A 144,179-nucleotide genomic window follows, 5' to 3' on the forward strand; every position below is an offset into this window, starting at 1 on the left:
TATATCTTGCTGGAATCCTACAAGTTGAGCTTCAGTGGAATAACCTTTCCTAAAACCGAATTGCCTTCTATCGAACCAGTTATTAATTTCACAAACATGTCTAATATAATCAGAAAGAATGCCTTCCCAAAGCTTACATACAATGCATGTCAAACTTACTGGTCTGTAATTTTCAGCTTTATGTCTATCACCCTTTCCTTTATACACAGGGGCTACTATAGCAACTCTCCATTCATCTGGTATAGCTCCTTCGGCCAAACAATAATCAAATAAGTACTTCAGATATGGTACTATATCCCAACCCATTGTCTTTAGTATATCCCCAGAAATCTGATCAATTCCAGCCGCTTTTCTAGTTTTCAAATTTTGTATCTTATTGTAAATGTCATTGTTATCATACGTAAATTTTATTACTTCTGTGGCCTTAGTCTCTTCCTCTATCTCGACATTATCCTTGTAACCAACAATCTTTACATACTGCTGACTGAATACTTCTGCCTTTTGAAGATCCTCACATACACACTCCCCTTGTTCATTAATTATTCCTGGAATGTCCTTCTTGGAACCTGTTTCTGCCTTAAAATACCTATACATACCCTTCCATTTTTCACTAAAATTTGTATGACTGCCAATTATGCTTGCCATCATGTTATCCTTAGCTGCCTTCTTTGCTAGATTCAATTTTCTAGAAAGTTCCTTCAATTTCTCCTTACTTCCAGAGCCATTTCTAACTCTATTTCTTTCCAGTCTGCACCTCCTTCTTAGTCTCTTTATTTCTCTAATAATAATTGGTGGCCATAGCGAAACAGATGTTTACGGGGAACTGCAGACGCTTCAGATGGAACTGACAGTTGTTGCGGATGAGAGGTTGCGTGGGATGAACATGGTCTCTCCTCTATCACATTTTCTTTCAGTGACTTCACCAGCAGCAGTATTCCATTGCGCAGCTTGGGAGCATAGTGGTTGCTCAACAACAATATAGTAGCAACGCCTTCCAAACTCCAGAATCCTGGGAGCTTTCAGAGAGTTTAAAAATCACGATCGGCTAATTCGTAGTTCCGTCCTGATTGATGACCATATTGACGAATGTGAACACCATCTCAGGGGCCCCGAACAAGCCGAAAATGGTGTTAGTAATAGCGGCCGCCAGGTTACTTTTTGGCATGACGACAGCTCGTTCAACAAGCCAAAAGTTTCCTTTGCTTGAGGGACGGTCTGTTTCAGTATGCATTCGAGCCATGAGCTAATTGATCAAGAGCAGAATCATGCCCAGTGAAAATGGGAGCTCGTCTTTACCATTGACGACAGTCATGTACTCTCTCCAGTCTTCTTCTGTAGGTCTGAGAACTCCCTCGTCCCATCCCTCAATTCTATCTCTCAAATATGTAATACCAATATAATGGTCCCTTATTGGACATTATACATTTTCCAACTAACTCATTCCTGGTTGCCAGTGTTTCGCCCTCGTGTGCTAGGTTGGGCTCGTCAATTGGTACCTAGCACACCTATCATGACGCATGGCTAGTGCATACCGTGGAGGCCACTGCGTAGGCTACTTGAAGCCACCGGCAGTGCCAATACATTATGAGAGACTTTGTCTCACTACCAAAAATTGATGCCTGCTTGGCCATCAGATGATATAGGTTTTGACTCTCATAGGGAATCTGAAATATTTGTCCCGAATTAGTAAATTTATAATACCAAGTTTTGGTAGTGAGGCAAAGTCTCTCATAGTGCATTGGCACTGCCGGTGGCTTCAAGTAGCCTACGCAGTGGCCTCCACGGTATGCACTAGCCATGCGCCATGGTAGGTGTGCTAGGTACCAACTGAAGAGCCCAACCTAGCACACGAGGGCGAAATACTGGCAACCAGGAATGAGTTAGCTGGAAAATTTATAATGTCCAATAAGGGACCATTATATTGGTATTATAAATTTACTCATTCGGGACAAATATTTTAGATTCCCTATGGGAATCAACATCTATATCATCTCAAATATGTGGTAAATGGAGATGCTCTCACGTGAAGTCAGAGGACGGACTGTTTTCCTTTCTAGGTTGGGGAGGGGGGGGACCGCTCCATCCGGGTGGTGTTGAGTACAATCTCCATTACACCCGACATGCTATTAATTCTAAGAGGAGAAAGAGACAGCAGAGAAGATTGGGAGTAAGTGATACTGAAGGAAGTATTTGCCTGTCTCCATGCTCAGCATGCTACCAGGCCAGACAAGGTGACGAGGTATCAGAGCGGTGTAATAGGGTAGTTAGTGTCAGGATAAAACCACATAGGCAGAAACAGGAAAAACGCCGATATGTAAATCCTGACATATTATAGATGGCACATGAAAGGATGTGGGCTATAAAAGTCCAAGTAATATTGGTAGTAGGGAACTGTATCATGTACAAGTCAATTTTTCATTCCAAGCTGGTCCAGTTATTCGGGGGATCAGTCCTTGAGGCACTGCTGTGGCTAGCGCGGGCCATGCCACGGGAAATTCTAGGACCTGCCGCAGAGATTGGTATTCCTGGGGTCCCTAGTAACCAGTTTCCAATCCCGGGGAACGCAGCTACGACCGCCGAGGGGGTCCTGCTAGAGGACGTGGGCACATGGTGGCTCCTTCCTTTCTGCTCGAGCATTGGCTCTATAAACTGGGCAGCTGCGATTGGTGGCCGGACGGCACCCCACTCAGTTCGCCCACACCGTCGCCTCCGTAGGTGCAGGCTGTGTGGTGGTGGTAATCAGAACAACGACTGCATCCTACCTGGAACCCACAGATACGCTGTGGGTGGCCCCACCTGATACAGTGGAAATACTGCCAGAGCTGTATAGGGGTACGCTTCCCGTCGAGGTCCTGTCCTGATTGGCTCCTCATTCGCCTGCCTTCCTTGGAGCAGTCTTGGGTTACGTCTGGGTGAAATTCCACTTGTCAGCCATCATCCTCTCCTTCCTGGCGCGGGGGCGGCATCTGCTTCCTTTCAGTGGTCTCTTCTCGAAGGGGAAAATCACCTCGTCGAGGCGGTGGCTTTTCCTTTGCCTGGATACCGTGCGAGAATGGCTGGCCCCGCTGTAGAGCCAGCTTCTTCCCTCCTTGCAGGTATCGGCTGCGTGTGCAGGCGTCTTGGTGTGGTCCCTGTCTTTTGGGGCACATTGAGACGTCTGCGTGGTGAAAGAAGCACTGGAAGGCCGGGAGGCCTGGGTAGTGGCCCCAGAATGCCACGGTGTGACCCTTTGCAGCGCCGTGCTGCCGTTCTTGGTCCTGGAATGGGCCTGGGTTAAGAACCCTCTCTGTATCGCCACCTTAGACGTCTATGTCCACTTCGAGAAGTAGTGCAGAACGACCTGGGTCACGCCTTTGCATATGTGTTGTAACGTGCGGTTAACTGCTTCTACTGGGTTTTTGTCGGCGTAGTGCACTCACCCCACGCGACGAGAACGCAATCTCGCACCACTTTGGTATGTCATACAGTGGACATTCCGTGTTTATCAATATCAATAGGTATTTTTAACATAGCATGAGCCGCCTAGCTCCCGGGCTGCAAGGTTTCCTCTAGCCACGTGGAATCCAGCGCGAGGGCTACGTTGCATTCACTTCGAATCTTAGCCAAAACCAGATTTAATGAGAATGGTTTCCCGCTACTTCCCGGGCTGTCAACGGGTCAATTAAGAACATTTCATTGAACTTCAACCTGAGAGAATGTGTTTTTCTGCACCGTAGTTGGTTTCGATTCATTTTATTGGACCAAATTACGGATTTCTGAAGAAATGTAACTTGTTTCACTCGCGTGCATATTCAATACCAAATTGTTTGGGTTCTGCAGTATCGGAAGACAGTGCTGACCTGCAGGTTTCCCACAAATCGAAATGTTGATATCGTGAGATGTATGAAATAATGATTTTATACCTCGATACTTACACTTAAATTATTTACATGACTCATACTAATAATACCAACAAACAGCTCTCTGTCGTGTACAGAAAATGAAAATATTGGTTACAGTACTAAACCAATCATGAAAACAATTCATTTAGTTAGTTCATGAAAATTTTATGTGCTACCTAGAATTCTCATTGCACCTTCTAAAATTTGAACCTAACTTATCGCACATATATACATAAATTAACTCATCAAAAAATCCTTAATTTGGTAAAGTACGAACGAAAGCGTTGCTTTAAGGGAGTAAGGCACACATATCCCTGTGAATTGTTTCGAATTATATTTTGCTGCATGGTCGCCTTAAGAGATCGAAACTCGCTATTTAGTCTCTCATTTGCGCATGAGTCTATATATACTCGTACATATATGTGAATGGAGTTTCATCGATCTCGGGTAAGCGGCCGAAGAGTTACAGCGGAACTGACGGGCATACATTCAGACAGAAACGAGGAACGAAACTTGACAGTTTTATTAAATGTATCGACTGAATTATTATCCCTGGATTCCCCAGACAAATCATCAATGAAGAAAGTACACGTAGGATGACAAGTTACTAGTTCTTCAAATTACAGATCGCGTATACTCTTTTATCGTGAATTGTGGAGTAAGCTGAAAATAGGGTTTGATTTGGAATTCGAATCAGCTATCTACACAAATTTTTTGCATGAATTTCTAGTCGAATAACGTATTTGAGAATTCTACAAAATGAATCCTGTGACCAAATTTTATCAATGTTACTAACGACTCTGTAGTACAGACACAAAGTCCGAAATTTGGTTGTAATGTACGGTAGGCAGGGAAGCTGTATAATTCAGAGATAAACTTCTGTGCTGATAATCAATTTCGTTACTTCAATCTGTACACCTTCTAACATTCACAGTAGGTATAACCAACAGAGCACGCCTATATTATTTCAAATCCTTGGGAATCGATCCCATCATAAGGCATAATGACTAGAGTCAGCAACAACACACTTTTCAATTGATCGCACCGTAATATAAATGTTGAATAAATCTGACATGGCTAGTGATTGGGAAAAAATGGTGGATTCTCTCTTACATGTTGGAAGGTAATAGGAGTCTAGAACTTAGGCATAGTTATTAGCTCCTCCTTTCAGCTCTTCCTCATTAGATTAAATGCTTACCTTTGTTGTGTGGGTACTGACATTCTCGGGAAAAGGGTCCATGTTCAAAAGGTAACTAAGATTTTCTAAACCTCTTAATTATTCACACTGATTTGGTACTTAATATTTCGTATCTAATCACCTCTCCCTTGCATAGGGTTAGGGTACGTCGGGCCATAGTCCTATTTAGGATTTAAAGTGATTTTCTGAAATGAGTGCAAGTGTTCCGCCTCCTAGCCGTTTGTTCATGGCCGATTATTTTAAATCTTAATTTTACATTAAAGCCTTTTATTATGGACACTCATTGCCCCAGTTTAAAAAGTAATTATTGGTAAACGAGTGTGTAACAGACTGTTGAAGAGAAATGAACTGTTTTTGAAAGTTGTAATTTTGTAAGAAGCTTGTGCCTCTTAGAGGCTAGACTACAGTACCTTTCGGAGCTAAGACTCCTAGAATGTAAGTGAGGGAAGCTAATATGCTCTTGTAAAATAGTGTACCTTCAGAGCTACATTGCTAGTCCCTTGCAAACTGTTGTGTCGATAATTTTCTCTATTGTACCTGATTTTTGGCTCATAGTCCGCTGTCGTTACCTGAGCTGACAATCTCATCGTCATATTGTTGTTGTTGTTTCTTCAGATTATCTGTGTGTGGTGGGCATTCAGCTCGAAGGCTAGTTTGATGCTCTGCAGCTCCGCCAACAGCTGTCATAAATAGCCTAGGCATCACTGAAGAGGCGTACTAGGGAAATGAGGAGTGAGGTAGTTTTCCGTTACTTTCCTCACCGAGCCAGCCGTTGCTATTACATATCAGTCCGCCAAGCTCACTGAAATGCATGCACCAACTGACCCTATGAGCAATTTTTTCACTCCATTCATAACAGGGACTGGCTGCATAAGCAATGGTATTACTAGCATCACTCATACCTCAGTCACTTTCATATTGTCAAAACCAAGGATAAGACTGAGACACGTCAATGAATGTAACAAATTTTATATAGCCCATACCAGAAGACATAGTGCACTGTAAAAACTACATCTCGCCACCAAAGGCATATCAGATTATCTATCAAATTTTAAAATTAAAAAAGGAAAGAAATAAAATTTCAAAATTTCATGCTTTAATTTATGCTCTGGTCATTTCCCTGTCCACCCATCCTCCCATTCACCCCAGCACCTTTTTATGCCTCTGTGAATCTCGGAAAACCCGTACCAATTAATATTAATATTATTTCATCTTGCAAAACGATCAGTTTAAGATAATGCTTTCTAAAGCTATTTACAAGTTTTAAAACCACACTATAATTAGTTCCTGATATAAATAAGAACACTAGCCCACCGTGAAGTGTATACGCAGTAATTCTGACACTGAGATCTTTGAGCATCCCAACATTTATGAGCTATCAGTAACGACGGCTATAGCGAATATAAAGTTAGAAATTAATAATAAATTTCTCTTTAAACGTGTAAACTATTTGAATGTTGTCCGACTCGTTGGCTGAACGGTCAGCGTATTGGCCTTCGGTTCAGAGGGTCCCGGGTTCGATTCCCGGCGGGGTCGGGGATTTTAACCTTAATTGGTTAATTCCAATGGCACGGGGGCTGGGTGTATGTGTTGTCTTCATTATCATTTCATCCTCATCACAACGCACAGGTCGCCTACGGGTGTCAAATAGAAAGACCTGCACCTCGCGAGCCGAACCTGTCCTGGGATATCCCGGCACTAAAAGCCATACGACGACATTTTTTAAAATCTGAATGTTGAAATTATGAAAAGTGTAGTCCACTATTCATTGCTATAAATGTTATGTACATTTTCGAATGATGGATATTGTTGCCTGGGTGGAATTCATGGGCGCAAAAGCATGTATAGGGCTTAGATCATTCAGCCACTTATTTCCACGAGCGTAGCCATGATATGTTCAGGTAGCACGAGTTTCCACGAACTGGAGCGGTACAAAGAAGTCTATACGCTCGTGTTTGTCAGGTGAGCGATCAAAGTGAATCTTACGCATAGCTATCACATACCGTGGTTGGAATTGCTGAGATTAATTTGAATCAGAACAGAATTCCCACGGTTACAAACAACTAGTTGAATAGAAACAGGAACTCATTACTTGCAACGACGTCTTATTTAATAGAAATAACATACACATTCTTAAGTTTTAGATACATTTATTGACTTATCCCTGATCAAATCTCTGCCAAGTTGACTGTACCTGCTTGCTATTTGATTTACGTCACACCGACCCATATAGGTCTTATGGCGACGATGGGACAGGAAAGACCTTGGAATGGGAAGGAAACGGCCGTGGCCTTAAGTAAGGTACATCCCCAGCATTTTCCTGGTGCGAAAATCGGAAACCACGGAAAACCATCTTCAGGGCTGCCGACAGTGGATATGGAACCCACTACCTCCCGGATGCAAGCTCACAACTGCGCACCCCTAACTGCAGGCCAGCTCTCCCGGTAGTTAAAAGTAATGAGGAATTATGAATGCATATGCTGGGAGATACTCAAGTACATTATTGCATCATGATATTTATGAATAATAATAATAATAATAATAATAATAATAATAATAATAATAATAATAATAATAATAATAATAATAATGCTAATAATAATATGCACGGCTTTTTATATAACCTGCGTAGCCTACGTTTTGGGAAGTATTTATATTTATATCTTCATTCTTAATATATAAGCAAAGTATTTGTTTCTTCTCGAATAGACTCAAAAACCACTGGACCGGCTTCGCTGAAAATTTCACAATTTGTTATTACTACTCCTGAGTGGGTTTAGGGTGTGGATTGAATGTAATTTGATTGGTAGATTTTTTATGATGAATAATTTTATATAATTAATTTAATTACAAAGCTGCACCAAGATTTGGCTCGACCTTGATGGACAGACTGTCGATAGGCGACAACCACTTACTCTGAATCATGAGAGCCCGGTAAGAAATGCTGTATATAAGAGGATGGAACACCCCGTCATGTTTTATGAAGCACTTTCCCACATCTCCTCCTAAACATCTGAAGCAATCTCAACCAAACTTGGTACACTTACAACTTACTATCTCGAAACAAACACAGTGGTGGTAAGCCACCCCCACTCCGAAACACTCAGCCACAGGGTTAAGAGGCTGGAGGACCCAAAACAACCCACTCATAGGCCGACATCCACTCAACATTTCGCACACATCCCACACTGCAAATACTTGTACATATGTATTCGTCTACAATGTTACAGCTCTAGCCACCACAGGGAAGCAAGCGAGGAAGGATTGGGAGAAGAAATTAAAATGACGAAGGCAACACAGCCATATGACAAGAGACGACTCAATCCACCTCCGCCCCCGCCAGTAAAAAGGGAGTGGACAGAAAGCACACCTCTAGAAGAAACTAACCATTCTATACTTCTTTAGCTCCATTGCTGTACAGTATAACATTCCACTTATTATTTACATTGTTTTACACTATTTTACAGGAGACGAGAGTGGAAGAGCAGCCAGCACTCTGTTGTGATTTAAAAGTGTATAAGTGTACATAAATGTATATACTTACAGATTGCAGCAACAAGCGTGTGCCACCAACACCGCAAGAACGGGAAGTCATCAGGAAAAAAGAAGAAGCCCCTTACATTAAGTAAGGCTTGGCTCTATTTCCCTTCTCCTTAAAGGAGACTTGACACCAGGGACCACTGGCTGTTGGACCAATTCCCATAATAATTGACAAAGGCAAGGAAGATGGTTATGCCTGCATTGCATATATTAATTCTCAACTAACAAAATCTCTGGACTTTTTCAGCCCACATCCTTGCATATGTTATCAAAAGACGTCAGGTTTTACAAGTCGCCTCTTTTCTGCCTATGTGGTTTTCCCCTGACCCCTAATACCAGACCTTAACACCACCTTACCAGCACAAACCTTGCCTGATAACGCGTCTGACGTGCAAACAGGCAAGTACTCCTGTAGTACCTTTCACTCTCATCCCTGCTATCTCTCTTCTACTTAGAAATTAATAGCATGTCGGAGTCACTGTAGATAGAGTCGATTGCCAAGCGGGAGTAACGGGCTTCGGGGGCCCCCCCGAAAAAATAATCGCTTAAATCAGTATCTGCGTGTAATCCCAGCTGCCACGGTGTGCGGGCTAGCTTTGGGAGATATCGGTCCGAGGTCGTTATTCTGTTCGGCGGACAGCCGACGGGAATTGTGTTAAAAATTAACCGTGTTCGCGTCTGTGGACTTACGCATTCATATGTGTCGAAGGTGGAAGCTTTGAACTCTATTTTTGTGAGAGAGAGGAAGTGATAGAATATTTTGAGTCGTCAACAACTGATATTCTTGTGTATTAAGGTTCAACAGTTCGCCTACTTAACATTCTTGAGAAACCGTACTAAATTCTCCAAGTGATAAACTGTAACATAATAGTTTGTCATCGTGTCATTGTGCATATTCAGTGAAGTGATAGTTCAGTTACAAACGAGACCATTCGGCTCATGCCAGTCTTTCACAACGAACTGTGTCGTAATCATTTCTAAAAGATTATGTCATGTATTTGTTGGACAGTGTTAATTTCTTTCCTTCGAACTGTTCTGATCACGTTACAATCGTTAAAATCGTTACAATCGTGCCTTTCATAAGACTGTGCCTTAGTAACAGAATTTAATTCGTGAAAACTTTGCTTCAATAACAGATTTCAGGTTTATAAGACTGTACCTTAGTGACAGAATTTATTTCGTAAAAACTGTGCTTTAATAACAGAATTTATTTTCATGACACTTTGACTTAGTGTCAGAATAGACTCGGTGTTTTGAAACTGTGTTCACTAAGTTGGCTTCGTGCATTAAAACAGTGCATCGAACGTCTATCATTTCATTTATGTTGAACTGTGTTAATCTTCCTCCTTTCGTTGTGATCTGTGGAACTTGTAAATTCTACGAACTGTGTTGTGTAGTAATATTCAGTGCAGTGCAGTAGAGAAATGTCGTACCAGGTCTCATTAACATTCTGTGCGATGCATGTACAGTTCCTTACTCCTTATATGGAACCTAAGTGGAACTAAACGCTAAATAAATAATTCTACATTGCATATAATCGATCATCAGGCGTCAGATTCTCGAGTTCGATCCTGAACCTCATCAGACCTTCAAGACCCGTCAACCGCCGTGGCATAACGTGGTGCCATAGTGCTGAGAGGAGATCCATGGTGAGGGGGGAAGGAGACCGGCAACGCGGGATATCACCTATGCCGACACTGAGGGACAATGTTCGGATTTTCTCAAATCCATCCTTCACATCTGTAAAAGGTCATATATGTCTTGTCTAACTTGAATAAACAAGGAGCTTAGTTTCAAAAGAACTTATTCAATTACCCTTCTCTCTGTGGTTCCTAGCATGGACTGTACACGCCCTGACGTCAAACCATGTTCTCCTATACTACTGATTTTCTGTAAAATCTGATACTGTACGTGAAATGTCCCATCATTATAAACAACTTTTGTTACATTCATAATTCCACTTAATTTTCAAATGATGGAGAGAATTACTATTTTCTGCGTGTCTCATGTTCTGCATTGAGTGAAAGACAGACCGACTACGAACCTTTAGGTTACCAAAGCAACGTCTCGGACTGCTTGCCTGCAGGGAAGTAACTTATTACCATCTTCGTCAACATTCATGTAAACTCGTGGCTCTTCCTTGAGTAGAAAGCAAGAGAGACGTCAATCGGCCTTTCTTTGAGATATTGGCGGAATACCGTCGGAGATTACGATCGTGCTCGAATAGCAGTAAGGGGCGCTCTTAATACTTAAACAGTACCGCGGAGTGTAGCCCAACATTTTACAACTTAAGGTGTTTTCGGGCATTTGCTATAAGTTTTACTGTATTTCTATTGTACTTCCGTTTACCGCTTTAATTTCTTGCCTCTGCCTTGCCTCTCTCGGCTTAAATAATAGCAAAATAAGTCATCTTATCTATTTACCTAAGAATTCCCGCGCCTAAATATCTCCTCTGTTACCGCCTTCTTATACCCGTAACTCATACCATGAAAATTTATTGAGATACATTTTATTTTCCAATCCATCCACTTGGCATTTACATATTTGTCCTATCCGGCTGTCCTCAGTTATAATCATATTTTTTTTATTAATTTATTTCTTAACTGTATTACTTCCTTCCTTAATTACTAGTTATATATGCGAGTGCTAATCCCGAAACCTGGACACTCTTTTCTTAGAGTAAAATTTCCAAGCCGTTCAAATGTATAACTTTTGGCCCCGGGAAATATCAAAATATGGATGCAATTTTAATACATTCACTCCCATATCCGAGCAAGATCGGGTTAGGTTTCTCGTGTGTAAAATACCTTATCCGACCTTAGTCAGACTTCAATTCGCGTCACATTTTTCCTTTCAAATCTACGTTAGATGACACAGTATATGAGTTTGCCGGTACATAGTGGGCAGATGGGAATTTCACTACAACTTGTGGTAATTTTTTCATTGTAGCGTGTGTGATCAAAATAAACATGTGTCAATCCCGAGATCTCTGAATTCAAGTGGCGCTGAGTGACGAAATGAATAGCCATGGCAGGTCAATAATATTATTTTTCTTTTTTGAATAAACGATACTTGTTCGTGGCTTCGACGCCTACAGATCTTTTGCCACTACTTTCACCATTTGAGAGGAACCTGCGTGTGAGTGGAATTGCGGAAGTGTAGAGTGTTGAATGTGAGGAAAGGAACGTTAAGGACGACACAAACACCCAGTCCCCAGGTCAGGGATATTAAACATTTACAATTAAAAACCTCCGACCCCGCCAGAATTCGAGCCCGGGACCGTCGAGTGACAGGCGGACGCGTTGCCCCCGACACCGCGGGGCCGCCAAGTCAATAATCATACTAAATCATCTTTTGAAAGTATCTAAAAATTTGTCAGTGTTTTAGGATTTATAGAATAGGAGTGTCCGCCTCTGTGGTGTAGTGTTGGTGTGATTAGCTGGCACTCCCTGAGACCCGAGTTCGATTCCCGTCTCTACCACGAAATTTGAAAATTGGTACGAGGATTGGAACGGGATCCACTCGGCCTCGGGAGGAAACCTGAGTAGAGGTGGGTTCGACTCCCTCCTCAACCATCGTCGAAGTGATTTTCCATGATTTTCCCCTTCTGCTCCAGGCGAATGCCGGGATGGTACCTAACTTAAGGCCACGGCCGCCACTTCTTTCCCTCTTTCTTGTCTACCCCTTCCAAACTTATCATCCACCACGAGGCCCCTGTTCAGCATAGCAGGTGAAGCATCCCGGGTGAGGTACTGATAATCCTTCCAAATTGTATACCACCGACTCAAAGTATCACGCTCCAGGATACTGCCCTTGAAGCGGTAGAAGTGGTATCGCTCGCCAAGTCCGAGGGAAAAGTTAACCCTGGCGGGTAAACGGATTAAGGAAGATAATACAAAGTTAAACCTGTGTAGCGGGTCAGGGTGGCATCTAAAAATTGCAGGGCTATGTGATTAAATACGCATGGAGGTAGCTGGGGGCGACTGTGTTTATAACGGTTCAGACTTTCGCTTCGGGATAATTGATAGCTGAACGGTAAGTCGTATCACAAAACACATATCACAATCACAGCTCAATTTGAACAGATCTAAATATTTCGTCCTATGACAAATTGTTCTGTCTCGATTGTTGATATGTTTGAGAGCGCTGCATTTCTCGATTTTAATCAAGTCTCTCCAAATCGATCTTGACTTGCGTTAGGAAAATGGGCCTGTCTTTGTAATGAAAACTCTCCATCTCGATTGTGAATGGCAGTTGCCAAGTCAGCCTGCCGTTATAGTAGAAACTCCCTAACTCGATTGTAACTGGCAGTAGGAAATGTGGCCCGGCCGTATCATCAGAACTTCCCAAATGCCTACTTTACATCGGAAACCACGTATTGCGTCTTCTCTGTGTTGTTTCTCAGATAGCGCTAAGAGACATGCAATTTAGTATAATCTTACTCTCTGCCTTTACAGTAATTGACGGAGAAATCCGTATGCAATGTAGAATACCGTAGCGAAGAACGGGTACAATTGCTAGTTAGTAAATAAATAAAAAATAAAAAGTGCACGGTGCTACCGGCTACTGTATCCGTAGCACGTAGGAGAAAGATAGGTTGTAAATGAGGCCGATCACTTCCATATCCTAAACAGGAGCATTATAAAAAATCTGGAATGTATCTCACTTTATTCCATTTTAGATATATCTTCGTATTACTGCTGGTGTAGCACTTTGCTCGCAACAAGTGGGCAGGCAGGCAATGGGTCCCACGGTGATATGAATGGCGTTGACAGTTTGATGAAGGGTTCGAATCAATTCTATGACTGAGGAGTATGAGGGAACTATATCGCTCCACTCTATTCTGTTGCTTGTTGCCCATTGCGAATAGACAGTTGAGGTTCCCGATACATTGAACACTACCCTTCATAGATGGAAAATCTCGTTTCTAAAGTCATGTTTATTTTTAAAAGTATAATACATCACCAGATATCAACGTATCATTTTATATTGCATTTAGTTATTTTCAAAGATTCTGTCTAATTTAGAGAATAATGAGGCAATGAGTGCAAAATATGACGTTTAGACTATACTTGACAATTTGGATATTGAAACATACAGCCTATGCCTAACATTTAGTACATCCTTGTCTTTGGCTTAAGATGCACTTTAATTTGAGTTAAGCTGTTTATTCCAAGGCTTTCATATAAACAATTCAAAATGGCTTCATTGTCAGAAAGTGTGTAAAGAAATACAGCAGAACTTCATTATAACAGCATCTAAGGGATCTGACGAATTACGCTGTTATGAACGACTGTCGTTATAACCGACATTTATCAGCCGAATGAGGAAGAAAATTATACAGAAGAAATGATATTTGATTTAGTTTGGAATGTACAGTGCCTGGACAACGAATAAGGAATTTTTAATTTTGATTCAGTTTCAGGACTTTTTATCAACTTTTTACTCACTTAGGTTATTTGTTCGGGTGGAAATGAATGTGAGGCTCTTCTCTTGGCTAGAATGTGGTAATAACTCAATTCTCCACCACTAGATGTCTTAGAGTTCTATGTTTTCCCGGTAGATAGTATAAGTGCTGCCATTGTGAAAGTGTGTCTAGTTTTATGCCTATTAGTTTTTTTTCAGAATATTGATAAAGGAAGTTGTTTTTTTGAACTTGATTAGGTGGGTTAGCAATTGTCAAAGTTTTCCAAGTGAATATAATATTAATTTATTGTTATTCCTGAGATTAATAAGGAAAAAATAACAATGGGTAAAAGAGGAGACCTGAGTCCAAGGAAGAAAAAGGAAATTGAGGTTATGTTGAAATGTTCAAACTTAAAATCATACGAAATTGCCAGAAAATGTAATGTTTCTCCACAAAGTGTTGGAAGAATTAAAAGAAAGGTGGACTTAGGTGAACCAGTTACACCAACAAAGCGGCAAAACTGTAGGGGACAGAGAAAGACCATGCCAAGGCAGGAACGAATGCTTAGGAATCTTGCTTTGTGTAACCGAAAGATTACTGTTAAGAACATTAGAGATGCCTTGAGTGATGCAGGTTGTAATTTAAGCACAAAGACAGTTCGTAGGCAACTTCACGAGTCCGGTTTACGATCTTGCCGTCCCACAAAAAAGCCAAAGTTAACACCAGCCATGATGAGATAGCGCTTATCTTGGGCATTGAGGCATAAAGATTGGACTGCAAGTGATTGGTCAAAGGTAAGTTCATTTTTTCTATTGTTTTGTGAATTAATTCAGCCCTTTGACCACACTTTGTTGAAGGCTTTATCAAAATTTTATCAAATTTCAAAAATAATTTGAATCGCTGATTTTTTTTATACTTTTTACTCCATACGTTTCCTTGTTGCAGGTTTGCTTCTCGGATGAGTCGACAGTAGAAATTATGCAAGATCGTCAGCAGCATGTGTGGAGACGACGTGGAGAGCAGTTGATGTCCGAGTGCATGAAGGAAACTGTTAAATACTCCGGTAAAATTATGGTATGGAGTGTGGTATCTGTCCATGGCACTGGGCGATTGTATTTTGTTGAGGGTACTATGAGGAAGGAACAATACAAACATGTCCTGGATACTTGCCTAGTTCCTCAAATAAATGAGTGGTATCCAGAAAATGATGGAATTTTCATGCAGGATGGGGCACCCCGCCATACTTCAAAATTTGTCATGAATCATCTGCAGCAGGTAGGAATCAAAGTGTTGGACTGGCCAGGGAACAGCCCAGACCTGAACCCCATAGAAGGGATATGGAATATTATGAAAAATAAGGTCAGTAGTCAAATGTGCACTAATATTCCTGAATTAAAACAGCGTCTGCAACAAGTATGGCAACATGATGCGGCTATTACCGAAATGGTGGCACGGAGTATTGAAAGCATACCAAGGCGTGTTATGGCTGTTATTAAAGCTAAAGGTGGTACTACCAAGTACTGATTGTCTCAAATGATGTGAAAATAAGTGCATTAGTTATAAACTTAATTTTTGGAAATTGCTAATTCGTTGTCCACTGACTGTATATTTTACTTTAACATCTCATCCTAACATGCCAAGTAGATTTATGTACTACGGAAGATGTTCTACTCGTACAGTTAAGGGCCCCATACACGCGCAGACTTATTCGGAGGTAAGTCTGCACAAACCAGTCTCTTCAGACATGTCTCTGTGTGTATGGCCGATAAGTCTGCCGACAATAAGTCTGCAGGCAAGTCTCTGACATTCTAGCGCTGCTTGAATTCAGCCGGAGACTTTGCGTCTAAAGCGCCATCTCAGAGTTGCGGCAGAAAATGTAAATGTGGTAACCTACAAATATGAAAACTGAAATTTATTTTTTGCGCGTCCTTTTCGTGCAGAGCGCTAAATTGTGTCGAAATAACAACTCATCTTCTATACCGACTATCTAATTAATTTCGATCGTATACATTTTTCAACCATCCGAAGCCCATAATCTTAAACAGAAAACAGCTGAGCGTGACGTATTCAACTTCCTCGGTAAATAGTCATTTAGTCTGAGCGTGTGTGGACAACTGCATACTTCCGACTTACCTCCCGGAGGCAAGTCTGTGCAGGTAAGTATTCCAGAAGTCTGCGCGTGTATGGGGCCCTTTAAACATGTAACTACAGTACTGTTTATACAGTGCTCATCAAGCTTCTTTATTTAGTATATTTCATTTATAGCAGTTTATAATAGTTCTTGTTTATCTTCTCCTAACTACTCACTACACACTATAAAATACTCTCTAATGGTAAATGGTGTCCTTATTCTTCGGTTTGCTTGCATTCCGTCCATTTTCAGCGTCCGTTGAATCTAGACCATCGTCTATAGTGGACACTTTTCATAGTCACATTGGTACAGAATAACCGCAAATTGTCATCACTGCCGTTGTCATGATCTTTAGCTTCAGAATGTTCATGTCACAATGGAGATCTTAAATACTTATCCAAACTGAGGTTTAAGGAGGGCGAGGTAAAATAATTACACCCGTCTGACTGTCAAAACAGCTAACCACAAGGGTCCAGAGTAGCTACAAAATTAACACAATTTTTCATAAAAGTCTCATATCATAAGACCGAAAAATGAATTCTAAATATGTGAAACGTGCTCTAATAGTTAAAACTACAGATGGTGATGCAAAATGTTTAACGAGTCCTTCATCACAGACACGTCGATATCGGGCAGGAAGTCGCAGAGAAACCCAGTTTTGATAGGACACCACACATACATTTTGTCAATCCGCATCTTGTACTGAAGAGGAATCCGTATACCTTCCACTGCGATGATGGGATGTTGTAACAACCACTTAGATATGGAAGACATGACTCGTAAATCTCCCTTTTATCCATATCAGCCTCCTTCGGCTGATGGATGTAGATCGCGAACTAGACAGTTGGGTCTATCAGATAAGCCACACGCAGCTTTAGATTTATTGCCACGATGTATCGTCTTTTGTTGGAACGACAGAAAGACAAACACGTCAGTCGTATTTATCAGTGGTGCAAAGCACTTTCCTAATGAGGAATCAGTTCGTGCCATCGAGTACCTGACGCATCACTGAAACCCATGTCACTACAATGAAATTCAAATTAATTTGTTCAGATGAGCAATGTATCATATACTGTGAAGTTGGCGATGAGAGAAATTTTCAGTACTGAGGTCTCAACTAGAAAATGCTTCAGAATTGTTTCTAGTGACAGAGTAACAGTTTGAAACTCGATCACAGTAATTTCTCCCTTAACACACGATTGTTCCTTAGGAAACTTATTAGTAAATTTTGTATGCACGACGGAGAACTATGCAGTTTTCTTGTATTCTTCGCTGCGATATCCAAAATTATCTAAAGAACTCTCTAATAAGAAGAGAAAAAAACGAGGAACTTTGACTTTTCGATGTATGATGGTATCGTCAAAGATGGGGAAAACAGAGAAGGCGTGAAAAATATAAAGTTTCCAGGCTATGCATAACGAATTTCATTATAATATGGTCGTAAGAGAATAAACATTGAGGAAGAGAGGTCATAAAGGATCGAAAAATGTACAAAACTGATGTAAATACACTTAAGAAAATGGAAATTGCAACAGCATGAAGGCATTGGTCATTTGTGTTGATTTTCAAGATATAGAACGATGCCATGTAGGTATGTAAACGATCAATGTTTCAGACTCATTGGATTGTTGCTACTCTCCCCAAGTGATTGGTCGCGGAGGAATCAACTCCAGTATACGGACTCTGGTGTAGCTTAGTTGACTCGCAGTCTGTGCAGTGAAGTGTTCCCCGTCAAACATGCTTCGACGACAGAGAAGAGCACGCTATCAACAACTGTCGCCGTTTGAGAGGGCTCGGATAATTGGGCTGTGTGAGGCTGGATTATCGCTAAGGACTGTCGCTGCACGTGTTGGCCGACAGGCATCTACGCTACAACGTGTATGGCAGCAGTGGTCAAATGAAGGTACCCACACTCGTAGACCTGGCACAGGCCCAGCGCGACAGACAACTGTGAGAGAGGATCGCCGCATCATTCGGATGGCCCGGATGGAACCCCATGCAACAGCAGCGCAAATTCGAGCAGCTGTGGCACCCCACGTCACACAACAAATAGTTGGTAATCGCCTGCGTGCAGCTGGCTTACAAGCCCTTGTCCCTGCAGAAGGTGTTCCATTGACCCCACAACAGCGACGTGTAAGGCTGGCCTGTTGTCGAGAAAGATCGACGTGGGTCGACAAATGGCATAGGGTCGTCTTCAGTGATGAATCGCTCTTCTGTCTTGCCCGCAGTGATCGCCGGAATCGTGTGCGCTGACGTAGCGGGAAGAGGGGCCGCCCAGATCTTGTTGTCGTGAGGCACACAGGGCCAACACCAAGCATTATGGTCTGGGGAGCTGTTGGCTCTGATATGAAATCACAATTAGTGCTTGTTGAGCGCACTATGACTGCTCGACCGTACGTTGATAGGGTACTCAATCCAGTGGTTGTCCCTATGATGGCGAACATTGCTAATGGGATGTTTCAGCAGGACAATGCCCGGGTTCACGTTGCACGCATCTCCAGTGAAGCTCTCCACGGCATCACAACCTTAAAATGGCCCACCAGATCCCCGGACCTCAGTCCTATTGAGTATGTGTGGGAGATGATGAGGCGACAACTGGCCAACTGTCCTCAGCCACCCACAACTCTGGAACAACTGACCCGTGCAGTGCAGCAAGCATGGGCCACAATTTTTCAGGAAGCGATCCAGGGCTTTATTGACTCCATGCCTCGACGAATTCATCAATGTATTGCAGCTCGTGGTGGGCACATCCTGTATTCATTGTTGTCCTCCAAACTTGCGGTCCGAGGGACCAGAAAATGTAATCATCGAAGCACAACCAAACACTCGTCCTGCATGTTGAATTGCAGCAATGTAGCACCATTTCTTATGGGTGTTGCAATTTCCATTTTCTTCATTGTAAGTAGAAGCTGTTCTTAATTCAGCTGGAGACCTTTTGGTCACCAACCTACTTACCCAAGTTGAGAACCCCTGGGGAAACAGCCCCAGCAGTTGCCTCCTACAACGCTCAGAGTATGCCGTAGGAAGGATAGTTAGGTGTTACGTGTGTTTGCTCCCTTCGAATGACTAATTTTCACACAATTCTTTCTCTGGATGAAAAGAAGTTGTGAATCAAATATGTAAAACAATATGTAGCGTGTGTTCTTTGAGACTACTAAAATCATGTGTTTGAACTGAATCTGATACACAATTACACTGTCATCCATTTTCATGTCCTTGTTGTTTCACGTGTCTGAAACAGCCAGTAAAATCAATAACAGATCAACATTTCGTCAGTGTATTTCCAATCTCTGTACCATTAGAAACACGTCAAAAGTACACTTTTGTCAAGATGATGCACACTTCCTGTTATAAGAATCCTCCAAGTGTAATATAAGTTCCCATTACCATTTCAAAGCTGAATTACTTGCCACAGGTATAGAAGATTTATGTAAATGAATATCGCCTGAGATGGACAACAAATAAGCATCACCCTTAATGGAAAGCTATCCATGTTCACAAAGGCCAGATCTTGTTGTCGTGAGGCACACAGGGCCAACACCAAGCATTATGGTCTGTACTTTTGCGGATTTTTTAAAAAGTATAACTTTGTGACAAATTCTTATTATATTACGAAGAATATTTTTTCTCATGTATTAAACAGAATTTACTTACAAAAAATTGCTCCCATTGCTGCGTGTTCAGCCATGTTTAGAAGTTATTACTGATTGACAATTTTACTTAAACCATTTTCGTATGCGTGGTACTGTGTTAGCAAAATGAGAAATAAGGAAGTCTATAAACATGTTTTAGTCAATTCAAACGTTTTGACTGAAATAACAATAGAAAGAATAAATGTTTATATACTTCAGGCCTACGTTAGAACGGACATTGGGAATGAGTCGATTAAAGATTGGACAACAAAGTACAGTATCCAATCAAACGTATCAAAAATCCGTCCATGAAATAAATCTCGATGTCACTACAACAGTACTTATCCGCATAATAGAAGGCGGAGTTCTCTGTTGTTAGTGTGAAATACCAGTAGAATTAATTTCTCGTTACTGCAGGGACAGAGATATTTCATTTCTTCCAAAGTAACCATAGTAAATTCTCGGTGATGAGGCTATAGATTTGAAAATTAAAGGCAGATCTACGGGTGGAAGGCCGCGATTATGACGGACAGCGACCATCATTATTGAGTATGGTTGTTGTCGAAAATCGCCTGCTACCAAATGCATCAATCACCCATTATTTCCAGAATTGTATTATGAATAGTTCACACAATTATTCGTCGCGATTAAAGTGGAATTGAGTTCCTTAATTAAGCTGTTTCCCTTAACCAAACACTTGTTTCTGAACGAGTTACACCGTCTAATGTGCTGTAAAAACCTCAACAGCAGACAATTGGAAGTGTGCGTAAGGTACTGTCTGAGAGTTCCAAGTAGTTATTGGATACTTCTGATAAGAAGTTCCCCTTTATTAATTTTGTGATTCGTACTGCACTTGCTACCTTATCATTCTTTAAGAATCTCTATTTCCTTTTTCCCCATAAATCAATATACGTCTTGTCTTCCGGGTCCGGATTCATGTGGTCATCCCCTAGTGTGTTCGGACGTCTCTATTTGATAAATATATAAATCATTATGACCTGATTCACGACTTCGGAATATGCGTTTGTTGGTGTATTTTAAGTAGAATGAGACTTCCAGATATTCACTTACGCAAATTAATAATTGAAACTATGTATTCGAGCGGGTTTTTATGAAGAGTTCTTACAAGTAATCGCTCAATAATAACAGGAGAAAGAACTATCTTATGGTATACAACTATACAACTATAATGTTAAAGTGGACATTATATAATCATATGCGGGATCTATTTATTAAGTATACGTTACAAGCAATCTCTTGTCGAAACTTCACATTACTGAAAGAAATACTCCCGACATATTTTCACCTTTCTTTCTCGTCGCAATGACAGTATCTCACGCACATGGTGAACTTTGAACTTTGAATATTGGTCCGCGCGCGAAATGTATCATGTAATTTAGAAGAGGCTCCGGTAGCGATTACATTTCCTTTTACAAAAGTCCTATCTAATAATAATGTTATTGGCTTTGTTCCATTAAATACTTTTACGTTTTTCGGAGACTCCGAGGTGCCGGAATATAGACCCTCAGAAATTATTTTACGTGCAAGTAAATCTACCGACACTAGCACCTTCAAATACCACCGGACTGAGCCATTATCGAACCTGCCAAGTTGGGGTCAGAAGGCCAGGGCCTCAACCGTCCAAGCCACTCAGCGCGGCAAAGGAACATATCTCCGACGTTAAGTAATAACCTTAAATTTCTGTTCTCATTATACTTCTTCATATTTTGTTGACTTTTCAATATTTTCTCACACAAATTTGCTTTCAACTCAGATGGATATCGATTCTTATCTCGCTCAATTGTTAATGCCCTTATTAATTCATCACCAAATCTCCGAAAATAACCAAATCTGCCAGGAAAGGAGTTATGACTCTTGCTATGCTCAATTGTGACATTAAGATATTGTTCTTACAATGGTGATTGTTTATCTCAATTTTCTTGTTCGTGGTCGACACTCCATGTCGAAATAGGGTGTAACGTCCCATTCGTTCTTTCTACTATGCCATTGACCTGAAGATAACTGGTTGAATTTAGGGAATGACGAATGGAGTGATTTTCCATTAATTCTACAGAAAGTTTGGCTGTAAGCTGTAGACGCTGATCCTCTGTCCAAAATAATCCGTTCAGAAGCAAAAACCAAAGAGCAAATTCCTGCAGAGGTTTGCTTGTCGTACGGGCTACTGTATTGCCAACTACTTTCAATTTTGTAAGTCATGCGACGTCATTATTAACCAAAATGCATTACTTCTTTTTACTCGTATTAACAGTAGGCCCCAAATGATGTATTATGTTAAATGGGATTCCCTCTAGATTAGTTTGATGTTATACTATTTCTCTTAATTATCTATTGTCTTTTCCGTAAGCAAAAATGCCGAGAGAAGACACGAAACGTTAAAACCTTGCCCAGACTCACTAATCCTCCGAAATATTATGTATTTCCTACTGAATGGACTTACAGTCCGAGGAATACTATTCCGCCCATTGCATGCTCAGTCGTGATGGTGGCTTCAATAATGTTCGTCATCAGTTTCAGAGCAGAGGGAAGGATTCATATTCCTGAGAAGGATAATCGGTGCCACAATCGTCCACCCCAAGATGTTCGAGGGTACTCCAGGTGACTCCAAATTGTTCCAAATGTTTCAAAATCTCTGTCGTGTAGTAGACAGCCTCATCTGTATGACATGTCGTGTCGATAGACAATTCAATTTATAGAAAACCGGATAATTCTTGTGAGTGTTGCTTGTTGATGACATTGACAGCTTTATGTTTTAGTGCAAGAATTTCTCGCAGACATAGCTATGCGTCTTAAGTGAAAACCTGTGCCCACCTACGACGAACATTTTAGATCTTTGTTTGCCGTGGATTTGGCTGGGCATCGCACACATGAACACAGACAGACAGACAGACAGACAGACAGACAGACAGACAGACAGACAGACAGACAGACAGACATCATGGATTGAAGGAAAATAGCTTCCTATTCCACTGACTTACAATGGCATCCTGACTGAAATATGTATCATTCCTTGTTTATTATTATCGTCTATCTTGTGTCATATATGTTTCCTCTAAATTTATAAGTGCCCAACCCTTGTCCTCTTTCTCTACGGGTTTTGGGTATGAAGTGAGATGAACTTTCGCAGCGAATTTTTACGACCGGATGACTTTCATGACGTCAACCTAATCAGATGAGTTAATGAGATGAAATGAATGACATGATATATGATTGTAAAAGTGAAGAGGATGAATGCCGGCGCCGGCACATAGCCCACTCCTCTCGAATAGTTCAAGACTTTACGTCCCCATCCGACAGGGTCATGTGCCCTCACGGCATATAAGACCAAAAATGGTTTCCTACGCCCTGAACGTAAAATAGCTCCTTGAATATTGTGTTCTCTACCTATGTTATGTACGTTGCCTAGCGACAGCGATCTATGCATTTAATCTTGGTGACAGCAGGTTGGATTGTCATATCCCAACGCACGTTTTCAGATGGTTCTTCGTTCATAACTCACCAAAGAGAGTGAAAATTTCGGCTTCGAGGTGCATTCGGCCCCTTTCCATCTATCTATCTTCAAAATTTCAGAACTCTGCGTGCTGTAGATTTTGCTGGGCATTATGCACAGACAGACAGACAGACAGACAGACAGACAGACAGACAGACAGACAGACAGGCACTTCATTTTATAATTATAGATAACTTGAGAACTACTGAAGATATTTCAACCAAACTTTATACTTAGCATCCAAAGGCAGGTAGGTAGGTAGGTAGGTTTAAGGCCCATACTGTTTCAAATACCCAGAATGGTTTGGGATTTTATAGGGAACTGAAAGAGTGATTTTACTCTCCCACAATAACTATAAGACCAGACTGACTTTAAAGCGACCAACCTAGAAGAAAATCCATTTGCGAAACTTTTTCTCATGTGCATTTTTGGACAGGAGGATTAATAAGGAAAATATCATGAACGGTCCGTTTTGCAGGCTACGTTCAGCAGGCATAGCCCGAAAAGCGTTGTGCGTGAAGTAGATTATTTATCAATCTATATAAATAAAATTGTAACGCCCGTGCGTCTGTACATTGCCTACCTTTACGAAGTTTTCTTACAGCTATCCGCTCAAGGGGTAATAATAACATTCTGCATAATTTATACCATTTTTTTCCTGAAAGTTCTAATTTTATCCCCTGCCCCAAAATCCGGATTGTTGCACAATCTACCATACGAGCTGGAAGATGGAAACTTGGTAAAATTATACGTTTTTGCCTGTAATGGATGGAAAACTTCCTATATCCTTAATTTTTTCACTTTTTATCCCCGAAGAAAATCGAAATATGGAGACAATTTTAATGACTGTGTAGACCTTCGTTTCGAGGTATTTTCTGGCTAAACGGTAAGCTCCGTCACAAAACGGATGGCATAATCTCGGTTCAATTTGGAGTGATCTATAACTTTGTTTCTATGAAATTTTGTCGTATTTCTACCCCTTATACGTTAAGTTTTTATTTATTTCTAGGTTGTAGCTAAGTTTTGCAATTTTTACACACATAATTTATACTTTGAATCACTTATAGCAAAGACAGAGTCATCAAATTCTACACGAGCATTGACCCATCCAGTAGCCATATGTGAGCCAAATGGTATGTTTGTATCTGTCACGTAATTAGCCGAAAAGTAATGCAATAAAAGACAATCTTACACAAATTTCGCTCTATTCAATCTTCCTAACTCAGTCTGACCCATGAATACATGAGATACAGGGAAATATCATAGGACGAGCAATTTAGACCACTAAATACGGCGTCTTATGGTACAATCCGTTTGTCGATATGACGTATCGTTTAGCAGCATTTAATCTGTAAATGAAGGACTGCAATATTATAAACGCATATACTGTTTTATGTCGATCTATATACTACATTCACTGATGTCGATTTGTAGCGATCGAGAAAGGGTGTGTCTGCTATTGTAATCAGTACTCTCCACATCGACTTTGAGTGGCAGTAGGAACGGGGTCTTTCTCCGACTCCTGTGTAACTAGCATTAGTAAGGAGGGCCTACCACGGTAATGAATAATTCCCTTCTCGATTTGTCTTGAAGAAGGCAAAGGAGCAAAATTCCCCTGCCCGATTGTGTTTGGCTGCAGGCATGTGTGCCCGTCATTATAAACATATGTACCCATCTAAAATGTGACTGGCATTATGCATAGTGGCCTACTATTTTAAAGAAAACGCACCAACTCGGTGTGACTGGCAGTAAGCTGACTGGCAGAAGGAAGAGAAGCCTGTTATTATGATAACAACACAACTCAATTTTGATTGGCAGTATGGAAGTTGCCTGCCAGTATAATAAAACTCCTCTACTCTAATATGTCTGGAAGTAGGGAAGGGGGCCTGCCATTGTAGCGAAAACTCCCCACGTCGATTGTAATCGCGCAGTAGGCAATGGGTCCTGCCATTATAATATAAACTTCTCAACTCGATTGTGAATGGCAGTAGGCAAGTGAGCCTGCCGTTATCATCACAACTTCGCAGCTCACACTTTACACCGGAAACAATGTATGGGAACCTGTCCATGCTGTTTCTCAAATAACGCTAAGGGACACGCAATTTAAAAATAGTATTTGTTGCACGTAAAGTAACTTACTTTGATATCCGTATACAATGTAGAATACCGTAGCGAAACACGGGTGAATTTGCTGGCCTTATTTTAATTTATTATGTATTGACCTTTTAATTTATACGTACTTACTAACTGGTTTAGAACGCCCTGATATACAGAATGTTATATGTATACGTGCAGATATTTTCCTATTCGTTAAAGAAAAGTAGATATCACAAGATTTGCTATTCACGTTCTACCTAGTCCTATTAGTTTCCCTATAAACGAGCACAATATTTTTGGACCTAATGTGTTTTGAATGGCCGTAGTAGGAAACGCCCATTATATCATGCTGTCCTCGTGACGTGCAGTTACGTATTAACCTACAGTAGTGGTTTATATGGGTTGGTGAATCCATTTACTGTCACAGGCCAACTCATGATGTTGTTCGTTATTCCTCTGACCACATGGGAAGAAGGGGAGGAAGAACGCACGTGACGACGACTTGCTCTTCTCGAGAATCGGGCTAGGGTGTTCTCTGACAAGTTATTCACACTTCTACCTTCTCATGTTGCCGACGAGTGCTGTTTTGTACTCGTTTATATGTAGTATGTGAAGTAGAATTTCCGTGCATGCGAATTGATTGTTGAGCAGTTGTGGATGATTTATAAGACGTCGGTGACATTACCCAGTGATCCAAGGTGACATTAATGAAAGGAAATATGTAATGAGCAGCGGATGCGCCATTTCAATGCTTTATTGTATCAGTTTGTGCTGAATTTCTGGCAATAGACTGTGTAAGTTGTCTATGTCATTTTCATAACAATTTCAGCCCAATGAAAAGTCAATGGATACTGAAAAAATAAGGCTATCAGTAGATTCAGTAAAATTGTTATTGGCGACTTTTTTCTTTTGCTATTTGCTTTACTTCTTTTTTCTTGACATGTAATGGCGATGTTGCTCGTTGTCTCATCTGCGTTTTCTTCTTTTGACTGGTTTCTGTGAGAGTTGAGTCAGCTTCTTGCCGCAGACCAAACGTCTATCCGTATACTCTCACCCATATCCTTCGATTGTCTGTCAGAAGGGTGAATGTCTTGGCTCGTACCCCATCGCTCAGTTTTCGAAATCTAAGAATATGTTTCTTAGTTTCGGCAGACGAGAGTTTTAAAGTTTTGTAAGTACGGACCTGGTAATGAAAATAATTCACTTCTCATTCCCACGGACCCTGGATCCAATTCATCGTTTCCTTCCATAATTCTGTCTACCAACGTGTATAAATACACGTAGATATGAATGTCTCTTTGAATGTCACATTGTCGTCGAAGGTCCACATGCGAGCTTCGTAGCACCGGCGCGTAATTCCTTTCAAATGAATCCTGGCCACTTCAGAGGCTGTCTATCGATTGAGCCCATTGATGTGAATTCACATAAGACTTTATAATGGACAAGCAAATGTACCCGTGCTACACTACAATATTCTATACTGTATGCGCCTATCAAAGTAAATTACTGTACAGGCAGTGAATAAGACATTTGAAATTGCATGTCTCTTAGCGTTATACGAGAAACAGCATGGCGATGGGAGGTCCCCATCGATTGTTTCAAATGTAAAATTTGAGTTGCGGAGTTGTTATGATAACGGCAGGCTCACTTGCCTACTGCGATTCACAATCGAGTCGGGAAATTTCCACTATAATAGAAGGTCCCCTTGTCTACTAGACGGTCCCAATGGATTTAGGTAGTTTTCTTTACAATGACCTACTTCCAGACACAATTGGGTAGGGGAGTTTTGAAGAAAATTGCATGCTTCCTTGCCATCTGCAGTCAAATTCATTACAATGGTAGGTCCTCCTTAGTAATGCCAGTTACACAAGAGTTGGAGGAGGACCCCATTCCGATTTTCTGTCAAAGTCGGTACGGTGAGTATTGATTACAATAGCAGACGCCCTCCTGCGTGCAGTCACAATCGATTAGAAATGTATTAATTATAATGGCAGACATATACTTTCTGGATCGCTACAAATCGACTTCGATGAATATATTATATAGATCGACAAATTATGCATGTTTACAGTATTTCAGACCTTCATTTACAGATTAAGTGCACCTAAATTGTACGTTATATCGAAAAACTGATTGGTCCATAGACGCCTCATTTAGCGGTCTAAATGGTTTACCCTACCATACACTGACTGACAGGGCAAATGCAACACCAAGAAGGAGTGGTCAGAACTTTATGCCAATTGCAGGGTAGACTGACGTCACTGAGGTATGCTCATGATGTGAAATGCGCCGCTGTGCTGCGCACGTAGCGAACGATAAATGGGACACGGCGTTGGCGAATGGCCCACTTCGTACCGTGATTTCTCAGCCGACAGTCATTGTAGAACGTGTTGTCGTGTGCCACAGGACACGTGTATAGCTAAGAATGCCAGGCCGCCGTCAACGGAGGCATTTCCAGCAGACAGACGACTTTACGAGGGGTATGGTGATCGGGCTGAGAAGGGCAGGTTGGTCGCTTCGTCAAATCGCAGCCGATACCCATAGGGATGTGTCCACGGTGCAGCGCCTGTGGCGAAGATGGTTGGCGCAGGGACATGTGGCACGTGCGAGGGGTCCAGGCGCAGCCCGAGTGACGTCAGCACGCGAGGATCGGCGCATCCGCCGCCAAGCGGTGGCAGCCCCGCACGCCACGTCAACCGCCATTCTTCAGCATGTACAAGACACCCTGGCTGTTCCAATATCGACCAGAACAATTTCCCGTCGATTGGTTGAAGGAGGCCTGCACTCCCGGCGTCCGCTCAGAAGACTACCATTGACTCCACAGCATAGACGTGCACGCCTGGCATGGTGCCGGGCTAGAGCGACTTGGATGAGGGAATGGCGGAACGTCGTATTCTCCGATGAGTCACGCTTCTGTTCTGTCAGTGATAGTCACCGCAGACGAGTGTGGCGTCGGCGTGGAGAAAGGTCAAATCCGGCAGTAACTGTGGAGCGCCCTACCGCTAGACAACGCGGCATCATGGTTTGGGGCGCTATTGCGTATGACTCCACGTCACCTCTAGTGCGTATTCAAGGCACGTTAAATGCCCACCGCTACGTACAGCATGTGCTGCGGCCGGTGGCACTCCCGTACCTTCAGGGGCTGCCCAATGCTCTGTTTCAGCAGGATAATGCCCGCCCACACACTGCTCGCATCTCCCAACAGGCTCTACGAGGTGTACAGATGCTTCCGTGGCCAGCGTACTCTCCGGATCTCTCACCAATCGAACACGTGTGGGATCTCATTGGACGCCGTTTGCAAACTTTGCCCCAGCCTCGTACGGACGACCAACTGTGGCAAATGGTTGACAGAGAATGGAGAACCATCCCTCAGGACACCATCCGCACTCTTATAGACTCTGTACCTTGACGTGTTTCTGCGTGCATCGCCGCTCGCGGTGGTCCTACATCCTACTGAGTCGATGCCGTGCGCATTGTGTAACCTGCATATCGGTTTGAAATAAACATCAATTATTCGTCCGTGCCGTCTCTGTTTTTTCCCCAACTTTCATCCCTTTCGAACCACTCCTTCTTGGTGTTGCATTTGCTCTGTCAGTCAGTGTATTATTTCGTATCTCCTCTATGTATGGGGTAGATTGAGTTAGAAACTTTGAATATAGTGAAATTTGGATTATCGCGTACTTACAAGTGAGGTATTACACGACAGCAGTTGCACGACCAGGGAAAATTAAATTAAACTAAGCACTTACCAAGATGTTCCCAACAGAAGGTCGTAGCAAGGCGTGGAAACCTATAGGTCCACCGAGGTCGAGTAGATTGGACGAGAAATAATACTTACTGACTAAACTAATAATTGAAGTTTAAGTTAAGCACAAACTATAATTGACTGAAAAAGTAATTGTGATGAACAGATCAAGTTAAAATTCTCAGTTAGACTAAATGAAAAAAGGAATTAAATTAATCATAGAACTTTCAAGTTCCATTAAAATTAAAATCAGGAAAAGAAAAGGGAAAAAGAAATACAATCTGAGTTCACAAAGCAGTCCCCTGGAGAAATCCTCATTCGTGATAAATTAGAAAAATGAAATTTTAAAAAAATTAACAAAAGAACGGAGTTCTTAATTGAACACTTAACCCAGGACTTTGATTTCACACAATTCCGTTTTCGAGAGTGAAAAATGTTTCTTAAGGGCCACTTCATCTGAAGGTCAGGATCAGTAGCATGGGAACTCCACAGAACGCAAGTTCAACATGAACAAACATTAGAAATGCGATAATTAAATCAAATAGTAATGTAACCAACAGGTACAATGAGTCACCAGGTCAAATATAATACAGAATTAAATATTAATTGTTTACAAACGCCAAGCAAAACGGAGAAATGGAGATGCATTTACTGTATCACATCTATCCCCGAGAACAATAACCGAACAATCTCCAATGGTGCACGTCAGCTGTCACCGCCTAACAAAGCATCCAAACGGCAAATGTCAAAAAATGATACAAACCACGCCCACCCACATATAAATAATGCAACCATGGCGACCAGATCACGTGACGAGCCAAAGCAAAATGGCTACCAACCCAGAAAGGATAAATACACAGCAGAATTAGTCATAATAAACAATTTTCGACTCATATAATCTCTTCGCTGATGAGGAGATTTAGATAATAAAGATATAACACGTCCAGTTACTCTACAAGTAGTTACATTAAAGCCCCAACAAACAGGTAGTCAATTCACAATTTTAAATGATGAGGATTAGAGTCTCTTTCTAAATCAAATTTCTTGTGCGCTAAAGTGGTTTGGATAGTAGGATATTGTAGATTTAACCAGTTAAATTAAGCCAGACAAATTTATGCAATCCACTTGGTAACTTTCAATTATCCGATTTTCTCGTCACATCGTTTGATCTCCGGGGTCAACAAGAAAGTGGATGTTTACTTACAGATTTTTAAAAGCTTGTATACAAATGAATGGAAGGCGACAAGGTCGTCGCCACGCGACGACGTGATCTCTCAGGATCATATAAGACCATCGTGCTTTCTTCTTCACTCAGTCCAGTCTCACACTCCAAACCAGAGCCTAAAACAACCACTCGTTGTCAATTGTCGTTCATGCATGGAGAAAACGTATTTGAATTCTGTTCCGTGGTTGCTGCTAGATGGCAGTACAATCCCGACAGAATGTCTTACTGAATGCTAGCGCTACCGTGGCGGATCCATAATATTACGAGCTTGCAGCATAATATAATTCTAGTCAAATACCGACGAGCTCAGTAGGCTGAAATAATTCATGATAATTAGTTTTGAACCAATATAGTAACTTGCTAATTGTCCAACTACATTATAACACAACGGAATCCGTTACAGGGTACAATTTTAACATTTTACATTATTTTTCGCATACTTACGTGGAAGGTAGTGCAGCAGCCCACGGACACAGGAAACGAACACGGTCCAATCAAACAGTTACAAGAACAAGGAACAATGCTAATTATCTTCGGTGCAGTATGCTACAAAAATAATATGAGGATGGGGCCAAATTAATTAGAGGAAAAGAGACCAGGATTGAAAACAAAATTTGCACTAGGCAAGTTAGTAAACCTACTAAGTATACCAAATGATGAAAGGAGCCTTAAGGTGGAATCAAAATATTTAGTTAATGAATAATAAATAATAATTAATTAATTACAATCAATTAGTTGTGTCCGGCCCCATGGCTAAATGGTTAGCGTACTGGCCTTTGGTCACAGGTGTCCCAGGTTCTATTCCCGGCAGGGTCGGAAATTTTTACCATAATTGGTTAGTTCCGCTGACACGGGGGCTGGGTGTGAGTGTCGTCTTCATCATCATGTCATCCTCATCACGACGCGCAGGTCTTCTACGGGAGTCCAATCAAAAGACCTGCATCTGGCGAGCCGAACTTGTCTTCGGACAATCTCGGCACTAAAAGCCATACGCAATTTCATTAATTAGTACTGGAAGAAAATTGAAAAACTGATAATTTTCACCAATGATTACCGAAATTAATAATTAATAGGTAATAGAAACAATTCTTAAGTAAACGTGAAGTAATGGCCATTATTACTATAATTGATTCAATAAATCTTCTCAAGAAGAAATTTGCTTCAACCTAATTGAATTTTATGTAAAAGTTTAAACAACATACATGGTAAAATGGCCACATTACTTCAGCAGCCCAAAATGCGACCAGGATAGATATAAATATCAAACAAATTAAATTATCAAATTAAATAATAAACTGTGGTAAATATGTATTCCTCAAAATAATTACAAAATGTAAAGGGAAAATATACTAATGTTCCACTAAAACTACAGAACAAATTACACGCGATCTGAAATACAGCTTCTCAAGCCAACCACAACAGGCAAGGCCTGCAAAATTAAAGCGTACACAAAAGGAGAAATATGCAAATAATGAAGAAAGAAAGAAAACAAATCCGAAAGTGGATAGTTCAGGTGAGCGTTTACCATAAGAAAATTTAATACTTAGGAGAATCAATTTTCAACACATTTCTAACTGCGGTGTTACATAAAGAATAGTAATAATAATTACATTAGATGGTATGATTTAAGACAGGACAAAATCATTGTTGATGGATTTAATGTGAGGTGGTCCTTGGTAGTGGCATAATGTGCATATGAGGTAGAATTTAAACACTCGACACCACAAAGAACACAAAAAGAAGAGCGATCTCATTACGAGAAATCAGCCAACACCGGGCATCACACAATAAACAACGGTACAACACTACAATCATAAGAAAATATTGATAGAATAAAATAGACCATATCAATAAGAAATCCCCAAGAACAGGAGTAGAAATTGAACTCAAACAAGGATCCCGACTAAATAAAACTTATAGGATGACTTTAACACTCATAGGCCCATATATCGCGATTCCAAATTACCTCAGTAACTCAATTAATAATATAATGACATTCACACGACATCGTTGCACAATATTTTTAACAAATTTCATTAATTAATCCATACTGAGCAATTTCCTGGTCGGTGAAGAATTTTTCAATACAATTAAGTGCAGAAAATCGTTGCCGAAAAGTCTCTTTTCAGTAGGCACATATTAACAATGTTCCATGGCGACATAAGAAAACTTAGATACTATAACGGTTTTCTTTGATGAATCATTTTACAGGAATATCTTCTTGAATAAGTCCGCGGTAGTAGAAATCCTCCAAAGTTTAAAAAAATGTATGATTACTTATATTAGTACTGCAGCATATTTATATAAAGAATATCCAACCGTTCACATAGCACAGATTTGAAGACTGGCACACAGTCAGTAGGTTTGAACTCACATGGTAGAAATCCACTGCGAATAAAATAAAGGAAGTAAACTAAATAGAATAGTTTGAAGTACGTAGAAAATAAAGGCATGGCGTTAATTTATGGTCAACTCCGCCGACTGGCAAAAATTTTCTCTTGGGCACCAACGACCACACTTCCATCTTGGATCAAGGACGCAGAGCTAGTGTGGCGAGCGAGAAGCTAGCAGTGAAGAAGGCGACTTCAATGCATGCTCGCCAGTATTGATTTCCACCGTGAACGAATAGCATACAACTCAGCCATGACGCAATAATTACAGATCACACATTTAAATAATTAGAACGGTAGAACGCAGCAAATAAACAGGCGCACCAAACAATGGGCAATAAAACGGAAGTAATATCCCAGTACACACACTAAATATGTTCCAATAAATAGAATTTAACTTATTCACGTTACAGTACAATCATGAAACTTCGCTCACATACGGATAACAGCCATGCCAATGTGTGTGCCAAATTTGATGGCTCTATCTTTCCTATAAGTGTGCCATTGTATGAAATATACGCGTAAAATGTATAATTGTGCGTAAAATCCCGAAACGCTGCACTTTCGTATAGGGAATGGATATACAACAAAATATCACAGGATCAATGTTGTATGTCTCTTCATGTTGAGTTCGATTCCGCAATCCGCTTAGTGGTACGACTTACCTTTTTGCCACGAAATACGTCGGAACGAAGGTTTGCACAGTCATTAAAATTGCCTCCATATTTCGATTTTTTCCGGGGAGTGAAAAGTGAAAATTGTAAACATCTTGGAATTTTTTCTTGGGTTGCAGACTAAAACCTAAAATTTTACCAAATTTTAATTTTCTAGCTCGTCTGGCAGATTGTGCCGCCATTTTGATATGGGGGAGATGGGTAAAAATCAGGAATTTCGGGGAACTAAAGCACAAAAGTATGCAGATGGTCATTATTTCACCTGAAATGGATAACTGCACGAAAATTTCACCAAAATAGTCAATGCACAGACACACTATCGTTACGATTTCATTTAGATGAGTATCATAATAAAAATACTTCAACCCCTATTTCACTTCTTTTCAAGGCCCGATTAGGTGGATTTTCGGTAAACAAAGGAATACCCTATTATGAAACGAGATTCCAGATACCAATTTTTATGTCTGTATCATCTCCAGTTTTAGAGATACGAGTATATGTATCCTCATAAAAGCTATTCAATCCATTTTTCACCATTTTACCCCTCATAAGGGAATTCTCCGGAAACAACAAAATACGTGTTTCTTTATTTTTTAAGTTGATTCCAAATACCAATTTTTACGTCTGTAAACTTCTAAGGTTTTGAGATATACAGTAGATGTACTCACTTAAACAGCTCACCCCTCTTTTCACCCCCTTATCGACGGAATATACAAAAATCCTCCCTTAGTAAGCACCGACACTGTAATACAAGCATCCCCAAAATTTCATTTCTTTACGTCACGTTGTTTGGCTGGGGTGTGAGTACAACCAATCAGAGTTAACCTTTTATATACAGAGATTACGAATCGTTTGCTGTATCCAGGCCTTAGCTGCGATAAAAATCAGAAAAATCACTCACTAAATCGGGAATTATGCTGTAAGATGACGCCCGGTTTTATTGCCGCATGGTTTTTTGCGGGAGTTATTTCATTTGCTAGTTTTGTTGGATCGCCTGATGCATCATATCTAAAACCTATCTGATATCAACAAACGGTGATTGCCTTTATCCAATAACTATATTTTCTTGCTGGAACTGCTTAAATTCACGATTCATAGGCATAACTTTTTAAATCGTTAATTGCGGTTCACTAATACTTTATTTTGGGATTTTGGGGGGAAAAATCCCACTTCTGAATTTTAAAATATTTTACATTCATGTACGAGATATAACTGTATTAATTCAGCTCACGTTACAAGTACACACCCAACAAGAATCGTACGTCAACTGACAAAATTACTCCTGACAGGTTTTCAGTCTTTTCATTTCGTCGCCATTACGGCATCACACGCACGTTGAGTCCTTGGCCTGCTACTAAACAGCTGGACTATTAGTTTGCTCATGATGACTCACTGACTTCTTTTACATTTTTCGGAGAGACGATGCGTCTGGAATGACTTTACCAACATGAAAAAAGAGTACTTGAATACCTTTCCAATGCCGGACTGAGACAGGGTGGAACCCTACAACTGGAGTTCAAAGTCTAGTGGTCTGGCGTATTGCACCCGCCCCTACCCTAATAAGGCACCGGCATTGGATCTACAGGGTCGCACATGGGTCAGAAGTACATTAAAATAGGCGCTTATCTAACATTATCTTAAAGGCGTACAGGGTAGGATGACGGGCATACTTAACTACAATGAGAACACATTCGGATTAAATTTTAGCTAACAAGACCGGTTTATTTAACCTTGATGGTGATGAGAATGACACATTAAGATACACTGATGAACTATATTAATATTTATAAGTGTTATGAATTATTCTGTGGACGTTTGTCCATTATGCGTAATAGAAATGAGTGAGTATATCGCGACGCTATGTATCATGACATGAATCGAATGGAAAATTTTACCGTAACACTGAGGCTATATTATATCACTAACACATAAAACTAACATGCACCGACAACATGTCTGAGCAATCACTACTCTAATGAAAACCTAGATTTCCCAATGAAATGACGTAAAGGAAAATACACAAATATGAAACCACACCTGGGTTCGAACCGACCCTCACTAGTATAGACATTGCCAGGCCGATGGACAGAACCACCGCTGATCTTATTTACAATCAAACATGACACATAGAACACATAATAATCATACATGATATGCAGCAAAATACGCGAGGCACTTTAATCTTCCTTCTGACGCTGTAGGCTTCCAATGCCTACGTTGAGCATCGAACTGACAACCCCTTGTGATGAAGACATGGTCCTGTAATCCCTATCTTCAAACAATAGGATGTTCAAACAATTAATAATGATTCGCTGGCAAACATTAGCATTATCGGCCAGGTCACTTGTTAATAAATCCACTATTCTGGCGAGTTGAATAAATCATATATTTAGCCGTTGAAAGAGCCCAACTTCTCTAAAAGAGAAATATCTCTCCTTCCTCAGCTACGGGACACCCTCACACACAAAAAAGAAACACAACTGGGGCAAGGTCGGAGCCACGTCCGCCACCCCAAGGGTCAATAGCCCACATAACAAGCGTAACATTCCCTATCAAAAGGAAACAAGAACACTTCACAATGAAGTACATCCACAAAATAATCTAAGGGCTCATAACTCGCCCAAATCACCTTGAATTCAACACATATTTTCCCAACAGTATCACGTCACTTTCACGACGCGACTCCGGTATTACAATGCTAATATTTGCGCGATTATTATTATTATTATTATTATTATTATTATTATTATCATTATTATTATTATTATTATTGCCATTCTACATGACTTACCCGCTGCTTTGATCATAGCTGGTCATCGAGCGGAATCTATTTAGCACCTGGTTACTTTATCGTCACACGGCAATACATTAATTAATCAATTAATATTCACACGGATTGATATTTGACACTCGCATTATAATTACATCCTGGTAAATTTAATCACCTAATCAATTTAAATCATAACGCTCCCTATATAAATATTTCACGGGGGGGGGGGGGGGTTCGGTTGTCAGTTCTACCGGCGCTCCGTAGTTCCGTGCCTTCACACCACATATTACTTACCATTTTTACTTGCCATGCACTTATCAAATTAGAAGAATTACTCTAATTAATAACTACTCTAACTGCAATCCTCTAAACTATTACTACCGGTCTTCTGACGCAAATAATCGAACAAAATCTCCCAAGATAAAGTAATTGAATAAATCTCTACCACATGCAAAACTAAAGTATTATATTCCCTAAATTATTTACAATCAATGACTCAGACCAGTCGTCGGCTTCCTAAACTAAGAATTAACAACTAGGCGCCCATTTCGGCGCTTTATTTCAACTGGACTAAATCTTTAACCCTTTATAGCGTCAGCTTACGATAAACATTTCCCATCCCCACAAGGCATGCCAGATATAAAAATTAATACTCATCTCTATCACATGACGACACCTTCGTCATTTCGGGAGGTCCATCCTGGGCTTACTCTTGGTCCATGGGCACCGCGGTGATTACTTGCATTTCCATACCACCTTGAAGTTGAGAGTCCATGGTTCCTTGCTGGTGGAGCCGCTGGCAATAGATCCTGTGCACAAACACGTCACTGTTTTAATTCCACACTCTGGTTAACAACGTTCAGCGTGAACTTCCGGTCACGATCTCGGATACGACTACGTAGTCCGCGGTTCAGTACCGAATCCCATCTATCTCTCAGCCACTATTCAGTCTGCTGCTACGTAATACTATCGTGCTATAGTAATAATAAACATAATAATATTACTTTCTGCACTGAATGTTTGTGACACAACACGTTTTTATAAAATCTAACACTGGTGTCACGGAGACCAAATCTATATACTCTTTATGCGAATTCTATTATTTCACTTGAAATTGAAGTTAAATTCACTAGAACAAAGAACTAATGAGAGCTTAACCAAACATAGCTCCGCCGTCGGTAAGTCCCGAGTGACGATCGTCCCTCACTGCAGTGGTTTTTACAAGGGAGCGATACCCCTTCCACTAATTTGCGTGTTGCCTATGCACGGCGCACTTGAGGTGTAATAGTACGGCTAATCAGGTGACCAATATTCAGTTGATGTGATTGAGACATATCCATTCAATCATCCTTCGGTGGATCTCCTTTAATTAATTAAAATCTGTCCGGCTTCCCCTACCACGCGGGGTGAACTCCCTCCGTCAAGGACGTTTCATGAGAATAAACAGATGGCCCCGGTACTTTTCCACGCAGAAACAACACAACATTCTTTCTTCTTCTGAAAGTTATCAAGAAAGGGGACATTAGACACTGTAAATAATTGTCCCAGTGACATTTATCCTTTTCAAATCGGGAGACGACTCCAAAATTCGAGTTTCATTAATTTCTAGATCGTAGATAATTAAGTTGTCTAGTCCGAATTCAAGATGGCTCCTATATTTCGTTTCGAAAAAGTTGGTTTCCCCTCATTCTCTGAGTCTTGAGGAGGGATGTCTTCTCTCGAGTGATGTCAAGGGGAATCCCCATTCATAACCCCTCCTGCTAGAGTGGGTCGGCTTGGCGTCTGCCGCGAGTTCCAGGTACACAAAGGACCATATTGCGCGATAGGTCGCAAACAAAGAAATCTCGTAAAATAACTTTAAAAGACTCAATTTATCTATCTTAAAGGAATGAATATTAATTAGTTTCGGTATTACCTTTATTAATGATATGAATATTAATCAATTTCAGCATTGTTTTCTTTAAATAGCATTGCGTGCATAATTATGAAGATCAATATCAACCAAAGGTCCTTGGATCATGCCCCTGTCGGGTTCATATTCCCCTCTCCCCGAGAAGAAATGGTTACAGGTACTGGACACTTTTCGTCACTAAGCGTTCAATTGACTATATCTGTTCACAACCGTTTCCAGACTTTGGTTTTCTGGCGAAGTTCCTAGGTTCTCTCTCCTTCCAAATAATATGCCATCTGACGCGATGCTTCCCTGTAATTCTCCAGGTACTGACATACTGGACATTCTTCATCCCCGAGATCTCTATGTGAAAAGAAACTCTCTAAGTAATTGACTTCTTCGGCTTCCTCATTTGGTCTCGACTCTTCATCCGATACATCACGACGATCCTCTTCTCCGTCTTCCTCATCCTCTTCTTCATCCGTTGCCCCAAGTTCTTCTGAATTGTCTACTTCTTCTAAGTTGTCTCTGGACGTATGGTACAACATCAGATTTGCTGCGTTGTAGATGGTTTCGGTTGCGCCGATCATGCTTTGCACCTTGTACGAGTCGTTGTCTAGGTTTTGTATGACTCGGTAAGGACCGATGTACAGTTCAGCGAATTTGTGGTAGAACTTGTTAGGTGGATCGGAAACTGTTGGTCGTTTAACGAGAACAAGTTCCCCTAAGGGCCATTTTCTCCAAATCGAGTTAAACCTGGTATAAATTAAACCCGTTTAACTTTAGTACCTAGTTTAAAGTTGCGTCCATTTTCTCCACCAATTTCTGACACTCGTTTAGATTAAACGGGCGAGCTGTCGTTGGCGCTAACGTTGGCTGCACTGAAGGAATAGTCGAAGGCATGGTCGATTGGAATTGGCCAATCAGAGCCAAGTAATTCAATGACCGACATTTTTGTAATATCAGCTGTTTGTGGCGAATTAATGCTATCGTACGTAGTGAATAAAGAACAAATTCGGCGGTATATTAGCTTTACTGATAAATAAATTGTTTACATTTGTGCGAAGTGTTGCGTCATTTAATTCTACCTATTGCTGTCTAGAATTTATTGGAACGCACTTTTATTTCTTATTTTTCTCTGTCATGCTTTACCATAAACAAGTACCGTGGACCTAATACGTGTCTTTTGATGTCTGTATTGTCTTACGGAACACACGGGAACGTTGAAATATTAAAATCCCGGTCTTTCAGCAATAGGCCTACGGTATTCCTTTCCTCAGAAAATCAACATTTATGTGAATTTCAAGTAAACAAATTCCAAGCATGCTCGGGATCTATCTCCTATCAAAATCCATCGCCCTCGGCCGGGATCAATCTCACAAACCTTGGATCCAGCAGACAGACCACTGAGGATGTATTATTTGGAGATGTATTACTTGATTCCATATTCGTTTATAACATAACCAAGTTCGCGATATGTCGTACTGTATGCATAATACTCTTCTCCCTATAGCATTAATATTTCTATTGCTGGTATGCTGGCAATAGATACGATGAAACATTATTCACTATAATCTATTCTATTACAAGTTTACTAGCAAGCATGAAATACTTTATTGTTTTTCTGATCCTATAAATATATAATCTAGCGATTAGAAATTGTATATCACCGCCTCTCCTACCGTGTCGGTCAACATTCTGATGGTAAAAATGTTTTCGATAAATTAGATTCGAACCGTCTTGTCACAGATTCGGACGATGCTGACTTCACGCTTTAGCGACCACAGCCACCAGGTACCGCGTGAAAAGCGGACGTATTACACGACTTATGTAGGAATATTTTTATGCTTCACATTACAGTATTCATACCATGAACAGTATTTTACAGTATATAATATTATAAGGAGACTGCAATTTAAGGTCTGTGGTCCCCGTTGTTAATGAAAAAAATGCCTGCTGCATCATATCTTAAAGCAACCAGAATCATTGCTTCTAGCGAAATAGCATTATTTCGTGCAGTTGACGTTTTAAATGAATCCTTCTTCGATACTAGACAATCCTTGCTGTTCGCTTATGAATTATAAATCCATCAAAGAACTCCGTTACATCCGATTTTCCAAGATTGTAAACTTTTGTTGGAACGCGGCTTCTTAACCTCTCTTGCACATCAAAATTATTTCCTATTTAACCAAAGACTTCAATAAATTCTCCCATTTTTCTAATGCTAATACTAGGTTATAATTTTAGTACGTTTTTCATTAAAGTGCTGCAGTACTGGTAGTCAAAACTAACCCTTCCATTAGGAAAATCACAGATACGTTAATAAAATGTCAAGAAGGTTGAATATAAACAGCAGTTTAAACCAACAATATAGAAGGTTTAACTCTGAGCCAGGTTTAAACTTGATGCAAAGTTTAAACCAATATGGGGAAAATGAATGTTAGTTTAAACTCAGACTTAAACCAGATTAAAATAAACCTTAGTTTAAACTCATTTGGGGAAAACGGCCCTAGGCGTAGTGGTCGATGGTACCTTTTGTTACGGAGACGCCTGAATCTTCGTTCTGCTTGAGCCTTCAAATGTTTCGCTGTCTCCTGTATACACAGCTCAACGGAGAGCTTAGGATCCTGAGGATATTTCAAGACCTCATGCCATGGTCTCTTCGTAAAACTGTCGAAATGATTCACTGACGGAATTTGACCAGTGGATTCATGAACAGTGCAGTTGATACTTTTTGTGAGAACGTGAATCACGTCAACCCAACGCCAATGTTGTCGCGGACAGTATATACGGCAAAATTTCGCGATTTCTGGCATTATCCGTTCTGCGGGATTCGACTCAGAATGCTTAATTGAACTCACATGATGTTTGATGTTTAAGTTATCGATGTCACGCTTGAAGTTTCGCGATGTGAACTGCGACCTATGATCAGTGAGGACACATTCGGCCTTGCCCATACGTGGTATGATTTTAGTTTTTAACGGATTTATGACGGCTCTAGTGTTTGCCTTCTGGATTGGACAAACAGTGACGAATTTTTCGAATACATCCACGCATACCAAAATGTATTGAAGCCCTCTCTTTGCCTTGGGAAGTGGTCCGTAAAAATCTAAAGCGAACAGTTCCCGAGGTTTACTTGGCAACAACGGCTTCGGCCTTTGCTTAAGTAGGTATGGGTTGGGCTTTACCCGTTGGCAAATGTCGCAAGTAAGGTGTACCTGCTGAACCGTTTTACTCATTTTTTTCCAGATAAAGGTTCCCTAAGTGTGGCAATTACTTTATCTCTCCCTGCAAGACCTGTAACATGATGAGCGAGCCAAACCAAATCAACTTGCAACGTAGTTGGAACCACAATCCTGTATTGCGTGTGGTCCTCGTCCACGAATTTATGTAGCATTCCATTAAAAAATTGGTAATTCTCGGATTTTATCTGAAGTTCACGGCATTCATCCGTCCCTGGCTGTATTCTACGTTGGAGGAAATCGATCAACTTCATTTCCGGATATTTCTGTTGTTCTTCACCAATAGTCCGCAGCCTTTCTACGATTTCGCGGTTCCCTTGTTCAATTAACTGTATTTGGTTAACAACGATAGGTTCCGGATCTGGATTTCTACTGAGGGCGTCTGCAATTACATTTGCCTTTCCGGCACAGTGCTCAACTGTAATGTCGAATTGCTGCACGCACAAGCACCACCGGCTGACTCTCTCGCTTGTTAATGCAGATTTCATCATGAACGTCAGAGCTTTGTGATCAGTTCTTAACACAATTGGATACCCATAAATGTATTTCTTCCAATGGTTAAGAGCGGTCACGATCGCGAGCATCTCCAGTTTTGTCACGGTGTATTTCAACTCATGCGATCTTAATTTGCGACTCATGAAAGCCAAATAGGTGATCCTCTGTTCGGTTTCGGTTGTCTCTTGATAGAGCACTGCCCCGACCCCTATAATCGACGCATCAGTTTGCACAATGAACCTTTGTGTATAGTCCAGATATCCTAATTTTACGCTATGGGCTAACTGGTCTTTTGCTCTCGCAAATGCTTCGTCGCAAGCAAGGTCCCATTTCCACCTGTTGTTCTTCTTGAGAAGGTCCTGTAATGGTGCTACTATATTGGTATAATTCGGACAATGATCCGCGAAAAAGTTGCAAATTCCTAAGAATTGCCTGACATGTTTCACCTTCGTAGGTTTTGGAAACTTCTGAATCGCCTTTAATTTAACAGGATTGGGCACAATTCCTTCTGAGTCAATCACATAGCCTAAAAACAAGATACTTCTCTGACAAAAGTGGGACTTTGGCAAATTCACCTTAAAATTGTTTTTCTCCAAATCGGCCAACAATTTATCAATTTTCTCCAAATGTTCTGGCAAAGTTTCTGACACAATGAGGATGTCATCCACATACCTCACCGTGAACTGTTTGACTTCGTCACTGAGGTTACGATCTAGTGCCCAAATGAGTGCTGATCCTGCTGTCTTTAATCCGAACGGTAACAGATGAATACATAGGTTTGCCCATCAAACAGAAACCCGGTCAAAATTTTGGAGTCTGGATCAAGTTCAACGTGATGAAATGACGATGTCAGATCAAAACCACTAAATAGTTTCATGCCCCTCAACTTCTTAAGAACCTCTTTTATACATGGGGCCTGATCAAACTCGGGGATTAATCGCTGGTTTATAGCTCGCGCGTCAAGGCAAACCCGCAACGAACCGTTGCCTTTCTCTACCACAACCAATGGATTCAAAAATGGTGTGGGTGATTTCGATATAACCCCGTTATCTTCCATTTCCGGTATAATCTTCTGGACTCCAGCATGAAATTTTTCAGGTATTGGATATGGTCGTTGCCGAAATGGTTCCCACTTGTTGACAACTAAAGAATATTTCAAATTTGGAATTTTTCCTGGACGTGAACCAAAAACGTTTTCGTGCCTCTCTATAACTTTCTGTAGTTTTCCCTTGTCTTCATCCCCTACCTTCGCTTCGCCGATATTTTCTTGGACTACCTCCGCCAACGATGGTCCTTCACTCTCCGCTTCTAACTTGAAGATCATCCCTTCGACCTCCTTGATCATCTCATCCCGATATTCATCCCAGTTTGGAAAGGACTCTCTTCCTTCTCCTTTCAGTTGTTCTACCTCCAAAGTCCAAATTTTCTCCTCCCCGTGTTGTCCCTCAAAGTCTTTCAACCTCACGTCACCTTGAACTGAATCAATCCTGAATCTAATTTCATTCTTATCCATGTCAATAACCGCTTTGAACTCTCGGAGGAAATCAGCGCCAATAATGACATTATACTCCATCCTAGTCAAGATGATGAATGGGTGTGATATGAGGTTAGTTCCAATTTCCAAATCTATATATGCCTGGCTATTGCATGTGGTTGTGCGATCCGGAATTATTCCTCTAACTTTAATGTTCGAAATCGGAATGATTGGAACACGTTCCTTTGCTTCAAGTTCCTTGACTAATGTTTCTGAAACCACGCTGACGCACGCGCCTGTGTCTACAAGGCAGCGAACTAGCAATCGGTTGACACGGACATAAATAACGGGCAATGCTCTAACTGTTTTTGGACATGCTCGAATAGGATCTTCAATCAGGTCATCTGGTTGAACTATCCACGATGCGATTGTTACGGACGTCCACGGTTCCTCCTTTGCTTCGGTAGTCCTCGAAAATCCGGCTACCTCCTCGTTAGGTTTTCCTAATTTTGTTTTTGCTGACCTCTGCCTCCATTTTGATATGGTGGAGCGCGGGGATCAAGGTTACTGACGCGATTCGCACCATTATGCGCCTTTAGTTCGAGGCTCTCTGTCCCTCGACATCCATCCGACTTAGCAAACTGCTGCATCGAATCTTTCCACATATCGTTTCCGGCCTGGGTATCTCGCAAATCTTAGACGTAACGGCGTGACTCATTTCACCTGTCGTTTAGATCACCCCGATAATATTCTCGCGGTCTGTTATTCGGTCGACCACGGTTACCCCAGTATGGATTCGCTGTTCTCTCGTATGGTCGCTGCCCTCGTGCGCCGATTTGTCCGTGGTTGTATCTTCCTGACTGATACCCTTGACTCCTACCCTGGTCATTCTGATACTTCCACTGGTGGGTTTTCCACTTCGGAGATCGCCAATCCCCATTATTCCTGTTCTGGTTTCGTATCTGAGTGTCAGACTGAGTACTTGTCACCTGCGTTCTCCGGTTTACCAACTGATCACTCTCTCGAACATTTAACGGGTTGATGGCTTCTACGTTTCTAGCTCGAGCGTGTCCGACGCGAGATGTCTGATCCAACTGTCTTAACACATGCTCGGCTTCCATTGCCGTACGAATATTTGCCGCAATCAACATGCGCTGGACGTCAGTCAGGAATTGCTTTGTAATGGCGGTTATTAATTCATTTTCAGTTGGTGGGCTGTCCAATTCACGCATCTTCACTAACTGAGATGTGAAATAGTCACAGAACCTTGTGGGTCCTCCCGAAGCGTACCTCCTCGAGTAAAGCTCTATCCTAAGCCCTTCCTGCGTGTCCAAACCCCAGTATTTCTCCAAAAATAGCTTCTTGAAGCCTTCATAGCTATCGAAACAGTAGCGGAAAGCTTTAAACCATTCCAGAGCCTGGTCTTCCAAGAATTTCCCGACTACTCGTAATTTCCTCTTCACTGGTATCCGATGATCCGCCATGTAGTCATCTACCTCGCGAAGGAAATTTTTTGGTGTGGTCCTAGTGCCTGGTTTGAATTTCTTTGGTTTGTCATCCGCCGAGCGTAAGAGGCTATACACGGGTATCAAATTTTGGCCAAGAAATGTCGACGTTCTCTCGTCCATCGGCGGTAATTTATATTCTTCATTGCCATGTAGTTGTTCCTTAAACAGACTGTAGCCTAAGTGGTGTGATCCGCTACCTAATTCCTTTTTCATTATTCCACCTGTTTCCAGTTTGAAATGTGGTTCATCCCGAATATCCAATTTCTTCATTCCCTCTATTATTTCGCGAAGTGCATTGATTTGTTCTTCGTGGACCTCCAACTTCACCTGCATTTTCGAGCCTTTCTCTTCGCTCCATTCATGGATTTGTTTGGCCGTCTCTCCTACTATTTGTCCTGAAACCTCCTTCCGTATCCTGGCAAAAGTTAGTTTCATATCAGACTGCATTGCCTGCGATGTCGACGTAATTTTTTCGTCCAGGGCCTCGATTACCGCCAATGTTTTCCCCGTCCTCTCTTCATCGATTCTGATATTTGTCTGATTGTCCTCGACCTGCTCCATTATCTCTTCTATCTTCGTATCGCGGTTATTTGCTTTGGACCTGATCTGTTCCATTTCGCCAGTCAGCTGATCGATTTTGCCTTTAACAACCACGATTTCGCCATTCACGCGAGTAATGTCTCTTTCGATACTGGTCTCAACCTGATCAAGTCGTTCAACTATTCCCTCGACCTTTATTTCAACAACGGCATTGAGCTGAGAAACCGCGTCTATTTTATCGCTTAGTTCCTTAGCCCCCTTTTCGCTTTGTTGTTGAACCTCCTGAATTTTGTTCATTAAATTACTGCACTTCTCCTCAATCATCTTACTAGTCTCTGTTCGGTTTTCTTCTAATTTAACCTCAAAATATGTTAATTTACCGTCAAAGTTCTCTAATTGTTCTCTGACTTCAGCGCGCCCCTGCTTGGATTCATTTTCAAGTGTCTTAATATCGTCCTTCACGCTGTCCCTAATCTGGGCAATGTTCTCTTCCATTCTATTTTCAAGTGTCTTAATATCGTCTTTCACGCCGTCCCTAATCTCCTCACTACTTTTCTTTAAATCGTCCTTCACGCTGTCCGTAATCTGCGCAATGTTCTCTTCCATCGCCTTCCTGCTCTCCCTAATCTCATCCATCAAAGCCCGTATGGCTTCACTATCCATATCAATATCTGCTGAGATGACCGGACCCCCTCGCCAACGTCGGTGTCGACAATCCACAACATTATTTTTGTTTCAAAGGAAACGATTTCTCTATCCAAACTTTACGTTCTTTCAGCTTCACAAATTTTTAATTATCATTGCAAATTAAGCCTCAAAACGGCTATAATTGAAGCAGCCTAACTGCCTAACACCATCAAGGTTCATGAAAATTATAAAATGGCAACGGGAGTTTCCGGAAATTAAAATTAATTACAGCCCTTAAATTCAATTAATAAAGTCGCAGGTTAACCTATAATTCTAAAATTGGGCTCGATTTTAAATAACAATACACGTGGTATAGTGCCAGTAAATCAACCCATGCCCTCAACATTGAGGTTCTTCAAACGCACAAAGTCATCAGAATCTCAAACTGAACCCATGAAATTAACCTACTGCCACTCGAAAAAAGAAAGTACGCGTGAGGTTACCTCTTCTCATCTGCGATTATACTAACGTAAAATATATTTACTAATAGCAGTTTGTTTGGTGACGAAACACGCACCACTGGCTAATATCCGTGAATAGATATGCACTAAGAAAGAGCCACTATTCACTTCGGACCTCACTTATGGGAAATTCATTTCACTGTTTCCTGGGATTCGAACACATCCTCTTGAACTTTGGATACGCCCCTGCTAAATTGGCCGTCATGGCTTAGCCCATCTCATTGGACCATGACTGTGTTCTCATTGACAGTAACCATTTAAAATTTACATTAAGATATCACGTATTTGATTATTATAGGCTAGGCTTTACCTTCGGCTGCAACGTAAGTACGCCGATCTGGTAACTAAACTACCATTCTCTCAGAGAACAACTTCTCATGGTTACTTCCAGTTCTGATTTCTCTACGTCACATGCACGCTTACGCTCCAATACGCTAACTTATGCATCTGAAACTACACATATAACATGTGTTGAATGGTACCAATGCCTAGAATTGCACTAATGCACACAACGCTAGCACAACTGTAAAATACCACGTGGCTTTCCAAATGTATGCAGTGGGTAAGAACAAATATACGCGCCTGTTTGATAATAAAATATGCCTATTAAACCGTAAAACACGCCACGCGGTAGAGTGCAAAACGTATGTAATGGGTAAAACGCACGTAAACGGGCCCACTTGGAGCACCATCTGTATGCAATAGGTGAAAGTAACTATGCACGCCTATTAAACAATAAAACAGGCCACACTTGGAGCGCCATTTGTATGGCCCTCACGTTGCGCGCCATTTGTATGCACCCGCCCCTACCCTAATAAGGCACCGGCATTGGGTCTACAGGGTCGCACATGGGTCAAAAGTATATTAAATTAGGCGCTTATCTAACATTATCTTAAAGGCGTACAGGGTAGGATGACGGGCATACTTAACTACAATGAGAACAAATTCGGATTAAATTTTAGCTAACAAGACAGGTTTATAAACCTTGATGGTGATGAGAATGACACATTAAGATACACTGATGAACTACATTAATATTTATAAGTGTTGTGAATTATTCTGTGGACGTTTGTCCATTATGCCTGATAGAAATGAGTGAGTATATCGCGACGCTATGTATCGTGACATGAAGCGAATGGAAAATTTTACCGTAACACTGAGGCTATATTATATCACTAACACATAAAACTAACATGCACCGACAACATGTCTGAGCAATCACTACTCTAATGAAAACCTAGATTTCCCAATGAAATGACGTAAAGGAAAATACACAAATATGAAACCACACCTGGGTTCGAACCGACCCTCACTAGTATAGACATTGCCAGGCCGATGGACAGAACCACAGCTGATCTTATTTACAATCAAACATGACACATAGAACGCATAAAAATCATACATGATATGCAGCAAAATACGCGAGGCACTTTAATCTTCCTTCTGACGCTGTAGGCTTCCAATGCCTACGTTAAGCATCGAACTGACAACCCCTTGTGATGAAGACATGGTCCTGTAATCCCTATCTTCAAACAATAGGATGTTCAAACAATTAATAATGATTCGCTGGCAAACATTAGCATTATCGGCCGGGTCACTTGTTAATAAATCCACTATTCTGGCGTGTTGAATAAATCATATATTTAGCCGTTCAAAGAGGCCAACTTCTCTAAAACAGAAATGTCCCTCCTTCCTCAGCTACGGGACACCCACACACACAAGAAAAAAGAAACACAACTGGGGCAAGGTCGGAGCCACGTCCGCCACCCCAAGGGTCAATAGCCCACATAATAAGCGTAACGTTCCCTATCAAAAGGAAACAAGAACACTTCACAGTGAAGTACATCCACAAAATAATCTAGGGGCTCATAACTCGCCCAAATCACCTTGAATTCAACACATATTTTCCCAACAGTATCACGTCACTTTCACGACGCGACTCCGGTATTACAATGCTAATTATTATTATTATTATTATTATTATTATTATTATTATTATTATTATTATTGCCATTCTACATGCCTTACCTGCTGCTTTGATCATAGCTGCTCATCGAGCGGAATCTATTTAGCACCTGGTTACTTTATCGTCACACGGCAATACATTAATTAATCAATTAATATTCACACGGATTGATATTTGACACTCGTATTATAGTTACATCCTGGTAAATTTAATCACCTAATCAATTTAAATCATAACGCTCCCTATATAAATATTTCAGGGGGGTTCGGTTGTCAGTTCTACCGGCGCTTCGTAGTTCCGTGTCTTCACACCACATAGTACTTACCATTTTTACTTGCCATGCACTTATCAAATTAGAATAATTACTCTAATTAATAACTACTCTAGCTGCAATCCCCTAAACTATTACTACCGGTATTCTGACTCAAATAATCGAACAAAATCTCCCAAGATAAAATAATCGAATATATCTCTACCACATGCAAAACTAAAGTATTGTATTCCCTAAATTATTTACAATCAATGACTCAGACCTGTCGTCGGCTTCCTAAACTAAGAATTAACAACTTCGAGCCCATTTCGGCGCTTTATTTCAACTGGTTTACATCTTTAACTCTTTATAGCGTCCGCTTACGATAAACATTTCCCATCCCCACTAGGCATGCCAGATATAAAAATTAATACTCATCCCAATCACATGATGACACCTTCGTCATTTCGGGAGGTCCATCCTGGGCTTATTCTTGGTCCATGGGCACCGCGGTGATTACTTGCATTTCCATACCACCTTGAAGTTGGGAGTCCATGGTTCCTTGCTGGTGGAGCCGCTGGCAATAGATCCTGTGCACAAACACGTCACTGTTTTAACTCCACACTCTGGTTAACAACGTTCAGCGTGAACGTCCGGTCACGATCTCGGATACGACTACGTAGTCCGCGGTTCAGTACCGAATCCCATCTATCTCTCAGCCACTATTCAGTCTGCTGCTACGTAATACTATCGTGCTATAGTAATAATAATAATAATAATAATAATAATAATAATAATAATAATAATAATAATAATAATAATATTACTTTCTACACTGAATGTTTGCGACACAACACGGTTTTATAAAAACTAACACTGGTGTCACGGAGACCAAATCTATATACTCTTTATGCGAATTCTATTATTTCACTTGAAATTGAAGTTAAATTCGCTAGAACAAAGAACTAATGAGAGCTTAACCAAACATAGCTCTGCCGTCGGTAAGTCCCGAGTGACGATCGTCCCTCACTGCAGTGGTTTTTACAAGGGAGCGATACCCCTTCCACTAATTTGCGTGTTGCCTATCCACGGCGAACTTGAGGTGTAATAGTCCGGCTAATCAGGTGACCAATATTTAGTTGATGTGATTGAGACATATCCATTCAATCATCCTTCGGTGGATCTTCTTTAATTAATTAAAATCTGTCTGGCTTCCCCTACCACGCGGGGTGAACTCCCTCCGTCAAGGACGTGTCATGAGAATAAACAGATGGCCCCAGTACTTTTCCACGCAGAAACAACACAACATTCTTTCTTCTTCTGAAAGTTATCAAGAAAGGGGACATTAGACACTCTAAATAAATGTCCCAGTGACATTTATCCCTTTTAAATCGGGAGACGACTCCAAAATTCGAGTTTCATTAATTTCTAGATCGTAGATAATTAAGTTGGCTAGTCCGAATTCAAGATGGCTCCTATATTTCGTTTCGAAAAAGTTGGTTTCCCCTCATTCTCTGAGTCTTGAGGAGGGATGTCTTCTCTCGAGTGATGCCATGGGGAATCCCCATTCATAACCCCTCCTGCTAAGGTGGGTCGGCTTGGCGTCTGCCGCGAGTTCCAGCTACACAAAGGACCATATTGCGCAATAGGTCGCAAACAAAGAAATCTCGTAAAGTAACTTTAAAAGACTCAATTTATCTATCTTAAAGGTATGAATATTAATTAGTTTTGGTATTACCTGTATTAAAGGTATGAATATTAATCATTTTCAGCATTTTTTTAAAAATAGCATTGCGTGCGTAATTACGAAGATCACTATCAACCAAAGGTCCTTGGATCATGCCCCTGTCGGTTTCAGTATGAAGTAGATTATTAGTAATATCAGTACAGAAATAATCTCGTAATCTCTTCGTGATTTCGAGAAGGGGTCCGAAAAATTTCCCTTGGATGCACTCTAAAGTTGTGTAAATTAATACCGGTACCTAAGTTAATGGAATTCTGAAATGTGTCCTGGTCACATCCATATTCCAGGTTTGTTTACCTTCACTATTTCAGGCAAACAGAAGTATTTTAATTACTCATGGTGGTAACGTGATCTGCATAAATAATTATTGATCGTTGGCTCCTAAATTTCTTAACCTGCTCTCTAAGATATGCAGAAGATATCCATAGGCTTTTTTCAAGTAATAACACAAGGTACTAAGTCTCGCGTAGTGCCAGTTTCTGCCGCACAATTTAAATTATTCCAGTTAGCAATAACCGCTATATTCACGATTTTGTATTTAATCACATTATGCTTTCTAATACATGAGAATGTTTTCTAAGTTCATATGAATCGGAATGTTACATAGGCCTACCTTCGCATGAAATCTATATTTTTATTTATTTTGTAGCAATAAGTACTTTTAACCTTCTTCAACTCTGAGTGGGAATAATATTCGGGGTTTTACTACCTCATCCAATGTTCTGATGTTTTAGTAGGGATAAACAATCAGATGAATAAAAGACTACAGGAAACATTAAACTGGTTGTAAAGGCCTTTGAAACAACCACCATAATCAAAACACGGACAATGTACTTGTAGATAAATGCAGATAAAAGAAACATGTGTATATATTCGAACTGTATTTTTCATGGAATAAATTACTCAAGGCCGATTTATTGTATAAAAATTGACTTTGTCTATCAACGGAGTAGAATTCTTCTTTGATTCTGTCAGAGATCAAACCGATGGTACATATGTTACTTAATATTCCATCCCGTTCATCTGGCAAAATAGCAAAAATTATTAACTAATGAAGCTGCAGTTCTGAAAATAAGGTTCCTCTGCTGGCATTTACATATCTACCCTCTCACAAAGTCTTGCGGATGCAGGTCCTTCTGTAGAGGTAACACATAAAACCAACCATAAAAATATAAATACTGTTTACACATGTGAAAGTACAATTTGATTCAGCCTTGCCGACTTATTGACAATTTTAATTTTAATTAGTGTGCAAAAAGGGAAGTTGTACTAGACAAAGGTGATTTGTGGGAATTTTATTATTTTATACTGCACAATGTAGTGTATAGACAACAGAAACCCGGAACGGAATATCTACTGGGTCCAGAAACACATAAAGTAACATCTATTTGGTCCAGTAAGTTAACGAATTACTTTTAGACTTACTTTAGAAACTAAACACCTAGATCTTAAGTAATATTAAGTAATTTAATATGTTTGCTGTGTGACAGTACATATATCATACCCTCGCAGTGAATTCAAAACTAAGATATATTATTATTGTCATTATTCGATTTATTATTTGTATTTCACTTGTATATTTTGATCTTAATGTTTTACGCTGGGAGGTCTCTATATGTCATATGAGTAATTTGCTTTTTTACAAGCGGATGGCAAAACAGTGCTGTTTCCAAGTCGGAAAGTTCCTATGAGTCATGTGAATAGCCCAGCGTCCGATGAGGTGGCCTTTTTGATGTTGTAGTGGAAAGTTCCTATGAGTCATGTGAATAGCCCAGAGTCTGATTACGTGGCCTTGTTGTTGTTATTGTCTTGTGACACTGAACAGGTTCAGGGCGTTGTCTTGACAAGAGGATCTATTCATGATTGGATGACCAGGATCAATCAGGACGTATGATGTGAGAGAAAGGGGAAGCTGAGGTCTATATGGGCATGTGATCAAACGGCGAGAAGACAACTTCAGATACCGGACTGGTCTTAAAACTTTGGTGGAGGAAACTTCAAACAGCAGAGGAGAGGAGATGTATCTTTTGTGGAACGTGGTCTTATTATGTATGTGAAGTGTGGCGGCTTGGTATTATATGCTGGTGAGAGCTAAGGAGTGTTGTTTTTCAGACTTTCCATAATTCATGTTATAAAACAACAAGCATGTGTTGCTCGAGTGAATGTATCTTTAAACCAAGTGTTAGAGTCAGTGAACAGTATTATTAAGGTACAGTATCTGTGTGATTATAATAAGTGCCAATTATGAGAACCTGCCAGTCGTGTTGATACACAGAGATAGTGAAGGGTACTTATCCACATATATGTGCTTTCTTCAACGGTCTGACTACAAATGGTAGCTCAGTCCTCGCTTTTAGTTTCCCACTGTTTTCGTCGTTGTTGTTGTTGTTGTTGTAAATAAGGAGGCTTCCAGAAGTATTTTGTGAGTGTATTTTATGTATATTTTTGTGTGTTGATGAGGTGCTCATTCACGGATGTTATTTAGAATATAGTTAGTATTTTTTCGAATCAGTGGAGTTATTAATGAGCCTAAGTACAATTCCTACCTATCTAGCAGTTTTCAGAAGGTTAGGTAAGGCCAGATGTACCAGTGTCCAGCTATTTGTGCATTCCCTGGGAGAGATAGAGTTAGCATGTTCTATCAAAATTCGAGGTGAACTCTGGTGCCCCTACTACGGATATTTCGATTAATTACTTTTATTAATTTATTTGATTTTAATTATGTTAGTAATATACTCAGTTATTTATTCATATATTTTGAATTAGATTCTACTTACGCCCAAGCGTGAGGCGATTAAGTATTTTATTTTATTCTTATTTTATTATTTTAATCATATTGCAATGGTTATGAATTGCTGTTATTATTATTATTGGTTCTTACATATATTACAACTGAGACATTTCCATAATCTGCTAGTCATGTCGTTTACTTTATTATTTCCGCTCAACATTTTTTCAATAATTTATATACGGTGATACTGTTTGACAAAATTTTAAATTATTGATGTTTAAAAATCATCGACGCAACTCCCTTCAGCCGGCACGAGTAGATTACAGATCGTACGTTAGTAAACATACGTATCACTATGCAATCTAGTTGCACATTTTTAATAATTTCATAAATTAATGAAGTTTTCATGTTCAGGTTAATTCATTAATTTTTGATTAACGAACACTTCAAGGAAGGACAATCCAGATTAAACTTTAGAGCTACCCTATCTAGTTCACATTACGGGATGTCGTCCAAGCACCACAATTTTCCAGGACCAGTTAATGTTGCCATAATCATTTGGAATGAAATCTCCGTAGGTATAAATACATTATCTGTTTTCGTATTGTAATAATATTTTAATATAGTCAGTTTTAGATAATTTAAAGCCACTAACCGCATGGGAGAACAAACTATGCCCCCACCATGTGCGTGTTTCTGTGAGCATTGTTATTAATTTGCCACTAGTGAGATAAATACAGAATAATAGTGCACGAACCCTGTGGATACACAGAGATTCTTTTAAAAGCCATTACAAGCTCACGTATGGTGCACATATGAAATGAATTCTGCTCCTTCCCTACCATGCACTATAGCCAGATGCTACCAGCCTGTTTGAATTCTAATATTTTGCCACGCCGTTATGTGCACCACATACCACTAACTCAGCAGATATGTAGAATCTGTGGGACCTGCTCGTCCCCATGGCTACTGTTTGCCAAGGAAAAGAAAAGTAGTTAATAAAAACTACTTGATTTCCATAATATGCTTACTGGCCGCTTGCGTTGATAAAAACTGGCCCTTTAATTTCAAATCGGTCCCGTATTTTCCTCTAAACAAGTAAATATTTTACGTTTCAAAAATAAACCATATTTCATGGATGGAATGAATGGACGGTTTGCGATGAGTCCCACTTGCGATCACGGCAAATTTTGTTCTACTTACGATCACTCCAACAAAAAAGAGAAAGACTAGTTTGTGTCTCAATTCGTTGACTATAGAATTATTAGCAAGTTATTTGGATTTTCCACATTTCCATGCAGCAATTGGAAAGGCAGTTAGGCTAAGTAGGACCATGGATTTTCCTAACCCGCCCCTAACTCTTGAACTATTTTTGTTTATTCTAGCATCTATTCCATTAAACAATATTTTTAAGCTTTTCTTGGTATCTGCGTGCTTGCTTACGGCCTGGTGTTTACTGATACGACGAGCTTGTGGTCTGTAATGAGTACTCATACACAAAGCTACGGGAAGGGTGTGTTTGGTGATACCAGTATATTTAAAACAGAATAAATCGAAGTCTAGAGGAAGACTAGTATGTCAGAACAATACAGTGGTGACAATGATCGATCATCGGTGCGTTCCTAACGAGGCGAATGTGAACATACAGAAAGCTATATTTCGAATGAAGAACCGAACGCACGAGGATAGCAGTGCGACTGTTCCTTAGGTACTAGGCGAAGAAATCCAGTATTTATTACACATAGACTACGCATTCGTTGAAAGGACGCAGCAGTCCTATAATTTAAAGACTTCGTTGTACCAAAACACAAATCATCCGCAGGGACTACAAAATGAGCTGAGGAGTTCCAAGGAGGGTTGTTCTTTGTGAGGAAATACTAAAAATATATAACAGAGAGAATTTTTGCCTGGTCGATGATCTTGGAACAGACAGACTGCTGATGTAAGGTGGATGCATAGGAAAAGATATTCTGTGAGGAGAAAAGTCGTTCTTCATAACGGGACATTCATACTACCGACCTAGGAAGCACACAACACGGAACAAATGTTTCACTAGTCATATTTGTTCTTCTTCCTCACAGAAAGTAAGAACTATTTAGGAATGCTACGAATTATTCTGCGAGAAAGACCTCATTGAGAGCCTGAGACGGTATATACCTAAGGTACACTGGAGGAAAATGCAATTCCTACACCAGATAAACGAAATTCGGAAGATCTTTTTTCACTCTATTGAAGTTAATTTATACAAGTGGCTTTAATACAAAAATAATATTTAATTCATTTTTCAAACAAACATCGTAGTTTTTGCGTCATTAGTTCCAAATTTCCTAAACATTTTTAATTACTTGCAGTCAGACTTTAGTTTTTTCCACACTTTCACTGTTTTTTCAACGCTAGAGTCACTTCTATTGATTGCATCAAGCCTTTTAACATAGCATTTTTAGCACAATTCTTTATTTGAAAGGCACAGATTTCTTTTACTGGAATCTGCAATCTTGTCTCCATTCTCTTCACATATGTTCGCAAGTGGACAACTTTTAATATACTGTAGGACTGAAGGCAGGCAGATAGCGTATTCCATCAAATTTATTGAGGCAGGATTGATGATTCAATTCCTTCACAAAATGATTATTGAGGAAGTATTTCGTAATTTCTACTACATGTTCCTTTACGCGAGTCGACCTTGGTAAGATCAAGTGAGAGAAGTTTCAAAAGATGAGCTGAGGAGTTATATGTTATTACATTAATTTCTTCCGTTTCTTTGAGAGCACTTGTTATTTTTGCCATATTGCTTGCAATGTTTGTAACGAAGCTTCCCACATTGCACTTTAATTAACTCTCACAACTTTTTGCTGAATTTACTGCAAGTTCAATTACGTAGTCATGTGTGTGATGGTTCCTAGATATATCAATAGATCTTCGATCTAATCTCATACAAACTGTATTGTCAAATCTTTGAAACACGTATTTCTCTCATTTTGATAAATTTCTTCAAGAAGGGATCCAGCTAATGCAGCAGATGATGGGATGGAGGAGTATAGACAAGTCGCAACATACTTATGAGTCATGAATTCCGAATGATTAATGGAGTGGAAGAAACTTGTTTGTACCGGGCGAGTTGACCGTGCGGTTAGGGGCACGCAGCTGTGAGTTTGCATCTGGGGGATACTGGGTTCGAACACCACTGTCGGCAGACCTCAATATGGTTTTCCGTGGTTTCACATTTTCACACCGGTGAAATGCTGGGGCTGTATCTTAATTAAGGCTACGGCCGCGTCTTTCCCATTTCTAGGTCTTCGGGATTCGAACCTACTATCTCCCGGATGCAAGCTCACAGCCGCGCGCCTCTACGCGCACGGTCAACTCGCCCGGTAAATAATTGGTAACTCCCTCCACAGGTTGGCACGGAAATTCACCGAAGTTGGTCTGAAACACCCGCCTTCCACAGTAGGAATGGAACGGACAGAGGAATGGCCGTCGCTCTGACGGACACGTTCGAGAGCACGTGCACGACTAACGACGAGCCTTGCGATGAAAATTGCGTTAACTTCGTCGGAAACGAAATCGACCCTCACGCGATATACGAAACCATGCTCCCACCAGCCTTAAGTTTGTAACGCCGTCCGAAATATTCGCCGCCATAAAACGACACAAGAACAAACAGGAATTTTCCTTGCTTGGACAGCGTATTAGCGTCCTTTCTTAAAAACCTCACGAGAAAAGCACTGACATATTTGACTAAACATTTCAACGCAAATTTTCGATATGACCACTTCCCGACCTGCTGTAAAAATGCGAAAGTACGTATTCTACCTAAACCACAGAAGGACAAAACTTTCCCACAAAACTACCGACCTATTTTCCTCCTCAGTATCATCTCGAAACTTTTAGAAATCCTATTCCTAACCAGACTCAGTATTATCATAAATGACGAGGAACTTATGAGCGACGAACTGTCCGCCTTCTGGCTTGGCCATTCCACTACCCACCAGTTAACTCGCTTAACGGAGGGGGGATTACTAAGCATTTTAATGAGCTACGACACACATGAGTCTGTTTTCTCGACATTTATCGTGCATTTGATACGATTTGGCACCAATAAGAGATTTTTAAACTAAGGAATTTAGGCTTTCCACTCTGTGTTCTATGACTACTGACGAGCTACCTAACCTACAAAAAATTCCAGGTCTAGGTTGATATGGCAGTTAAGACCCTCGCCCCATAGAGGCCGGTTACCACAGGGCAGCGTTATCTCGCTTATAATTTTCAATCTATTTATAACTGACATGACGAAACCTACGCACGCGAAATCATATTTGTACGCGGACGACAGAGTGTGGCAGGCACCTAAAGTAAAGGACTACCTCTAAGACGCGCTGTCCACTCTCATGCCCGGACTAGAGAAGTAGGGAATCAAAACTGATGTAGCTAAAAGTAGAGCTACACTTTCCGCGTCCATGATGCTTTTCGGCGAAATCATCAGGTCGACTAGAAAGACAAAATTTGTACGTATCACGCCAGATAGAGAACTAATGTTTGCCTATCGCATTATATGTATTAAAGCACAAGTAAATGTTGCCTTTTCAAAATTGTGCAGATAATAATAATAATTTCGTGTAGCTATTTCTAGCCGAGTGCAGCCCTTGTAAGGCAGACCCTCCGATGAGGGTGGGCGGCATCTGCCATGTGTAGGTAACTGCGTGTATTGTGGTGGAGGATAGTGTTATGTGTGGTGTGTGAGTTGCAGGGATGTTGGGGACAGCACAAACACCCAGCCCCCGGGCCATCGGAATTAACCAATGAAGGTTAAAATCCCCGACCCGGCCGGGAATCGAACCCGGGACCCTCTGAACCGAAGGCCAGTACGCTGACCATTCAGCCAACGAGTCGGACATTGTGCAGATGATAGGAGCTAAGAATGCATGATGTATGTTGTATGATAAGCTCTAGCTGAGCGCTAACTTTGTAATAGCCAACCTGGGAATCTATGAAACCTTGGTCCTATAGAAAACTATCTCCTTCTCTGCAATTCGACGGTTGGACATATCCTAGAGTATGCTAGTTCTATTTAGGGTGGTGCGGCAATGTAACACCAGTCCTGTTGACGACACAGCTCGTACAGAACCGCGCGCTTCGCCGCTTGACAGGTGCTCAGTGGTAAGAAAGATACCAACGCGAAACCATTCAGAGCAGTTGCCGTGTAGAGCATTTTTGTCTTCGGCTGTTTTCGCATTAATTATGATAGATCCCTACATTTAGAGCGTTTAAATTCACTGTGCCACACGCCCGCATACTTCATTGCAGTGACTAGGTGAATATTCAGCTGAGTCACGGATTTCCCGCCGTCCTCTCTAGGGATATACTGAAAGCATTACGTTTAGTAGTAGTATAAGTAGTAATAGCAGTATTAGTAGTGGTAGTAGTAGTAGTTTTGCTAGATCGGCTGTTGCATGCCCCTGTATTTTGGAAGCGGAGAGGAAGTTGGTACTCACCGTCAGCTGTCCTGAGAATAGTTTGCCGTTATTTTTCATTTCATAGTATAGGCCCCGGCCGCCAACTCCTTCACCTTCTTCGAGCATCTCCTTCACCGTAACAAATCTCCTGGCCTGAGATACGGCGTCACCATCTAAGAGGCTCACAACCGCCTTTAGAAGAGGACTGAAAACAATTCATTAGTAGTATGGCTTTTGCTATTACCGTCCATGAGAATTATTAAGCTATGGTTGTGAAATTGTTAAATATAATGATATTCCTATTAATATATATGTTATTCTTTGTGGTTCAAATTTCAGAACCTTCTGTAAGTCCGGCCAACGGCCGTAGCCGTGTTGAAACACCGGATCCCGTGAGATCTCCGAAGTTAAACAACATTGGGCGTGGTCAGGAGTTGGATGGGTTGCCACCCGCTGTTGGTGGGGGGTAAGGGAATGGAGGAGCGGAAAGGAACTGGCCACCCTACCGTACGTAAACTCCGGCTCAGGAACACCTCTGCGGAGGTTCGGACCTGCATCCGGGCAGAATAACCCTTACCTGTAAGTCCGAGTCTTTATCTTTAATCTTGGACTTAGTCTCCTCTTTAAAGCGAGTATCTACACCTTCATGGATATTGAAATATGAAAACTTTCATCGATCCCACGGTATTGCTCTGCTTATGGGCCTATCTAACATATTTCCACTGTGCTTACGCTTCATAAACTCTGTTTTGTAATATTCAAGTATTCAATTTTAGTGAGATGCAGATTCGTCACTAATGTGGGACTTGAAACTATTTGTGACCCTAAATAATTGCAATATTCTCACTTAACCTAAGGTGAGCCAATTTGTTACCTGCCATACCCTTTATCTCTTCATTCCGAGTACCATTCTGCCACCCCTTTGTGCCAGCCTTCATTCTCGTTTCATGGACTTTCAGTCGGTAATGAAGTAATACATTTTCAAATTTCGACCATGAAAAAAATAAATAAAAGCACATCTTGTGTCTAAATGAAGCAAAGTGAAAAAATACATTCATAATTTGGATAACTGGTATGAGCCCTGGGAGAAAGACACAAAATAAATAAATAACTCAACTTTTATCAGCTGGTGGTTCAACATCGCACAAACACATTACATTTGTTCGGAGTTACATAGATGGGAAAGGCATATTATTAACCTACATCCCCAGCATTGTGCTGGTGAGAAACTGGGAGAACGCGGATATACATCTTTAGGGCTACTGTGCCTGGTATTCGAACCCACCATGAACCAAGCTATGTAGTGAACTTACTCGAAGAGTAAAAATAAAAATAAGCGCCCATGAAAGATAAAAATTAATTTGAAAATATATTATGTGTTGGATGGAGTGAAAATCCAAGTACTGTAATTATCTTAACTTGGTTTCTGTGTGGATCAAACATTCATACCCTATATATTAAATTCCTACGCACTAATCGTCGATGCCTGTTTGTTGTTGTACAGCTCGCATGTTGTCGAGTGCCAACATACAGCTTGGAATAGGGGTATGATGTGCTGTAATTCGTATTACAGTATCTTCTGAGCTTGACATTCAGCCTGTTTACATGAAAGCTAATTGTATCTCGCTGGAACACGTTAGGCAGGCGACTTGTCATCAGGCCTCTCCGTCCACTCTGGTCTATTTGCTCGTTACCGCACATATTATGCCACGGTAGTGATGTTTTGGTAAGAGTAAACGAAAATAAGAGACTTAAAAAATTCTTAGTGAAGTGATTTACAAGGAACCACGTGACCTTAGGCTTGTGCGTCCCTATGAAAAAGATAGTCGAGCCGTAGGTGCGAACATATCGGGTGGGTACTTTTCGTGAGACCGACTAACAAATGATTCATCGAAAGTTGGGCAGCACCCTTTCGGAAGTTGCGAGGGCGGAAATCTGGGTGATTGACAGTAATGGCCTTCTAATGACATTTGGCATGGTTTAGCTAAGTTGATACTGCCACAAGGCGAAAAGCAACCGGAAACGAAAGCCATAACTAAATCCCAGGCACATACAGCTCTCTGTATGAATGAGTGATGTACTGATGACGACTTCCTCCGTGGTAAAATATTTCGGAGGTAACATAACCCCCAACTCGGATCTCCGAGTCAGATGATGTTCGAATTTTGAGTCGTTTTGGTAGGTTAGAGGATCTCAAAATGGAGCCAGTATTTTAGCCATTATCTTTAATTAGTCATGTCTATATGGCCGGACACCACGTCTAGCCGGTTCTAGTCCGTTGGCAGAAAAATATTGGCCAGCAAGGTAGCAGATATAGTGGTATACAACTTATAATCAATAGATTGCGTGCCAAAAGCAATTCAATGGATTCAATTCCAAATATCGCCGAAGTTTTCATATGGAGAAAGGGCATATTACGCTGTTGGTGGTGATTTGTCTCTCAGATAGGGGTACATATCCACTCAGATAAAATATTCCGAGGAAAGAGGCATAACCAATGGACTATTTCACTTTTTGAAGAACTGCACCTGCTTCGAGAAATGCACCCAAAAAATATATAGGGTATGATCGGATCGTAAAATTTCTTTTACCTGGATGACGAACATTGGAGGAAGCAGAGGGTGGGAATATCGTATCAACTATTTCTCAATTTAAAGAGTAAGATTTAGATGTCCCATTAGTAAAATTTGTGTCTAAGTCACTAGCGTCAACTTGTTCATTTTCCGGAAGCGGTTCAGGTTCATCACTGAATTCGGGAGGAAGTTATGAATTGAAGTTACTGTTTATTGGTACCTGCATCACTAACTCTGGATCACTAACTCTGCTGGAGCTTGAAGCTGAGCACGATTTGGTCTGTCAGGATCTGAACAATCTTCATCACCAGAGTCAGCATCTCTTTCTTCTCCTCCGTCTTCATACAGCCCAGTAAAGGTATCATCACCTGAGTCGGGGATGTCTGAAGGACTGGCCGCTTCGAGCTCATCCTGAATTTCTGCACCTGTTACTTGCTATACTCTGTAATATATTACAGAGCAATTAGGGATCCTAAGACTAATTACATAAGGTTTAAGCTAAATATATGGTCGCTATTGAGCGAATGTGGAAGTCAGTGATACTTCTCGGGTAACTGCCCAGCGGGTCGTTAGCGACCCACACTAGGTTCTATTGAAAATACCGGAAATTCTAAGCAACTTATGCGGATATCAAATTATGTATGTATATTATTGTTTAAATAGTAAATACTGCAATGAATAACCTGCCAATGAAAATAGTTATCAATACTACAATCCATCTTTCTTCTATTGACTCCAGATCAAGAATAACGTCAATAATGAATCAAATTCCCGCCCAAACGTATGATGAATTATATAATAGTTAACTTAATCGATATCACAAGTGTCAAGAATGTGATAGTTTTAAGAAAGATAGCATAATTTGAAGGGTCGAAAACGACCCACCTGGGCATAAATGGGACTTGAACAGACCCCTTGGTGCTATTCGATAGGAGTAGGCTATATATCAGAACCAAATTTCACCCTCTCACTTTCTACTATTATACAACATTCACAACATCTCATTAACTCTACAGATGAGATCTATGTCGGGAAGGGTATCCGGACGTAAACTCTCGCTAAGAAGGTTGATCTCACTTCATACCCGACCCAGTAGAACAACGGGACAAGTGTTAGACATACAGAGAACCTGAAAATGAAAATGGATTAACTAAAGTTTTATCTAGGGGTTATAAGTGCGTTGGCAGGAAGAGTAGAATTTTGGTCAGGCGACTACATAAAAAATTATCAATACAATACAGGGTAAATGCAGTATTCGAGTTAATAATGAATAAGAATAAGCGAGTAAGGTACAACGACCAGCATGGTGAACGGATTATTGTTGTTAAGATAGACACCACCATAATAGTGGAAGTCTAACAGCCTGCTAGTTCAGCGAATGGTGAAGTAATCGAAAAATCGTATGAAGAGACAGAAGATTTAATACAATATGTGAAAGAAGACGAGAATCAAATTTTGATGGGAGACGGGGATGCAGTGATAGGTCAAGGAAGAGAAGATTATGTAGTAGGAGAATTTTGATTGGGACAAAGAACTGAAAGAGGAGGGATATTGCACCGATCATAATTTATTCCTTGCTAACACTTGGTTTAAATACCACAAACGACGGCTGTATACCTGGACAAGTCCTGAAGACATTGGAAGATATCAGCTAGCATTATGACTTAGCAGATATTCAGAATCCAGGTGTTGAAATACAAGGCATTCCCAAGAACAGACGTGGATTCTGATCAGAACCTGCTGGTGATGAAATATTGTCTGCAGATGAAAAAATTGAAGTAAGGTAGTAGGAATGAAGTAAGCTGGGATCCAGCCATGTTGGTAGGATAATAAGGGAATGTTTCAAGAAACATGTAGCGCAAGTCTGAAAGAAGCACGATAGGTGAAGACTGAACAGGAGGCCTCTCGAAGAAGAATTAGGAAGCAAGGGAAGATCAACAGAAGTAGGATATACATCAGTGAATAACTGAGGAGATACGATACTTGATTGTTGAAAGAGTATTAGAATGCAAAACATGGGGAGGACAGAAAAGGGGAGATATAAAGTGCATGGCAGCTAAGGTAGAATACTTGAAAGAGAAGTTCAAGGAAGTTGAAGATTGTATGGTTGTATGAAAGGTAGATACTGTAAATATAAAAATTCGAGGAACCTTTTCAAAGAAGGAAAACTAGGTATATGAACATTAACAGTTCAGATGGAAAACAACTTCTAGCGAAAGAAGACAAGGTAGAAAGATTGTGGAAACATATTCAACAATTGTATCAAGAGGAGGAAGTAGATCACTCAGTACTGATCTGCATTTAGCGCTGTCGCCCAGGTGGCAGATCCCCTATCTGTTGTTTTCGTAGCCTTTTCTTAAATGATCGCAAAGAAATTAAAAAAATATTGAACATCTCCCTTGGTAAGTTATTCCAGTCCCTGACTCCCCTTCCTATAAATGATGATAAGGTACAGGAACGTACAGTTAAGGTAGATATGATAAGGTACATGAAGAGGTTTCTTAAGCTGATGAAATTAGAAACAAAGTTCTGAGAATTTGATAGAGTTTTGAGAGACCTAAGTTGGAAAAAGGCACAAGGTGTTAATGACAAACTCACAAATTTACTGAATGCCTTATGAGAAATTTGTATGGCGAGGTTATTCACTTCGAGCGTAAGATGAATGATACGGGAGAAATGCCATCCGATCTTAGACAGAAGATTATTATACACATACACAAGAAAGCAGGTGCTGACAAGTATAATAACTACCACACCGTTAGTTTAGTATCTCACTCTGGCAAAACAAGTTGAAGCTGTTTTGGGAGAAAAAGATTCCTTCAGGAGAGATGTACGAATAGGTGAATGAGTTCAACCTTTAATCTTGACTTTAGAGGATCAAATTAAGAAGGTCAAACCCACGTACGTGGCGTTCATAGATCTAGAAGAGACGTATCATATAGTTTATTGAACCAAGCTCTTTGAAATTGTGAAGGTGATCGGAGTCAAATACGTAAAAAGAAGGATTGTCCATCATATGTACCAAAAAAGCAGAATGAAGTGATAAGAATCGAGGGGTATGAAAATGAAGAAGCAATCCGGAAAGAAGTAAATCAAGGCTGCAATTTGCCCCCATTATTTTCAATATTTATAGAGAACAAACGGTAAAGGAAATCAAAGAAGAATTTGGAAAGGGAATAGCAAGCCAAGGAGAGGAAACGAAAAACTCTGAGATTTTCCGATGATATTACTATTTTATCTGTGTCTGTCCAAGGAACTTCCTTGGACACGTACTGAGACATGACTCTCTTGTCCAAACCATAATTGAAGGTAAAGTTCTAGGAAAGAGACCTATGAGACGACCGAGGATGGCATACATCACGAACTCGGTCGGTGAACTGGAATGTAGTTCATATAGAACATGATGAGGCTTGTTACTTGGGTAGTAAAATAACCAACGATGGCAGAAGTAAGGAGGACATAAAATGCAGACTAGCACAAGCCAGGAAGAATTTTCTTAAGAAAAGAAATTTGCTCACTTCAAACATTGATATCGGAATTAGAAAGATGTTTTTGAAGACTTTTGTGTGGAGCGTGGCATTGTATGGAAGTGAAACATGGACGATAACTAGCTCAGAAAGAAAGAGAATAGAAGCTTTTGAAATGTGGTGTTACAGAAGAATGCTGAAGGTGAGATGGATAGATCGAATCACGAATGAAGAGATACTGAATCGAATTGGTGAGAGGAGATCGATTTGGCTACATTTGACGAGAAGAAGAGATAGAATGATAGGACACATCTTAAGACACCCAGGACTTGTTCAGTTGGTTTTTGAAGGAAGTGTAGGTGGCAAGAACGGTAGGGGTAGACCAAGGTATGAATATGACAAACAGATTAGAGCAGATGTAGGATGCAATAGTTACGTAGAAATGAAAAGGTTAGCACATGATAGGGTGGCATGGAGGGCTGCATCAAACCAGTCTATGGACTGATGACTCAACAACAACGAGGCTAGTCAAAGATCGTCAGATGTGGCTACACCGACAAGACATTGCTTTTATTAGGTGTTGATGACGGAGGATCTGGAAGAATTGGTGAATGGTATGGACACAGTATTAAAGAAAGAGTACAAGATGAAAAATTGAGAACAAAACAAATGGAATGCAGTCGAACGCAGGTAACGATGCAATATAAGATTAGGAAATGAAGTGAATGATGAATGAATATAGTTACTTGGGTGGTATAGTAACTAAAGGTATCAGAAGTTAAGAAGTAAAGAGGTAGGTATTTCTTACGAAAATAAATTTCCTCACTTCACTAACTGATATAGGAATGAGAAAAATGTTCTTTAAAACTCTCGTCTGAAGAATGGAAATATATGGAAGTAAACCTATGGGCAATAACTATCCCAGAAAGAGGCAGTAACTAGCTCAGACAGAGAATATAATCCATTGAAATGTGGCGTTATAGAAAATACTGAAGGTGAAATGGGTAGATTAAAAGGTTCGGCAAACAGTTCATTTTCAGGAACTCTTTAAGCCTACTTCATTTATTTCGGTACTATATACATTTAGACAGGCGGTTATTATCAATTTATAAGTCCGACTCGTAGGCTGAATGGTCGGCGTACTGGCCTTCGGTTCAGAGGGTCCAGTCTTCGATTCCCGGCCGGGTCGGGGATTTTAACCTTCATTGGTTATTTCCCATGGCCCGGGGGCTGGATGTTTGTGCTGTCCCCAACATCCGTACAACTCACACACCACACACAACACTATCCTTCACCACAATAACACGCAGTTGCCTACACATGGAAGATGCCCCCCACCCTCATCGGAGGGTCTGCCTTACAAGGGCTGCACTTGGCTAGAAATAGTCACACGAAATTAATTGATTAAATCAATTTATGAACCGTGAAACATCACCAGAAACCTGATTGTACAATTGTACAATTACCATTATAGGGAAGTGATGATAACGTAATTTTTGGTGCCGCAGTTAGGAATATTTTGGTTGTTCATGGCTGTAGATCTTTTAATGTTTTGTGTGAATTAAATAATGTCTGTACAAGTACTATATTTTGGGTTTACAATCCGACTGAATTGGATCTGTTATTATTATTATGTGTTAGTAGAAATTCTAACATTTGATCTTGAATGATCCGTTTTAGGGCCTTGAAGAGAGAGAGAGTTTATTTTTTTGAGTCTATGCTAGCCTGTTGCAGCTCTTGTAATGCAGACCTTCTGATGAGGGTGGGCAGCATTTCCCTTGCATGAGGGACTGAGTGTTATTGTGATGGAAGGTAGCGTTGTGTATAGTTTATGAGTTGCAGTAATACAGGATCACTAACAAAACCCGATCCTTGAGTTAAAGTACTTAACCATTTAAGATAAAGTCCCTGGTCCGTATGAACCCAAGGCTAATATGCCGACCATTCTGCCACAGAACCAGAGTGGAGAGAGCTGATATGATATTAATGGATATATAATGTGATAATGTAAAGGAAGTTGTGATTTTAGGGATGGGAAAGACTGTTTCAAGGCCCCATTTTGGTGGAATGTGTGAGTTGTCTAAGAGTATTTGAATAGTGTCGTCGATGATTAGATGAAGCGTTTCATAACTGATACCATTATTAGAAGTGCTAAGTACAAGAGCAAAGTAACTCGAGTGATTGTAATCGACTTCAGTCGAGCATTTGACAGCGTAGATCATTATATCCTCGTTACAAAGCTCACATACATCAACAGACCAATGACAGGGAGTAGGATACATTTATTATTGCTTTTGCGCAACGCCTATTGCACATGAATGAAAACAGTACTCATTACAATTTCCTGAAAGTCCGGCTTTTGTGTACGAGGCTGGACGTTACTTTTTAGTCCTAGGACCCACCTATTTATCTATCTATCGTATGGCTTTTAGTGATTGGAGTGTCCTAAGACATGTTCGGCTAGTGTGGTTCAGGTATTTCAATCTGACGCCCTTAGGCGACCCGTACGTCTGGATGTGGAATGATGCTATGAGGCAGAGAGAGGTTGAAACCCGGTGTCGGCAGGTAGACTACAGTACTCCTGTCGAATAACACCAAGAAGTCCATCCGATGTACGAATCACCATCAACGGCGACATATGCCCTCACTCCATATAGATTTCAACGCCTTAGCGATCATGGCCACTGGGCGGGCAGGATCCATCTAAATGGGGTGAGTAAGAAAAATTGTATTCAGAAAGTCTAGAGGGAATGCTACATTATTACTACCAGTGCACCTTTTACATGGTATGCCTTGGTAACATAAAGTATACCACAATTTTTATGAACTATCGGTGTCTAGCAGATTTCGTGCATGACGTACAGGGTTATTCTAAATGATTGTCGGGGTTATAAACATTCATAACTCACAGTGCAATTGACGTAGGAATACGAATCTTGATTTATTGTGTACTGCAACTCATGAAGTTATTTTGACATACATTATAAATGCTCGATATGTGCGCCTTGTGTCTATCTACACACATCTACTCGATAGTCCATCTCTTCGCACACACAAGTCAACATGGCAGCAGTGATGCTTTTGAAGGCGGTTTGGTTGCGCTGCTTCACTTCCTGAATATCCACCGGTAGAGGAGGAACAAATACCTGATCGTTAACATATCGCCACAGGAAGAAATCGCATGATGTAAGATCTAGTGATCATGGTGGAAAGGGTAAGAGCACCAGATCATCTTCCGTTCCGCGTCCCATCCATCGTTGTGGAAGTTCTTGGTTTAAAAATGCTCTAACCTCCCTGTGGAAATGAGGTGGTGCACCATCCTGTTGCAGCACGTTATCATCCCTGTCGTCACTCAACTGGGGTAACAGCCATTCTGTGAGCATGTCCTGGTAAGTCAGCCCTGTTACTGACTGTCCATTGAAGAAGAACGGGCCATAGATCTTTGTGTTTGAAACGGCACGGAACACATTCACCTTAGGAGAGTCTCGCACATGTTCCACATAACAATGGGGGTTCGTTGCACCCCAAATTCAGACGTTTTGTTTGTTTACCTTTCCACTTACATGAAATGTAGTTTAGTCACTGATAACTACTCTGTCAAGAAAACCATCATCTTCTCCAATCCGTTCCTGCAGTGCATTTCAGTTTGACTGAGTAGATTTATTTCTTACAATTTTATACGCTTCCAAGCACTCCACTGTTTTGTCATTTTCTGATATACTTGAAAGCACAATCATATTGAACAAAGTGGCCATTGTTTTTTGAAATGAATCAATCAGCTCATTAACGTTGTACTCAAACTAACCACATTGCAGCATAGCTCGCGGAAATTCCAAGTATGAGACAGTTCAGCAACTCGACTTTAGTCGTAGCGACAAAACATTTGAGCAGCAGATGTCGATGTCGATGTAACCGGGTACACGTGCACACCATGAGAATCCCTCGGAGTTCGTAATTCATTTTGGCTGGATTCGTCTCCCTCATGATCAGAGTTGCAATTCTTTCTGAGAGGTAGAACGGCCACCAGAGTACATTACTGATGTTCGTGGTTAATGATGTTACTAGACCTGGGGCGTGAAAAGCGTCAGATATTCAATGTATCCGCTGTGTGTGGTGGGGCCACTGACAGGGTATCTAGCTGTGTTCTCCACAAACGATGCAATCGATATTATGGTGATCACCACCACACAGCCTACACGACACCTAGGGACGCGCCGGTGGGTACCAACTGTGCGGGGGGCCATACGGCTTCCCATCGCATATACCCAGCTTACAGAACCATGGCTCGGACAGAGAGGATGGAAGCTCGTCGCCATATCCAGTAGGCCCCCACCTCAGCGGGCGTGGCCGCATTTTCCGGGATTTGAGAATGAATACCAGGGACCCCATGGGGTTCAAGCTGTGTATCAGGCCCGGAGATTAACCGCCAAGGCACACGCTATTCACGGCAATGCCGAGAAAGACTGATCCCCCACATAACGGGACTCCCTTGCAAAGGGATATTGACTTATGTACATACATGTTGCTATCATTATTACTTGGACTTCTCCCGCCCACATCCTTGCAGGCGTTATGTAGTGCGGTACTGAATGACCCCGTCTTCAGGTATGACGGCACCCTAGGAAAAGGTCCCATTCTTCCGGTATTTTGGAAAGGCACTATGGTGTTACTTTTGGCCTCATGGTGTGGGGAGCCATCGGGTACGACTTCAAGTCACGACTGGTAGTGATTGAGGGAACTCTGACGGCAGAATTGTACGTCAGAGACATCCTGCAACCTAATGCTTTACCTCTTATGCGACAGTATCAAGATACCCTTCTTCAACCGGACAATTCTCTTCCACACACGGCACGTGTGTCTATGAACTGTGTGCGTGATGTTGAGGTACTCACGTGGCCAGCAAGATCCCAAGATTTGTCCACGATAGAACGTGTGTGGGACCACCTCGAACGTCAACTCCGTCCCAGTGCCACTATCCAGGATATCAAGAACCAGTTACAACAGTTGTGGGCAAGATTGTCTCAAGAGAGGATACAACGGCTTTATACCCTTCCCAACTGAAACAGTGCATGCATCCAGGCCAGAGGGTGTGCAAAATCATACTGATAAGTGGCGTCATGCCCTTCTGCATGCTTCATTTTTTTTATTTTTGCCAGGCAGTTTGTATGGCGTCCAATTTAGGTGGCCAGTATTGACGTTCATTAGATACCTACAGGAAATTCATTTTGGTTTATGCTTGGGGCGACGAAGAAAATATGCAATATATATACTTAGCCATGATAATGTATGCCTGGTACTGGCAACAACCCATGCTGTAAAAAGGAATAGTATGTTTGGTACGAAATTACATCAAACCAAATGTGAGATAGACACCACCACCTCGTTGTGATCCTCCTCGTGCAATGTACTCTGTTGCCAACAAGATATGTACGGGCCATTGCAGCTGTGAATATTTCCATTAAAATGAAATGGAGCATCACCAAATAAATCGAACTGCAGTGCCCCAAAACAGACCATTTAACATATTATAACCGAATGGAAAATGAAAAGGTGCAATTGGCTGTTCTTTTGGATAATACGACGCCAGATAAAACTAAATAGAAATATGTACTGTATAATTCACATCGTAAATTACTGAATAATTAGTCCCTCTTCATTGCATTCGTATGATGTATCTTGAAATATATACTATGAATAAACAAATTCATTCAATAAAAGCGTCCAACTTCAAATTAAATTTATAATCGAAACCCATTCTACCGGCTACTACTTACAACTCTCACTTTTTCCTTGCCCTCCATTAATAACTTACTTCACACCGTAAAATCCCTCTGCTGCTAATATGACCTTTCTACATTTCTTTATTATTGTTTCTGAGATCACTTGATTCACTTCCGTCGCATTCTTATCTGCCTAAATAAAACTCTAGTAGCTGATGAAGTATAGTCAATATATAATTACCAATTTTAAGGACAGGCGATTAATATCTCATCTACTCTTAGTGATACTGAGATAAGTTCAATTTTACTTACGTGATATTTCATTCAAGTAGGCATATGCATTTTAATTACCCTGTATTGGAATACAATTCGTCATTCTGAGTTCAGAATAACATTACTTTTCATATCACTGGGATAGACTTTCTTACTATGTTTCACCTCACACACGCATCACTGTTAAGCGACATCCAATGCGGTCAAGTTTTGTACGTTGACCACTTAAAGTTTCACTATGATGATAAAAATACGTAACTCTTACACATAATTAATATGTTCGGGAATGCAACTTTAAATAATAAGCATTAACCCATCACTAAAACATATCCACTAACCGGCAGTTAAGCAACATTTACACTGGCCTCCTAGTTGATGAGTGACCATTAGTATATAAGTCATGGTGACTGCCTGGATCGGAAGACTCCCTTACCCACTATATTTTCTAAATACTCTCAGATCCCACGGTGCAGACTCTGAAGAGGCAAGCCACAAGGAAAGAAATCATATTTAAACTCAAATACCAGAATACTTCGTCCTTGCTGGCGAGATGTAGTATTTACAGTGTACTATGTCTTCTGGTATAGGCTAGAATAAATTTGTTACTTTCATTGCCCTGTCTCAGTCTCATCCTTGGCTTTGACATTATGAAAGTGGCTGAGGTATGAGCGATGCTAATATCGCCATTCCTTATGCAGCCAGTCCAGCTATGAATGATATGAAAATATCGCTCATAGGGTCGGTTTGTGCGTTCTTTTCAGTGGGCTTGGCAGACTGATATGTAATAGCAACTTCTAATTCAGTGACGGAAGCAATGGGAAACTACCTCACTCCTAATTTCCCTAGTACGACTCTTCAGCGACGCCTATGCTATATAAGACAGCTGTTGGCGGAGCTGTGGAGGATCAAACCAGCCTTCGGGTTGAATACCCAACATACATACATACATACATACATACATACATACCAGAGTATGAAGAAATCATTTACTGGGTCCGAGATTAACATCCTCCTCTTCGGGAAGGTATACGGGAGAGGATACTTTATTAAGGGGTGAGTTTAATGCAGAACGTTCATATTTCTAGGGGGTTCGGCTTTCTAAAATATCAGTAAGGTTGATAATTCCGTGTATACAGTAATTGACAAAATTGGTGTCAAACTTCACACAAAACACCATTTTATTACATTACACTGGTCGGAAACTGTCAAAGGAAATAATGATGTATGATTTCTTAACCCTATTAAATTCATAAATTTTTAATAACTATACCCAGTGTATAAGATTATCACATTATTTTTATAAAAGGCTACAATTAACATTAGCAATGAAACGTCTAACATTTATTCAAATTAATAAATCCAATATTGAATGTTAAGTAAGAGAAACTTCTGTGGTTGCCGAGGGGCTTCCGAGGATTTGTACAATTAATGGTTCATTTCGCGGTATAATCCAATCTGAACTCCCCCAGAAATATTGGAAAAGAGAATCCCTCGGGGTCCGTAATTCATTTTAGCTGGATTAGTCTCCCTCATAACGACAAACAATGTGTGTTTCAGACTCGAGTTGAAAGAGTTATCGAATTATATATGTAACAGAAGAAGGAATAAAGTTAATTTAATCGCGTGTATTTATCTCTTCCACTCCATCCTGAAGTCCTCAACTCATGTGAAAACAATTTGATGTAGGAAATGGACACATCTATTTCTTGTTCCCGCCAATTCCCTAGGTTGACATTTTATGTGATGTTCATGTTGAATAAATTCTAATGTACTTCATATCCTCGAAAGTACTGTTGCAAATCGAGTTGATAGACAGTGTATCAAAGCTATTTTAATCAATCTCGGGAGTGACCAGGTAGAACACATCCCCGCTATTCTCTGTCTGTCGGAAGAGGCTAATGAAAAGGAAACCCCAGGGGTTCTTGGGAGCGTGGATTTGCGACCGTAGGGATCGTACCTGAGTCTGACATTGCTTCCACTTACTTACATTAAGCTCCATACTTTTACCTTTCCTACTCTAACACTCTCGGCCATTTCTCGTTCTCGTCCGGCCACCTGGCTGTTAGTTCGTTCTTATCAATTATTATCAGTCACTACTGATCTGCATTTAGGGAAGTCGCCCAGGTGGCAGATTCCCTATCTGTTGTTTTCCTAGCCTTTTCATGAATTATTTCAAAGAAATTGAAAGTTTATTGAACATCTCCCTCGGTAAGTTATTCCAATCACCTCCCTATAAACGAATATTTTCCCTAATTCGTCCTCTTGAATTCCAACTTTATCTTTATATTGTGACCTTTTCTACTTTTAAAGACATCACTCAAATGTATTCATCTACTAATTTCATTCTATGCCATCTCTCCACTGACAGCTCGGAACATACCGCTTAGTCGAGCAGCTCGACTCCTTTCTCCCAAGTATTTCCATCCCAAACTTTGAAACTTTCTCTTCATGTGATATTTAAACCATTCCTTTCAGACAAACTATATATTACATATTGATCTTGATAAGTTTGGAGAGCTGAATGAAAAATTTAGTTTGGTGAGGATTCCGTGGTCAACCTCAAAGTCTGGTTTCTAATTTTAAAACTAATATTTCGAATTATAACATAAAATCCCTTGGTAATGCGTATCCTACATTTCACAGATACATACATTTTAGAGCATTATTTTTATGCTCAACAATTAACATTTACTTGCGTGTTTTCCATGAGGATTTAGGTAGCTTAAGCCTAGAAAATGCTCGAATGGCCATTTTAATCCTTGATTTCCGTTGCTAAAATTTCCACTGCTCGGATACGTTTTGTTGTACATTAATGTTTCATACACCTACATATTCCTGGACAAATGTTCTCTAACAGGGTGTAAACCGCAACAAAATCTATGTGGTGGTTCTCGAGAATAGCCCAAACACGTCCACTGGGAACTTAAATTTATAATATTCGTTGAGACATGGATATTCATATGTTTATGCAACGAACGGAAAACATGTTAATATATTTTTGTTTGTACTCTATCAACAAATGTCATTATAATCGAAATGATTGACGTTTCACGCCTGAAAGTACCTGTCATTTACGTCATCAAGCAAAAACTACGATTTTCCTAATGAAGGACTGATCACCGTACGATCTGAATAATGTTTTCCCCGACATACTTAAGTAAAAGAGAAGTACACAGTTTCAGGTGTCCGTCTCCGTAGCTTAAGGGTTAGTGTAATTAGCTGCCATTCTCGGGGGCCTGGGTTCGATTCCTGGTACTTCCAGAAATTTAAGAATGGCAGGAGGGCTGGTATGTGGTTGATATGGTACATGCAGCTCACCTCCAATGGGGGTGTGCCTGAAAAGAGCTGCACCACCTCGGGATGAGGACACGAGTTTACTTACTTTTAGTTTCAGATAATCAGGCTCATTGGCAGCTTAAGGAGTGAAGTTAAAGACAGAATTGAAGCTGGAATTGTACATAGTTAGACCCTACATATCGTATATCGATAAACGAGAATGCGGTCGTCATCAGACCGTTCCTATACGCCCATAGAAAACACACTAACTTCGATAAAAGGACAATCAGATTGAACAACAGATAGAAAGGCAATGAAACTCACCCCATTACAATTTCTTCTTCTTCATCATCATCTTCTTCATATAGTGCATTATCTATTACTGAAGTTTGGCCACAATCACAGCGAAATCTGTACAATTTTTGGCTGTCATCATCAGTCTACTCAAATCTAGTCCTTTCCAATCCCGTAAAGTTCCTCAGCCAAGAGAGTTTCTTTTTTTTTTTTTGCTAGGGGCTTTACGTCGCTCCGACACAGATAGGTCTTATGGCGACGATGGGATAGGAAAGGCCTAGGAGTTGGAAGGAAGCGGCCGTGGCCTTAATTAAGGTACAGCCCCAGCATTTGCCTGGTGTGAAAATGGGAAACCACGGAAAACCATCTTCAGGGCTGCCGATAGTGGGATTCGAACCTACTATCTCCCGGATGCAAGCTCACAGCCGCGCGCCTCAACGCGCACGGCCAACTCGCCCGGTAAGAGAGAGTTTCCTTCGACCGCGAGCCCTCCTTCAAATAATTTTACCCTGCATGATCAGTTTAAGTAGTTTGTAATTTTCATTTATCATAATATGACATTGTAGCCTTTATTTTATTGATTGTGCACATCAACATTCGTTCTCTCCTCATGCGTCTGAGTTCGGCAGCATTGGAGAAGTGGTCAGTCCACGAGATCCGTAATACCCTTCGGAACACCCACAACTTGAAGGCATTTATTCTGTTACTGGTGTTACATTTCAGAGTCCATGTTTGAGTGCTGTAAAGAAGCATTGAATATACAAAGCATCTGACGAAGTTGTGACGTGTCTCCCGAGCTGAGGCTTCTGTCATACAGTAGATTCCTCATTAACATAAAGCTAGCACGATCCATTCCTACACGGATCTCTAAAAGCGGGTCTAAATCCCTAGTAATACAGCGGCCAATCCGTTACACTAAGAGTTAAAAATATTCTCCTTTAGCCTAGAGGCAAGCGATGTAGTGTGTGATAATTTTCCGGTTCACTCTTCGTGGTTAGATTCACGACTCATTAGAAATGATGGTGCGATGGCGTTTTTCAGTTCTTGAATTGTACGTGGGTTATTTATATATACTCAATCTTTAAAACTACCTCACACATGGAAGTCGCTGGGTGTTAAATCGGGAGAGCGAGCTGGCCAGAAACCTACACTAATTATTCTGTTCCCGAAAGCATCACATACTTCATTAATTGAATTACGAAAGTTATGTACTGTAACCTCGTCTTGCTGGATATATCCGAACGACCATTCCTGTTCAGTCAGTTGAGAAAGTATCTCGTTCGGTATTATTTCCATGCTTCGGTTGTATTAAAGGAATTGTTAAAATATTGGCCAAGTAATATTTTCAGCACTGAAAGCCCACTGAATTCCTATTATAAGGTCATAAAGTACAGTTTCATGTATTAATCTTGGGTTCTCCTTGACCAATATGAGTTACTTTGCAAATGTTCACGTCCATGCAAATAACACCACGTCTTATCAGAAAACAGCGCTAATTTAGGACTTACAGAGCTCGATAGCTGCAGTCGCTTAAGTGCGGCCAGTATCCAGTATTCGGGAGATAGTAGGTGCGAACCCCACTATCGGCAGCACTGAAAATGGTTTTCCGTGGTTTCCCATTTTCACACCAGGAAAATGCTGGGGCTGTACCTTAATTAAGGCAACGGCTGCTTCCTTCCCACTCCTATTCCTTCCTATCCCATCGTCGCCATAAGACCTATCTGTGTCGGTGCGACGCAAAGCAAGTAGCAAAAAAAAAAAAAAAAAAAAAAAGGACTTAATTCACCACTGCTGATAGACTAAAGGCACCAATTGCAATATTTTGTTGTGGATGGAACTCTTTGGTTTAAAACTTTCCCTTCGTGACTTTTTAAGGCTTATATTTCAATTTCCTTGCCAAATGCCGTGCAGAAGAATATGTGACCTCTATTTGCTGTGGCAATTTCTCTAAACATATTCGTAGGGGTGGGGGGGATCTCTGAAGTCTCACAAATACCCTGAACTTTATCGTTAGTTGCCTCTTGTGTAACTTAGTTTTTATTTAGCACTGAACCCACAGTTTTTAATTGAGTCACACTTTTCTTAATTTCATAATACATAGGAACTCGTGCTCCTGGAACTTTTCTCGGAATGCACTTGTTACGCTTCCACTCTCCCACCCCCGGAAATTCGTGCTTTAAAGATGTAGGGAATCAGAAATTACGCAGTTCAACACTTAGGTAATGTACAAGCCATGAAACGCACTAAAGCTATTACTTACTGTTATGTAAGAAGCAATCACGCTGTACACTGTACGGAAGCTAATCGCAGACTAGCTGAGGCCGTGATATCACTATGCTAACTATATAGGTCAGGCGGCTGTTGCATCATCAACTCGCCCTGTCACAGAAAATTACTGGAACTCGACTGTGGCGCACACTATAGTTGTAACTATGTGCTGTTGAGTATTGTGAGGAAGTTACACAAGACGGTAATAAGAACTATGGTAATATATGGTGCAGAAACATGGACAATGACGGGAAAGGCTGACTAAATGCTCACAACTTGGGGAGAGAAACTTATATGTATACCGGATGATCCTCCTGCACTCACAGAGCAACTAATCAGCGGTTTTATATATGTCATGAAAACATCAGCCTTTCTGGTATGCACAGCAAAATACAAATAGGTATCTTTGTATTTACCGCCTAACCACAATAGAAAGATATGATGCTGTAACATTATCAAACAATGGCAATCACGAGAGCGCTCTCTAAATTACATGAAAATAAAACGTCTGCGAAACAAAATGTGAGCACTGTAACCGCGTTAAAACTATCACATGAGCTATAACCTGAACGGAGCTCGCAGTGCGCTGTAGTGTAAATGTTAAGGGCAAGAAAAGTAGGTAGGTCTTGCGTGTGAGGTAGGAGGTTCGAATCCCGGCTAAGGATATCTTTTTAAATTTTGATTTCTTAATGTTCACGTCGATGTACGTGAAATATTTTCCTTTATGCGTATTTTCTGTGAATAACAGTGTATGTAGCCCTACGAAGGACCGATTGACATCAGGACCGGATAAATACGGAATAGGAAGTAGGGAGAACAAAACTGCACTGACAACGATTAGCTACGGAAGTAATCGAGTCCACCTCTGTGATGAAGGGGTTAGTGTGACTAGTTGTCAACCCCGGCGGCCGGGACTTGATTCTCGCCTCTGCCACGAAATTTGAAAATGGTACGAGGTCTGGAACGGTGTCCGCTCACCTCGGGAGGTCAACGGAATAGAGTGAGGTTCGATTCCCACCTCAGCCATCCTCGAAGTGGTTTTCTGTGGTTTCCCATTTCTCCTCCATGGAAATGCCAGGTTGGTACCTAACATAAGGCCATGGCCGCTGATTCCCTCCCCTTGTCTATCCCTTCCGAACACTCTATTTCCCTATAAGGCCCCTGTTCAGTATAGCAAGCGAGGCCAGCTGAGCGAGGTATTGGCCCTCCACTCCAGCTGTAACCCCTACCCAAAGTCTCACGCCTCAGGACACTGTTCCTGAGATGGTAGAGGTAGGATCCCCTCTCTGAGTTGGAGGGATAAACCAACCCTGGAATTGATGACCTGCTTGGTTTAAGCACATCTGGGCCCGCTGCTGAATAGACCTGGGACGCTGAAGCATGGCCGCTGTAATTGATCTGTAAGTTTCGGCGATGAGTTGCTGGAGGTGTTCGATATTTTCTGACACTTTGTTTCAAATGCCTGCACAGAGAGAAGTCTAATGGCGTTAAATCCGGTGAACTGGCGGGTCAAGGAACAGATCATCCCCTTCCTATCCATGTTCCTGGATGTGTCTCATTCAGATGGGCTAATCGAATGTGGTTGAGTTCGATCCTGTTGAAACCACGATCTCCAAAAGGTACTTTCTCCAACAGACGTGGTGATTCAAGGCAGAAAAAGTTCAGGTAACTTTTGTCTACCAAATTACCCTCGAAAAACACGGTCCGATATGGCGATCACTCAAGATTTCACACGATATATTAGTTCCCCATTGTACTTGATAGGCTACCTGTCGTACCCAGTGGGGATTGTCAGCACTCCAATAGTGCATATTGTGGCAGTTGACGATTCCATTATCGTGGAATTGCAATTAATCCGAGAACTAGATTTTCAACATTAATGCTGCATAATTCTTCACATTTCTTAATGGCCACAGACAGAAATCCATTCGAGCTTCAAAATCTCGCCAATGGCGCTCTTGGTGTAGCTGTATATGATAGGGGTAATATTTATGTACGTGCAGTATTCGCCATACGGACGGCTGCCTGATTTTCAACTGTTGTGTAATTGCCGATGTACTGGTTTTTGAATTATTGCAAGCTGTGACGAGCACTTCCTCCTCATTCTTACCAAATGTGGTACTCTTTGAATCACGCCTGTTGTCCGTACGCGTCTTTCAACACTGCTGAATGTCTTTGCACTCAGCTGTCTGGATACCTTTCCTGGTAGAGACACAGTGCCTGTCACGCACTTTCCCTTGCTTCCCCATAGGTAAGGAGAATCTCCACGTATTCATCCATGGAAAACATGACAAATGACTGAAGTCTCATGCTGCAAAAACAGCGGCGTTCTACTGTTTGCATGTGGCATACACTGGCCTGTGCCTGTGTATCAAAACATCGCATCGATGCAAACAATTTTAAGAGGTGTATGATTCGAACCATCAATTATATGTTTAGTTGATTGCTAGAATACCATCTAACCATATGCACTACAGTGAAACGGTGATTGAGGTTGTATTAACGATAGATTCGAGTACAATAATCCATCAGTCCACTATTTCATACGCTCCTTACGTCACTGAAAACCCGTTTATAGCATTAACTTTGCCGGGCTGAGTGGCTCAGGCGGCTGAGGCGCTGGCCTTCTGACCCCAACTTGGCAGGTTCGAGCCTGGCTCAATCCGGTGGTATTTGAAGGTGCTGAAATACGTCAGCCTCGTGTCGGTAGATTTACTGGCACATAAAAGAACTCATGCGGGACAAAATTCCGGCACCTCGACGTCTCCGAAAACAGTAAAAATAGCTAGTGAGACGTAAAGCAAATATCATTAATTAAGCATTAATTTTTCCCTTTGCTACACCTACACGAAATATTAACATAGTATCTTGGTAGACTCTTGTAGATAAATTAATTAAATGATGTAATGTTCTTTGAACGTACCATAGCAACTGCTGGGGGCGGTCATAATTGCTTGTGTACTGATCGTACGGGACAGTAGTAACACAAAATGATGGCAGTATAGAAATATCGACTTTCAGTGTATTCACACGTTTGTTGGGCTGCATGAAATAAAATTACTAAGCGCAAGAGAATCACCCGGTATATGGACCAATTCGAGAAAACACTGAATGGTGTATTAGAACGATTCATGAATTGGGCAGTAAAAACAACTCATCTGATATGGTCACGGTGATAAAAGTTTGAATGGAATGACAGATACACTTTTATGAGAATGCCAAAGGAAAGACATGAGAAAAGAGTGTTGCTGAGTATATCTGATAATCAGAGGAGGAAGGGATGACCCATAATTAAATAAAAAAATGATGTACAGTAGAGGAAGGTTTCAGAAAAGTAAGTGTGGGGATGTGTAGAGAGGCTGCTGCTGAAATAGTGCAAATCAGTTTAGGAAACAATGGTCAACGTATGAGAGCTTTACACTAAAGAATGAGAAGAGTTATTTACGAGGAAATTGATAATTCCTATTCGTCATAGTATTACAGGTTATTATAGAACTGAGAGGAGCAGAGTATATCATAATTTTCGGAATGCCCTGTTTGAATCAATTTTATTAAGTATTTGTTTTTTTCTACGTGAGAAGCTTTACAGATTCTGCATTTGTAATGATGTTTGTGATTCTCAGTTGTTTTATCTTGCTACTCGCGCCCCTTAATAAAAGCTTGTTATGTGCATATTTCTTGAAGAAAGGAGCCTGCCTTGTTAACATATCAATATCTTTGTATAATGAAGGCTTCGTTACACATTGCACACAATAATATATTGAACTGAATATGAAGATACGCAAGTTAAATGAATTTCTGTGGGATGTTTTGAAGTTATTTTTATATTTTAGCTAGGGGCTTTACGTCGCACCGACACAGATAGGTCTTATGGCGACGATGGGATAGGAAAGGCCTAGGAGTTGGAAGGAAGCGGCCGTGGCCTTAATTAAGGTACAGCCCCAGCATTTGCCTGGTGTGAAAATGGGAAACCACGGAAAACCATTTTCAGGGCTGCCGATAGTGGGATTCGAACCTACTATCTCCCGGATGCAAGCTCACAGCCACGCGCCTCTACGCGCACGGCCAACTCGCCCGGTGTGTTTTGAAGTTGATTCATAGTTTGTTACATTTGCTTGAAGACTGAGATGCAAGATTATCACAGTAACCTTTAATATTTAGGTCAATATATTTATTTGCTACTGGTTTAAGGTCGCAATAACGCATTGAACGTTTCGGGGAATGGGAAGGAAACAGCCGTGGCCTTTAATATTGTAGAGCCCCAGTATATGCCTGGTGTGAAAATGGGAAATCACGAAAAAACCTTCAGCGCTGCCGGTAGTCGGATTCGAACCCACCACTTCCGGAATGCAAGCTCATAGCCATGTGACCCTAACTCCACGGCCATCTCGCTCGGTGATAATGAAATTTAAGCTTATATTTCCTCACCCTAATATTGGCATTTCTTCCATAAGTTACTTGCATCAAAATGAAGCTTACTACAAATAGGTTTTAGTACTATATATTGATATGAAATATATTTAATTAAAAGTGATTACAAGTAGGACCATAGATCCTTTGGCTGTAACTAACTGTTACTTTGTCCGAATCGCTGGCTGAATGGTCAGCGTACTGGCCTTTCTGTTCAGAGGGTCCCGGGTTCGATCCCCGGCCGGGTCGGGGATTTTAATCTCCATTGGTTAATTCCAATGGCTCGGGGGCTGGGTGTTTGTGTTGTCCCCAACATCCCTGCAACTCACACACCACACATAACACTATCCTCCACCACAATAACACGCAGCTACCTACACAAGGCAGATGCCGCCCACCCTCATCGGAGGGTCTGCCTTACAAGGGCTGCACTCGGCTGGAAATAGCCACACGAAATTAAAAATTAACTGCCACTTTAACCTAAATGCATCAAATAATATACAAAATCTAATAAAAAATACATAAAACGGCGTTTTCTGGTATGTGCTATCATTTTTACTATATTTCTATTCTACTTCTGTTTTCCGCTTTAATTTCTTGCCTCTATCTTTCCTCATTAGACTTATGTCATGCTCTTATCTGTTTATATAATAATCCATGTGCCTAAATTTCTCCTCTGTTGCCGGCTTCTTTAATCCGTCACTCATACCATCAAGGGGTATTTTATCTTCCAATACATCCACTTGGTATTTACGTATTTGTCCTATCCGACGGTCCTCATTTGTAATCTCATTTCCTATTCATTTCAACTTTCTTAATTGTATTATTTTTTCCTTAATTTATCCGTATGTTGCAATTGTTAATCCCAAAACCTGGACACTCTGTTCTTTGAGGAAAAATTCCAAGATGTTCAAGTGTATAACTTTTGGCCCCGGAAAATATCGAAAAATGAATTAATTTTAATGACGGTGCAGACCTTCGTTTCAGGGTAGTGTTTTTCTAAACGGCAAGTCGTATTACAAAACTGATAACACAATTGCAGTTCGATTTGGAGAGATCTACAGCTATGGTCCTATGATATATTGTCGTGTTTCGTTTTTTGATGCGTTAGATAGCGCTATATTTCTCGATTATAATCAAATATCTCCAACTCAAGTTTGACTGGCATTAGGAAGAAGGGCCTCTCTTTATAATGAAAACACCATCTCTACTGTGAAAGTGGCGGTTGGGAAGTGAGCCTGCCGTTATAACAGAAAATCCCAAACTCGATTGTGATGGCAGTAGGGAATGTGGTCTGCCCTTATTGTCAAAACTTCCCAATGGTTTCCTTACATGGGAAATAATGTATGGCGTCCTCCCTGTTTTGTTTTTCGGATAGTGCTAAGAGACATTCTATTTAGTATAATCTGACTCACTGACATTACAGTAATTTACGGAGAAATCCGTATAAAATATAGAATACCGCTGCGAAGCACGGGTACATTTGCTAGTACTGAATAAGTTAATAAATGAACCTCTCTACAACCCTGTTCCTGCCAGTGTACAATTCTTTCATTTTATCTAGTACAACTAACACTACCATCAAACGACTATGCCACAATAATTTTAAAACTGTTATACTAAGCGCAATATGATTAAATAAGACGGCCAATAAAATATTTTAAATAGTTTTTTTGAAAACATAATGCATGGTATACATATTTAAAAGAATGAAAGAGAACGGGTTAGCACAGTGAGCTGTAGCATGGCCAGTTTTGTCTGCTAACTCGGTACTCCGGACAGAGGTGAGTTCGAATACCGCGTCAGACATCCTCGAAATAGTCGTGGTTTCCCATTTCAACTCCAGAAAAATGCCGGGATATTACCTCTCCCAAAGCCATGGCCGCTTCCTTCCCATTCCTAGTCCCTACAATTACATCTACACCTAGTTCAAGCACGCTCACACAACGCATATATAGCTCAGCCCCATTGAGTGTACCGGAAAAAGTAGAACTGGCAAGCCGATGATGTCTTCGGACACTCCCGACACCACATCCATACGCTAAACAGGCGAAACAATGAGACTGTACAAACATGTAAATGATATTTGAAATAATATTTTATAATCGGACTTTATTCACTCCTTCTAAGAGGAACCTTTAGTTATACCGCGAATAAAATACCAAGCGTGTAAGCTCGGATATTATTGCTTCAACAATGTTGCCCAACTACAGTAATACTATTATTGTATTATTGCAGTTTCACAAATAGATAAAGAAACGTGTAATATATCTTACACAGAGGCTGCCTAGCCAAGGTGGTAATGGCGTGCTCGGTTTACCCGGAAGGTCATGGGTTCTATTCCGGTCATAAAATTGAAGAATTTAAGAAACGTGACATCCACAATTGCATGTACACATATCCCTGAGATTCACCCAGCCTTCGCAAAAAATTAATATCAGGTTAACATTTGAGGGCAAAGGTGGCCGCGAATGGAGCTCTTAGTGCCGAGGTTATGAACAATGGGAACCTCTACCTTCCACCCATCGAACGGCCTTCATGGCCTGTCCTGAGATGGCTTTGATTTTTTTTTTTTTTTTTTTTTTTTTTTTTTTTTTTTTTTACTCTCGAATGTATAGGTCACAATAGTTTAGGGTAACTAAGACCACGGCAGAGTACAAGCATGTTATAATGCGGTTGATTACGCTGGTCACATGCCACTATTGACCAAGTAGGTCCTCAGCGAAAATCACGCTCTACGCAAACAGAATGATGAACATGTGACATGTCCGTACAACTTTTTTCTTCGCATTCTAGTACATTCACGTAGTTCTTCTGTTTCAGAGATGAAAACGCTGACTGTACTTAACTACAGTGGCGCAACTTGTTGGTGAGAATTTAATGCCAAAATTAACATGGAAGATGATAAGCAACGTCAAGTAAAAATAGTTGCGTTCCGGTGTCTGAGATAATATGATTGAAATAATAGTCATAAAGTGCCTTTATATAGTTCCAGGGTGAAAGTGGTAATAATATATCTTGCTGATATGAAGCGTATCACTGTCGTGTATTACCTTATGAATAATGCATTATATTACTCTTACTCAGTGCTATTAATAACCTGTTATTTCACGTCTGTAAGTTAAAACGCAGTTCAATGTGTAATGATATTTTTTCACTAAACAGTAATACAATTCTTGTAATCCAAAGTAGGAGAGTAATGTATTCTGTGTGCAGCACGAATAGCTTCTACATATTCACGTACAGAAGAATAATGACAGCGACTAGATGCAGGAAATACATATAACTCTCCTTGAAATAATGATATCAGTTTGCAGCATGTCGTATAAATTATGCACGCTACTTCTACAGATTGTAATGTACCAGGAGAGGAATAGCGAGCAGGAAATAAAGAGCGACAGAAAAGAAAAAGACGGTACAAAAATGTTTCCCCATTGCAAGTGCACACCGTTTAAAGTCGCCACGGCAAAGTGCCAACACAAATAATGCCCCTGTCTGCATCGATACAGTGTCTTTCTCTCCCTCCGTCGGTAAGCCCCAGGTTATCGTCAACATTGTCTAGACTGGTAACGCCCAGTTTGGACAAACCATTTTCGATTTTGTAACTTAAATAATTCTTCTCAGCCTCTGTGGTGTAGTGATTAGTGTGATTAGCTGCCACTCCCAGAGGTCCCGCTTCGATTCCCGGCTCTGCTACGAAATTTGAAAAGTGGTACGAAGACTAGAACGGGGTTCGCTCAGCCTCGTAAGGTCAACTGAGTAGTGGGAGTTCGATTCCCTCCTCAGCCATCCTCGAAGTGGTTTTACGTGGTTTTCCACTTCTCTTCAAGGGAAGTGTTGATATGGTAGCTAACTTAAAGGCCACGGCCGGTTCCTTCCCTCTTCCTGGTCTATCACTCTCAATGTTCCCAACCCCCACAAGGCCCCTTTTCAGAATAGCAGGTGAGGCTGCCTCGGAGATATACTGGTCATCCTCCACAGTTTCATCCCCCGACCCAGAGTCTCACACCCCAGGACACTGCCCTCGAAGCGGTAAAGGAGGGATCCCTCGCTGAGTCCGACGGAAAAGCCAACCCTGGAGGGTAAACTGATTAAGAAGAAGACGAATTTTCACCATTCTCGTATACTGAAGGCAGTGTCATGTCACTGAAAATATTCCCTTCTATTTCTAATCACTATATTCAATTATCTGGAATTCTTTCAATTTATCCTGCCCTTTATGTCATCTCTGTATTTCATTCACGATGTCTTTCCTTTTCCCCAGAATCATTCCTTAGATAACATTTATTTACATATTTACGGTATTTATTTATTTATTTATTTATTTATTTATTTATTTATTTATTTATTTATTTATTTATTCATTTATTTATTTATTTATTCATTTAGTTATTTATTTATTTATTTCTTAATCTGCTTATACTCCAGGGTCAGTTTTTCCCTCGGACTCAGCGAGGGATCCCACCTCTAACACCTTAATGTCTGTGTCCTTGAGCGTGAGACATTGCGTCGGGGATACAACTGGGGAGAATGACCAGTACCTCGCCCAAGTGGCCTCACCTGCTACGCTGAACAGGGGCCTTGGTGGGGGATAGGAAGTTTGGAAGAAAGGAAGAAAGGAAGAGGGAAAAATGCGGCCGTGGCCTTAAGTTAGGTACCATCCTGGCATTTGCCTGGAGGAGAAGTGGGAAACCACGGAAAACCACTTCCAGGATGGCTCAGGTGGGAATCGACCCCACCTCGACTCAGTTGACCTCTTGAGGCTGAGTGGACCCCGTTCCAGCCCTCGTACTACTCTTCAAATTTCGTGCCAGAGCCGGGAATCGAACCCGGGCCTCCGGGGGTGACAGCTCGCCACTGGATGGGGTCTTCATTCATTCCATTCCTGACCCGGTCGAATGACTGGAAACAGGCTGTGGACTTCCACGATTATTTATAGAACCTCCGTGGCTCAGGCGGCAGTGCACCGGTCTCTTACCGCTGGATACCATGGTTCAAATCCCGGTCATGCCATGCGAGATCTGTGCTGGACAAAGCGGAGGCGGGACAGGTTTTCTCCGGATACTCCGGTTTTTTCTGTCATCTTTCATTCTAGCAACACTCTCTAATATCATTGCATTTCATCTATCAGTCATTAAATCATTGCCCTAGAAGAGTGCGACAGGCTTCGGCAGCCGGTTTAAATCCAATCCTCGCCGCTAGATTGAGGCTTCATTCATTCCATCCCTGAACCGGTCGAATGACTGGAAACAGGCTGTGGATTTTCATTTTCACTTTTCATCTTTATTTATGTATTAAAATATATACTTGTTAATATACTGTATATCTATGTTACCGAGCGAGTTGGTCGTACGGTTAGGATGGCGTAGCTGTGAGCTTGCATTAGCAAGAGAGTGGGTTCGAATCCGACCACCGACAGCCCTGAAGATATTTTCCTGTGGTTTCCTATTTTCACACTGGAGAAATGCTGGAACTGTACCTTATTTACGGCCACGCCAGCTTCCTTCCCAGCTCTAACCCTCTCCCATCCTCCCATCACCGAAAACTTTCGATGTGTTAGTACGACGACGACGTTAAATCAATAGCAAATGGTGTACTTTTCCCTAATTTCCCGTGTCATCACAGATAACAAAACATGTTCACTTTACGACTAGATTCATGAATATCTGTGCATTTTATTACTATTTGTTTCATTCTAGTACCGTCTCACCGTCAGAGTTTTGGTTCTCTTAACATTTATATTAAATCTCCATTTGGTCTGGGCTGTTTTTAGTATTTGTAAATTGTATCTACTCTCCCATTGTAAACTTAACATTAGAAACAAGAATTATGAACTGAGGTGTGCCTATCCCGAAAACATCTCATTTTTAAAATTTCTAAAATGGGTCATATACCAGGTAAATAAAATGGTTAAAGAATACATTGAAAGTTTACTTAGCAAACGAAAAAAAAAAAGAAACAGAGAAGGAACGATATGACTTCTTCAATAACCCCCAAATACCAATGGCCCTCACAAATAAACCATTGTTCCATTTTCCAGCTCTATCGGGACAGACACTGTGTCCAGTCCTCACAGATGATGCATAGAAACACATTTCCTGTCCTTTGATCGATGTCATATGAGACACCAATCTTGCCGTCGCAGGCTGTAGTTTCGGCGATTCATCTATTTCCGCATGTTCCTTCAGTACAAGTCAAATGAGTTTTCAAACTTGTGGATTCATTCTTTAAGGCTATATTCAAATCTCTTCAGGAAATTCCGTAGCTTGGTTTATTTTACGCTCGAGCGTACAGGGCTCCAATGTTCACAAGGACTAAAAACAAGAAGTCAAGATATATAAGTGAAGAGTGTTAATTATTATACACTATATAAGGTAAATCTAAGGCATGACCTGTTTACTGCAGCGTAGTTAAGAAGCTGGTATTTTTATAATCATGATAAAGGAACACTATGAACTGTGGCTATTTCAACTCCATGACTGAATCATTCTACTAAACTGATATTTAGACTGATGATTTCACACACCATAATTATTGAAACAATAACATAGCTTTTGGCCTTTTTCGATGTCAAGAAACTGGGTGAAATTCTATACAGCACGTTAAATTGTTAGAGAAGTCTTCCTCGCGAACAGATGATATTTTCTTCTGAAGGTGTGGAGAAAATTTCCTTGATACGCCAAAAGCCCAAAAGACATATTATCATGACTCTACTGAACTACTCAGAAGCATCAAATTTAACATTTACAGATAATAAGCACCTATTATTTTCTAACGTACAGCTACAGCTGTGACAAGCAGTTGTACAAGACGTGCACTACATACAATCCAGTCCACAGTGATGGGGTTAATATATTTTTCCTAACCTGTCTTGCCTGAAATACGATTCTTAAACCTATATTGTACAGCCTATTTTCTCCCATTTATATTAGCACTGTTAGGAACTGCCATCGTGAAATTAATCGCTTTCTACAGAAAACACCGCCTGAGATAACTTCTGCTTCGAGCTGTTTTCCTAAAATATATGCACCCAGTCGATTAATCTATGAAACAAACCACTAATGAATTTCTACCCTTTACTACTTTTGCCAATTTATACATAGTAAAAGTATAATAAAGGCCTTCCAATAGCTGGAAAGCAAATGTTCTCATCCGGACCTTTCCTCATGTTGGCTGAATGAATGCAGTCGATGAAGTGCTTGACTCCGACACTCATTATTAAGGAAAACTTCGTAGGTTATTATCCGTATGGTGGTAGAAGACCGTAGCCTCTCCGTCTTTAGGGTACTAGAAAATGAAAGCAATGATAACGACTTTTGGAGAATTACGCGGGAAGCAATGAATTAAACAGAGTTCTTCGAATGGAGTTATCTTTAATGGTAAAACGATAACCTTCGAAACGGTACCCTTAGGTAGGCCACTGCCAAAATTCATAGAATTACCATATACTGGTTGCTTCAAAATGGCACATAAGATTTAAGAAGCATTATACTGTAGTTGGAAAGAATTTCTGCTTACTTAAACTACAGAACATAGATCTGGCACAAAAATACACCGCTGTAAAAAACTTTAGGACCAAATGGATAAAACAACGTAACATATCAACTACGCGGTGGAAATGAATCGAAGTGTAGTAGCATTTTGCCAGAGGTCTTCCACACGTGCATAGAAACCTAGCGTGAGATCAGCGCAACTATAGCGCCAAATTGGTCTGACCCTACAAAACGAGGCTGTTGAAGGAACGGGACAAGACAGTGTGAATCAATTAGCGAGCTCTTACATTGCACTGTTGTGGCGTTATTTATTAAAACATGACCCGTAGACAACATTTCGATGACTTGACACGGGGAAGAATCATCGGGAAACTGGAAGAAGTGTGATAAGTATAGTCCAGGAGTTTGGTAATGCTCACAGCATTGTTTCACGTACACGGAAAGTATCCCGAACCACAATAACTGCTGCCCGAAGGAGAGGAGTGGGTCAACCACGCTAACTACAGTAGCCGATGACCACTACATTGTGCAAGATGCAAGAAGAGACTCACGTCAAACAGCGAGTGCATTTGCATCGACATTTAAGGCAACACTCCGGAGATAATATATGTTTACCTATTGCATGGTTTTTCACGAAACTTCGTGAGAATGTCACCTACATAAAAGTAGAGATATCACGAACATTTATTACTTATACAATTAATAGTGCTTCCAAAATACATTTTTGAAAATTTTAATTCCAGTTTGTTCATGAAATTTAATTAACATGTTAATGTAAATTCGTAATTAGGTAGATCATACTTCTTTTAAAAGCACTGGCAATCGATTTTTCTGTACATAGTTTATATAGGGAGATATGTCGTACTAAAGTTTTTGTAATTTTTACGTTCTAAAATTTGGACTTAAAATCCCTACTATTCGAAAAAAATTCTGCAATCAACAACTCCATACGCAGGTTACTTAATATAGCTGTGACACATATATCACACAATTTTTAATATATTTGGCAGAATATTATGGCAAAAATGGGATTTAAATGCAAAAATTGGAAACAAAGCATTATTACAATGATAAATTGTTGAATTCAGCGGAATAACTTCGTAACAAGAAAGTAAGGAACCCAATTCTTTTCCATTTCAGTCAGAAAAACACATTTCATCAAATTACAAAAATCTCGATTTTTAACTCCGGAGTGTTGGCTTAACAAGACTGCAAGGCACCCACTTTCACGCTCGACAGTGGCACGGTGACTGCATGGGTGTGGTCTGTTTGTACGACGACTATTTATTTTATTTATCGTATCATGAATGTATATATATATAGTTTCAGGATAAATGTGCGTAGTCACAAGTCCGTACAATACTACAACTCTAGGTCTAGTATTTTGACCCTATCAAGTGCTTCATCCGATGTGCCGTGAATGTTCATTAGCTTTCCTCTGAAAGCTCGAATTGGACAGTCAGCAACAATGTGATGGATTGACTGAGAAGGGGCACCATAATCACAATCTGCAGAGCTAGTCCAACCCCATTTGCACAACAGATAACCAAATCTACCTTTGACAGTTCTTCTCCAATTGATGATTCTCCACTGTCGCCTTGGAAGATCAAATCCTTGTACGCATTTAGAAGGATTCTCAACTAGATGTTTGTTGACTACTGAAGACTGATCCCACTGGAATTTCCATGAATTGTTAGCATGAAAAGAGTTTCTTTCAATATCTGTTGCTGTACGCCAGGGTGGTTTCCTTGATTTCAGTCGTTGATGTTCAGTGTTTGTAATATCTTGATGGATGGGTAGTTGGGGTTTCTGCTGAATGTTTCTCCAAACCTTTAGAGAGATTCTGATGGTCTTAGGGCTGGAGGTGGAATGTTGCAGAGAACAGGAAGCCATCGCGTATTCATGCTTCGAATGCATTCCGTGATTATGCGCATTGCCTGATTGAGATGTACATCATATTTCTTAGTGTGAACACTATTGTTCCAAGAGGGGCAGCAGTACTCAGCAACAGAATATGATAAGCCCAATGCTGTTGATCTTAGAACATGATTATTGGCACCTCATGATGTACCAGCAAGTTTCTGAAGAATATTATTTCTAGTTGCTTCACGTCCGTACGTTTAACCACCACACCGCCCTACACGTGTCCTCCGGGTGGTGTTAAGAAAGCAACAGTGATAACATGAGACCGAACTGTTGGAAACGACCTTTAGGTCAAAGAGCGAACAAGAAGGAGATGTGTGGTCCTTTTCAGCACCCTCAAGTTCGTAGAATTTGACCATCGCATCGCATTTGTACGACGACTATTAGGTTGTGTTCCGTCGACATCCACACATCGAGGGCACCGTTTGCGATGGTGCCAAGAGCATCAGGCCTGGACCGTCGAGCAGTGGCGTCGCGTGCTCTTCTCAGATGAGAGCAGGTTCAGTCTAAATATTTATTCTAGACGTACCGTACTTTCATCTGGCGAGAGGTGGGAACACGTAATACACCCAGGAACATTGTCGAACATGATTATTTTGGTGATCCAAGTGTTATGGTGTGGGGAGGCATAACGTTGCATGGGCGTACTGACCTCATAATCTTTGAACGTAGTACACTTACCAGTCAACGTTATTGTGATAGTGTACTCCTGCCTCATGTGCCTCTTTTCAGGGGTGCATTCAGCCTGTCTTCATTATTAAGGTTGAAAATGCATGACCGCATCGAACGGCGCAGAGGGAGGAGCTCTTGGAACGAGAGGATATTCGGTGAATGGACTGGCCTGCCCGTTCCTCCGACTTAAATTCCATCAATCACGTGTGGGGTATGTTGGGAAGACGTATTTCAACACGTCCACGTGCCCCAACGACCATGCAGGAGTTGTCAACCGCGCTGGTGGAGGAATGGAGCACCCTACCACAACAACTCCTTACCGATCCCTTGGCCAGTATGGGAACATGTTGGAGAGCATGCATCGCTGTCCATAGTGATCACACACCGTTTTAAGAACCACGTCCCTTTTTTGTGATCTCCAGGGGACCATCATGAGTCACAGTGACTTACGTGTAATTTATTGTCTCCGTATAGAAGTTTAATTTATGTTCGTCTAATCGCATATTCCCTTAAGTTGCGCACCGTACAATACTGTAGCAGTTCTACCTAGGTACCGTATGTTTCAAGTTTTATCGAGCTATGCTACTTGGCAGTGACAGAACATGGAAAGATACTTTCGTCTTTCAGTTTTGCACAACAGTGTATAAAGATCTAACTGATGAGTTGAATAGCCAAAGTATGGGATGGAATAAAGTGGAAAATTGTTTAGTGACAGCTGCAGCAAAAGTCATAATGAACTGGAAATTAGAACCTTATAAATTGTGGTTGATAAAAGAAATGTTAGATCTCATAGAAAAAAGGATTAAATTGAGGAACAGAGATTCTGAGCAACACAAAGAGTTAAAAAACTGATCACTGCAAAATATTGTATAGAACAAGACAATTCGCTGAAAGGTTTCCGAGGAAATTGAAACTGCTCTGAAGATTGGAAAAGTGGATATAGTATATTCTAAAATAACTTCATTGAAGCACAAGCAAAGACATTCCTGCTGGACTGCTGAAAAATTGTGTGATAATGCAAATAACTTATTGTTGCTTTGTTCTTTTACAATTGGAGTTACGTCGCGCCGACGCAGATAGGTATTATGGTGACGATGCGGTAGGACAGGGCTAGGAGAGGGAAGAAAGCGTCCGTTGCCTTAATTAAGGAACAGCGCCATCATTTGCCTCGTGTAAGAATGAGAAAACACGGAAAACAATCCTCATGGCTGCCGACAATGGGGTTCGAATGCCCTACTTCCTGAATTCAAGCTCACAGATGCGTGACCCTTACTATACGGCCAACCCATTCGCTAACTTTTTGTTTAATGTTGTATCAAAATACTACGAGAGTGGTGTCATACCAGTTGAATTTTCAAAAATTAAAACTGTAACGCTACCAAAAGCAGGAAGTAAAAAGAAACTGTTTCAGTTACAAGATAATTGCTATTCTGCACCATGAATCCAAAGTTTTACTGTCCATTATTAAAAATGTAATCTAATTAACAGACAATAGTCGAGGTAATGACTAATTTGGCTTTAGATCAGAAAAGGGAACCAGAGGAGCAATACTAGCGTTACAGCAAATGATAGAATAATACCTGAAATCAATAGAAAAACGTACATAGTATTTACTGATTTGGCAAAGGAATAATGGTGGATGTTCCTTGAGAATTTTTGTTTTAAACCATGAAAAAGATGGGACTTGTTGGCAAAGACAGGCATCTGATTCTCAATTTGCACAAATTTCAAACCACAATAATATAATTCTATGGAACCATAAGAGAAGCAAATATAATAATAGGAATGAGACATGGTTTTCTTCTACCCCCTCACCTGTTCAATTTGTTCATAGACGATGCATTCATCATAATGAAAAAGAAAACAAAAGAACTGAAAATTAATGGAAAACTTAATCATAGCCTTAGTTTTGTTTATGAGATTTCTATATTACCGGACAGTCAACAGGAAATGAAAACGATGCTAAACACATTAAGGAAAATATTAGAGGAAATCAAATTGAAAATAAATACAAAGGAGGCATAAGCCATGGTAGTAGAAAGCAGAAAAATTAAATGAGACAATCATAAAACTAGGCCAAATTATATAAGAACTGGTGAAAGCATTCTACTATTTTTGAAGTGTCAACAATCCTGGAAGTAAATGACTTGCTGAGGTCCAAAGGGGGATTTCAAAGGCGAAAAGAGCTTCGCAGAAAAGTAGAATCTGCTCCTAAGTTCACACATCACTTTGGATACTAGAAATAAGTTTACTAAAATCTATTTGAGTGTGGCGACTTACAAATGTGAAACGTGGACCTTGGACAAAAAAAGAAAAAGAAAAACAGGACTTGAAACATCCGAAATGCGGTCTTGGAGGTGCCTTACAGAAACAAAACGGTTGAAGAGAAAGAGCAATAAACACATTCTGGTGGAAGTAAAGGATAACTAAATTACTCCCAAACATAACAGTTAGGTAAGCATGGCTCTTGTTTCGTATTCTGAGACACACATCTTTCTCAAGAACATTTCTGAAGGCAAAGTTCTGGTTAGAAATACAAGAGGCCGAACAAGACACATCTACTTCAGAAACACATTGGGAGAAATGACGTGCCCATAATGTGTTATCAGGAAGCGAACCTAAAGAGAACAGATACATTTAGCGTCAGTGACAAGGCCTGATCTTTAGGAAATGATAATAACGATGATGATGGTGAGGTATAACCTCATCCACATTCCAGGCCCAGTAACCTCCATAGGGATTAATATTAGCAGGACAGAATACAATGATACGCAGATATCCTTACCAATGAGTACAACGTATTTCAACAAGAAATTACACGCAATAAAGCAAATCACAAAAAAAATATTCAAATGGTACAGTGGATCGATTATGTCAAAGTATATCACAACACCACACCCGATAACAACAAATATGTAGCACTCAATTCCGAAAAAGCACGTAAAAGTAGGTAATATTTTGAAAAAGTTAGGTTCAAAATTAGCTTTCAGAATGAACAACACGCTACGAAGACTAAGGGAATCCATCTTAAACAAAGAACAAGAAAAGCACAAAATCTCAAATTTTGGTACAACAACATTTCACACTGTTTCGCTTTATCTCGATATTAATCCCTCTGGCGGTTAGTTTAACGCATAATACGTCTGGAATGTGGTTATACTTATCTCTACAAAATTATTTGAAGTTAGGTCGCGGCCTACCTCACAGGATCGTATTTTAATGCTATTACTTTATAAATAAAGTCATTCAAAATACTGCTTATTTCATTGCTACACATTAAATTCTTCCAAAAATCAATATCATTCTTTCATTTTCTAATATCTGTAAAAGCAGATTGGGTACAGTCACGCACCGTCGCTCTCTTCCCACGGAACAGAGTTTCCGCTCTTACTTTCACTACCTCCCCTAGAGATATGCTGGTGTTAGCAAGCCACGATCGAGGCCAATAATCTGAAACCAACGAATGCTCGGACACTGGAGATAACAGACGTGTGGAACCGGAGCTGTATTTAAGTTACAGTAAGTTCAGTAAACTTCTTCAGATGTGTCGTTCCAGTAGTTCAGAATACCACCCGTTCATAATAATTTAAAATTTTATGCGTTTCAAGAGGAATTCAATAGAATCTGGAATCCCCATTTAGACATTTTTTGAGCTGTGTGATCTAATGTAGTGGGCCGTCGAACGAGAACGTTCACTAAATCAAGTATCTAACATCATCATCATCATCATCTGTTTACCCTCCAGGTTCGGCTTTCCCTCGGACTCAGCAAGGGATCCCACCTCTACCGCCTCAAGGGCAGTGTCCCGGAGCTTCAGACTCTTGGTCGGGGGATACAACTGGCGAGTATGACCAGTACCTCGCCCAGGCGGCCGCACCTGCTATGGTGAACAGGGGCCTAGTAGGGGGATGGGAAGATTGGATGGGATAGGCAAGGATGAGGGAAGGAAGCGGCCGTGGCATTAAGTTAGGTACCATCCCGGCATTCGCCTGGAGGTGAAGTGGGAAACCACGGAAAACCACTTCGAGGATGGCTGAGGTGGGAATCGAACCCACCTCTACTCAGTTGACCTCCCGAGGCTGAGTGGACCCCGTTCCAGCCCTCGTACCACTTTTCAAATTTCGTGGCAGAGCCGGGAATCGAACCCGGACCTCCGGGGGTGGCAGCTAATCACGCTAACCACTACACCACAGAGGCGGCAAGTATCTAACAACTGAATAAAAATAACGACCTATTCTTCTTTAACCTTAACGTATCTTTATCATGGCTGAATCTCACACAACTCACCCAGTCAGGAAGCGGCAAAAAAGCAATTCAGCTTCTTGCGGTGCTGCCGCCCGGCTCTTTCTCGTACTTCTCTTTGAATCGATTGAATTCTCCCGCTGGTGTCCTTTCTACGGACTAAGGATTCAGAATGCCGTAAAATGCACTTACTTACATTCAAAGGAACTTCTTTGTGCTCCACTTTGCAGACTCACATCTACTGAGTATTTGCACTGCTACAACCGTATCATATATAACGAAACTTAAAATGCTGCATGTGGTTTTCATACAGATCAGAGCTGCTTTCTTCTAGATCAACTGTCATTGCTCTTATCGAATGAACCTATAAATTTGTTGGAGTATTTCCATTCTAAGCTGTGTCTGCTATTTCTACTCGTACTGTTGTTGCTGTTATCTCTCTTGCTTATTTTGTATCTTTCTCACACTGTAAGCCAACGGCCGTAGCCGTGTTGAAACACCGGATCCCGTGAGATCTCCGAAGTTAAGCAACATTGGGCGTGGTCAGGAGTTGGATGGGTTGCCACGCGCTGTTGGTGGGGGGTAAGGGAATGGAGGAGCGGAAAAGAACTGGCCACCCTACCGCACGTAAACTCCGGCTCAGGAACACCTCTGCGGAGGCACGGACCTGCCTTCGGGCAGAATAACCCTTACCTTACCTCATACTGTATGTATTAAAGAAACTTTTAATCATTATCCTGGGTCATTGCTTGTTTGAAACGTGTGTGATACGTTCAATTAGGTTATGTTTGCAGTATTGTACACTATAATCTACCCGCAGCTTATCCCGTGCAGTTATAATTACGAACCACGTGACAGTTCCACGAACATTCCAAAACATTTTTCCACTATCATATTTACTCTATTAGTACAGGTAACTCCAGGTACGTTGTTATTGTGATGTTAATTTTATCTCTTAAAAATGAGTAAAAAGATGTACAGAAAATTGAAATATTTAAGTAAGCATTAATTTTGATATAATAGTGCCCATTGAATCTGTTTCTCAACTCAATTGTGATCAAAACCGAACTGATCCTCCTAATATTCAAAGTAAAAAAATTTAGGTCTGAGCTCAACCAGGTATTTACATTTGGTGGGATGAACAACTGAGAACATCTGCGCATCACGCCGTCACATGACGTTTCATCTCCCATCTCCACATAAGAACAAGTCCTGGTAGCGTCTAGAAAAAAGAACAGGTCCTGTTGGCGTTACGTGCATTCCAGGCAAAACCAATGACGTCCATATTTGCACATGGATTTATTTAATATGTATTGATATTTGAAATTTTGTAGTGGTACACAGAGATATCCTACGTTTTGCTTTCTCCCCGAAAATCTTGAGCTGACGGATATATCTGATTTTGCCTCGACGCTCTTCAATTGATAGAACTTATTCTGACATGTGTATGAACTATCATGAAGGAAGACTAGAGGCTCATGACATTTCAGTGAATCATGCAGCAACTCGAACATAACAGGACTCCCAAGGAAAGTGCTCAAAACCTTTGCTAGTCAAGAGACTTTAAGTACTAAATTTCGTCATAGATAGTCCAAAAGTCCGTAAATGAACAATCTACTTTGCTAAATGTTAGAAACATCTCGCATCTCCTCACAAGAAGTCCTGAACAAGCGTCTGAACAAAGACAAACGAGATTAATATCTAATAATAATAATAATGCTATTTGCTTTACGTCCCACTAACTACTTTTTCGGTCTTTGGAGACGCCGACGTGCCGGAATTTAGTCCCATGGGAGTCATTTTACGTGCCAGTAAATCTACCGACTCGCGGCTGACGTATTTGAGCACCTTCAAATACCACCGGACTGAGCCAGGATCGAACCTGCCAAGTTGGGGTCAAAAGGCCAGCCCTCAACCATCGGAGCCACTCAGCCCGGCAGATTAATATCTCAGTTGTATCAGTTACCGGAATTAACCTGTATGAAATACATAAAAGGCTTTCACAGCCGCAGATACAAACATCACAGAAAAAGAACCAGCTTTTGGCTGGTAAGGCCGCGTGCTTTTACAGAGTATCGCCCCGACGTGCCATTTGGGCTCATGAGTTGGATTGGCATGCCCCTCCCACACTATGATTAGCAGTGGCAGACCGACAATGATTTTATGATCGAATCCATATGCTTGGCATCTAATTCTTAGACTTGGTAGGGTTGAAACACATCGTTGCAGAGTTCGTTTATAGCAGCGGTACCCATTATAGTGCTTAAAGAACAGCATGGCAGGAGACATACTACCTCACAAACATCTCGTTCCACATCAAACTCCTCCCTTGGACAATCCATCACTTATTTTTAAATTATGTTTTATGAACTACGGACATTCGGTATGGTTATTTTTACATATAATGCATAAATTGGTTTCTTTCAATCACTCTTGAAGTGAAATCGAGTCTGCAGTACTAGCAATGGTAGGACATAACGTAAACATTTATGCCTTTCAGTACGACGTATCGATGAAATGAACATAGAAAAGCACAACTCGAAGACCTTTGGTTGTTGTCCTAAGCAGTGATCCAGAAAAGTACAGTTAGCTGAAAAATTCTTGTACGTTTTCTGAACAGTGACTTTTTTCTACTTTGGGCTAGTTACGACAATAGCTATTATTTTCCCCGTGCTAAACTTTTGATGTATGGCACAGACACGGTTTTTCAAATGATAAAGCGTTTCGTCTGAGCTTGAACAGTTTGATGTATGTTTTGTATAGGGTTTTAAAAATAAATGACTGAGTTTCATTGATTTTATTTGGGAACACTTATGGGAAGAGCGATTACGGTGATGTCCAAATTAGTGTCAATCATATTTACTGTATCACTCAAAGGTAATGTACATGATACTCGGAGTGATTTTAATTTGTATCCAAATAGTATTAAAACTCCATGTGATATTTATACTGGTCAAAGCGGAGGTGTGACTGGTTTCTTGATGGATCCCCTGTTACTCCCGTCATTTCCTTAAAAAAAAAACGATTATTTTATTGTTCACCTCCTGTGAAATATACGATTGAGACATCTGAGTCTATATCGACTGGGCTGGCACTTAGCTGTAATTCGGGGTTTAATGAGAGGCATTTACGCACTTGAAACTTGGAGAAATCGATATATTCATATGGTACGGTTCGAAAAATTATGATACTAGTGTGTTTATCTGGAAATGTGCAGAGCTATAATAACATGGTCGTTGGATAACTACACTGCTGTACGTAATAATCAGAACACCCCGATAATAACAATTTTCGTGCGGCTGTTATGAGCTTTCTGAAGCACTCAAAAGAAAGACCCTGCATCAAGTATTGGGTTGCGTTCGGCATATGGTGTGAGCATTTTCTCTCAGCATACGTGATCGACAATTTATTTTGATGTTGTTCTGACGTCTATATTCGGGTATTTATATCAATAAGAACGGGAAAAATTACGGATAGGTGCATGTGAACAATAATTTAATTTCGTGTGGCTATTTCTAGCCGAGTGCGGCCTTTCTAAGGCAGACCCTCCGAAGAGGGTGGGCGGCATCTGCCATGTGTACGTAACTGCGTGTTATTGTAGTGGAGGATAGTGTAATGTGTGTTGTGTAGACAGCACAGACACTCAACCCCCGGGCCACTGGAATTAACCAATGGAGGTTAAAATCCCCGACCAGGCCGGGAATCGAACCCAGGACACTCTGAACCGAAGGCCAGTACGCTGATTACTCAGCCAACGAGTCGGACATGTGAATTATAATATTGTATCTTCATACAGTGTTTAACTCCTCTAGAAGCGTTTAAATGTAAATCAAGTAAAATCAATATAGGCCTATTTATTGATTTAAATAATGACGTACTGTGAATGTCCAAACACGTGGAGCCAGTAGTGCTGTAAATGCAAAATCTACTTGGTAATCGAAGAAAAAATCTTAGCCACGATTATCTATATTCATTGATTGTCTAAGAAACGAGTGAAAAGTTTCACTATAACGTGTAAAGCTTCACAAGTGTACGAAAATACAGTAAAGTGGTAGACTGAAATAAAATTCTGAAATGTCCTGTGCTATAAATATACGCTGAATGAACTCCAGCCTCAAGCAGTGTGGAAGATAAAGTGAGGAAGATTAAAAGCACCGAAACACGGAAAAGTGGTTCTTAGAGAGAACGGCTCTGATGGCAAAAGGAAACAATGAAATACTGAAGAAAATGAGCGGAAATCATAGAGAAAGCAGACGACGAGGGCGTAGGATATTGCCGAGGAGCAATATTTCTTGTACTATTTCCGATATTCCATTTCTGTTTACTCTCACCATTGGATGTAACTTTTATTGACATTTGATATTTTTATCCACATGTTCTTCCAAGAGTCAGGATCAGTTTATTGTCTCAAGAATTCGGCGCCTTGTCTGAATAGTTAGTGTACCTTGTCGCCTTCGTCTCAGACGAGCACGGTTCAATTTCCGACATGGCTGGTTAATTATTCTGGCTCGGACACTGGGTAATTTTTGTTCGTATTCATCTTAACACACATCTTCATTTACACCCAGATCATCACAGTACCAACCACCACAGAAACATGCTATAGAGAATATATTCCTCAGAGTGCTGACTTCAGAAAAGGCTTCCGGCCGTGAAACTGGGCTTAGCCCACAAACCCATATATAGCACCGATCCCATATAATTGGGGAAAGGGTTAGAAAGGAGAAGAGATTCCATACATTTAGTTGTACATATCTACAAGCGGTTTTTTTTTTCTTGATGATTTTAAACGAAGCAGTTACATCCCTCTGTATCTATAAAATCATAAGTTCGTCCGTTCGTTATAATAATCTTCTCGCCTCCACTGATCATTACCGAAAGTTGCAGCAAGGCTCATGAGACATTCGGACGGGCCGCAGAGGCAGTTATGCAGTCAAGGATTTAATAACATAAAATTGGTTATAATATCTTATATATGGGTAGAAGATGTTGTGTGTTCACGCAATTTTCATACCGATGCTCTTAAGGTATAGACTGGATAAACGATTAGCATAGAACATAAAATCCGTTATACAATCTAGGGACTTATTTTCAGGAAAATTAACCACTATTCCGTGAAATGTGCGCAAAGACTCATTTCCATAAACCAAATGAAATGTGCGTTTGCAGATTATGCCACTTACTATGTGAAAGATATCACATAACTTCGGTGCTAGCAAAGAAAGATCTCCATCACAGAATACAGTGTCATGTTAAATACAATATATATTGTAGAATTTTGTTGTGCATATTTTATTCACACCATCGTATACCATCTTTGACACTCAAGCGCCATAACCAAGCTTCATAGAGATTACAGACGTAACGGGCTAAACTGTTTGTACAAATACTCCATATAAAGTGAGGCTGTGAGTTTATTTATATGTAGTGGTTAATCGCAGAACTTACCGAACCTATTTTGAAATTTCTTTCACCATTTGAAAGACAATACAGTTCCGGGTATCATACTGCAATATGAGGGTGTTTCTCGGGTAGAGCAAAGAGCCATGCAGTTTGATTAAATCTTACAACTTGTAGACTACTTCACAATACAATTCTGTACACAATGTAGAACTCCGTAGTGAGCACGGATGTTCAGCTAGTTAATTTATGATTTAAAACAGGGCGAGCCGTTTCATTCATAAGTAGCGCAAGTCGAAGTTATCCGTTTTTAACTTACATCAGAAATAACATTTACAAGGAGGCATCTGCTCACTGATAAAAGTGATGAATGCCCCCAGTTCAGTATTGTGAGCTAGGGGGCAGCTTGAATTCAGTACGTTCTGCACAAGAGTAAAGTAGTTAAGGACAAAATGGTGTATGTCCAGTCAATATGACCTTTTTCCGTGGCGATATTATTGCGTGTACTATGTATAGCAATCATTAGTATCACTTACGTTACTGTTCATTGTGAATGAAGGCGTAGATGAAAGAAGAACGTAGATGCAGGTAAAGCTACCGTAGATAATATGCTAAAATGCTGCTAAATATAAGTGGGCATACATTCACAACAAAGGAAGTTGTTATTGTTAAGGAAAATGTTTCATGATAATTCATTTTTCAACATAATCATCTACAGCCCCGCGTAATTTAAGTGTCTGGTAACCTGTGTTACCTTATTATCTGTACTATTCTCTCTCTTTCTCTCTCTCACTCTCTCTCTCTCTCTCTCTCTCTCTCTCTCTCTGTGTGTGCATGTGTGTGTGTGTGTGTGTGTGTGTGTGTGTGTGTGTGTGTGTGTGTGTGTGTGTGTGTGTGTGTGTGTGTGAAATATAAGGAATCTTCCGTTTATTGGGTTTGTTTTTGTAGTTATTATTAGGGTCATAAGTCCGCAAAGAGCTTTGATGCAGCTCTAAGTGCCACCCTACATGTGCATCCTTTTAAATATCTACGTAACTACTACCTTATATCTGCTTCAATCTGCTTGTCATATTCATACCTTGGTTTACTCCTACCGTTCTTATCGCCTGCATTTCCCTCAAAAACCAACTGAACATGCCCTGTGTGTCTTAAGGTGTGTCGTATCATTCTATCCTTTCTTCAGGTCAAATTTAGTCAAATCAATCTCTTCTCACTGATTTGATTCTGTACCACATCGTGATTCGATATGTTATTCGTGTCCCCTCATTGTTGCGTACGGCCACTTCTGTATAGCAGCATTTTTGCATAATTATATAGCTTTCCTAGCACCTTTTTCAATATATTATTTTCATCTACGCCTCCATTCACAGTGAACAGTAACGCAATTGATAATAATAATTGCTATAGATATAAACAGTTCGTATCTCATCTTCGGCATTCTTCTGTAACACGACATTTCAAAAACTTCTCTTCTCTTTCTTACTGAAATAGTTATCGTCTATGTCTTACTTCCTTACAATGCCACGCTCCAAAAGCAAACTCAAAATAATGGGTGGTATGAATGAACATGAGCATTTGGTATATACTCAAAATTTCTGAGTATGTACTCCACTTCATAAGAATAACGTTCATGTGGATGTACTCACTAACTGAGTACCTATATACTCATGTCATGGAGATGGTGTAGTATAAACTCACAATTGTAACAGTCTGAGAGTAGAGTCTCATTTGTGGTATGAATAAAAGAGAGTACATTCTCAGATTGATGAGTATAACCTCAGTCTGTTTTGAGCAGAGCTGTTATGTGTCTCAAGTATGATCATTTACTGATTTATTGCTCTTAAAATGTATTATGTAAATGGCTGAGTTTGTTAATAACGTGCGAACTGTTTCCAGAAGGGACATGGACATGTAAATTCTAAGAATTCTATATCATTTTTCTGAATTTATTTGTACAAGGACAACAAGAGGTCCTAGTTAGAATATATCGGTAGGTAAACACATTTTTAGGACTATTAGGTCACCCTGGATTTCAATGTGGCATAGAGGACTTGGTATCCAACAAAAACTGAGTAAACTTATTGTTGAGGTTATGTACAGTACTTTGTGACTAAAGCTGCAGTGTGAATTGCATTTCCTCAAAATAATACAAAACCTGCTGTTACCAAACCAGAGCGGCAGAAAGTATAATTATCCAGCAGCAACGGCTGCTCTTGACTGCACTCATGTTAGGCCTACGTATTAGGGAGGTGAGTCCGTAAACAAGAAAGGTAATAAATTTATTTTTTTTCTGTATCTTTATGATCGCCCAGAATGCCAGGCAGATGATTCATTTGGAACATTCACTACACAGACCTATACATAAGATACAAATTTATTTTTTACTCTTACTTTCACATTAGGCCTATTTATCTACCGAACAAGTTTACTGCGCGGTTTGGGTCTCATATTAGTTGAATCCTGGATTAGGGATATAGGGGTTCGATCCCAACTGTTAGCATCTCAGAAGATGGTTGTCTATGGCTTATTTTCTCACTTGGCAAATCCTGGGGCTGTGCCATGATTAAGGCCACTTTCCTATCCCACGTTCGCCTATTGTGCCAGTGCGACGTAAAACAAATAACAATAAATAATAACTATTTATTTATTCTTTCGTTACTCCTGCACATTATTTGTAATTTGGTTTGAGTTAGGTCTAATCCCAAAGCCTCAGAAATTTCCTTCCGAGATGTATTAAAATTTTGATGAATATATCCTACAGAGAAGGAAGGTACCGGTAATGGAAGAATTAACATGCATGTGTGGTTAAAGCCACGCATTTTTTCACTCTATTTTCGTGTTTTTTAATCATTTGAGTCATCGTGCACTTTTCTAAACTCTGCCCAAATAGATATAGCTTGTATTTTGGTTTAAATGATTTCAAATTTTCAGATATTATGCTAATTAGGAAATACTATGAAACTGTTCACGTACCGTAGGCTACATGCTTTAAAATTACATTTTTATCACACTCTCATTTTCATGTTACAGTCTTTATCTTTCACGTTATCGCAAACGTTTCTACCTTCTACAATACCGGTATATTGCTTATAATTTGTTTTAAACGGACTGTGGAGCGTCGGACCTTAAGAACAGAAGAGAATGTTCCCGAAAAATATTATAGGCGGCATATTTGCCATTGCTATGAGTCAAATACAACTTTATGTGCATGCAGACTCTACGGAAATCGAATCTCAGTAGTTGAAGTTATGTATGATGACAATCTTACGCAGCATGAACACCTATTCAATTTCAAATGATCCACATGGCGGTGCGCTTGAGTACCTACTACATCGAAGGAGAACCTTCTTATTCTTACCAAATGGAGTACTACTGGGGCTGAGAATATACTCCTACTAAGTGCTAATACTCATGAGTATATACTTTGAGTAAAAACTAAGGTTTTATTCATACCACCCAATATTTCTAATTCCTATATCAATGTTTGATGTGAGCAAATTACCTTTCTTAAGAAAAGCCTTCCTTTCTTGTGCTAGTCTGTGTCTTATGTCATTCTTCATTCTGTTATCGTTAGTTATTTTACTCTTCAAGTAACAATATACATCTGCTTTCTATAAGACTTAATTTCCTAATCAAATATTTCCTGCTTCACCCGACTTCGTTCGAATGCAGTCCAATACTTTTGTTTTGAATGTATTTTAATCTTGCACTCCTCCTTTACCAACGGTCGTAGCCGTGTTGAAACACCGGATCCCGTGAGATCTCTGAAGTTAAGCAACATTGGGCGTGGTCAGGAGTTGGATAGGTTGCCACGCGCTGTTGTGGGGGGCGGGGTAAGGGAATGGAGGAGCGGAAAGGAACTGGCCACCCTACCGCACGTAAACGCCGGCTCAGGAACACCTCCGCGGAGGTTCGGACCTGCCTTCGGGCAGAATAACGCTTACCTACCTTACTCCTCCTTCAATACTGTGTGCAAACAATTCAGCCATTTATCAAGATCGTCTGCGTACTAAGAAGAAGTCACAGTATCATCGGCAAATCTCAGAGTTTTGATTTCATCTCACTGGATCATAATTTCCTTTCCATATTCGTCTTCCATTTCTTTTATCACCTATTATATGTAAACATTGAAAAGGAGATGGGACAAAGTGCAGCCTTACCTCCCTCCTCCCTCAATTGCTGCTTCCTTTTCAAAGCCCGTGATTCTTATCACTGCAGACTAATTTTTGAACAGATTGCAGATAATCCCCCACTTTTGGAATCCGATTCCGATCACCCTCAGAATCTCAAATAGCTTGGTTCAATCAACATTATCGAATACCTTTTCTAGATCTACAGATGATATATACGTAGGCTTTTCCTTCTTAATTCGATCCTTTCGATCCTCTAACATCAGACGTAAAGTCAGGATTGTTTCCCGTGTTCCTACATTTCTTCTGAAGCCTAATTGATCGTCTCCCAACTAAGCTTCAGCTTTCTTTACGTTCTTCTGAAAATGATATGTGTCAATACTTTTCAGGCGTGAGCTAGTAAATTAATGGTGCGGTAGTTGTCAACACCTTATTTCTTAGGTGTAGTAATACAAAACATGTCTAAAATAAGATGGTTCTTCTCCTGTATCATAAATCTTATGCACTAAATGGAATAACGTCGCCATGCTGGTTTATCCTAAAGCAGTCAGTAATTTTGAGGGTATTTCATCAATTCGAGTTACCTTGTTCCTATTAAAGTCTCCCAAACCTTTTTCAAATTCTGGTATCAAAATTGGGTTTACCATTTCATCAGCATCAACAGCCTCTTCTGATTCTAGAATCTTATCACCAATTATTTTTCTTGATACAACTGTTTGTTACGTTCCTGCCATCTTTCTTCTTGTTTTCTTTCGCTAGAAGTGGTTATCTATCTGAGTTCCTAATAATCATACACCTAAGTTCCATTTCTCGAAAGGTTTCCTTGATTTTGCTGTATGCAGCATCCACCTTTCCTAGGTCCATACAACATTCAACATACTTGCGCTTCTCTTTCAGTCATTCTCTTTAGCTGTCCTGCACTTTCTAGTTACTTATTTCTTTTAATCACGCATATATTCACTTCTGCCCTCCACATTTTGCTGTTTTATACTTTCACTGTGCGTCAGTCACGTCTAGTATCTCCTGATTTATCCATTGATTCTTACTGGAATCTCTTTGATACCACCCTATGTCTCCAGGCCTCGTCTACGTATTACAGTCGTCGTTTGTGGTGTTTGAACCAAGTATTAGCAAGGTATAAATTGTGATCGGTGCAGAATTCAACCTGCCGACTTTCTCCTCCATTCCTTTGTCCCAGTTCGAAATCTTCTACTGTGTTTCCTTTCCTTCTTTAGCCTTCCAGTGCATTGCAGTTCCCATCAGAATTAGATTCTTGTCACCCTTTGAATATTGTAATGAAATATTCTGTGTCTTTATATATTCTTTCTATTTCTTCATCATCCGCTGAACTACCAGACATATAGACCTGCACTATTGTGGTGGGCATTGACTTGGTATCCATCTCGACAGCAATAATTATTTCACTATGCTGGTTTTAGTAGCTTACCCGCTGCCCTATTTTATTATTCATTATTGAACCAACTGCTGCATATCCCCTGTTTGATTTTGTGTTGATAATTCTGTATTCGCCTGGCCGAAAATCCTCCTCTTTCTGTCAACGTACTTCACTTATACCATTGAATATAACATATAACATATAAAATTAGTCTATCTATTTCACTTTTCAGATTCTCTAACCTACCACAACGATTCAAACTTCTAACATTCCACTCTCCGCCTTTCAGGTATCCATCTTCCTTCTGAATGACACTTCTCGTGTAAATCCAGAAGGGGGACTATTTTACCTCCTAAATATTTAACCCTGGAGTAAACCATCATCAGTACATAATTCACACAGAGAGAGATGCATATCATCTGGAGTTAGTTTCTCTTGCTTTCAGCCATGTAGCAGTATCAACATAGTTAAGCCATGGTAAATACAGTATTATTACAAGGCCATGTTAGTCAATCATGCAGCCTGTGGCCATTGCTAATTCCGAAATGCTGTGACCACCCCTTCGATGAAGCATGTGTTAGTCTGGAAATCGACAGATACCGGTATGAATGCACCAAAGACAAGGCTCTCTGCTTCACTGTGACCTACATGGTGCGCAGGGGATGTGTTGAGACTAATATTACAAACGAATTTGCCACGGTTTCCCTATTTTGGTAATCATCCTGGTGTGTACACTTTCATCACATGTAGCAAACTACGTAAATCACTTCCAAAATAGGCATAAACACATCGCGAAACTCGTATGCAAATTTCCGAACATTAACGTACGTTGCCATTGATGCTTTCACGGCCCGTACTTATAGACATGATATAGACTTTCGGGCTTACGTTTCGCAGAGAACTGTGCTCTGCGTCATCAGGAGAAAATCTCGACTGTCCACGAGAAAGGCTTCTTATATAATAGAGTTTGAGGGATGTTCCACCATTCAACACAATGTAAAATGTTTGAAATTCATTAAGTGAAGACCGGCTTCGACTCCCATGGAGTCATCATCACTTCTTGTAGATAATTAAATCAATGGTAATCTGATAACAATCATCATGGGGATTACCAACATACATCACCATTTGTTGACAACAACTTATGACAAAATTATACATACAATGACAATTGCCTAAAATACTTATCAACAGGTTGTCCTAAAACATATAACGAATTTGTTATAAGTTACGAATTTGTTATAAGTTATAACAAATGTCATTGTGTACATAATTTGTTATATGTTTTAGGACAACCTATTGATAAGTATTTTAGGCAATTGCCGTTGTATGTATAATTTTGTCTTGATTTTTTGTCAACCTATGGAGATGTATATAGGCAATCCCCATGATAATTGTTATCAGAATCCCATTGATTTAATTATTTACAAGAACTGATGATGACTCCAAGGGAGTCGAAACCGGTCTTCACTTAATAAATTTCAAACATTTTACATTGTGTTGAATGGTGCATCCCTCAAACTCTATTATATTTGTTATACGTCAGCGCGGAAATTAAAATCATAACCTATGAAAGGCTTCTTATACAATGAGCTTTTGAATTTAGACGTTATAATAGAAGGGGAAATGGTACGTTCATTCGTCACCAGATGGCTCCCGGGTGCGCTACAGCGCTAGCATTGGAAGCGGAAGCTGACGGAACCATCATAATCAGTCTAAGAGGGTCACATAACAAGTGTACGTAACACGTAACGACTATTCTTCTGTATGACCATTAATGAAGCGCAGGAACAAAATCTTGGAAAAGTGGGTATCTACTTACCCGAACCAGTATTGCACGATCAAGTGTATGTTGCACTATCTCGAACTAGATCGTGCAAATATGTTAAGATTCAGATACGCCCGAATGGTGGAAGTATAGCGAATATTGTATGGAAGGAATAAAATTATTATTATGTACCGTTATTAAATGTTCACAAAACTATTGAAAAGGACAGGAAAAACATCGGATTATGATTACGACAGGCGTAATAAAACGAGTTATCTGACCTATTTGTATTGAATGCTCATGAGCAGGACGGGTCCACTAGTCTAAAATATAAACAGCGTCAAAGCTTATAGCAAAAGTAGAAGCCTGTAGTCAAAACCTTCGAAAGAAATGCCTATTTATATATGGTGTTTCAAAGGAGAAAAGAGAGGACAAAGTGATGACGATTCACAAAGTGGTAGACCTAATCCAGGGCAAAATGAAAATTAATTTTAGTGAAGCAGACATAGATGATGTGGAGAGAATAGGTAACGTTAATGGAAATAGGACTATCAATGTGAACCTGTTATCCACTTTAATGGCCGAAATAGTGATTAGAAATGTGGTTAACATACAGAGTGTTAAAGTATGAATTAAGAGAGACATGAGAAGTGTAGGGATAAATGCAAAATTTCATTAAAAAACCAAGGTTTAAACGCCTTTATTAGGGGGCAGCAATTAGTAGTGACGAATGGCAGGTGAAGAAGGAGCTGTTCTGCGACCAAATTACTGGACCTAGAAGAAAAGATGAAACAGGAGGACGATACGGAGATGAGTGCGGGAGAAAGATGGGTTGAGCGAAACCTACCTGGTGAAGAGAGGCATGAGGAAAGGGAAGGAAGAGAGTCCAATGATAACGTAGTTAATGCTTCGGAGGGGACAAGTGATGAGGGAAGAAAGAGAGATATTTGTAGTGATGGAATGGACAAAAAGAGTGATAAAGAGATGTTGATGAATATGTTGCCGATGAGAGCACTCAGGACTGTTATCACTGAAGCATACAAGGAGACATATTCGGGGCTGAACGTGGAGATGGCGAAGAGCTGCGAAGGGGAGAAGGGGTTACAATTGACACTTAGTCAAGCAGAAACTTTGAGGAAAGGGAGAACCATGAGTCTAAAAGAGCTGTGGGGCAAGAAGGACAGAAAAGAAGAGGGTGTAGTGATAAGAAGTAGGAAGTTAAGTAAAGAACGATAGTAGCTGTCTGAGTGATGAATTATAAGGTAGAGAAAAGTGAATAATTGGTGTAATGATAGGTAATAAAGTGTGTGTATTTATTAGTGATGTTGTAGCTGAAATGGTTATCGATTGTGAAATATTACTAAGTAGAGCTGATGATATATTGTGGTTTGTGCTTGTATAGTGAATTTATTAGTGAAGTGTGTTTTGGAGGTGTGTTTATGGTAAGAGAGAGGATGAGAGTGAGGTGGAGTTAGTGGTACATGGAGGTAGGTGGTTGTATATGAATTTAGTGGTGAAGTGTGCATTGGAGGTATGCTTATATTTAAGATGGTATATGCTGGTAGGTGTTTCTATAGTCAATTTAATGGTAAAATGTGTTTTGGAGGTGTGTTTATAGTTGAGAATATAGTATTTATAAGAGGGTGATTGAGAGAAATTAGTATAAATTTAGTGTGGAGGCCAATTTTGAGTAAGTTGTAATTGGTAGGTGTTTAATTATCATATATGTTGTAACTGAAATGTACTGCAATTGTGAAATATTACTCGGTAATGGTTAGAGAGAGGATGAGAATAAATGAGGTGAAACCGGAGTGTGGAGTCGGAGCTCTAAGTAGAGCAGTGTGTAGAATGAAGAAGTTATAGTGGAGGTGAGGATTTGGTATGATCAAGAGAAGGGCAGGGTATTTAAGTGGATTGTGTCTTTATGTTAATTGTAATTGTAAAGCGAGTGTGGTCTGGAATTGAAGTGAAAAGTATGAAAGGTTATTATGAGTTCGGAGATACAGGGTGGTTTGGTGTTTTGTATATTGAAATTATTGGTGAAGTGTGTTTTGGAGGTGTGTTTATGGTTAGAGAGAGGATGAGAATAAGGTGGAGTTGATGGTACATGGAGGTAGGTGATTGCATATTGAAAATAATGGTGAAGTGTGTTTTTGGGAGGTAGGTTTATATTTATGATGGTATATGGTAGTATGTGTTTGGATAGTAGATTTAATGGTAAAATGTGTTTTGGAGGTGTGTTTATAGTTGAGAAGATTTGATTTATAAGGGGATGATTGAGGGAGGTGGAATTGATGGCACTTGATGGTAGGTGTTCGTACAGTGAAGTTAATGGTGAAATGTGTTGTGGAGGTAAGTTTATGGTTAAAAAGAGTATGAGAATGAGGTCGAGCTGATGGTACATGGTGGCAGGTGTTTTTACAGTGAATTTAATGGTGAAGTGTGTTTTGTAGTTATGTATACAGTTAAGATGGTATGGAGGTCAATTATCGAAAAGCAGTTAGTTGGTGAGTTGGAGGAGAATGTGGATTATGTGGTGCGTGTTTTTCTTATTGTGTAAGTGAGTCTGGAGTTGGAAATGTGAGTAGAACAGTAAGAGAGGTAGGCACAGGTCAGCAGATTGAGTAAGTGCAGTGAAGGCTTGATGTGAATGTAATATATAAATGGAAATGAATTTAAATGGTAAGAGGACTATCCTGAGTAAGCAGTTAAGTCAGTGGACTCAGCCGGAAGCGTGATTTTGCCAGGGTTTGCCAGGAGTGGCATTGTATTGCCAGACTGGCATACCCAGGCAAAGTAAATCTGGGACAAGTTCAGGTGTCGCCAGCAGCAGCCACCCACCTTAGTGCAGTTTTATATCTATATGTTGCGTAACCTAAGCAGGCTGCGTAACATTTCCTAGTTAACTGGTCAGCACCAGGTTTCCCCAGTAGTCAGAATTGCTGGAAGGAGTTATTACTACCATCCTTTTTAGCCCATAATTGCTATTGACGTCCGAAACGGGGGAGGAGCTTACCGTCAGCTGTTTCCAATATGGCGGCGAGATAGTGACGGGATGTAAACACGACAGTGATCGGGTGTGCGTCTGTAGGATTTATTAAGTGTTCAAAATGTCTTTGGTGTCGTATGCGCAACTGTTGAGTGTTGTCGGAGATTCCATGCGTCCATTAGTGGAAGGGGAAGAAATATTCAAGCGTAATTACTTGATACGTGTAGGTAAAAAGTTTGAAACAGAAGATGAAACTGGTTGTGTTTACAATCATCCCACATCGATTCAAAACAGCACAAAGTTAATGTTGTCTTGAACAAGGGGGTGAAAATGTGAAGTGCAACTGTATATGTAAAGCGGGTTTGTCAGAGAAATGTTACCGCTGACACGCTAATTCACCTTAACAGTTAAGCTACTATAATTTTCCACTATTAGAGGTTATGGAGTAATTTCTTAGCCAGGTGACGGGGGAGTTACCTGTTTTGTAAACTGTAATCTTGGGGAAGAAAGAAAATAATAATTCTACTAAGTAAATGTTGTAAAGCAAATAAATCTAGGCTTTATACAGGCTTGTGTTGGAACAGCCCACATAAACTTAAATGTTCTTCCATTTTTACCATCAGCACAAAAGTTAGAACTTAGAACCGACAATAATAAGTATAAAAAAATTATAAGTACCTACAGAATATGCAGAGCAAAGTTGGAAAATTATAATTTAAGAGTACTATAACCTCTACAGTCACAGCTGTTTGGGGTTGAATAATACTTGCTTTGTCCAATTCTACCAAATAATTAGGTTATGGCTTCTAATTTATGATGACCGGGCGAGTTGGCCGTGCGGTTAGGAGCGTGCAGCTGTGAGCTCGCATCCGGGAGATAGTGGGTTCGAACCCCACTGTCGGCAGCCCTGAAGATGGTTTTCCGTGGTATCCCATTTTCTCACCAGGCAAATGCTGGGGCTGTACCTTAATTAAGGCCGCGGCCGCTTCCTTCCCATTCCTAGACCTTTCCCGTCACATCGTCGCCATAAGACCTCTCTGTGTCGGTGTAACGTCAAACAAATAGCAAAAAAAGCTAATTTATGACGGCAAAATACTACATATTTTCTTTCATTGATAGAAGTATTATAAAGGCAATTTAAATTCAGTGCTTAATTACTATCAGTTAAAGATATTACTCACATGTAGATAGTTAATTTACAGTCTGCTGTTACACATATGAAGAAGTTTACAAAGAGCGGATAACATTCTATGTGCGGCACAGAAGTACTAGGCTACACGTTTATCAGTATTTTTGATGTAGCTAAATCTTTGTGAATACAAATTAGAGATAATAACTATCAATGAGTACAATAAACAGTACCGGTACCTACGCTGTGGAAAGAAGTCGTCTTCACGAGAATGCAGACTGCGCACTGTCATGTATCGCGCAACGCGTTTTCCAATTGACAGCGCGGAAACCCATCTTTCTCTCTGAACTTTTTGTACAGGAAAGTAGTGACCAGATTTCGCATCCGTTTTATACGATTTGCAACCTTATACAGAGCAGTACCTCCTCAAATTTGACAATTTTCTTTCTGTTTCCATCACGACGTCAATGCTTCGCCATGTAAATATACCTCACCAGTCACTATGTTGCAGCTTCAACATTCTACCGCGTGGCTGCGCCATCCAACTTTTCTGACGTCAATAGTCTCGTGAGCAATCTCGCGAGCCCTGACAATCACTGTACATCTGGTTAGCACCAGATTCATGCGCGCGGTGGGCATTGCCTGGCGGACCCACTATGTTACGGAGAGCAGCCTCACCGTATCAGGCTTCGCAGGGCGGTGGTCACTGCGTGAGGCGTCCACTATACTGATCATAGCCTGTAGAGTATTTCTATCGGCAGATTAGATTTATTCACAGGGCCAACGGCACTCCGGAAGCGTGTCGACTGTTGGCCATTTATTCTCTATTTTTTTTTTTTTTTTCAAGTTTCTATATGGTATTGTTGGCTTAGGCTATTAAGGATTTGAACTCTGCATTGGATGAAGGCCTATGTGGTTCAATAAACCCAATGTACTATACGATAAACTATGAACAATCTCTGTAATGAAAGAAAAACCAGTAATTAAACAATAGCAGGTAGTCTACTGGGGTAGTAGATTACATAGGGTTGCCAGTGTATTCTAATATTCAAAAAAAGAGGACACCTACATCATAAAAGATTGCTATCATAGATCGTGTATAATAGTGATTACTATTGAAGGTGAGAAATATAGCCAGTAGTTTCTTAACCCTAGTTAATTAACAAAATAATGAAGCAAACAAGTGGATTGGTTATAATTTAATATTTATAATTATGAGTCTAATTATAAATCACCAAATTCCGGGCTGAGCGGCTCAGGCGCTGACTTTCTGAACTCAAGTTGATCCTGGATCAGTCCAATGGTATTTGAAGGTGTTCAAATACGTCAGCCCCGTGCGGGAAAATTTACCGGCACCAAAAATACCTCCCGCGGGACAAATTTTCGGCAACTCGGCGTCTCCGAGAACCGTAAAAGTAGTTAGTGGAACGCAAAACCGACAACAATATTATTATAAATCATCAAAGACAATTAAAGCAACACACTATTTCAATATTTTGATATCCTATACTGTTACAAGATGATATGTCACTTTGAGATATACTTTTTCCTTTATTGTGACACTGACTAATAACTAATGACGGGCCCAACCATATTTCTGAGTGGCACACGATATTAGAGGACTCAAAATACTTGGTCCACTTCTGATTTCACACGTCGTACGGTCTACTTAACCTAAAAACCCGGACAAGTAGCCAAAATCAAAAATCACAGCCCGGTCAATGTTAAAAATGAAGGCACCGGGCCAGTTGGCCATGCTGTTAGAGGCGCGCGGCTGTGAGCTTGCATCCGGGAGATAGTTGGTTCGAATCTCACTGTCGGCAGCCCTGAAGATGGTTTTTCGTGGTTTCCCATTTTCACACCTGGAAATTAATTAAGGCCACGGCCGCTTCCTTCCAACTCCTAGGCCTTTCTTATCCCATCGTCGCCATAAGACCTATCTGTGTCGGTGCGACGTAAAGCCATCAGCAAAAGAAAATGAAGGCAAGTAAATGAATTTTGGTAGGTTAGATTTTTTAGGCTCTAGTGTCAATAGAAAATATATTTCATGCACTCATCACACTTGACTCTGAAACAGGCTTGTCCTCGTAGTTCTTATACAGAATAATTGTCGGCATATTAACACCGGTGTAGCTTTGGTTCATACATTTTATCTGCGCCAGAGTCTGTTCTTGTTGAGGTTGATGTGTTATACACATAGTCCAATGATATGATGTCACGACGCGGCTGGTACAAACTTGTTCTCTTGACAACACTGTGTGTGGAAGTTCACGTTAGTGTCACGACAGCACAGATGCCGTGGTGTTAAATATCAAAACTTTTGAATATGTGACACCACTACCTCGACACTGTGAAGGTGGTTTCAAAAAGTGTCCCGAAAATGACACTGCTGCGTCATTTCATGTCATAACAGCAATTTCGTGATATCAGTGCCATCGTGAGAATGAGCCTTTATACATATATAGTTACTAACCTTTTTCACGAAACCACTTTACAGTCTGAGGAAAGTGTCTAATTTGCTGTAGAATCCAACATCACACGTTATGTGATATTTTAGAATTAAAATATATTGGGCTTGCAACACACACTGCGCGTGGAATTTATCCTACCCATAGACTCATTTCGGTTTTTTTTTTTCGTTGACAGCTCATGTGCTCGGATTTAGCCATCATTTCCATGAGAGAGTATTATGTAGTTATAATGTTTGTAAAACGTGCGTGATAAAAAATGTGAAAAATCGCATGAGGTCTACTCCAATCAGATTTGTATTCGAGGCACTAACCTGAAATTCAGTAAGGATTCGTGCAACTTACAGATTTATTTAGTTCATGAACAAAACCTTCCATATAAAATTTTGCTGAATAAAACATGCTTCTATAGCACGAATAATATAGAGATTAGGTAAATACACACATAAAACATCATAGTGATTCACGTAATCAAACTTCACAATCGGTGTTGAGGATCTCGTCATGTTTTCTTTAACATATCATACACCTTCACTCTAGTCCGGCACCATTGCTAAATGGTTATCGTGCTGGCCTTTGGTCACAGGGGTTCCGGGTTCGATTCCCGGCAGGGTCGGGAATTTTAACCATTATTGATCAATTTCTCGGGAACGGGGGCTGGGTGTATGTGTCGCCTTCATCATCATTTCATCCTCACGACGCGCAGGTCGCCTACGGGATGAAATCGAAAGACCTGCACCTGGCGAACAGAACATGTCCTCGGACACTCCCGGCACTAAAATCCATACGACATTTCACTTTGTTCATCATCACTGTAGACAACACAACTAAGGTAAGTCCTGAAAAATTTCATGAATTAATTTCCTAGCCAAGTGAAATGATTCACATATTTCAGATTTTTATATTTATCGTTTTTTATAACAGTAACAAAAGCCACAAATGCCAATAGTGTTAGAATCCCCTACTCATATTATTTTGCTTCCGATCAGTAGCATACAGTACCTAAAACGAGCGAGAAAGTTAAAGAAAGGAAATACACGAAGGATAATAATTTAGAAGACGGTTACTAAATTAGCAATTTTTGGATACTCATAATCCACAAATTATAAATATGCAGGACAAAACATGAAAACGTATAATCCTTCCGCTTACGTAACAATCATTGGTATTTTCGCTTGATTGTTGGGTAAGGGACATTTCCCAACTATTCCAAATTCACCCTCCGAATACGTTTCAACATACGCTGGAACATGAATGAATTAGTTGCATACTCTTCTCCCTTAAGCACGAATGATCGCCAACTAGGTGGCCAGTACTGATATAAATTAATCATTACTAATGCATGCAGTTAGTCCTTTGGAATATAAAATACTAAAGAAATTTCAACTATTAATATACAACAATAATAAAATTATTTTCTTACCTATATTTCGTAAATCATTCTTGGATGGATTCAATAATTATACTTAATCAAACAGACTTCGAGGAATAATTACTAGATTAAGTTAAAGGACTCAGATACAGCCCACTAGTTACATGTATCTTCCTTAGAATTGCTTTCTTGTATCCATTGATAATTTAAATCAGTTAGTTTTGTTGTTCTCCCTCTTTTCTTTCATTCTCAGTATAGTAGCTTATCGTGAGTACAAAATTCAAGTTAAATTACAATTCCTCAAATTCTTCTCTCATCCGTATATTTTCCGTTAGTTTTTCTTGTTTATCTATTATATTGGGTATGTCACTTCGGTGACTTTCAGTCATGAAATGTGTAAAATCTTATGGATTTATACTCATGCATTCCCTTTAATCACCTAATCATGCTCCTCGGTTCTTTTATGCTTAACACATCGTTCCTTTAAAGATAAAAATTTCATTGTTCCGTATTGAAAAGTATCACAGTTAAATTGAAATAATAAATATGGTATTTCAACCTATTCAATACAAGTAAATAAGAGATGTAGAGATTACATTCTTATTTAATTAAAAGTGGATATGGTACCGGTTCCAGCCTGGGTCATCATCAGCCGATTATAACTCGAAAAACAATGCATAAGTAAGAAAGAAGTTAACGGTCAAGTCCACACAATATTAGTCGAAGAGGCGATATAAAAATGACGGGGGTAGGCACTGTAAAATTCAGACGAAGTGGAATGTAAGTCACTTAAAAGAAGTAATGCGTAATCTTCCGAGCATCAGCACGGCACACGCAATGTTTGGCACTGTCTCACAATGTTCACGAAAAGCAGAGAACAGTTAAATGAGCCAGACTGCATACACCGTCAGGCACTAAGTCACAACTCAATCCAAATATGAAGATCTAAAGTCATGAAGAAGCCGAAGACGAACAGCTCAACCGAAGTAACTTGCAAGCTCCAGAAGATCGGGGCGGTGTTTACAACGTCAACGCTGACAGAGATTGAAGGATAGAATCCTTCAATCTCCGTCAGCGTATGAAACTACAGCCCAAACCAGAAGACATAATGCACTGTAAACACTAGGTCCTGCCAGCAAAGGCATTTCTGAATATAATGTCAGTATTTTTGTTTATATTAAGCCTAAGAAATGAATCTATAATTTCAAACGGTGGGCTATCGCGATACATAATTTACTTTATCTTTTCATACTTTCTTGTTCTTAATCGAACTATTTATGATCCTATGAGATCAATTTTCTCTGGTATTGTAGTTATTATTCCACCCGTATGTATTTCCATATAACTTTCTTATATTTAATCTTGCTATAGGTTATAGATGCGTCGGCATGGATGCCATAAACTCAATCATTACAACTCTTATTGGGTATGAGCAACTTAATGTTTCGCGTGCCCCAATCCCTCACCTTGTTTAAATATCTTCCATCATTACAATCCCTAACTTACACTAAGGTAACTTTTTATTTTACCTATCACATTGCTAGCCTTACAGCTAATTACCGTCTTCCTCTCTAGTTGTTTTTCTTTGAGCCACCCGTCAACTTCCATTCGCCGTTCCTCCAATGCCTTGCTCCTCTCTGTTAGTTACCGCTGCCCAAGCACAATCTCGTTCGTACCAACCTTGCAAACTCTTTCTTCCATAGTACGTATGAGTATTTCCATGACTAATACAATGTATCTGATTGCCGATTTTCAGGAACTACATTGAATCCCCAGATCGAGACCAATTTCGATAATCTACTATAAGGTATTTTCGCAGGTACTCCTCATATCTTGAATTCATACCACTTCCTAGATGAGAACATAGCATTCTATACTTAAGGATGGTGTAATTCACCATGCTCCTCTCCTTACCAATAGTTCTTCGCCTTCTTAAATTCCCGCTATTAATTACTATCGTATTTGCTATCAAAGTTGATACTAAACTTAATTGGTCTCTTCCCCTTTAATCTCTACCAAGTCTGTGTACCTCGTTAATGCCAGCATTGAAGCAGTTTATCTTCCTTCATTCTTTTTTATCTTGAAAAGCACTTTATTTACTAAGAAATAATTATAAAATGAGCTGAGGCGAAGAGAAAGAAGTTTCTTTGTCGATTTTAACTGCCTGCGAGTCTGATTACGTCAGATCGAACGTACTTGTGCGACAGCAACCTTGAAAATGCAGATAGAAAGAAAAGAAAGAAAGAAAGAAAGAAGAAAACGAAAACTAAAGAAGCAAAGAAAGAGATGCATGACGGTGCAGTTGAGATAGGCGTTGGTCTAACAAGTGACCACTCTTCAGACCCAAGGGCTGCATATTACGAGGCGATATGTGGTCAGGATAACGAATTCCCTTGTCCGATTTGCTTAACCTAGCGTGAGCCCGGTGTCTCATAATCGAATAGGCCATCAGTTGGTCTCACGTAGGCTGAGTTGACGTCGATCCAGTCCCAATTTCCAGATCTGGCCGGTTACCGAAACTGGGGTTTCCGAGTTAAAGGAAACTTTACTAACCCTACACCGCAGGGCCAGATCGCCTTTAGAAAAGCTAATTAATTGTACTTAAAACGTCGAAAAGATGCATAGAGAGTGTCCTACCCAACTCTATGACCTCACATAATTTTGAAATGAAACAAGATGCGAAAAATATAGTTGCGCAGGCAATTACCTATCTCAGGGACTCGCACAATAGTGAGGTATGCAGAGTACACAAAATTAAACAAATTTCACCTTCAACACAAAATTCTAGTTTTAAAATGGAACATACGTGTTTTGCCAAGTGAACTGTGGAAAAGATGTACAATTAGTGATAACCCACTTGGTTTCGCTTTCCTAAGCATCATACTTCCTGAAACATGCAGACTGTTCATATGAGACTTGTGCGGGTAGCTTTCAGAGCACAATGTCACTGCTGTGGTTGCATTTTAGTGACATTCGCCGTAAATTAAAATAATGTCTAATTTTTCTTCACCGGGCGAGTTGGCCGTACGGTTACGGGCGCGCAGCTGTGAGCTTCCTTCCGGGAGATAGTGGGTTCGGACCCCACTGTCGGCCGCCATGGAGATGGTTTTCCATGGTTTCCCCACTTCATACCAGGCAAATGCTGGGGATGTTCCTTAATTAAGGTCACGGCCGCTTCCTTCACACTCCTATCCCTTTCCTATTCCACTGTCGCCATAAGACCTATTTGTGTCGGTGCGACGTAAAGCATCTTGTAAGAGAAAAACAAATCTTCATTACTGACGACCGGCATATCTATCTACTAGACGAAATCCAACGTAATAGAAACACCAAAGTGGGATTCAGTGTATCAATATGGAAAGTAATATCTGAAACGTGGGTGAAGTACGTTATAATACGTACTATTTCCTTGTCTAACACTGCGATCAATACAGCAGACCAGATCACGTAATACTCATACACTGACAAGTAGAACTGCTGTATTGCTATTGGTTTGTTAACTGCAGGCTTCAGGGACATCGAAAGCAAACACTGCTCTCAGCACAGTATTACACACGTTGCATAACGTCAGAAACGAAGTCCATTATTACTAATTTTACCTCTAATTTTCAGTTCAATAGAAACAATACATATGTTCCATTAAAAAAATATAACTTTGCCTTGAAAGTTACATTATTTTGTTCATATCCTTGCATGGTGCATACTTTTCCATTGTGTAATTCCCTAATATGGGCAACTATATTTTTCATTTTATTTTCATTTCGAAAATATTTGAGATTGCAGAGTTTGGTGAGATACACTGCCTGTATAATTTACATAAACAACGAATACACTCGAATCCAAACGAACAACGTGATGGTATATATCATGATCTTGATGAACAAAAAATGAAAATAAATGTCTATTTCAGAAAGCACAGTAGATAACGAAGCGCAAGGATGAAGTTAATTTCACGTCACAACGCATCTGTATCCTGAAATAGCTGTATAGAGTAGATACTGTGTTTTAATATTTCGGGGAAATGAGCCGAGAGATGTCGGCGCACGTTTCTTACTAAGGCAGCTGTGGTTCCTTACCATTTTCTTATTTGGTGTTTTGTGATCTCCAATACTTATCAATAAGAATCAGCCTTTTATCATTAGAAGAGTGTATTTTGAAAATTATCTCAGTGTAATATTTCGAAGAGAAAGACTTAAAATTATAGACACCCTTGGAAATAAGTTCATTAATTTACTCTGGTGAAGTCCGGCTCGTCCGCCTCTGTGGTGTAGTGGTTAGCGTGATTAGCTGCCACCCCCGGAGATCCGGGTTCGATTCCCGGCTCTGCCACGAAATTTGGAAAGTGGTACGAGGGCTGGAACGGGGTCCACTCAGCCTCGGGAAGTCAACTGAGTAGAGGTGGGTTCGATTCCCACCTCAGCCATCCTCGAAGTGGTTTTCCGTGGTTCCCCACTTCTCCTCCAGGCGAATGCCGGGATGGTACCTAATTTAAGGCCACGGCCGCTTCCTTCCCTCTTCATTGCCTATCCCATCCGATCTTCCCATCCCTCCACAAGGCCCCTGTTCAGCATAGCAGGTGAGGTCGCCTGGGCGAGGTACTGGTCATTCTCCCCAGTTGTATCCCACGACCAAGAGTCTGAAGCTCCAGGACACTGCCCTTGAGGCGGTAGAGGTGGGATCCCTCGCTGAGTCCGAGGGAAAAACCGAACCTGGAGGGTAAACAGATGATGATGATGATGATGATGATGATGATGAAGTCCGGCTCCAAGGCTAAATTGTTAGCATGCTGGCCTTTGGTCACAGGGGCCCTGGTTCGATTCCCAGCAGGGTCGGGAATATAACCATCATTGGTTAATTTCGCTGGCACGGGGACTGAGTGTATGTGTCGTCTTCATCATCATTTCATCCTCATCTCGACGCGCAATCGCCTACGGCGTCAAATCATAAGACCTGCACTTGGAGAGCCGAACCTGTCCTCGGACACTGCCGGCAATAAAAGTCATGCGCCATTTTACTCTGGTGAAATCATTACTTCTACTAGTTTTCAGAGGAGTGGAATTTCAACACATGCGAAATTACAACTTGCATCTGTAACGAACGTGGTTGATTCGTTTCGTTTAAGTATTCGCAGTATTTTTTTTTTTCGGAGACCATAATTTGCGTCTCCAGTTATAAGTATCCGTTTAAGTTGCGTCGTACGTTGACTTCGTTAGCACGTAAGTTGTATTCTGTGGTTCCCCAGAATTAAGGGGTTTCCATGAACGTTAATGAATTTTATTTATTAATCTTTTAATAACAACAGCTACCGGGCGAGTTGGCCGTGCGCGTAGAGGCGCGCGGCTGTGAGCTTGCATCCGGGAGATAGTAGGTTCGAATCCCACTATCGGCAGCCCTGAAGATGGTTTTCCGTGGTTTCCCATTTTCACACCAGGCAAATGCTGGGGCTGTACCTTAATTAAGGCCACGGCCGCTTCCTTCCAACTCCTAGGCCTTTCCTATCCCATCGTCGCCATAAGACCTATCTGTGTCGGTGCGACGTAAAGCCCCTAGCAAAAAAAAATAACAACAGCTAACGGCCGTAGCCGTGTTGAAACACCGGATCCCGTGAGATCTCCGAAGTTAAGAAACATTGGGCGTGGTCAGGAGTTGGATGGGTTGCCACGCGCTCTTGGTGGGGGTAAGGGAATGGAGGAGCGGAAAGGAACTGGCCACCCTACCGCACGTAAACTCCGGCTCAGGAACACCTCTGCGGAGGTTCGGACCTGCCTTCGGGCAGAATAACCCTTACCTACCTACCTTAATAACAACATGCTGTCTTACTCATGAGTAGTATTTCGTTAGTATATTGACCATTTATGAAGTGAGTGTGTCAAAAGGAGCAATCTCAATTGTCAGTGAGCACTCTCCTACATTGGACTGGGAACTAACGTTAACATCCGACGAAGAACCGGTGTAAAACGAACCTTACCTCTAGGAAAAATTCCATCTTAAAATAATAGACGCTAATGACTTCCTTCATATTTAGAGTATACTCCTCCCGGGGAAGGTTTCGATATGCATATCATTTTAAAATCTTTGAATACACGGGGGGTTTATAGGAAAACCAGAATGGTTTTTCCACCATCACGTCGAAACGGCTGGATAGATCTCAACCAAACTTCGTATTTAGAGTATACTCCTCCCGGGGAAGGTTTCGATATGCATATCATTTTAAAATCTTTGAATACACGGGGGGTTTATAGGAAAACCAGAATGATTTTTCCACCATCATGGATAGATCTCAACCAAACTTCGTATTTAGAGTATACTCCTCCCGGGGAAGGTTTCGATATGCATATCATTTTAAAATCTTTGAATACACGGGGGGTTTATAGGAAAACCAGAATGATTTTTCCACCATCACGTCGAAACGGCTGGATAGATCTCAACCAAATTTCATATTTAGAGTATACTCATCCCGGGGAAAGTTTCGATGTGCATATCATTTTAAAATCTTTGAATAGACGGGGGTTTATAGGAAAACCACAATGGTTTTTCCACCATCACGTCGAAACGGCTGGATAGATCTCAACCAAACTTCATATTTAGAGTATACTCCTCCCGGGGAAGGTTTCGATACGTATATCATTTTAAAATCTTTGAATACACGGGGGTTTATAGGAAAACCAGAATGGTTTTTCCACCATCACGTCGAAACGGCTGGATAGATCTCAACCAAATTTCAAATTTAGAGTATACTCATCCCGGGGAAGGTTTCGATATGCATATCATTTTAAAATCTTTGAATACACGGGGGTTTATAGGAAAACCAGAATGGTTTTACCACCATCACGTCGAAACGGCTGGATAGATCTCAACCAAACTTCATATTTAGAGTATACTCATCCCGGGGAAGGTTTCGATATGCATATCATTTTAAAATCTTTGAATAGACGGGGGTTTATAGGAAAACCAGAATGGTTTTTCCACCATCACGTCGAAACGGCTCGATAGATCTCAAACAAATTTCATATTTAGAGTATACTCATCCCGGGGAAGGTTTCGATATGCATATCATTTTAAAATCTTTGAATACACGGGGGGTTTATAGGAAAACCAGAATGGTTTCTCCACCATCACGTCGAAACGGCTGGATAGATCTCAACGAAATTTCATATTTAGAGTATACTCATCCCGGGGAAGGTTTCGATATGCATATCATTTTAAAATCTTTGAATAGACGGGGGTTTATAGGAAAACCAGAATGGTCTTTCCACCATCACGTCGAAACGGCTCGATAGATCTCAACTAAACTTCATATTTAGAGTGTATTCATCCCATGGAAGGTTTCAATATGCATATCATTTTAAAATCTTTCAATAGACGGGGGGGTTTATAGGGAAACCAGAATGGTTTTCCTCCATTTTCTCTTATACTATTGATTTTCTGTAAGCTTCGTTTACCGTACGTGAAACGTCTCTTCATTATAAACAACTTTCGTTATGTTCATAGTTTACCTTACTCTTTACATGACGGAGAAATTTACAATTTTCTGCTGGTACCATGCTCTGCATTGAGTAACCGACAGACCGACAACGAACCTACAGGTTACCATGGCAACGTCTCTGACTGCATGCCAGCAGGGAAGTAACGTTTTGCCATTTTCCTCACCATGCTTTTTAATTCGTGGTTGTTCCTTAGGTAGAAGGCAGGAGAGGCGTCAATTGGCCTATCTGCGGGATATTGGCGGAATATCGTTGGATGTTATAACCGCCTTCGAATAGATTAAGAAATAACACCATTAGTCATCTTCTTATTTTTTGTTTACCTAGGAATCACTGGACCTAAATTTCTCCTCTGTTACCGCTTTATTATATCCATAACTCACACTAGCATAATTTATTGAGGGTCATTTGATTTTCCAATACATTAACTAGGCATTTACATATTTGTCGTTTTCCGGCTGTCCTCAGTTATAATCCATTTTCTATTACTTTCAACTCTCTTAACTGTACTATTTTCTTCCTTAATTACGCCGTATGTACGCGAATGCTACAAACTACTGGATGTATTCCCACCAAGACTCATATTTAGAATACACCTGTCCTTGATAGGTTTTAGGGCAAATATTGTTTCTAAATCCCTGAACTGACTGGGGGTTTATACGAAACCGAAACAGTGATTTTGCACTTCCACAAAATATACACAACCAACGTTAATTTAAATCTACCTGCCTTGGTAGAAATTTTTTTCTAAACCTTTTTTCTCATGTGCATCATTTCGATATGAGGATTAATAAGGGTGATATCATTAACGGACCGTTTTTCTGTACAAGTCCCAACGGACTTAACTCTCGAGCGGGTGCGTGTAAAGCGTATTCCTTACAACTTGAAAACTACTGAAGACATTCGAACCAAAATTCATATTTAGCATCCACCTGTCCAAAGGTAGGTTTTAAACGTAAATAACATTTCATGTTCCGGAATGGACTGGCGGTTTATAGGGAATCGAAATGGTGATTTTACTCTTCCACAATATATACAGAACAAGACCAACCTGACTGGAAATCGACCAAACGTGATGGAATTCTACCTCTAAACCTTTTTTTCATGTGCATTTTTTCGTCAGGAGGATTAATAAGGGAGATATCATGAATGGTCAGTTTTGCAGGTTAAGTCCAGCGGACATAGCCAAAAAGGTGTTTTACATGGAGCAGATTCCTTATCTACATAAATCAAATCGTAACGACTGTGTGCCTCTACACTGACTATTTTGGCGAAATTTTCGTACAGCTTTCCGTTTAAGGGGTAATATTGACCATCTGCATAATTTTTGGTTTAGTTTCCTGAAAGTCCTAATTTTTACCCGCCTCGCCCAAAATCCAGATTGCGGCATAATCTGCCAGAAGAAAAAGAAGATAATTGAAATTTGACAAAATTATACGTTTTAGCCTGTAACGAACGGAAAACATCCTAGATCATTAAATTTTTCACTTTTTATCCGCGAAGAATATCGAAATATGCAGGCAATTTTAATGATGGTGCAGACCTTCGGAAATTCCTATCACATAACTGATTGCACAATATTCGTTCAATTTGGAATGATCTACAACCTTGGTCTTATGACTTTTTGCCGTATCTGTATCCCTTTTACGTTTGATTTTTCTCTATTAATGGATGTTAAGTCAATTTGGAATTTTCACATGCATAATTCATACCTTCGATTACTTATATGAAATACAGAATCATCAAACTCTTCACGAAAATTGGCCCACCCAGTAGCCATATATCAGCCAAATGCTATGTATGTAGCTGTCACATAATTATCCGAAAAGTAATGTAATGTGAGATAATCTTACAAGAACGTTACCCTGTTCCACGTTTCTAACTCAATCTGACCCAAGAATAGATGACATATCATAGGACCAGGCATTTAGGCCACTAAATCCGGCGTGTCTTATGGTATAATCCTTTGTCGATATGACGTACGTTTAGTAGCAGTTAATCTGTAAATGAAGGTCTTCAATATTGTAAACAAGCATATACTTTCGTATGTCGATTTGTAGTGATCGAGAAAGGGTTGGTCTGCTATTGTAATCAGTACTCCCCACACCGACTTTGTGTGTCATACTTTGACTGGCAGTATGAAAGGGTTCCTTCTCCAACTCCTGTGTAACTGTCATTAGTAAGGAAGGTCTACAATTGTAATGAATAGTTCACTTCTCGATTTGACTTGCAGAAGGCAAGTGAGCATGCAGTTTTGTTTAAAACTCCCCTACCCGATTGTGTTTGGCAGTAGGCAAGGGTGCCCGCCATTATAAAGAAATGTCCTCATGTAAAATGTGACTGGCATTAGGCATAGTGGCCTGCTATTTTGATGGAAACTCACCAACTTGGTGTGATTGGCAGTAAGCTGGCTGGAAGTAGGAAAATGGGCCTGGCATTATAATGATAACTGCACAACTCAGTTTCGAGTGATAGTAGGGTAATTGCCTGCCATTATAATAAAAACTGTAATCTGTCTGGAAGTAGGAAAGGGGGGCAGCCATTTTAACGAAAACTCCCCAAATCGATTCTGTGCGCATAGTAGGCAATGGGGCCTGCAATTATAATGTAAACTTCCCAACTCGATTGTGAATGGCAGTAGGCAAGTGAGCCTGTCGTTATATCACAAATCCATAACAAACACTTTACATTGGAAACAACGTACGGGGACCTCCCCATGCTCTTTCTCGGATAACGCTAAGAGACATGCAATTTTAAAACAATCTTATTTACTACATGCACACTATTTACTTCGATATTCGAATACAATGTAGAATACCGTAGCGAAGCACGGGTACATTCGCTAGTATATTATAATTTTTAAAAAAACATGGCGCTACAGCCCTTGAAGGGCCTTGGCCTACCAAGCGACCGCTGCTCATCAAGAAAGGCCTGCAGATCACGAGGTGTCGTGTGGTCAGCACGACGAATCCTCTCTGCCGTTATTCTTGGCTTCCTAGACCGGGGCCGCTATCTCACCGTCAGATAGCTCCTCAATTCAGGCTGAGTGGACCTCGAACCAGCCCTCAGGTCCAGGTAAAAGTCCCTGACCTGGCCGGGAATCGAACCCGGGGCCTCCGGGTAAGAGGCAGGCACGCTACCCCTATACCACGGGGCCATTAATCATACATAAAGCAGGTTGTGGGACTGCGCTAGCGTAGTTACTGGCTTCTCATCAAAGCAGCCACGGTTCGAATCTCAACTTATATTTTGTAGAATACTTAAAATGAGAAGTCATGTCCCCCACAGATCTGATTTCTCTTGAAGCATGAGGCACCGTGGTCGTGATTACGATATAAACATCACGTAAAACTGTGTGTCTACTTGTTTTTAGAACAGGTTGATTGGAGATTAAAACTCTAAAAAATACCACAAAACAATCACAAATTCGCTTATAATACACTTTGAAACTATTCGCAGAAAGTCTGATCACTACACACCTGAAAAATGGACCAGAATATCTGCCTTTCTTAGGTTTGTTTCTAAAAGTAACATACGAAAAGTGGCATAGTGATGATGGTGGGTGTGGACACCGTAGGAAATACAACTCGGTCAAAATCCTCCATTGACTCAAAGCACAGGAACGAATGGAAGTTTTCTGACCCTTTGAAGATGAAGGGTAACCGCAAAAGAAAGGGAAGGACAACGATGGGCGTAAGAATAAGACACCCTTGACTTCGCAGATTTAATAATGTTTGGGGTCGGGATGGAACAAGAGTTAACAAAGGGAGATGCGTTAGTAAATATACAGTAAAAATGAGGTGGCTTGAATAAGCCAGAGGAAGCAATAACAGGATTATTCAGGAGACCGCCGGTCACCAATCCAAGGTCCCATACTTAGAGGCCCTGGATGTTGCCCTTTTAGTCACCTCTTACGGCAGGATTCGGATCCTGCGGATGCATTCTTCGGCCCCGACTTGCAGGAGGAGAAAAAACGGTGTGTTTGCCAAACCCTTGTCCAGCCTTTCTGCGGGGTCGGAAAATAAATGCAATAAATTCGTGTGGCTTTTTCTATCCGAGTGTGGCCCTTGTAAGGTAGACCCTCCGATGGGGGTGGGCGGCATCTGCCATGTGTTGGTAACAGCGTGTTATTGTGGTAGAGGCTAGTGGTATGTGTGGTGTGTGAGTTGGAGGGATGTGGGGGACAGCACAAACACCCAGCCCCCGAGCCACTGGAATTAATCAATGAAGGTAAAAATCCCCGACCCATCCGGGAATCGAACCTAGGACCCTCTGAAACGAAGGCCAGTACAATGATCATTCAGCCAACGAGTAGGACTACGGGGTTGGAAAAAACGTGGAGAGTTTACAACCAGATGACCTTCCTGACGTCAACCTCATCAGAGAAGTTAATGAGATGAAATTAATAACGTTATATATGATAGTGGGAAGGAAGATGGTGAACACCGGTGCCTGCACGTAGTAGCGTACTCCTGAGAAATTACACCAACGGGTCTACTCAAAGCTTAATGTCTCCATCCGAAGGAACGAATCACATCAACATCTTCATACACCCTCACTCCACGTGATCACTGCTGAGAGGTTTGTAATTGAATCTATGCTTTTGGCACGCAAACAAGTGATTACAAATTGTATACAGCCACCTTTCATACCCTGCCGGCAACATTCCTATTGTGAAAATACCAACGGCACTCAAACCAGTTAATTACGGTGTAAGACCGTGTAGACTCGACGCCTTAAATATCATATCCCCCAGGTGGGCTGTGAGAAGAACAAACAGAATAATCTACACAGTATTTTTGTGTGTCCATTGCTCAGAATTTTTTAAAAAAAAATGGTATTTCTGTATCGGTCATGTCCACGGTAACAAGGAAATACAGTTTTTCATTTATTGTCATTTCTGTCTGTATGTATGCACGCGCAACACGAAAAAACGGCTGCACGGGATTTTGATGAAAATTGGCATTTAAAGTCGCTACAATCTAGGCCATAAACAAATAAATTCATGCTGAGTGAAATGGTAATTTAGGGGAAGGCCTAAAATTTAGTTCTCAAATATTTCTGTTCTTAGTGATTCTATCGATAAACACTACATAACTAAACTTATGTAGTATTAATATTTCCGTTCATTTATGTTTTATCCGGCTATGATAACAGAGATATTCATATATTTGGAATTTTGTTGCTAAGTCCATATCAGCGCCGAGTCACGAGAAATGGGTAAACGGAATTTAATGAAAATCGGTATGTGAAGTCGGGGAATAAGGAACCAAAGTCTACGCTATAAATGATTGTATTCGCCCTGGTTGAAAGGGTAGTATAGGCGAAGGTGTATAAAATTTAATTTATAATTACCTATGTTACTGATCCTAGCGAAAATTACTACATAACAAAAGTTGTATGGAATACAATTTCCGAGCATGTGCATCTTATTCAGTTTTACCGTACCGACTATGATGATATTGGTGGTGATGGTGATTATTGTTCTAAGAGGAACTACAACTCGGCAACCATCCCCTATGCTGTATAACACTGATCAGAGATAAGAAATGGAAGGGTTCCGACACTTCAAAGTATGAAGATATCGGCCTAAGGAAGACAAAGCCACGAAGGGCGTGAAAATGAAAGACTCCCTAGGCCTCCTTGCGTAATACTATCGGGGTGAGAAAAGGACAAGGGAGGTCGGATGGGATAGATGACTGTGAGGAGCCTGGCGCAAGTAAGTGGAAGCAATGCCAGGACTCAGCTAAGGGCCCCGTGTTTGCCAACCCACTCTCCTAAGTTCAGAGCCTCTGAGGCCACATTTGGTCGCCTATTACAACAGGCAGGTGTATCGTTGGTACACAGTTTGCTGTTAAACGGCAACCCCTGAGACGGCTGGAAGCTCCCATTTCGTTGAGCGGTTAAGGCCAGATATCGGTCCTGCTGTGGGGTGGTTACTCTTGGTCGACCTGGTACTGGCCTACGACTAACATCTCCTGTGTCGCAAAATCGTCTCCAAATCCTGGAAATGACACTTCGTGTCACATTTAAGGATACGGCGACTTCGGTCTGTGTCTGGCCGAGTACTCTACCCTGCAAAACGGGGTTCAAATGGCGTCGTTGTACCATTATGTTGTCACGTTCACCACGAGGCTACACTCCGCACGCTATAAGAGGGCAAACACGACTGAGGGAATAAGGGACGCAGGCACTGCTGTGTTTACCTTACGGTTACGCCGCTAGTCAAAGTAGGAAACACTCCTTCCCCATACAGAGCGAACACGTAAGGTTGGTAGGTGCATACAGTATGTCGTGCGATTTGCGCTCCATTTCCTGTTGCCCTGCTTACTCGTAACTTATGCTTTACTTTCGGACACTAGTGTATAAATGTTTCTTTGTGTATTGCTTCTAAGCCTCTGTTGAAAGACGTATTGCTATAGCATAGTTCAAGTATAGTGAGAATTGAAAATACAGTACAACTACCAAGTGTACATCAATATTTTCAAATGAATGTAACCATTCTGGTAAACTGATGATATTAGTGTTTGGTTTTCGAAGGACGTTAATTATTTCTTTACAAATGGGAATAATAAATAATATTCGTTAAAAAGTAACTTCCTGATGTCAAATTAATTTGTTTAACTATAGGATGGCCATATGCAATAAACACTGTCTTTTATTTAAGATATGTTCATCTTTATGCTTTCTGTGTGTAGTTTAATTTAGGTAGGAAATGAACATAGCACAAATAAGTAAAACTTCGTCTTCCAACTGTAGTGGTAGATATGAAAGCTACTTCCTTTTAACAGCGCTAATAGTGAAGTTTCGGTCCTGAACTTCAAAATTTTACGTTACAACCCATAGCAAAGCCGGGCATACATCACCGCTGGTACACACGCATTCTGCCTCGTTTTCTGGTCAAAACTTCTTTCTAAATGTAGTTCAGTTCTCTTTAGGAGCACTAATTCATCAGTTAATCTTTAAGATAGCTGATATTACTGCAGAGATGTTTATCCTCATGATATCCTTACGCCATTCTTGACGGATTCCAAGTTTATTTCTCGTCTTTGCACTTGCATTATTGCCACTGGTGGGACCGATGGTGAAGCAAGCCATACACTCTGATTCTTCGTAGAGCTTTACGACAAGAATTGAATTCGCCACTAAATCTGCTGAGGAGGCAGAGAGATACGAATCAGTGTGAAAGTGTGTGTGACCTTCAAAAATAATTTGTGAGTCCCCAGAGGTACACGCCATGTCATCGCAAACCGGTTAAAATCCCACAGCCCAGCAGCGAATCTAATCCAAGACTTCTCGTATTAAGGGATATTGTGATACCAATCAGTCAATGAGACAGAAAAAATACATGTCTCCTCATTCTTCGAGATAGTGAAGTTCTTTTCAAGCACACCTCTAAGGGAGGTAAGCTGTCATCCAACCTCCCTTGCTAACCATAATTTCTGGTAGGAATAGGAATCAAACACGAGTTTCTTATGCTATCTGCTTATCGCACTGTCTGAGATGATGATGCTTGTTGTTTTAAGGGGCCTAACATCGAAGGTCATCGGCCCCATAGCATTGACTGTTACACTATATAGGTGTATTAATTTGGACAACTATATAACAAGTTCTGATTACCCACACGACGTCTCACGAATCTGTAAGCTAGCAGAATAAATATGTTCACAGAATATATTTCATTAAAAATTATTTGTATGAATTATGTCACAAATTAAACAATCTACGAATCAGTAAGGTGCATTCTTCCCTAACATGTTTTATGAAGCTCGGCAGCTGTGCGAAGGGTTGTTTAATTCAAGTTCCCAAGTCCTTGGCTCTCTTTCCTTTATTTTGCGAATGAACTTCCTTCTCTCGTTTTAAAACAATAGAAGCAAGCAGACTATGGCCGGTAAACATCTCTTGAAGCCACATGGGCTTTATTTGCATCCCGGGGAAGAGTAGCATAAAATGAGGCCGGTGCTCAAGTGGTATAAATACAAACAACAATTAACTCCGTGGTCCCTTCGGACTTAACAATCTTTTGTAAATATTTCGCTCTTAAAGTGGAAAGGGGAGAGGAGGGCAGGGTCAGCGGCATAGCTCTGCCACCTAGCGGCAGTAAAATTTACTAGTGCACACCGTATCCCCAAGGATTTCAGTTATTTCCTACACTGTCGGTCTATACACCTCCACTTGCTTTGAATTTATGGTAGACGACGCCCGCTAGTCAGTTCCCATGGGACATAGCAGCACAAACAGATATCCTGGAGGCGGAGGAAGAGAAAAGCGATTTCGCGGTTGAGCTGTTATTTTGTTCAGTACCTGTCTCTTGTCCATGCATTCAGTGTGTCAAAGAGCTTACCTGAACATGCAGAAGAAATACAGTTTCCTAAAGCTCCTTTTCTTTGGTGGCCACTTGCACATTTCAAAGACATTTACCGGCCTAATGTACAGTTCTCGCACAATTAACTCTGAATTTAAAGGCTTCTCACGACCCTTGGACCTCCTGTATTAAGTTTCAATAGGTGGTAGTCGTCGAAGGAAAAAGCATATTTAAGTACAGTAGTAGGATTCAGGTCCAACTCTGTGGTGTAGTGCTTAGTGTGATTAGCTGCCACCCCCGGAGGCCCGGGTTCGATTCCCGGCTCTGCGACGAAATTTGCAAAGTGGTACGAGGGCTGGAACGGCGTCCACTCAGCCTCAGGAGCTCAACTGAGTAGAGGTGGGTTCGATTCCCACCTCAGCCATCCTGGAAGTGGTTTTCCGTGGTTTCCCACTTCTCCTCCAGGCAAATGCCGGGATGGTACCTAACTTAAGGCCACGGCCGCTTCCTTGATACTTCCTTGTGTATCCCTTCCACAAGACCCCTGTTCAGCATAGCAGGTGAGGCCTCCTAGGCGAGGTACTGGCCATCCTCCCCAGTTGTATCCCCCGACCCAGAGTCTGAAGCTCCAGGACACTGCCCTTGAGGTGGTAGAGGTGGGATCCCTCGCTGAGTTCGAGGGAGAAACCGGCCCTGGAGGGTAAACAGATTACGATACGACGAGTAGGATTCAGTAATCAGTTGGAACTACAACGAACGAAGGAAGTGTGTAAGAGTACGCAGTTCTTCGTTTCTTCAGATACCATGTCTTCAACACCATTTAAAATAACTAAGTACAGGTTTCGTGAATTCACTTCCCTCTCTATTGCCATTGTTATCATTTCGCATCCCGCACTTATTTTTTTTTTTTTTTTTTTGCTAGGGGCTTTACGTCGCACCGACACAGATAGGTCTTATGGCGACGATGGGATAGGAAAGGCCTAGGAGTTGGAAGGAAGCGGCCGTGGCCTTAATTAAGGTACAGCCCCAGCATTTGCCTGGTGTGAAAATGGGAAACCACGGAAAACCATTTTCAGGGCTGCCGATAGTGGGATTCGAACCTACTATCTCCCGGATGCAAGCTCACAGCCGCGCGCACTTATTGTTAATTTCCTTCCATAGCTCATACATGTTTGTAAATTCAATCATTCCCGAAATGTAATATTAGTAGTATTTCATTCCAGTATTATATTCCATGCTACCCTGCAAACAAAGGGGCTGCCTGGCTGAAGCGGTAAAGGCGTTCTCGGTTCGCCCGGAAGGACGTGGGTTCGAATCCCCTTCAGGAAGTCGTAAAATTTATGAACCGAGATTTCCCCTTCCGGAGATGTATATGGCACTGAGGTTCAATCAGCTTACACCAGAAATGAGTATCAGGTTAATTCCTGGGGGCAAAGGCAGCCGGGCGTAGAGCTAACCACTCTACCCTATCACATGCCGAGCTTAACAATGGTGGAAGCTTTTACCTTCCACTCCTCCAAAGGCCTTCATAGCCTGTACGGGGATGACTTTGATTTTTACCCTGAAAACAATAATTTGAGTGCCCTAAGTTATCGAACCCGTACCGAAAATTTAAGCTTCTATCAATATAACATCAGGTTGCTATGGTCAACAACGTCATCCAAATAACAACGCACTCAAGAAAACAGGAATTGACGGGAAAGATCTAAGAATAATAGCAAATTTATACTGGAACCAATCTGCAGTCATGAAAATAGATCAAGACAAATCTGAGCAAGTGAGAATACGCCGAGGGGTCAGGCAAGGATAAATAATATCACCGATACTCTTCAACCTTTATTCTGAGCACGTATTCAAAGAAGCCCTATTTGATGTGGAGGAAGGAATTTCAGTGAATGGTGTCAAACTCAACAATTTGCGCTACGCAGATGACACAATTGTCTTTGCAGATACGATGGAAGGGCTACAGAAGTTGATGAACAAAATTTCTGAAACAAGCAAGAGATACGGTCTGGACATCAACACTAATAAAACAAAACTGATGATCATCAGTAAGAAGAACATCCGAGGCGTGAATCTGTTCCTCAATGGAGCAAGTATAGAGAGAGTTTCACAGTATTCGTAACTGGGTACCATCATTAACGAAGCATGCGACAATTCGCAAGAGATAAAGTGTCGCATTGGAAAAGCGAGAAGTGTTTTCAATTCAATGAGCTCAACCTTCAAGAATCATGACCTTACCATGGATACCAAAATGCGGCTCCTTAGGTGCTATGTGTTTTCAGTTCTCTTTTACGGTTTGGAAACATGGACCCTTACAAAAGCCACCACTGCTAGACTGGACGCATTTGATCTCTGGCTATACAGAAGAATTTTGTGAATATCATGGACTCAGCAGGTTACAAACGTTGAGGTTCTAAGCCGAGCTAACAAGAGACCATGTGTCGTAAACTACAATATTTTGGACATATCATGAGGAATCAGAAGAGGTATGAGCTGCTTCAACTTATCCTGCAAGGGAAAATAGAAGGAAGAAGATCTCCTGGGCGAAAAAGAATTTCCTGTTTCGACAACCTTAAAACCTGGTTCAACAAAACATCTGCAGAACTGTTCCGAATTTCCATGGATAAAGCCAGAATAGCCATGTTGTCGCCAACGTCCAAGGCGGAGAGGCACGCTAAGAAGAAGAAGAATAAGCTTTAAATTATAAAGCAGGTTTAGCTTTTGACTTCAATCTGCGCTCACAGGACAGCCCTGAAGTCTATGTATATGTACAAAATTCAGGTAAATAATTATCAGTTTTATTACTATAAAAACCAAACCTAACCAAACCAAGCCCCATGGCACTACAGCCCTTGAAGGGCCATGGCCTACCAAGCGACCGCTGCTCTGCCCGAAGGCCTGCATATTACGAGGTGTCGTGTGGTCAGCACGATGAATCCTCTCGGCCGTTATTCTTGGCTTCCGACACCGGGGCCGCCATCTCACTGTCAGATAGCTCCTCAATTCTAATCACGCAGGCTGAGTGGACCCCGAACCCCTCAGGTCGAGGTAAAAATCCCTGAACTGGCCGGGATTCGAAGCCGGGGCCTCTGGGTAAGAGGCAGTCACGCTACTCCTACACCACGGGGTCGGCGTTTTATTACTGTGCCTGTTGCTATTTCTTGTTGGATACAGTACTTTTGCATATGTCTCATGGCACAGGCCAGAGCTAACTGCAGCTCACACCGAAGTCTCAATCTCATTTGTGGCCAATGATATTCGAAGCAATTATAGTGCGGTTGAATGTTATGAAAGGTGGTACTCATCGGTCTGCTCATACTGCAATAGCATCCCGTATACCAGTGCGGAAAGCAATGGCAAACTACCCCATACCTCATAATGCATTGTACAACTCGTTATAGTACGGTCATCGGTTTTTATGGTATCCCCATGATCACATAACCTTTTATATCAGTTTTTGAGGATGTAAACAGCTTCCAAGCTGAATACTTACGAGGTAGGCTACTTCATAAGATAGCTGGCTCCATCACACAGGTATTATCAGTTGTGTTTTTCTTCCACTTCTCTCACATTTGGGTGAGTTCGAGAGTGCTTACTGTACCACACGTGGGAGGATGGCCCAGTTTTAAGCTCGAGTATCTTCCCTTTATGCAGAGAGGTGTATTCACTATTAAGTATTCCTACGGTGCTTGATAGGGTTGTGTTGTGCGTGGATTGAGAGATATTTCTTCAGAGACACCCAGTTCCTGACTAGAGGAATTAGCCAGACGCTAATGCATTTCCAGCATCGTCGGGAACTAACCCCAAACCTTCTGAGCCGAAGGCCACGACGCTGATTATTCAGCCAAGGACCCTAAACAGGCTTTTCTTAATTCTTAGTTCCAATGTGCACTCGTCGGAAATGATCGAGGTCATGGGAATACTATAAAATAAATCTACACAGGGTGTTTCCAAATTTGTGGGATGGAAAGTACCTGTTTTAGTTATTATCTAGAACGTGGGGTTAGTTCGTATTTAGGGTTCAGTTTCAAATCAGGCAAATCGTTATGGTCATACCAGTACTTCAACTGCGTGTGTAACAAGGTCGCCATCCAATACGTTGAGTGTTCGAACATGTCCGATTATAAGTAGGCGACTTGCTCAAACGTGCATTCAGGCCAACGGTGGACATTTTGGAAGCTTCTTGTATTAGAATGCAGTTCCTTGCTAGTGCACCAGCATGTCAGGGCTACTCGACATGAGATGTGCTAGGTTAGGCTATAAGCCTACCAATACTTTCTGTACGACGTTGGAAAGTCTTTATGTGGTAAACGATCGACCATAGGGCATGTGTTCATAAGGACATTTTGTGTTCATTCCACACCACGATTACTTCCCACATGCTTGGAAACACGCTGCATATTCCACCTGACTTTCACAGTGATATTGAGGAAATGAGGGCATTTTAATTGTAGAAATTGGCACCAGATAAAGTTTGTTGTCTCTCCTTTACAATACAATGCAATGAAACCTGCAAAACCACGAATTAAAATTGAATTTTTTTTAATGAATTGATTGTGTCATGTTCACTGTGTTGACGCGCACAGTTTTCACCTACTTGTTGAGGTAGAACTATACCCGTCCTTGAATTGTGCCACCCTCTACAGTGATTCTGAGAAAATAGGAACATTTCGAAGGCTGGTATTGGCATATGATACACGTTAAGAAAACAGTACAAAATATTTGAACATTATAGTAAAAATTTCCTTCTTTCAGTTAATTGAATGGATCATTTCCACCATTCTGGAGTATGGAATGATAAAATCCTCCATCTATAAGCACGAGATAGAATTCTTGTCGCTAATATTAATCTAAGAAATATTGATTGCGGATGCTTCCTTCTAGGTATTTCAATGGAGGAGATATATTTCAGGCATTCTCTCTCAATGAAATGCATATAATTCAGAGAAGTGAATTTGTCCTTTCGTTACTCACAGCAACATCAACATCAGCTATTCACATAAGACTGAACAAAGTCCTACTGCCCCGTTGGAAGTTGTCGAGCATTTAGTACGTATCAAAGAAATGAAAGATGAAGCTCTTTCTTAGTCGTTGTCGGCGTGAACAGAAAGAAAATGGCGACATGTACTTCATTACATTCGGTAACACATGTGAATTTAGTCCTTTTTTATAGCCGAATGACCTTTCTGACGCTAACGCTATGTGGAGGAATATAATAACTATTCCGAGTTTCTGTGTGGTTGGTATGTAGTGTGTTTTCTGATTATGAAGAGGAGATGTTGGGGCAAACACAAATAACGAGTCCCCGAGCCGGAAGTATTAATCACACGCGTTTAAATTTCCCGGCATGGATGGCCATTTTTTTCGTACTGTGCCCTATAATGTTTTTGATTCCCGTCAGGCAAATGCCGAATTCGAACCAAGAACATTATAGTTACCAATACATCCAAGAAAAGATGTATGTACGGCACATGTCTTACCTTACAGGCGTATCCACAATCCGCAGGTCAGTAGAACATGAATCAGGGTATCAGGGTAGAAAATAAGGGCATAAAAGATAACTTAGGTGGATACGAAATGATGCAGGGTAAGAGAAAAATATCTAACAGAAAACATCGCTGCATTCAAAGTTTTACAATCAGGGATTTATTACATTAAAAAAAATACTATTTACAAATATAAGAGCTTTCAAATGTGACTGGGGTAAAGATAATGTTGAGCAGATGGTTACCAGTTCACTGCCTTCACGAAACAGCTTTGCTGTAACAAGCATGGTACAATATTGTGTAAGTAATGAAATAAAGAGAAAATGGATATCTGCTGAAATACATATCTAACAGTAATCCCCACATCATAAAATTTTACTATGCCTCGTACCCTCGAACCCCGGTGCAAACAAATATAAACACATAACGTACAGTGCCCTGACCCGGTCTCGATCCCTGGTCCAATGAAGAGCAAGGCGTTGAATAATCATATACAAAAAAACAATATAAAAAGGAACACAACCATCTTGTCCAGGGGTCAACATAAAACGGGCAAGCGTTAAAATAAAGCAGAACAAACAGAACTAAAATCTCTCCCTGCGTCAAAACATCAAGGTCGTCCTTTCCCTCAACACACTCGACAAGCTGCAGACAGCAATATAACCGAGTTTCAAGACTGTGACGTCAGACACAACAACCCTCACCAGCGGTGCACTAGGCAGGAGGCTGCCCACACAATTTATGAGCTCAGCTGACTGACTTGTAAGTTGAGTGCAAGGAAACTTCGCTACTCAATGTATCTCGCATAATCTGGCTGCTAAAGTGCTCTCTTAAATACCCATGGGCTACACGCGCTCATCTCAATGCCACAAGCAATACAACAAATCTCATTTCCACCTCCAATGGGCTCATCCTTAATAATACAAAGGCACAATTCAGTAAGCTATCATCACATAGCCATAATAAGGCACCTCATATGCATCTAATACACTCTTAATCTGTGCTGGGGCTCTCTCATATCACGTCATACAGTCAGTTACATTCAGTTACATGCATAATGCCAAAATCTCTCAAACACATGGACATGCCCACCCTGTCGGATAAGCTAGGTGAGTTACGGGGTAAATCCTGATCTCAAATACACAACCTACGTCTGCAGAGACATATTCCTAAACGCTACACTATAAACAGTGCCTGTCGGTCAGACTTACCTAACATGACTAAGGGAGTTCGACCTGACCCATGAAGATTACACGTACACTAATATAATACTATCGAAATGAAATATAATCACACCAACAAGGAATATACAACCTACTACCTACACTAATGTACTGGGTTCGAGCTTGAGGCCTAGCTATTTATTACCAAGAATTTTCCTACCATAAACTAACCTGTTGGCTGACGGCCCCCCTGTTCCTATCTAAATTTAAATGGCATGCTTGAAACAGAATTGGAAAGCTCTGACCTTATATGATTGATGATATGACGGAGCGGCCCTTCCTGTGGAACACTGAATTTACCACATCATGACAAACTGCGACGCTTGCAGCAGATACCGGCGGACGACTGGAGACATTCTATCTAGCGTGAATCCTTCTTGCAGCTCCTTAGATGGTTGGAAGATGTCCCCTTCGACGTCGCGCTGATCAGGTACTCCCCACGTTCCTGGATCGATTCCCGATATCGTGCCGGCTTCAGCTCCCGTTGTGGCTTCCTCGCAATGATTATGTAGAAGCTCGTACTGGCTTGATGCAGGGGTAACTGAAAAAAAATACTTATTACAGACTGTCCAGACTCGATGCCTGTTTCCACTAATATCGTGCCTCACACGTTACATTGACCAAGTCTTGTTCTGAATTCTAAACCTGGTACACTATACTTTTCTTCATCAAACTTGGTAACACTGTTATTTTATTCTTTCACTCGGACAACATGTCGTTGTACCAGAACTACCCTGAGCCTACATTTATTCTAGCATTACGTCAGTTACAACTTGACCTCACAGAAATATGAAGCTACTAGTTCATCAGTCTATTATAGGCAGTACCTCATCTCACCACAGCAGATCAACACAGGTAATATCAAGAACTCAGCTGAATATGCAGGTTAATTACTTACTTTCTTCCAGATTCAGTAGTGCTAGTTGTATGTGCAGCTCGAAGATAAAACGTTGTTCTCCATGCAGACTCGCGGACCTGCATTTATAATCAGGTTGGCGTAGCCACGCCGCTTGATCGCGTGTAGGATACGCGCGCCCGCGACTCGAAGTTTTCCCGCACAAAGCATGTCAAGTACCCTACTTAACGAATGCATTTATGATTACAGCCATGTTGCATATCGAAATTCAGCATAAATTATGCAGGTTGCAATTCTTGTATCAGATCCAATGCATCTCTTTCGTAACCAGAAATATTAATTTAATTCCTTCTTCCCTCCGAAGGTTAGTTAGCCGCGATCCGGGGAGCGTCCCCAGTCTCCATTAAGAGGCTTGGCTTGGGCCATAAATCCCTTTAATGAGTATCTGGAAATTTTCATAATGATGCCCTAGCTCTCTTCCCACGAGAACGCTTCTTCTGGAATCTTTTATGAAATAAACTATAAGACAATGACTTCCTTGGTAGCCTCAGGTAATCCCAATATCTAATACTAAAATCTATACTATTAGTCCATGAACTGTATGGTTCAGTACATAACATCTCTTCAACACGTGCTATATGTACGTACACGACCTAAGAGTTTGAAAGATGATTTCGATCACAATGCGGTCGTGAAAGTTAAATAATCATTGAGTTGGTCAACAACGGGCGACTTGCACGCACTCTACGGTGTGTTGACATTAGAGCCAGATCTACAGATTAGATCATTTTCAACAGATCAAATATGACCTAGGCCATCATAGCTCAATTTTAGAGCAACATACGCGAAATAGAATGGTTGTGGGCTCGGAACCCACTGGTGTCCGGATGGCCATTTTCTTTCTATACCTAACATCTCTTCAACACGTACTTACGTACGATACACCACCTAATAGACTGAAAGTTGATTTCGATAATAATGTGGTCCGGAATTTCAGTATTCATCCCAATGTGCATAACTCACGCTGTAAGCAAGGGGCAGAGTTTTCTGAGAGTCTTCAGTTTTTTATCAATACCTGCAAGATTTCTGCCGTCGCACATGTAAGCGATAAAAGCTCGCAAATTATTTATTATAACCTTTTTACGTAATATGAAGTACACCGTATGTTTTTCAATAAATAATACAACTTGACCGGAACTACATCTTGCATTATTACTTCTAGTCGGATTTACAATAACAGTTCTTTCATTACACCTTCACGCAACTACGCCGAACGGAAGTGACGTTGATATGTTGGTATCATAATGAATACATAATTTCTGTTAAATTCATTATCAACGCCAAACGTATATTAAAACACTGCAGCCCATGATATCCCCATGTTAAACAGCATTCTTGTGGACTCTTAGATATGGCTAATCTTTGCCCCAGGTCTCATGTCTCGAGTCATGGAACAGATTTATTTCGTGGATTTTAACCAAATGGTTCCATAATCAACAACTTGGGTATATTTAAAACTGCTCTTTATTGAACCCCTTAATTAGGGATTAGTCACTCGTATGACACTGGAACTCGAACAGTAATATGAGTAAGAAAAGCAAAATCATCTCCGTACAGGCCATGAAGGCCCTTGGAGGGGTGGAAGGTAAAGGCTACCACTGTTCGTAACCTCGGCACGTGATGGGGTAGAATGGTTGGCTATACGCCCGGCCGCCTTTCCCCCAGGAATTAACCTGGTACTCATTTCGGTGTAGGCTGAGTGAACCTCAGTGCCATATGCACCTCCGGAAATGGAAATCTCGTTTCTTAAATTTTACGACTTCCTGACGGGGATTCGAACTCACGTCCTTCCGGGCGAACCGAGCACGCCCTTACCGCCTCGGCCAGGCAGCCCCTCAATAATATGAGTAGAGAATGAAAATATTGAAATGTGCTATTTCATTATGAAGGCACAAGCTGTCATGTGACTCGATTTTGCAGTTTAAGATCATCTCCTTTGACCGCCATGGATCAATTTTCATACGGTTGCCAAAGGATATTAGTTTAATTAATTAATTTTACTTTCGTACACTAAAATTAATCTAACAGCAACATTCAACCTAACTAATGTTCATCATCATCATCATCATCATCATCTGTTTACCCTCCAGGTTCGGTTTTTCCCTCGGACTCAGCGAGGGATCCCACCTTTACCGCCTCAAGGGCAGTGTCCTGGAGCTTAAGACTCTTGGTCGGGGGATACAACTGGGGAGAATGACTAGTACCTCGCCCAGGCGGCCTCACCTGCTATGCTGAACAAGTGCCTTGCGGGGGATGGGGAAGATTGGAAGGGATAGACAAGGAAGAGGGAAGGAAGCGGCCGTGGCTTTAAGTTAGGTACCATCCCGGCATTTGCCTGGAGGAGAAGTGGGAAACCACGGAAAACCACTTCCAGGATGGCTGAGGTGGGAATCGAACACACCTCTACTCAGTTGACCTCCCGAGGCTGAGTGGACCCCGTTCCAGCCCTCGTACCACTTTTCAAATTTCGTGGCAGAGCCGGGAATCGAACCCGGACCTCCGGGGGTGGCAGCTAATCTCGCTAACCACTACACCACAGAGGCGGACCCTAACTAATGTTACTGACAGTTATTGTGAGATTATAGAAATTGCCTGATTGTTTACGGGCTTTATGCGGCATGCCATTATAATTTACATTACCGAGCAACTTGGCCGTGTGGATAGGGGCGTGCAGATGTGAGCTTGCATTCGGGAGATAGTGAGTTAGAACCCCACTGTCGGCAGCCCTGAAGTTGTTTCCAATTGTTGCCCAATTTAACGCCAGGAAAATGCTGGGGATGTACCTTAATTAAAGGAACTGCCACTTCCTTCCCACTATTAGCCCTTTCCTGTCCCATTGTCGCCATTAAACCTATATGTGTCTGTGCGAAGCAAAACTAATTGTAAAAAAAGAAAATGTACATTTTTAGGCGTTAGCAGTTGCTCCCAGACTTGGCATGAGGTAGTGGTTTGATAATTGCCTGGCTACATGCACATATCATAAACATATTTTGTCAATGCAAATATTTGAAATAGCTTTCTCTGAAAATCACAGCTTCGTTCTCCTTAAGTGGAACATGGTACAGCATTTGGCTACGGGGAGGGGGTGTCAAATATTTATTTACTTGTTAGTTTCATATGTAGCTTTTCAAAATCAAGTTATAAATAAAAATGAGCTGAAAATGTCATCATCATCATCATCATCATCTGTTTACCCTCCAGGTTCGGTTTTTCCCTCGGACTTGGCGAGGGATCCCACCTCTACCGCCTCAAGGGCAGTATCCTGGAGCTTCAGACTCTTGGTCGGGGATACAACTGGGGAGAATGACCAGTACCTCGCCCAGGCGGCCTCACCTGCTATGCTGAACAGGGGCCTTGTGGATGGATGGGAAGATTGGAAGGGATATGCAAGGAAGAGGGAAGGAAGCGGCCGTGGCCTTGAGTTAGGTACCATCCCGGCATTCGCCTGGAGGAGAAGTGGGAAACCACGGAAAACCACTTCGAGGATGGCTGAGGTGGGAATCGAACCCACCTCTACTCAGTTGACCTCCCGAGGCTGAGTGGACCCCGTTCCAGCCCTCGTACCACTTTGCAAATTTCGTGGCAGAGCCGGGAATCGAACCCGGACTTCCGGGGGTGGCAGCTAATCACGCTAACCAGTACAACACAGAGGCGGACAGCTGAAAATGTATCTTGTCTAAATGATTCAATTCGAGAGGTTTAAATAATCTTCTTATTCTTATTCCTTAACGGTTTACCCTCCATGGTCGGTTTTTCCATCGGACTCAGTGAGGGATCCCACCTCAACAGCCACAAGGGCAGTGCCCTGGAACTTCCGACTCTGGGTCGGGGGGATACAACTAAGGAGGATGACCAGTACATCGCCCAGGCGGCCTCACCTGCTATGCTGAACAAGGGCCTTGCGGGGGGATGGGAAGATTGGAAAGGATAGACAAGGAAGAGGGAAGGAAGCGGCCGTGGCTTTACGTTAGGTACCATCCCGGCATTTGCCTGGAGGAGAAGTGGGAAACCACGGAAAACCACTTCCAGGATGGCTGAGGTGGGAATCGAACACACCTCTACTCAGTTGACCTCCCGAGGCTGAGTGGACCCCGTTCCAGCCCTCGTACCACTTTTCAAATTTCGTGGCAGAGCCGGGAATCGAACCCGGACCTCCGGGGGTGGCAGCTAATCACGCTAACCACTACACCACAGAGGCGGACCCTAACTAATGTTACTGACAGTTATTGTGAGATTATAGAAATTGCCTGATTGTTTACGGGCTTTAGGCGGCATGCCATTATAATTTACATTACCGAGCAACTTGGCCGTGTGGATAGGGGCGTGCAGATGTGAGCGTGATTAGCTGCCCTGTTACAGAAGATCTATTAACACAGGCATCTCTCATAAAATCAAACTATAAAAGACTCTTGAATGACAAAACACTATGTCGACCACGAAACAGTGAGCACAGAAAGCGAGCACCTAGCCACTGCTCTACGCGACTGATCTGCAGTAATAACCATCAGCCTTATAAATCTCTGAATTCAGGACTGATAGGTAAAGAAATGCTCTTTGAGGATTAAGTTTCAAATACCCAGTTCCCTTTCTGAAAAGTCAAGTTGTTTGTGTTCCCACCCGGGCAGACCGCAAATCAAATGCGGTCTGCTTGGGGTGCAGCATGTTGTGTGCCAGGTAGCTAGCTATCAGGGCGGGCCGGAACCTGACCATTAACCGCGGGGCACTATCTCAGGAAACCGCAGCCAGGAAACCAAGCAATACTACATAACAAATTGACCACGACCTGCTTACCTACATGCGTTATCAGGTCAACGACGCCAAATTTCTTTATCAAAAATACAACACCTACAAAACATACT

This window comes from Anabrus simplex, chromosome 1 (assembly GCF_040414725.1).
Source record: "Anabrus simplex isolate iqAnaSimp1 chromosome 1, ASM4041472v1, whole genome shotgun sequence".
Taxonomy (NCBI): domain Eukaryota; kingdom Metazoa; phylum Arthropoda; class Insecta; order Orthoptera; family Tettigoniidae; genus Anabrus; species Anabrus simplex.